At 40.4% G+C, this 144,179-nt stretch overlaps 5 protein-coding genes across 10 annotated transcripts; all 5 read left to right on the forward strand.

Annotated features, from left to right (window-relative positions):
- The first annotated feature begins 12,960 nt into the window (after window positions 1–12,960).
- On the forward strand, window positions 12,961–51,925 carry dgkg (diacylglycerol kinase, gamma). 4 transcript variants are annotated; one of them, XM_028435657.1, is made up of 28 exons: window positions 12,961–12,979; window positions 15,148–15,263; window positions 19,503–19,678; window positions 19,822–19,898; window positions 20,241–20,261; window positions 21,384–21,522; window positions 21,642–21,701; window positions 24,757–24,966; window positions 25,130–25,249; window positions 25,642–25,691; window positions 26,045–26,119; window positions 26,204–26,323; window positions 26,413–26,530; window positions 29,234–29,322; window positions 29,397–29,513; window positions 31,235–31,333; window positions 31,730–31,840; window positions 31,927–32,000; window positions 32,170–32,244; window positions 32,518–32,603; window positions 32,674–32,763; window positions 33,074–33,234; window positions 36,886–36,950; window positions 39,592–39,682; window positions 40,912–41,113; window positions 49,686–49,806; window positions 49,922–49,982; window positions 50,781–51,925. In XM_028435657.1, the coding sequence occupies exons 3-28, from the start codon at window positions 19,612–19,614 to the stop codon at window positions 50,877–50,879; spliced, it is 2,598 nt and encodes an 865-aa protein (XP_028291458.1). In that variant the 5' UTR covers window positions 12,961–12,979; window positions 15,148–15,263; window positions 19,503–19,611; the 3' UTR covers window positions 50,880–51,925. The 4 variants fall into 4 exon arrangements, with proteins under 4 accessions (XP_028291458.1, XP_028291463.1, XP_028291460.1 ...); XM_028435662.1 differs by lacking the exon at window positions 25,130–25,249 and having other exon boundaries at window positions 50,781–50,879; XM_028435659.1 differs by lacking the exon at window positions 21,642–21,701 and having other exon boundaries at window positions 50,781–50,879.
- A 2,263-nt stretch (window positions 51,926–54,188) lies between these two features.
- On the forward strand, window positions 54,189–63,669 carry LOC114455047 (ETS translocation variant 5-like). The gene is given in 14 exon segments (XM_028436053.1): window positions 54,189–54,672; window positions 57,077–57,194; window positions 57,272–57,350; window positions 57,494–57,541; window positions 57,912–57,962; window positions 58,236–58,344; window positions 58,416–58,545; window positions 58,547–58,644; window positions 59,674–59,912; window positions 60,724–60,777; window positions 60,987–61,058; window positions 61,127–61,278; window positions 61,354–61,455; window positions 62,634–63,669. Coding segments are annotated over 13 exon segments (1,395 nt in total). The 5' UTR covers window positions 54,189–54,672; window positions 57,077–57,146; the 3' UTR covers window positions 62,847–63,669.
- Window positions 63,670–66,798: 3,129 nt separating this feature from the next.
- LOC114455052 (RNA-binding protein 44-like) lies at window positions 66,799–83,740 on the forward strand. Its single transcript, XM_028436059.1, has 15 exons — window positions 66,799–67,066; window positions 68,207–68,234; window positions 68,309–68,415; window positions 69,205–69,309; window positions 69,428–69,549; window positions 70,365–70,501; window positions 73,257–73,875; window positions 74,195–74,244; window positions 75,492–75,623; window positions 78,442–78,583; window positions 79,232–79,266; window positions 79,359–79,398; window positions 79,466–79,553; window positions 81,462–81,585; window positions 83,616–83,740. Exons 1-14 carry the CDS (start codon window positions 66,799–66,801, stop codon window positions 81,572–81,574), a joined length of 1,986 nt encoding a protein of 661 aa, XP_028291860.1. The 3' UTR covers window positions 81,575–81,585; window positions 83,616–83,740.
- Window positions 83,741–85,088: 1,348 nt separating this feature from the next.
- On the forward strand, window positions 85,089–117,433 carry itgb5 (integrin, beta 5). Of its 3 annotated transcripts, none has more exons than XR_003672632.1 (15): window positions 85,089–85,413; window positions 86,035–86,120; window positions 87,705–87,912; window positions 88,990–89,239; window positions 91,051–91,219; window positions 92,552–92,713; window positions 94,493–94,678; window positions 94,797–94,931; window positions 96,890–97,061; window positions 97,861–98,115; window positions 111,875–112,097; window positions 113,328–113,428; window positions 115,466–115,585; window positions 116,267–116,434; window positions 116,513–117,433. XR_003672632.1 is itself a non-coding variant. In XM_028435559.1 (15 exons), exons 1-15 carry the CDS (start codon window positions 85,368–85,370, stop codon window positions 116,606–116,608), a joined length of 2,379 nt encoding a protein of 792 aa, XP_028291360.1. In that variant the 5' UTR covers window positions 85,089–85,367; the 3' UTR covers window positions 116,609–117,433. The 3 variants fall into 3 exon arrangements, 1 of the variants encoding a protein (XP_028291360.1); XM_028435559.1 differs by having other exon boundaries at window positions 115,466–115,589; window positions 116,269–116,434; XR_003672633.1 differs by having other exon boundaries at window positions 85,132–85,152.
- A 20,069-nt stretch (window positions 117,434–137,502) lies between these two features.
- LOC114455577 (trace amine-associated receptor 13c-like) lies at window positions 137,503–139,084 on the forward strand. The gene is made up of 2 exons (XM_028436902.1): window positions 137,503–137,913; window positions 138,051–139,084. The coding sequence occupies exons 1-2, from the start codon at window positions 137,741–137,743 to the stop codon at window positions 138,859–138,861; spliced, it is 984 nt and encodes a 327-aa protein (XP_028292703.1). The 5' UTR covers window positions 137,503–137,740; the 3' UTR covers window positions 138,862–139,084.
- The last annotated feature ends 5,095 nt before the right edge of the window (window positions 139,085–144,179 follow it).

Below are 144,179 nucleotides of genomic sequence, written 5' to 3' on the forward strand. Positions count from 1 at the left end.
AGCAGTCTTAAGGACGGACTCTTCATTTTATGGATACACACATATGCATATATACGTATATACACATACATATGTATCCCACACCCAACATGAATTCATCATGGTGGCAAGGAAAACCTTCTGTTATGCAGCAGGAACCTTGTGTGGATCCCATTCCTATGATGAACAGCCATCCACGTTATGCATGTGTAGTGGTCTGTGTATAAAGTTCCTTCAGTGTCAGAGGAAGAAGAACATTTTCTGCTGTAATACTGTATGTGGAACATCTTTAACTTTTATTACTGAAAGTTACACGTTTGGAAGGAATATGAAACGGCTGCTGCACAGACTGTCAGAAGAAGCCCTGGATGATGTTTTTCATCTTCCTGTGAAACAGCTGAGTCACTCCATGACATTTAAACAAATATCCCACTCACTTCAATCTATCTGTAACTCCATCACATATAAAGGTAAATATGGTATAGTAATAAGCTCCACCTACAGAAATAGATCTGCTATACATCCTATATATCTGGTGGACATGTCAGCTCCTCTAAATAGTCACAAAGTCAGTGTGTGTTTGGGTCTGGAACATGTTCAGTAAACTACTTAGCATATGTCTCAGCTCCCTGTAATGTGATCAGCATAGAGCTATGAACATAGACTGTTCACATCACTAATGATTAGTCACAGATATACATTGGTTCTAGACTCACACTCTGGAAATATGAACATATATGTAATACAATTTTTCTGGTCCATAACTACATGTGTGAATGTAAGAATAAATCTGTTTTAATTTATAATATAAATATTACTCTTTATTGGGATATGAAGACTTAATTTGTATTTTGGACCCAAACTTTGCATTATTTCACTACTGGTAAATATTTTTGATTGTTTACATGAGGCTCTGTGTCTGATAATTATTTATTTATTGTTTACCTGCTCCTCTGAGCGTGCTCAGTTGTAGTTGATGAGCGTCATATTGTACAGGCTGTTATTGCTGTTACACACATAGACACTGGTGTGTGAGTGGTTGACCTCACTGGGATGTTATCATACACACATGATTAGTCTCTGTTTGAGAGCAGCAGACGCTGTCTGAGGTTGTCATGGAAACAGTGAGGCTGATAAGTCTGGTGATGTTTGTGAAGATGCTAATTATGACTCCAGTCCAGTTGGTTCCTCTGCTCCGGGTGTTTTCTAACCTGCTCACAATGAGGAGGTGCTGTTTGTGCTGACTCAGCAGGACCGCAGCACAAAGAGAATCCAGCACTTTCTGTGTTAAACAGCTGATGCTGAGTCAGGATGGGGAGCTGAGGGGGGCCCCTCTGCTGGACCTGTTGGTAAACACATGTTCTGTGCTCTCTACGGTTCTCAACCTTAGGTCGCTAGTTCCCTTCAAGAAACTAAGATTTTTATTTATTTTTTTTTTTTACAATTTGAGCCCATTTTTGCTTATTTTTACTCTTTTTCTACAACTCCATCAAACTCAGCATATCTTAATCTATTTTATGTTGTTTTTAAAATTCCATTTCACCTCCTTTTCCACCATTTTTGGTCACTGAACCATTTTATTAGTGATTAAAACCATGATTTCCATCTTTCAGATGACTATAATAATAATAATAAATGTTCCTGGATAACAGTGGATATTATTCAGATGAATAAATAAATGTGGTTATCACAGATTCATAGAACAATAAACCATCATTTTACTGACTTTATGGATGGACCCCAAAAATCTCTCCTTTATTCCCCCTTATAGATGGTCCTGTCTCCACATGACTGTTCTTCAATGTTCATGTCTGTTCAACCACCTTCAGCTACAGTGGGGGTCCCTGCTCTATGGGACCTTTATTTTGGAGGTCGCGGCCTGAAAAGTTTGAGAACCACTGGTTTAGAAAATGTTTCTCACCATAGTTTGACTTTAAAAGCTGAAACTATCTAAAACCATAAACATTTGAATAGATTAAAGAATAGATGTGCTGTGCTTTGTTACAGATAAATAACCAATTCATTCTATAACAACATGCCACTTTAAAGGCTGATATTTGTGGTATCACTGATGTATTTTTAGCTGTGCTGGATAAAGCTAATCCAGGGAAGAATGCAGCTTCAGCTCACAGCGTTACCTTGTATGGAAACAATGGAGCAGCACCAGAGAAGCACACACGTTACACACATTTAGCACACACAACACACACTACATCTTTATTTAATCAGTGCACTCTAATCATCTGTGAGTGCAGAGCTGAGCGTTGCTGGGTGCTGTTGATCAGCCTCATCATCAGTCACTGAACACAACCTTCCTTTGTACAGAGAAATACCAGCACAAACCAGTATACAGAATGGAGGAGGAGGACAATCCTTCACTGTGTCAAAGTGAAAGATGTTCTGCTGTCTGTACTTTCTCTGCTGTTCCTGTGTCATGTTGGTTCTGGAGTTGGTGGTTCCCAGTATAACCAGTATGTATCCTGTTCAGTCCTGTTGATGTTCTGCTTCTACTTCCTCCTCTGTTGGATCTTTTCATCATAGATCTACTTATATTTTGTGATGACTAATTGCTGTTCTGCTCAAACTGGTGTCTGTGTTAACTGATGACCAGCTAACACTCAGTCACCAGTTAATCAGGGTTCCCGCAGATCCTTAAAAAGTCTTAAAAGGCATTAAATTCATGAATCTAGAAATAAGGCCTTACAGTAATTGTCATTAAAATGTCTTAAATCAATGTTTCAAAAGTCTTACATTTTAACACACAATCAGTATAATTTTATGATTGTAATTATTCTCATGTTTCAAAATAAATGGTAACATGAGTTTTTTTAATGTATAAACAACATGGGAAAAATGTAAATTTAACAAAAATTGCCTGTCCAACAAATATTTTTCTTAATTGTTTTTATTTTTGTTGTTTTATAGATTTCTGGCTATTTTCTTACACTGTAAATCTGAATAAGTTACTAGAAATAAAAAAACAAGTGTTTGCAGTCGATTGATTCAATTTTTTTAAGTTGATGAACTTTAATGTCAAAATTTTCCAGAGCTTAAAATGTTGGATGTTCCTTTTTACAGTTAAATTGAAGTGATATTTGAATTTAGTTTATTTTTAAACAACATTTGAAATTTAATCAACATAAATAACAAGACTTTATGATTCTTAGCATTTAATTTTTACTTAATTCTATTAAGTTGTTCTTAAGTTGTGTTTTTTACTTATTGACAAACAAAAGTTCCATTTACTCAAAAAATATTAAAGTATCTGAAAAAGGCAGAACACCTTGACATAATTAATTTAGTAGAACTTTGAATATAAACTCCTTAATCTAATGAAATATATTTGTGTTTACAGTATAGTCATCTTGTGTTTTTGATTATTTTAGTCTTTTTGTGTATTTCTGTGTTTACTTTGGGGGCATCACGTTAGCTCTATAGACACTAGAATAAATTGACCCTAACCCTGTGTTATTGATGTGGTGTTTTTTCCCCAATTATGTTTACTGTCTCAAATGTAATTTCATATGGCAGTAAAAAGTTGAATTTAATTTGACTAAAGCTGTAAGAACCCTGGAACACAATCACCTGCTGGTTTCAAACACCACTAAAGTCTAAGGGTTGGTGATACAGTATATGGCAATATTTCAGCATTGATCCAAAAAATGTTCAAGTAATTTTTAAAATCATGTTTTTCTTTTTAACTAAAAAACTTTTAATGTCGCTAAGATCTGCGCTAGCAATAACCTCCCAGTCACTAGGTGTCAGTGAACGCACCATCAGACATCGTTAAACTACGTCACTCCTCTATGACTTTAGCTTTATTTACATAAACCACACTAAACACTTTTATAGATATATGTGGTTACTTATTTTAATCTAAGAAATGTAATTTCACACTTTGATAAACATATAACTTGTTAAAGGTGTCTCTAAGGCCTAAATACAGATAGAAACTGCACAGGGTGAAATGTGGGAGGAGATTAAACATGTTGTTAAAGGTAAACAGAAGGTCTGTCAATGCTGTGAAAAAAACAAGAAGAACAGCAGATGAAGTCAAGAAAAAATGGACAAAATGATGACGTGATGGAATTTTAGACTAATTTATGCAAACATTATAATAGTGTAATCATTACAAAACTCTTACATTCTCAGGTTAATTTGAAATGTAAAATAACATATGTTATAATATATAATATTTTATACAATGTAATGTATTATGGTATATAATATTGTAACTATATATTATAAAACTAACTAAAAAACTAAAAATGATCTGGATCTGTTTAATAATTAAAACTAATAATGGTCAAGGTCATGTTGTTGGAGGTACAGCTTTGGTCCAAAGAAATAAAATAATCCACTTGAGATGATCTTTTCATAAATGTAAGCATTAAACTTGTATGATAAATATTCTCAGAGATATGGAAAATTTTGTTTTTTGACACTTGACGTGACCTTGATCTTGACCTTGACATTTTGGCTCCAAAAAAGGTCGACTGCACATCGTTGACATTGTCTCTATGAGATGCATACATGTTATTAGTGCTGCATTAATAGTCTAGGAGGAGTTCTAGGTATAGAATTATAGATGATGCTATTAATGCAGATTCTCCAAACTCCACAAGAGGGCAGAAATGTACACAGTGCCCTAAAATGACAGTGGATCAATGTCTCACACACACACACACACACACACACACCGTGACGTCAAACCCTGTGGAGGGAAGAAGTGGCGTTGCCATGGAAACCAGTATCCCTTAGTCTCAGTGATGATCCAGGACTGTTGAGCCTGACATGTTGATAACTGAGTCTTCAACGTTAGCATTAACGTTTAAAAGATAAAGAAAACTTCACTCTGAAGCTTCACACACACACTACACACACACACACTACACACGTCAGCAAGTCTGTACAACATCAGCACGACAAACAAATCCACAGATGGAGACGGATCACGTGAACCTCACTCCACCCGAGCACGTCTTCATACCGTACCTTACTGTATAAACAAGTATAAATACACACAGCATCAAATGTCTCTACACACACACACACACATATATTATGATTTAATACCTTTTTCTAACTGATTTATTTTCAATATTTAGATTTTTTCCTCACATTTCAGATTCATTTGAAACAAAGTCATGTTATGTGAACAATATGTTTATATGTCAAAAAAATGTGAAATTTACATGTCAAAAATATAAATAATACATTAAATATAACATGTAAGTTACAATTTAATGTTAGATTTGAATTTAACATTTTTATTTAAACTAAGCAGTTATTTTTAACATATAAACCTATTGTTGTCTGAAATGTGAAGAAAATTAGAGATAAATATTAAAAATAGATCAGCTATAGCTAATAGAAGAGAAGAGTCTTCATCATCATCGTCATCACTTTCAGTAGTTGAGTTGTTCTTATGTTGACATTTATTTTCAATTTGGTGTTTTTAAATATAATGTGAAAGTAGTTTTTGTCTCTTTTTGTTGTTTTATGTGTTTTTAGAGATGTTTTGGGTGTTTTGAAATTTTTGTCATCATTTTGTGTCTTTCCAGAGACGTTTTGTGTATTTTTGTATGTTCTGGTGTGTTTTTGTGTATTCAGTGTGTTTTCAGAATCATTTTTGTCTTTCTTTGTTTTTGTCATTCTGTGTCTTATTGTCGTTGTTTTATGTGTTTTCATGTTATAATGTCTTATGTTTTTAAAGGTCGTGTGTGTGTGTGTGTGTGTGTGTGTAGTCTGACTGAGCTCATAATGATGTGGGACATGTTGTTTTACATGTGTTTGTGTCTGAAATGTGAAGAAAATGAGATAAATATTGAAAATACATCAGCGAGAAAATTATTGCTGCATAAATGTGTGTTTGGTGTGTGTGTGTCTGATTGTGTGTGTGGTCGTGTGTTCTGACATTTTCTCCTCTGTGTTAAAAAACAGCAAATGGGTTAAATTGTGCAGGAAGCAGTGATCTCTCCTACACACACACACACACACACAGTGTTTACAGTGTGGGAGATCCTGGGAGCAGCTATTTTTAGCCGTGCTTCCATCACTGCAGTGAGCAGCAGAGGATGGAGATGCATCCTAATGAGGACACAAACCAGACACACTATCACACACACACACACACACACTCCAACTAGTCCCCACTATGTTCCATCTGTCCTCCAACCATCTGTGTTGTAGAACGTAGAACTTTAGGACGAGAAAAATAACACGTCACAGAAATCACCTGAAGACACAGAAGCTAACGCTAAAGCTAACATTTGTCAGGATTACATTCACGCTGCTGCTGCTGTGCACACACACTGAGATCACACATGTTTACACTAGCTGGAACATATTTATATAGATACATCAGAAATGAGCAGCTTTTATCACAAACATGTGATTGTGTCACATGATCAACATTCATGTTAGCATTAGAATAAAGACCAATCAGAGCATTAACAGGACACAACAAAGGGTTTGTGTCTTTTTGCTGTTTTGTGGGTTTTTCATGAAATGTTGTGTTTTTGGAAATATATTGTGATGTTATCTGTATTTTTTGTATATTACTGTATACAGTATTTTGTGTTTTTTGTTGTCCTTTTGCCTGTTTTAGAGAGTGTGTGCGTGTGTGTGTGTGTGTGTGTGTGTGTGTGTGTGTGTGTGGAGGCGGCGCCCTGAGGGGTGTTTAATCAAACCCAGCTCAGGGTTAAGTCCAGGTTTAACCTGAGAGTCAGGCTCTGTTAAACCTGATTCTAACTAGAACAGTGGTTTCATCAACGAGAAAACACCTCGGTTACCATAGTAACAGTCCGTGGGTCAAACCTGCTCGTGACCAGGTTTAATCTGCTGAGTCACTCTCATTAACACGTCATCATTATTAAAGAAGTCATTTAGTGATGTTTTAAAACATTCAACAAATATCTATAAAAGGAAAAATGATATACTTTAAATATCACTTTAATATTAGGTATTTTAAAAGGAAATTAAACAGAATATGATGGTAAATGTTTAAATATGATTTTAAATCCATACAAAAGACGATATAATCATTATTACATGTTTAATGTGTCGCGTATTATTAATGATATCACAGTCTCCATGTGTTTAAACCATCAGTAATAATATATAATATATACGTGTGTATCATCACCTCTGTTTACCACACGGTATAAATGTGTTTATTTATTGATCAGAGATTAATAATGAGAAAGCTGTGGATATACAGAGAGGGAGGGGCTTCAGACACAGGGCGGAGCACTAAGGCTCCCAATGACAAAGATACACTATCACTTTAAGAGATGTGCACACAGTGCACCTGTACCTGCAGCGTCTACAGTGTTGGATGTGACATCCAACAGCATCCAACAGCACCACTGCTGCTCCCGCTGTTCATTTAGTGCTGAGTTCATCAAACACTCACTAGTCTCATTAATTATATATTATTTAATTATGAGTTACATCATCTCTTTTATTAAACGCTGACAGGTGGTAAAAACTTATCAAACACACATGATCAGTGTGTGATCACATGATCAGTTATTTTCTATAAATAGAATAAAACACCTTATTTAACTCTTTATTACTCTTAAATAGTTCAAAACACAGTCGCTCCTTTTTCTTTTTTTTTTAAGTGTCCGTCATTTATTTTCACTGCTCAGTAACAGATGATGTCACTTCCTGTTGGTTCTCATTCATCATAAAAGCTGCAGCACATGCATCTCTAATCATTAAATCTGTGATCGATCGATGGGTCTTATGAGGACGTAAACTTAATCTAAACACTGTCAGCTGATTGGCTGAGCTGGAGAGATTGAAGCTGAGAAGAGTTTGATGAAATGGTAAAAGGGGGCGTGGTCACGGACGGCTTAGCTGAACCAGGTTTAAACCATAAGTCTGGTTCTACTGAGAACACTTTGATCAAATACACCCCGTGTGTGTGTGTGTGTGTGTAGCCCTGGTAATGAAGCAGATGAAGCAGTGCTTGCATAGCGAGGGTCATCAGTGGATGGGCTTCACCTGCACAGGAAGTGATTCTGAGCCACTCACAGACACGCACAGGTTAACAGCAGAAGAAGAGCGAGGCGTCAGGTGTGTATAACTTCCTGTTTCAGAGAGTCAAGGACATACCTATGGACAGTGTGTGTGTGTGTGTGTGTGTGTGTGTGTGTGTGTGTCGATGTTCTCAGCAGCTTTTAATTAAGGAGTTCCTCCTGCTGCACGATTTAAACACTTCCTCGCCTGTCGGGTGTTTCATTAAAGACGCTCACATGCTAGTGCGCTAACCTCTGAGCACGTCGGTGGAAAACCGTTAAAAAACAGGCGTTTGTTGGTTTTATGATGATGATGATGATGATGGTGGCAGGACTGGAATCATCCATCATACCTGAGACAATAACAGGACATTAATATTCCATCATTAATTGTCCTATGATTCATTACAGTAATAGTAATGGTAATAATAATAATAAAAGTAATAGTAATAGAACCTTAATTAAAGCATAAAAGAAAAAACAAAGGTGAAGAAAAGAGAGGAAGTAACAACAGCTGCTTCTTTACTGACTACACTGTGTTTTTACAACAGCAGTTCTCAACTTGTGGGTCGAGGCCGCAGATTGGGCCACAGACCTGATTTCAGTAGGTCACAGACAAAAATATTGTTTTTGCTCTGAAAGCTCAGTTTTACTAATTAATAAGATATTTATTCTTTTTACATCTTTTTTTATTTTTAAATTTCACTTTTTGAATAATTTATTTGCAATTTGGAGAAAAAACTGCACTTTTTCTTTAGTTCATTGTTTTTTATCATGAAAGCAGAAACACCCGTTGTGCGTTCAGACTTGGGTGAAGTCAAATGGTGAGCTCTGGCACACACACGGTCACTTCTTCCCCCCGTCTTCACGTCTGAGGTCCCTGACAAGGTCCCTGAGCCTCAGACTATAAACACAGAGCTGCTGACACACTGATTATGTGGGAACCTCCCAATCCGTCACTGCTTTGTTTGGTTTGTTGGTCTCCATGACGACGGGCCTTCAGAATAAAGTCCTGAAATAGAACAGGAGAGTCTTCAGAAGTAAAACCTGCAGGATTGACCTCCTCCATCCCCCCATTCTACATCATCATCATCTTCATCATCATCTTCATCATCGTCATCTTCATCATCATCTTCATCATCATCGTCATCTTCATCATCATCATCATCTTCATCATTATCATCGTCATCTTCATCATCATCTTCATCATCATCGTCATCTTCATCATCATCTTCATCTTCATCTTCATCATCATCATCGTCATCTTCATCATCATTGTCATCTTCATCATCATCGTCATCTTCATCATCATCTTCATCATCGTCATCGTCATCTTCATCATCATCATCATCGTCATCTTCATCATCATCTTCATCTTCATCATCATCATCGTCATCTTCATCATCATCATCATTGTCATCTTCATCTTCATCATCACCGTCATCTTCATCATCATCATCATCGTCATCTTCATCATCATCTTCATCATCATCATCATCGTCATCTTCATCATCATCATCATCATTATCATCTTCATCATCATCGTCATCTTCATCATCATCATCTTCATCATCATCATCATCGTCATCTTCATCATCATCATTATCGTCATCATCATCATCGTCATCATCATCATCATCATTATCATCTTCATCATCATCATCATCATCATCGTCATCTTCATCATCATCGTCATCATCATTATCATCATCATCTTCATCATCATCTTCGTCATCATCATCATCATCTTCATCATCATCATCATCATCATCATCATCATCATCATTGTCATCATCATCTTCATCATCATCGTCATCATCATCATCGTCATCATCATCATCGTCTTCATCATCATCGTCATCATCATCATCGTCATCTTCATCATCATCATCGTCTTCATCATCATCACTGCATTTCAATGTCTTTATGTTTTTAATAACATATTTTGTGTAGTTATGTTAATGCTTTAGTTTCATTTAGTTTGTTGTCGTGTTGTCATTTATTTTCAGTTTAGTGTTTATAGATAAACTTATACAGTGTCTGTTGGAAGTATGTATTCATATAGTGGGAGGAGCTTAAGTAGAGGTAATTATGTCCAAATGAGTATGTGTTTAAAGGTTAGATGTACATAGAGGTGTACATACTGTACTCTGTAGTGTTATAAAGGGTTTATTTGTGGGTGTAAAATAAAATGGTGTGTGTGATTTATCTGGTTTATTTATATGAGACATGAACATAATAAATGTTTGTTTTTTTACTCATTTTTATATTTTTTTTGTTTGGTGTATTTTTACTGTAATGTATGTTTTTTGGAGCCTTTTTGTAACACTTATGGTATTTGGAAGCTGTTGAAAAAGTTTCAGGTTGAACAGACACTGTGTCAGGGAGGTATTTACTACACACACACACACACACAGAACTTTCTTGCTTTTATTATTAGATATTAAAAGTTTTTGTCTTAATGGGATTTTGTAGTTTTGTCTGTTTTTGTATTTTTTCTGTCATTTTGTGTTGTTTTTAATGTTTTTGTCATTTTGTGTGCTATTGTTATTTTGTGTTTTTATGTGTTTTAGATGTAATTTTGTATTTTTTGTGTCATTTAGTGTGTTTCAGAGTTGTTTTTGTTTTATTGTGTGTTTTTGTGTCATAACATGTGTCTTGTGTTTATAAAGATCAGTGTGTGTGTGTGTGTGTCTGACTGGAGGATCTAATCCCATTATGGGTGCAGCTCTCAGTGTATTATTATGGGATGTATTGATGAGCAGAGGAAATGGAAGGCGGTTAAGGAAGGAGGAGGATGATGAGGAGCAGCTCTCCAGGACCGTGTGTGTGTGTGTGTGTGTGTGTGTGTGTGTGTGTGTGTGTGTGTAGGTCAAATCTAGGACCTGTGCAGGGTTTGCATGTTCTCTCTCTGTGGTTTCCTGCCACAGTCTGGGAGTGTGATGAGTGTGTGTCTGATTTGGGAGTCAAATGTGTGTGTGAAAGATATTCTCTCTCACACACACACACACACACACACACACACTGACTCCTGCAGTGAATTTTATCAATGTATTTATTTGTTTACCTTTTTGTCATTTCTTTATTAAATGTATTTATTAAATCACTGTAATAGGTAAATATAAAAACGTGTTTAAAATACATTTAATCAAACCAATTGTTTTATCAAATGTTTGTAAAATAAATGAATAATAATTAATTGTAATAAAATGAGGTGTTTTGAAGCAGGTGTTGCTATGGAAAAAGTACTAATGAGTGAATAAATGATCTTTGGTTATGAAATCTGAACTGAGTTTTTAACCATTGTTGGTTTGTTTGTGTCCAGTAATGAACCAGTGCTCCCAGTCTGAGCTTTTTGATTGAAAGATGAACTCGTGCAGTTAGAAACATCTTCACCTTATTTATTTATATCATTTTTAATAAATAAATTAGTTAATACAAACACAGGATGGACTCAATCTTCTTTTAGACTTTACATATTCCCACTAACTCCAATCAACCACACTAATGTTACTACATGTTCACTTTATCATCTCTAGCGCTGTCATCCACACTGTAGTGTTACTAGCTAGAGAACGTAGCAGCAGTGGTTGCATGATATCAATTCACTAATGCACTGTGAACGTACGTATAGCATTTAGCATAGTGCGGTTACGTCCAAAGGCAGCTGTTCCAGGAAATAGCACTGTTTAATAATTTGGGCTATGAAACGCACAAAATGCTGACACTTTCGAACTTATAGGTACTGTAGGAAAAATAAATAATTTATAATTAGAATTAAAACAAATAATCAAAATATCAATTTACCCTTAGGTAGGCACTGCCTACCTTGCCTACCCTGATGGCGCGTCACTGGCAACAGGGTAGGCAACACAGGCAATTACCTAGGGCCCCGAGCTGAAGGGGCCCCTGAGGGACGACTGACAGTCAGTTTAAATGACAAAATAATGAAACTGCTTTGAGACGCTGCAGTGACAGAACATCAAAAATCCCCTGTCCAGGGTCCTTTCTGAGTAGTCACTGGTTAGTTACTAGTAGGGACCCCGACAGACGCAGATATCAGTGACAACCTGAAACCCCCCCCCCCCCCGGACACATTACAGTGATACGTAGGGAACCCCCCTAATGGGGCCCCACTACTACCGTCCCTGTATCAACGTGCTGTTATCAAACACAGATAAATAAAGCAGACATATCCCTCAGGACTCATGAAAAGAAGAATAAAACAAGAAGAGGATGAAAATAAAAAGGTGATAGTGTTAGTGAGAAAGTGTAAATATGTGTGTTACATTATTAAATAGTTTGTCCATAACTCCCAGTCATCCACCAGCACCAGAAAAGTTAACTGTACATTTAAGTCTGTGTAAAGTGAATTCAGCCATTTATTTCTAAACACATTCATAAAGTGTGTTTTTATGTATTTATTAATTATTCATATTTGACAGTGTGATTAACAACAAACTTCTGTGTTATGATAAACTTAGAGCACATATTTATTCTGACTTTACACTAATTTTAACAGTTTTATGTTAAGAAGTATTCCAGTTTTGCTGACACATCATAAGTCATGTTACTAATGGCTGTGTACATACTGTACATTCATAGACACACAATAAGTTCATCCTTTGCTGTTAATGATATTTTCCCCCAGAATAAAGTGTTTGTTGTTTAATGGTAAAACTGATAAATCCATAAATGTTCTGCTATAGCATAAATGTTACAATAAATAAAATGTTAACATGAAGCATTAAAGTTGTTACTGTAAATTAATGTTCATTAATTATTCCATACATATCTCATATGTTTAGTGTTTGTGAAACATGTACATTTATTTACTTTACTTTATGTAAACCAAACAAATACATTGTGTTCTTTTCTTTTTCTTCCTCGAGGTGTTTTGTTGAAGTTTTTTGGACCATCACCATGACAACAACACCAACATCAGCATCAGCAGCAGACCTCTCTACATGAAAGTAGGAACTTATTTAGTTGAACTTTTTAAAATACATTTTAAAATTTAAAATATATCATGCTTTAATATGACCACAAATATTTGTTTGAAACAATTGCTTCTTATACTATTTTCTTTCTAACAATAATCAACCTCAGATCATGAGGGGGGTCTGGAAGAAGAAGAGTAGGACATGATGGTACCTTCATGTAGCACAGCATTCCATCACCACCTCATGACACACATCACCAGAACAGAAGGTCCTCAAATAATAGACAGTCACATAATATCAGATGATTGTGTGTCAAATTGTGAGAAAAGAACCAAATAACAGACACAACTTCTAAAAAGCTCAGAAAACCACCTCAGAGATTCATGAAAGAAAATTACAAAATCCATTGTTTATAGTTAGTGTACTTTTACTTTCCACTTCAATTCTTTGTTTTTTTTTTTACTTGTTTTTTTGCTTGGTTGCATTTTTATCATACTTAAAAATTTGCTCATTTCAGTTGTGTTTGTTTTTCTGGCATTTACTGTATATATTGTGTGTAAAGTTTGCATTTAGTTTAAATAGTTATGTTATTTATTTTATATTATTCATTATTAATTATTTAATAAAATATTATTTACTGATCTGTACCTCATAGTCCTTCTTGCCTATAGGACCCCCAGGGGGTCTAGAAACGCCCCTGCATATATGATGTAAAGGTAGAAGATTACTACACTGGTATGTTTTTAAATAAAACTTTATTAACAGACACAGGATACAGTAACAAATAAAATACAGATAAAAAAATATATGTTCACAAGAAGAACAAAAGCTTTTCATATATACAGTATTTGTATTTATGTACTTCTAAAGTTATTAGTAAAGTATAGTTACTGAAGTTATGAAAGTAACTAAAGTTAATAAAGTAACTAAAGTTATTAAAGTAACTAAAGTTATTAAAGTAACTAAAGTTAATAAAGTTAATAAAGTAACTAAAGTTATTAAAGTAACTAAAGTTATTAAAGTAACTAAAGTTAATAAAGCAACTAAAGTTATTAAAGTAACTAAAGTTAATAAAGTAACTAAAGTTAATAAAGTTAATAAAGTAACTAAAGTTATTAAAGTAACTAAAGTTATTAAAGTAACTAAAGTTAATAAAGTAACTAAAGTTAATAAAGTAACTAAAGTTATTAAAGTAACTAAAGTTATTAAAGTAACTAAAGTTAATAAAGTAACTAAAGTTATTAAAGTAACTAAAGTTAATAAAGTAACTAAAGTTATTAAAGTAACTAAAGTTAATAAAGTAACTAAAGTTATTAAAGTAACTAAAGTTAATAAAGTAACTAAAGTTAATAAAGTAACTAAAGTTATTAAAGTAACTAAAGTTAATAAAGTAACTAAAGTTATTAAAATAAGTAAATTCCAAAAGTTAGTAAAACTACTAAAATAAATCAACCAAGCAATTATCAACGTGAAGTACCTAAAGTTGTAAAAGTCTCAGTGGGTGGTCCAATGACGGAAGGGTTCGGTGTTCGAATCCCGCTCTATCCAAGTCATTGTCGTTGTGTCCTTGGGCAAGGCACTTTACCCACATTGCCTCGTATGAATGGATCTGAATTGTGAATGTTGGTGGTGGTCAGAGTGGTCAGTAGTTCTTCTTCTTCTTCTTCTTCTTCTTCTTCTTCTTCTTCTTCTTCTTCTTCTTCTTCTTCTAAAGGTCAGAAAAGTTACAAAAGTAACTAGTAAAGTAACGATACTGTAAGTAGTTAATTTTCAAAGAGTTCAATGTGGAAAAAAAAAACTTTTCACCAACGTTTGACCAAAGCCAATGGTTCCACTGGTGCATTTTGAAAAAAACACTTTACTCACAGATTTAAAAGAAAATATATACGCTCACGGGAAGCAGAAAAGCAGCTATTTCAGCAGCTATCTACTGTATATCTATTCATATTTATACATCTATAATTGTATATCTAAATGTATACATCTATATCTCTATGTTTATATATATATATATATATATATATATATATATATATATATATATATATATATCTTTAATGAGTGAATGGTTGATCTGTGCTAGAGGGGAGTGGCTTTGAGGAGGTGTGTGTGTGTGTGTGTGTGTGTGTGTGTGTGTGTGTGTGTGTGTGTGTGTGTGTGTGTGTGTGTGTGTGTGTGTGTGTGTGTGTGTGTGTCAGTGACGGAGGAGAACAGCCGCTGTGCTCCGCCTCATCACCGCGCAGAGGAGCCCCTCGTACCGGGGAAAGGAGCGCCTTAGAGCGGGCAGAAGGAGCTCTGAGGACCGCAGAGGAAGGTAGGATGAACCGCTCTCGGTTCGGTCGGTCATAATGACCGTGGAGCGTGTTTTTAGACACAACCCAGTGTTAGTCCGTTATCTCTGTGTTAAATGTTGTGTTTTTAGTGAGAAGGAGCGACATGTTTCTATTATTAGAAATACCTCCATATTATCCTCAGCGAAGGGAAGCAGCGGGACTCGAACCCGCAACCCTCACGACGATCAGTGCGCCACCGAGCCTATGTTATAATTATTATTATTATCATCGTTATTAATATTATTATTATCTTTATTATTTGTATTATTATAGGAAATATTATTATTATATTAGTATAATCTTTTTTGTTATTATTATCATTGTTGTTGTTTTTATTTTTGTTATCGTTATTGTTATGAATGTTTTTATTATTGCTCGTAGTAATAATAGTAAATATAGCTGCCTTCGCTGCACTGCCCCAAGTTCATACAAAGATATAATATAACCGAGAGTTTAACAACTGAGTCACATTTGACGTAAATCCTATTTCATATGTGCAAAGGGAAGAATTTAAAAAAAACAAACAAAAAAAAAACAATTATGTCAAAATTCACGGCTCCGCCCTGCAAACACAGTAAAAGTTATCAAAAATCCATGGATAACTGTTGGTGTCCCACGTCTCTAGATGATCTCCAGTGATTTAAAACACCCTCGGAGAAATGTGTTAAAATACAACGTGAGCCAAAATAGCAATTTAGCTATTTTCAATTTTCAATTCAAGATTCTGGACTTCCTGTGTATTTTTTGGCGTGGTCCTAATAATATTTTTACTTGTCTTGTTATGGTCTACTTCTGTGTCAATTTTCATGATTCTACGATTAATTAATTTTTTTGGCAATTCCTATCTTGTAATTCATTTTTGGCATACTTGGGGGCGCTGGTGAGTCAGATTTTTGCATTTTTTAATACCGTATTTTTCGGACTATAAGGCGCACTATCAATGAATGGGTCTGACTGGGTCTATTTTCATACATAAGGCACACTGGTTTATTATTATTATTATTATTATTATTATTAAGACGCATTAAGCTAAACAAAATAGTCAGATAAGTCAAACTTTATTCAACTCATTAAAGATAATTCTCAACATTGTTCAGGTTTAACACATAAAATTTAGAACATTACACTGACTTTTTCAGTTCAGTATGTTGAAGCACAGTACTGGTAAATATCACTCCATGAGGCGCCTGACTACGGTAGCCCTGAAGTGCCAAAAATCCATAAAGCAGTGCAGCTTCATAGTTTACCAAAGTTGTACTAAAACATTTTGACATATTAATTTCATACATAAGGCGCACCTGATTATAAGGCACACTGTCGATTTTTGAGAAAATGAAAGGATTTTAAATGTGCCTTATAGTCCGAAAAATACGGTAATTAAAGCCCTTTGTGTGAGTGTAACATGATGAAATGATTGATTATGTGATGATCACTCAGTCTGATTGATTTCATGTCTGTATTCTGCTCTGAAAGGTTTTTAGTCTGATTAGAATAGATCAGTTCTGATCCTGAACCAACAACCAGTGAATGACTCATCATTATTAATCCATTATAGCCTCATCATGTTGAGTTCTTCTAATTTTATTTGCTCGATGAGACGTTTTAACCAATGAGTGCGTCTGATGATGATGATGATGATGATGATGATTGTATGTGGTATTGATTTTAATATCAGTTCCATTGATTGTTTTGGAACTGTGTGATTGTATCGTCACTATTTAAATGCAATTCTATTCCATAACATAGCCCCGCCCCTTTACACTTTGGCCCTGCCCAGCTAGCCCTGCTACATGCTAATCTAACCCAAACATCTTGCAATAGGTGCATTACACAACACAACAACATACAACAAAAGCACACAAGACAAGCTTCCAAATGGTCTTCAGCAGTGCCTCCATCATCTTCTCCCGTTGGCTGAATAAAGTCAACCCACAGCATCCAACAGAAACATCCTGTGTTTACGACCAAGTGCGGGAATCTGTATCTGACGACCCTGTGAAAGGTGGTTTATAAACATTGGTCGTACATAACACATGCACAACAGTAGCATCACATTACGCTTTCACCACAACCAAACTAGCTAAATGTCAATCACACCTATTGTCCCACCCTAACTCCCTCTCCCCTGTTCATTTCCCTCTCACCCAGGTGTAACACTGCCCTCTCTTTTTATATCTTGTCTTGTTCATACGTGTCTTCATAAGAACTTTAAAGTCCACGTGTCGACATGTTTCACCCTAAATGTGCCTCTGCTCACTATCCATCATGATTGTGTCCATCCTAACATTTTAAAGGGAAATGTCTTCGGACAAATGTGGGACTTTTCCTGCTGTGAGTGAGATTCTGACTCGTTTTATGGAGCAGCTGATCATAGGGTAACGCCCACTGTTCCCGTCACCTCTAGCTGTAAATTAGAGTGGCCAAAAAGGGACAGAAAAAGTGGTAAAAAAGGTTTAAAGTGTCAATATTGGAACAATTAGTTTAAACTGGCAAATAATAGACATGACAAATAGTGAATGTGGTTAAATTGAATCATGAAATATGGTGGAAATAGGTTAAAAGTGATAATAATGGGTCAACATATGTGACATTAGGTAGAAAAGTGGTGGAAAAAGTTTATAAAATGTCTTGAAAGTGGAAAAAATGTGGCCCTCGGCCTAATTATGTGCGGCCCCCAAAGTAAACGTACAAAATGACCCAAAAATACACAAAACAAAAGCAAGTATACATTAAAAGAAATACAAAGAATTACAACATTGCAGGAAAATACAGTAAAAGAAAAGAAAAACACAGGAAATACTCCAAAACTACTACAAAAATTAACAAAACGATAGAACAAAACTCAAAAAATAGACCTAATTACAAAAAAATGACAACAAAATTACACAAAGACAAGAAAAACACACAAAATGACTCAAACCCACAATACTAACACACAATCAGAAAAAATTGAAAAAAAAAAAAAAAAAGGTTCAAAGTGTCAATATTTGGAAAGGGTTTATAAGTGGTGCAGAAAAGACATTGAAATGTGATGTAGAAGTGTCAGAAATGGGAGAAATGTAGCAAAAATACATTTAAAAGGAGCAAAAATATGGCAAGAAAAAGTGACAAATATAGATAAAATATGGAGAGTTTGGTGTAGTTGTAGAAAAATGGTAAAAATAATCAAAATGGGCTAAAATGAATAAGTTATGAGAACATTTGAATTTAAAATGAGAACATTATCCACTGTGTAGCTGTTTGCTACTGAACGTGTGTTAAAGTGAAACAGTTAATCTACCGCTACAGTGTTTGTGCTTCCTGAGGAACAGCAGATATCAGTTTCCTGCTCAGCGTTAAAGCGTCGCTGCCGTCTTTATATCAACAACAGCCCAACGCTCACTGATAGGAGCCACTTTATTAGACACACTGCAGCGTTGCCAGATTGGACAGTATTCTGCTTTTCTCGGAGTGTTCCTCAGTGCAGATAAACAGCATTTATGTTCAGACACAGAGCAGCTTTTGGAGGTGTTGGTCTGTCCTGATTATCTATCGTCCTCCTCCTCCTCCTCTCCTCCTCCTCTCCTCCTCCTCTCCTCCTCCTCCTCCTCCTCCTCTCCTCCTCCTCCTCCTCTCCTCCTCCTCCTCCTCTCCTCCTCCTCTCCTCCTCCTCTCCTCCTCCTCCTCCTCCTCCTCCTCGTTTGGTTTCAGCAGGGAAACCTCAGTGACAACGTGGTTGCCGGGCAACCGCAGTGCAAAACAGAGAGGCTGTTTTCAGCATCATCGGCTCACTGTAAACACGGAAACCTCCAGCAGGACGTCAGAACTGCTTATGAGGCAGAAATCAGAGAAAATCAAGGAAAAACAACAGAAACTGTAGGAAAGCACAGAAAGCTACAAACAAATAATAGAAAATCTATGGAAAACTTTACAAATTACATAAAAACTACAGAGTAATACAATAAACTACAAAAAAAAAGTTAAAAAAAAAAACAATACAAAAAGTCATTATGAAAGAAACTAGAGAAAAAAACTTGGGGAAAAAAAATAGAAAAACTTGAAAAAACTACAGAAAAACTGCAACAAAGAAAAAAAATAGAAAACTTCAGTTGTGGCCAGCGGACCGTATATTTGACACCACTGATTTAATCTGTTGTATTTGATGCTAATTGATCCTTTAAAAGAACACAATGACAGAATTGTTGATTACACCGGTGTTTACTCTCTCTCTCTCTCTGCAGTGGCTTCATGGTTTGGTCTCCATGGAGATGGAGCGTGGTGGAGGAGCCGAGCGGGGACGTTACCCACAATTCCATGCATGTGGTGACCTTTGACCCTCAGTAGGTCAGGATGGGGGACTGCAGCTGGGTGTGTCTGAGTCCGGCCCAGTTCACCCAACTGCAGCAGTACAGCGAGTGTGAGTGCACCACGTTCATACAAACACATAAAAACCCACTCATTTATTAAAACGTCTTCAGACTTAGTTGTGTTTCCATAGCAACACGTTCCAGCAGCAGAGGGAGGTTTGCATGTTCTCTGCATGTTCTCTTCTGTCCTCAGACTCCTCCAAGAAGCTGAAGGACGTCCTGGAGGAGTTTCACGGTGAAGGAATTCTTTCAAAGTACAACCCAGAGCAGGTGAGAGCCCCGCCCTCATTTCCCACAATGCACTTCTGCTGAGTTGTTACTGCGTGGATCAGTCAGATTATTAACATGAGCTGATTGGGAATATGAAGCAGCTGCTGCACAAACAGACTGCTGTGTGCGTGCGTGTGTGTGTGTGCATGTGCGTGTGTCTGTGTGTGTGCGTGTGTTAGTGTGTCTGTGTGCATGTGTGTGTGCGTGTGTGTCTGTGTGTGTGTGTCTGTCTGTGTGTGTGTGTCTGAGTGTGTGTGTGTGTGTGTGTCTGCGTGTGTGTGCGTGTGCGTGTTTCACTCTCACTCTTTCTTCTTCTCCTCCTTTCCTCTGACTGCTGAGCAGAAGCAGGACGTTCTCAGTGAAGTAAGCCTTCAGCTCCTGCATGCCTCTCCTGCCTCAATGCTAATGCTAACACTACCACGCAGACAGGAATCCTCTCCATCTAATGCTAACAATCAGTGTACATCACTGAAGTGACAGACGTCATTGGCACTAGATACGCTGAAGGGGTGGGGTTAATTACATTTTTCAAGTACAATTAAAATTACAATTATTATTTTCCCCTGAAAGTCCTCAATTACCAAAGTTCAATTACAATTACTGATCCTTTAATAAATGAGCCCATGAAACGTAACCTTCCTCTTGTGTTAGCTTTCTGTTAGCATCTCTAATGCTAACAGGTCAGTTTGACCCACGTCTAAAATCAGCTGTAAAATACACTCATAAATATAATCGATCATCTAATAAGTTAATCATCTATTGGTTACCTTGTTAGGCTTCCTAATCAATGAATATATTGATTTTAATATTTTTGCTGTTGGTGTCTGAACCTCTATATAGCCCTACATTTATATGATTTATGTAAATGATAAAATGGTAGTGGATAAAGTTTATATGAAACATATTTTAATAATAACTACATGTGTGTAAGCCATAGAACTGTAACATGGTTCCCCAGTTTAGCGTAAGTAAATTGTGAATGACAGTTTTTTTTAGAATTTCCATACCTATTACATTTACCTGAACTCAATTACAATTCAATTACAATTACAGCAGCAACATATCTTTTTCAGTTACAAATATGTCATAATTGTAAATAATTATCATTTCAATACAATTCTAATGGACCGCAACCCTGACCCTAGCTAGCATTAGCATTCGTGTCACTGAACTGAATGAATAATGCTAATGCTAACAATCAGTGTTAAGAGGAGGTGAATGAATCTTTTCATTGAAGACCGTTGGTAATCAGAATCATAAATACTTTATTTATCCCAGGGGAAAAGGCTTTGTCACAGAAGTGTTGACTTTTGATAGCATGTGTTGACAAGCTAAAAAAAGAAAAGAAAAGAAGAAACACTAACAAAGAAAGAAACTAAAAATAAACCGAAATAATTAAGTAAAAGGGTGTTAATTAAATAAGGAGTAAATAATGCTAATGCTAGTGCAAATGGTAACATGCTAATGCTAATGCTGTCCCTGCAGCCCATCGACTACGAAGGCTTCCAGCTCTTCATGAACACGTACCTGGAGAACCACATCCCTGAGGACCTGTGCCAGCACCTCTTCACCTCCTTCAAGAGCAAGACCGCCGCATCAGAACGCGTTGGGAACAACTTCCTGGGTGAGTCTGATCACTTCCTGCTCAAACAAATGTGAGCAAAGTTAAGCTAACACATGTTCTATCAGTAGCAATGCAAGCTAACATTGTTCCATGTCAGTAACACTGTGTGTCCTCTGCAGCTCGCTCTATCGACGCCGGCATCTCCATTCAGACGGAGATTGCATGTGCTCCTATCACAGGTACATCCTTCGTTAGTATTTAATAAAACATCACGTACAAAACATGAACAAACTTTATCAGCGACAACAAAACATTTGACATCAACGACCAATACAAGGCTGTTCACTTCACACTAATGCTAAAGCTAAAGATAACAATCTTATTGAAAAACTAGTAAAAGTAACTTGAGACAAATACTAATGCTAACAGTAAATAGGGTTAGAGTTAGCATCAACAACGTGATAAAGAATAATCCTGATGCTTATTTCTCAGCCTGATAAAGTGAGTAGAGGCGAATGCTTTTTTTTTTATTGTGATACCAGTAACTATTGATTACCAGTGCTAACACTAACCATTGATAAAACTGATCTGTTTAAGAAAGTAATGCTAATACTAACAAATGCAGGGAGTTTACCTATCTTTGAATCATGCTAATGCTGATCTAAGAGCCTGTTGGAGAAGTTCTGACTGGGACATAATGTTAATGCTAACAATCATTGCTAAGAGTAACTAGGGTTAGATTTAGCATCAGCAATATTCTAAAGAATAATGCTAATGCTAATCTTTCACCGCAATAGACTGAGTAAAGATTAATGGTAATGCTTACGGGCAAAAACCAGTACATGGGAGGAGTTTGATGAGGTCAAGGGCAATGACTACCGGATGGCTTCAAAATAATTCTGGACCGTCTCAGGAGGTAAAAGTGGTCCACCGTCAACACTGTATATGGTGCAGAAGGTGCACTGCTGACCTCGACTCGAGACGTTGTTGATTGGTGGAAAGAATACTTCAAAGACCTTCTCAATCCCACCGACACGCCTTCCGATGAGGAAGCAGAGCCTGAGAGACCGGGAGTGGACTTTTCTATCTCTTAGTCCGAGGTCGCCGAGATGGTTAAAAAGGTCCTCGGACGGGGCGGTGTGTAGCTCAGTGGGTTGAGCGCCCGCCCCATGTACGGAGGCTGTAGTTCCTCACCTGCAGCGGGTAAAGGTTCGATTCCCGGCGTGGGACCCTTTCCTGCGTGTCATTCCCTGCTCTCTCTCACCCCCTTCCTGTCAAGCAACTGTCATATAAAGGCCACTAGAGCCAAAAAAATCCTTTAAAAAAAAAAAAAAAAAAGGTCCTCGGTGGCAGAGCCCCGGGGTGGATGAAATCCGCCAGGAGTTCCTCAGGGCCCTGGATGTTGTAGGGCTGTCGTGGCTGACAGCATCACATGGACATTGGGAGGAGTGCCTCTGGATTGGCTGACCGGGGTGGTGGTCCCTCTTTTTAAGAAGGGGGATCGGAGGGTGTGCTCCAACTATAGAGGGATCACACTCCTCAGCCTCCCCGATAAGGTCTATTCAGAGGTACTGGAGTGGAGGGTCCGCCGGATAGTCAAACTTCTGATCCAGGAGGAGCAATGTGGTTTTTGTGTTGGTCGTGGAACTGTGGACCAGCTCCACATCCTCAGCAGGGTCCTTGAGGGTGCATGGGAGTTTGCCCAACCAGTGTTTTGTGGGTTTGGAGAAGACATTCGGCCATGTCCCTCAGGGACTCCTGTGGAGGTTGGAGCTTGGTCCGCATTGCCGGCAGTAAGTTGAACTGGTTTCCAGTGAGGGTTGGACTCCGCCAGGGCTGCCCTTTGTCACAGATTCTGTTCACAACTTTTATGGACAGAATTTATAGGCGCAGTCAGGACATTGAGGGGGTCCGGTTTGGGGGTCTCAGGATTGCATCACTGCTTTTTGCAGATGATATGGTCCAGTTAGCTTCATCAAGCCGTGACCTTCAACTCTCACTGGATCGGTTCACAACCGAGTGTGAAGCGACCAGGATGAAAATCAGCACCTCCAAATCCGAGCCATGCTTCTTAACCGGAAAAAGGTGGAGTGCCTTTTCTGGGTTGGGGATGAGGTCCTGCCCCTCGTGGCGGAGTTCAAGTACCTTGGGGTCTTGTTCACGAATGAGGGAAGGATGGAGCGAGAGAGTGACTGGCGGTTTGGTACGGAGTCTGCGCCGATCTGTTGTGGTGAAGAGGGAGTTGAGCCAAAAGGCAAAGCTCTAGATTTACCAGTCGATCTACGTTCCTACCCTCACCTATGGTCATGAGCTTTAGGTCATGGCCGAAAGAACAAGATCACGGGTACAAGCGGCTGAAATGAGTTTCCTCCGTAGGGTGGCTGGGTTCTCTCTTAGAGATAGGGTGAGAAGCTCAGTCATCGGGGGGGCTCAGAGTAGAGCCGCTGCTCCTCCACATTGATAAGAACCAGATGAGGTGGCTCAGGCACCTAATTAGGATACCCCCTGAACACCTCCTTAGTGAGACGTTCAGAACACGTCCTTCCGGAAGGAGACCTCAAGGAAGACCCAGGACACACTGGAGGGACTTTGTCTCTCGGCTGGCCTGGGAATGCCTCGGGATCTCCAGGAGGAGCTGGAAGAAGTGGCCAGGGAGAAGGAAGTCTGGGCCTCCCGGTAACGGATAAGCGGAGGAGGATGGATGGATGACTTAATGTTTTATTAATGGCAGTGGCTATCCGTATGGTTGCTGTATCACTACACCGACATTCTATACATATGCAGTGCCCCGTTTAGCCAGTTTAGGTCACGTGACTAAGACTAAACCTAACCGTAACCCTAAAAATGTTTGTGATATTGGGTTATAACCTAACCCTAACCCTGAACCTAAACCTAAACCTAAACCTAACCCTAACCCTAACCCTAAACCTAATCCTAACCCTAACCCTAACCCTCAAACGCTACGTATGTGTACTTCGGTAACGTACCAATAGCACCGGGGGTTGTCCATACGGCAAGCGTACAAATAGATACTTTCTTTTTTAATTGTGATACCAGTGAAATGTAATTACCAGTTCTAACACTAACTATTGATAAAACTGATCTGCTTGTGAAAATAATGCTAATACCAACAATTACAGTTACCTGTCATCTTTGACTAATGCCAATGCTAATCTAAGAGCCTGTTGGAGCAGTTCTGACTCGGACCTAATGCTAATGCTAACATGTCTTATTTGTGGTTGTAGTAGCAGTGTGTATGTTTTTCCTGTATTAATTCTACTTCCTGTCCCTTAGGGATGAACGGTCGTAGCGTCCTGTCGGCGCGGGGCCGTCTCTCTCCCGACCCCTCTGCGTCGCCAGCCTCGTCGCATTCGTCCTCTCAGCGCTCCACGCCTGGAGGTCAAAGGTCACCCTGCTCTCAGGTCAGAGCCTCAGAGGGCGGGAACGCGCTGACTCCCAATGCCAAGGGCGCTCGCTCATCGCGCTCACCCAAACTCTCCCCAGGTGAACCACATCGAACTGACAGTGTGCAGCATGGTCCCTGAACGCATCACAATCAATATTTACCTTCATGATTAATCAGTAACGGCTGTTAGCATCTCAGTGTGGTCAGGTGACCTGTTGTTACATTGTGTGTATGTGTGCGTGCGTGTGTTGTGGCTCACAGAGAGGAGGAGTCCGTCTCCACAGATAGCCTCAGCAGCTCCTCCTCCAGTGGTGTTTCTGAAGGACATCGTGTGTTACCTCTCACTGCTGGAGAGAGGCACGCCTGAGGACAAGCTGGAGTGTGAGACTCATTAACTCATTAATAACCAGCTCATTAACTAATATTAAACTAACCATTAACTAACGCTAATGAAACCAACTGCACCATACAAAGACTGTTAGCTATTGGCTAATGCTAATGCTAATTATACTATTTCAATGTCTGGAGACCAAATGTTTGCAGGATAATGCTATTCCAGCACTTTATAATGCTAATGATAAATGTTTTTAAACTATGGTAGTAGTTGAATATTAGCTATTGGATAATGCTAATGCTAATGTGGTTTTTCATACTAGTAGCTATTGGATAATGCTAATGCTATACTTTCCAATGTTAATGCTTTTGGGAACAGTTAATACTGACATAGGGTAACTGAAGGTCACATGACTATCCTGCCCTCTCTTTCCTTCCAGTCATGTTTCGTCTTTACGACACGGATGGAAACGGCCTGTTGGACAGCTCGGTGAGTCAGGACAGCATCCCTCTAGGAACAGAGTGAGACAGAAGAGACAGAGTAACACTGTGTATAATGCTGTGTATAATGCTGTGTGTAACGCTGTGTGCAACGCTGTGTATAACAGTGTGTGTAATGCTGTGTTATGCGGTTTAACGCTGTGTGTAACGCTGTGTATAAGGATGTGTATAATGCTGCGTGTAAAGCTGTGTGGACCGCTGTGTGTAAAGGTGTGTAAGGCTGTGTGTAGCAGTGTGTAGCAGTGTGTAAGGCTGTGTGTATCGCTGTGTGTAGCAGTGTGTAGCAGTGTGTAACACCGTGTAACAGTGTGTAACAATGTGTGTTACGCTGTGTGTTTGCAGGAGTTGGACCGGATCATTAACCAGATGGTGCACGTGGCTGAATACCTGGAGTGGGATTCCACAGAGCTGAGACCGGTGAGAGAAACACGTCCAATCAGCTGATCTGACGACCTCTGTCTCTGACCACTGAAGTGAAGTCAAGGTCACTGTGTCCTTCAGATCCTGAAGGAGATGATGGAGGAGATCGACTTTGATGGAGACGGAACGGTGACGCTTCAGGAATGGATCAGGGGAGGAATGACCACTGTCCCCCTGCTGGTGCTGCTGGGCATGGACACGGTGTGTGTGTGTGTGTGTGTGTGTGTGTGTGTGTGTGCGTGTGTGTGTGTGTGTGCGTGTGTGTAACCTGTGGTTGTGTCGTTGTGTAGAACGTGCAGGAGGACGGTCAGCACGTGTGGCGTCTGAAGCACTTTAACAAGCCTGCGTACTGTAACTACTGTCACATGATGCTGCTGGGGGTGCGTAAGCAGGGCCTGTGCTGCTCTGGTAGGTTTACACAACAAGCATCCAACCGTCACTTCACACAACATAGATCCAACCATCACTTCACACTACATACTGTACATCCAACCGTTACTTCACACAATACACAGGTGCTGGTCATGAATTTAGAATATCATGAAAAAGTTGATTTATTTCAGTAATTTCATTCAAAAAGTGAAACTTGTATATTACATTCATTCATTTCACACAGACTGATATTTCAAATGTTTATTTTAATTTTTATGATTATAACTGACAACTAATGAAAACCCTAAATTGAGTATCTCAGAAAATTAGAATATTGTGGAGAGGTTGAATATTGAAGACACCTGGTGTTCTCCAGTCTAGTTCTGTAGGTCTACACAATCATGGAGAAAACTGCTGACCTGACAGTTTTCCAAAAGACGACCATTGACACCTTGAACAACGAGGACCAGACACAAAAGAGGCTAAAGAGGCTGGATGTTCACAGAGCTCTGTGTCCAAACACATTAATAGAGGTGAAGGGAAGGAAAAGATGTGGTAGAAAAAAGTGTACAAGCAATAGTGATAGCCACGCCCCCTGGAGAGGATTGTGAAACTAAACCCATTCAAACGTGGAGGAGATTCACAAAGAGTGACTGTAGCTGGAGTCAGAGCTTCAAGAACCACCACGTACAGACATATGTAAGACATGGTTTCAGCTGTAGCATTCCTGGTGTCAAGACACTGAACTAGAGACAGCGTCAGAAGCGTCTCGTCTGGGCTAAAGACAAAAAGGACTGGACTGCTGCTGAGTGGTCCAAAGTGATGTTCTCTGATCAAAGGATATTTAGCATGTTCTTTGGAGATCAAGGTCCCAGAGTCTGGAGGAAGAGAGGAGAGGAACAGAATCCACGTTGCTTGAGGTGGAGTGTAAAGTTTCCACAGTCAGTGATGGTTTGGGGTGCCATGTCATGTGCTGGTGTTGGTCCACTGTGGTTCCTTAGGTCCAAGGTCAACGCAGACGTCTACCAGGAAGTTTTAGAGCACTTCATGCTTCCTGCTGCTGACCAACTTTATGGAGATGCACATTTCATTTTCCAACAGGACCTAACACCTGCACACAGTGCTAAAGCTACCAGTACCTGGTTTAAGGACCATGGTATCCATGTTCTTGATTGGTCAGTAAACTCACCTGACCGTCACCCCATAGAACATCTATGAGGTATTGTGAAGAGGAAGATGTGAGACACCAGACCCAACAATGCAGAAGAGCTGAAGGTCACTATCAGAGCAACCTGGGCTCTCATAACACCTGAGCAGTGACAGACTGATCCACTCCATGCCACGCCCATTGCTGCAGTAATTCAGGCAAAAGGAGCCTCAACCAAGTATTGAGTACATGATCATACTTTTTATCTTCATATTTTTCAGTTGGCCAACATTTCTACAAATCTGTTTTTGTGTCGGTCTTAAGTAATATTCTAATTTTCTGAGATACTGAATTTGGGATTTTCATGAGTTTGAAATATATCAGTCTGTGTGTAATGAATGTATATAATATACACGTTTCACTTTTTGAATGGAATTACTGAAATAAATCAACTTTTTCATGATATCCTAATTATATGACCAGCACCTGTACATTCAACCATTACTTCACACTACATACATCCAAACGTCACGTCCTGGACACAGGATCAATGGTGAGAACTGTGTTTGTGTTAGTAGATGAACGTATGATATGTCCGTCTCAGAGACGGCATCCTGTCTCCTTCACAATAAAAGCACCACATGTTTGTGTGTGTTTTCCCAGGCAGATGCTTTTTCAAACCCACTTGAGGTGTCAGTCTGAATAGTTTACTGATATATTATTATTAATGTCTGATTCTCTGTGTGGTAAGGATTTTAATTACTGTACACTATCATATATTTGGCCAAACTTGTGCACTGTGCACCTATGCCATTTTTACTCTGTTATGTTAAATATAGCAACACATACATCAAGAATTGTTTTACTAATAAAAATCCATTAAAATTATGAAAAAAAGTTGTTTTTTTTCAAACCAAGTGTTGTAAAATGATCAGCAGGAGACCAGTGAAGGCTGCAGTGATCACCAGTGACGTTTTTAGATATCCTTGTAGTGTCTGTTTTTGTTGTTGCAGCTGTGTTGTAATTTGCAGACGGTCCCTGGGTTCTGTTCACTCTGCACATAGAGAACAATGTTATTTCTGCTGCTTTGGATCAAAATGATCTTGTCTCATGTTTCCCACCTCACTGATGGTAAAGAGGCGAAATGTGTGTCAATGACGTTTCGTTAAAGAGTTATTGATGCTGGAACTCTGAATCTGTGAATATCTTTCCAACTTTACCAACAGGTATTAGGCTCCTGGTAAAATAGAATGAATCTACAGCAGACACTTCATTACTGCCCCCTAGTGTAGAGGTGGTGCTTTACACACATGTGGATCAGGACCTTTGTGTGTCTTTGTTTGTCCCAAAATTAAATTCACACACCGGCAAATCCACAAACACACTTTACACAATTACCAAGCACAATTAAAGATTCACACGTGATAATAAATACACACACACAAACACACATTATAAAACACGTGGAAATTTTGGATATATTTGTGAATATTTTTGAGAGAAATCTCTCCCTATATTTTAAAGTTAATGAGTGTAGAGCTGTGATTACTCCTGTGTGGTAACCCCTCAGTGTACTGTCCTGTGTGTCTCAGTGTGTAAATACACAGTGCACGAGCGCTGTGTGTCCAAAAAAATCAACGCCTGCATCAGCACATACGCCAAGTCACGCCGCCACACCAACGTAAGTACCGATTTATTTATTTATTTCATTCATGATAAATACAATCATTTAATGTGTGTGTGTGTGTCATACAGGTGATGCAGCACGTGTGGATGGAGGGAAACTCCACAACAAAGTGCGATCGCTGCCGTCGTAGCATCAAATGTTACCAGGGTCTGACAGGACTGCACTGTGTGTGGTGTCAGATTACTGTGAGTCATGGATACATTGTTGTTGTTGTTGTTGTCTTTATGTCTGATAGGGCCTATAGTACGAAGCTAGATAATTATATCCTGGATTGATCGCCGTTAGCTTCACCTAGCTAAACATTCTCTGTCAGACAGAAGCTGTCCTACGAATCTTGATCACAACTCACTAAGTAAACCAGGGGCTGTTTGATCAAACCCACTGTAGGGTTAAGTCCAGATTTAACCTGAGAGTCCAGCTCCGTTAAGCCGGGTTGTAACTGGAACAGCGGTTTCATCAACGAGAAAACACCTTGGTTACCATGGTAACATAGTCCGTGGGTCAAACCTGCTTCTGACCAGGTTTAAGCAGCAGGCTTGGTTTAATCTTCTGAGTCACTCTCATGATAAATAGACTAAATAACACCTTATTTAACTCTTTATTACTTTTATTTTCACTGCTCAGTAACAGATGATGTCACTTCCTGTTGGTCTCAGCATTGGTTCCATTGGCTTTTTATTCATCGTAAAAGCTGCAGCGCATGCTCCGTCACTCTCTAGTCATTAAATCTGTGATTGATCTCATGGGTCTTATGAGAATGTGCACTTAATCTAAACACTGAGATTGATGAAATGGTAAAAGGGGGCGTGGTCACGGACGGCTTTGCTGAACCAGGTTTAAACCATAAGCCTGGTTCTACTGACAACACTTTGATCAAATACCTCCTGGTGATTTCAGTCTGGCTACGTATGCACTCTAGTGACAGAGGAGGAAATTACAGTGTCAGACCAATCACAATCAAAGAGAATCTGTACAAAGCAACTTACGTCACAATTGAGGAATAATTCTTTAAAAATATTAAAATATTAAAATCCATTATTCAGACCAAAAACAACACTGTTGCTGCAGTAAAAGCAGAAAGTAATTAATGCAGGAATTGATGAGGTTTAATGATTAAATTAGTGAGATCTGATCACTTTCACGTTCTCTTTTACCTTGTCTGTCTCTGATGCTGTGTTCATACAGATCTACATCATAAGGTGGAATATATCTATATTTATATTATCTACAGGAGTGAGGCTCTCAGCATTACCCCAGAATACATTCATTAATAAATGAATGAATGAATTGATTTATTGATGTGAAAGCACCCGATGCACACAGGCTTTATCAGCTGACTTATTTTACTTATTTTATTTTATAAGTCCATCAGATATAAATCTCTATGTTTTCTAAATGATGTCATCAGTAAATGAAAGGATTGTATTAATGTCTAAATATTTTTTCTCCTGTCAGCATCAGATCAGATCCACACAGAGACGTGTTCACACATCACCTTTCATTAAACAGCACATTTTCTCAGAGATCTGATTGGTCAGGAGGCGGGGCTTTATTACTAGATCAGTACCTAGCCAGAACAAAACTTGGTCCCGACCAGGCTAGTCGTTCAGCCTAAGTTACCATGGTGATTTAGCTCCGTATGGCGACAGCGAGCTTTGTAGGACACACTGATTAAATCCAGGAAGTTAACGCGATAAGAGGAAATCTAGCTTTGTAGTACAGCCCCTTAAAGTGCACAGCCTCAGTTTTTCTGCCTTACAAAGTTTACCTGTAATTCCTCTTTTGTCCACGTGGTGTCACTGTTAGACCTGTTTATGACACAGTCAGCTCTCATTGTCCGTGTGTGTGTGTGTGTGTGTGTGTGTGTGTGTGTGTGTGTGTGTTTGTGCGTGTGTGTCGTCTGCAGCTCCACAACAAGTGTGTGTCCAACGTGAGGCCTGAGTGTGATGGAGGGGCAGTCAGAGATCACACACTGCTGCCTGCCTACATCTGCCCTGTAGTCCTAGTAAGACTCACACACACACACACACACGTTAGAGCAGGGGTTCTCAACATGGCTTCACCCTTGGACCCACATTTTCACACGATCATTAAATTGTGACCCACTTTTTTTTAGAATTCAACCAACCAAATTTAGTTTTTCAAAAATATCTGTTGAAAACACACACACACACACACACACACACATATATATCTTTTTAAATCAGAAATCTATATATTTTCCTGTGCAGCAACATGCATTTCACAGCACGCCTGACAAAAGAAAAGTTTATTTCAAAATAAAAGTCCAACATGAGAGAGATTAAGTATTCATTTAATTTTCACCAGGACATATTAATGTAGAAATGGTTCAGTGAGCCACTTGATATCAATGTGATATCCCCCCCCCCCCCCCACACAGGACCGTCAGTCTGTGGTAAAGAGAGGGGAGGGGGAGTCTCCCCCCCCCAGCAGCAGCCCTGACGACACACACGTCTTTAGGTTCAACCCTGCTGATGGACAGGCTCTACAGGTACCTGTGTGTGTGTGTGTGTGTTTGTGTGTGTGTGTGTGTGTGTGTGTGTTTGAATGTGGTTATAAACGTGTGTGTGTCCATAGATCACCCCCCTCCCTGGAACCCACCCCCTGCTGGTTCTGGTGAACCCAAAGAGTGGAGGGAGGCAGGGGGAGAGGTGAGTTATTATTAAAGCCTTTTATTATTAAACCTTTGATTCACAGAAAACTGAAAATGAAAAACATCAGAGCACACACACAGAAACACACAAATCCTGTTTTCTAAGATGATCCAATCAGATGATTTTGTTCAACGTGTCACTTCCTGTTTGTGTGTCCATCACTCAGAGTGCTGAGGAAGTTCAGATATCTGCTGAACCCACGACAGGTTTACAGTCTGGAGAGAGAAGGACCCACAGCTGGGTAATACACACATACACACACACACACACACACACACACACACACACACACACACACACACACACACAAAACAACCATAAACAAAACTGGAAAATAATGGCAACAAACAAACAACAACGTCATCAAATAATAAACAATACAAACACAAAACAATCACAAACAATCTTAGAACGCCATGGTAAAAACAAGGCTCTTTCATTGGTGGAGAGAATCACTATGGTTACATTTGATTCATTCCATTTGATGGTCATGTTGTTTCTTTTTCTTCTTCAGGCTGAACTTCTTCCACGATGTCCCAGATTTTCGTGTGCTGGCGTGTGGAGGTGACGGTACGGTGGGATGGATCCTAGACTGTATTGGTACGTGGACCGTATAGAGAGGACCTATAGACACATAGATTATACGTTGACCCTTTGTTTGTCTGCACAGACAAGGCCAACTTCACCAGACACCCTCCAGTAGCCATCCTCCCCCTGGGGACTGGGAACGACCTGGCGCGCTGCCTCCGCTGGGGGGGAGGTGAACTGATCACAGAAAACTATACATCCAATTATTCATCCAACCAACCATCTATCATCCATCCATTTATCCAATCATTCAGCCAATCATCTATCATCTCTCAATTCATCCAACCATCCATCCAACCATTCATCCATCTAGCCATGATTCATTAATTTATCCATCCATCCATCAATTTCATTCATCCACCTTCCTTCCATCCATCCAATTATCCATCCATCATCCATCTGATTGTCTGTAGTGTATCTTGTGGCCCAGGAGGTGGACCTCCACCACTCACCTCCTCTCTCTCATTGGTTGTTCTCCTCAGGTTATGAAGGTGGGAGTTTACTGAGGTTTCTTCGTGACATTGAACACAGCACAGAGGTGGTGATGGACAGATGGAACATCGACATCATCTCTGACGACAAAGAGGAGAGAGGAGACCCCGTACCCTACAGTATCGTCAACAACTACTTCTCCATCGGAGTGGTGAGCGCACGCACGCTTTGTTTACTCTCTGCTACCAATCAATCAATCACCTACTAATCAATCAATCAATAACAACACACACAGCATTACTGAGGATTGCTTGGTGCTGTTTATCAGCTTTAAAGAATAAATAAAATTTTCTGACACTTATGTCATTAAGTTTCCTTTATTAATGACAGATATGCTGAGGAATACCATTATAAACCAGTATAAACCAGTATGAACTAGTATAAACCAGTATAAACCAGTATAAACCAATATAAACCAGTATAAACCAGTATAAACCAATATAAAACAGTATAAACCAATATAAACCAATATAAACCAATATAAACCAGTATAAACCAGTATAAACCAGTATAAACCAATATAAACATGTATAAACCAATATAAACCAGTATAAACCAATATAAACCAGTATAAATCAGTATTAACCAGTATAAACCAATATAAACCAGTATAAACCAGTATAAACCAGTATAAACCAATATAAACCAGTATAAACCAATATAAACCAGTATAAACCAATATAAACCAGTATAAACCAGTATAAACCAGTATAAATCAGTATTAACCAGTATAAACCAATATAAACCAGTATAAACCAATATAAACCAGTATAAATCAGTATTAACCAGTATAAACCAATATAAACCAGTATAAACCAATATAAACCAGTATAAATCAGTATTAACCAGTATAAACCAATATAAACCAATGTAAACCAGTATAAACCAATATAAACCAGTATAAATCAGTATTAACCAGTATAAACCAATATAAACCAGTATAAACCAATATAAACCAGTATAAATCAGTATTAACCAGTATAAACCAATATAAACCAATATAAACCAGTATAAACCAATATAAACCAGTATAAACCAATATAAACCAGTATAAACCAATATAAACCAGTATAAATCAGTATTAACCAGTATAAACCAATATAAACCAGTATAAATCAGTATTAACCAGTATAAACCAATATAAACCAATATAAACCAGTATAAACCAATATAAACCAGTATAAATCAGTATTAACCAGTATAAACCAATATAAACCAGTATAAACCAATATAAACCAGTATAAACTAATATAAACCAATATAAACCAGTATAAATCAGTATTAACCAGTATAAATCAATATAAACCAGTATAAATCAGTATTAACCAGTATAAACCAATATAAACCAGTATAAACCAATATAAACCAATATAAACCAATATAAACCAATATAAACTAATATAAACCAATATAAACCAGTATAAACCAGTGATTGGTAGATCAGACTCAATGACTGCTGTGAACCCTAAAGCTGAGGATAGATTTAACTACAGAGTTGGAGATGAAGCTGTGGAGGCAGACCACACTGGAATTACCAGCATTAGCATTAGCATTAGCATTAGCATTAGCATCAGGAGCAAACACATATTTGCAAAACTTGCTGTCAAAAAATAGCATTATATGGGATCTTTAAAGAAATAATAATAAAGGATCAAATTGTCAGTCCTGTTGTCATGGAAACGGGATGCTGAAGCTGAGAGCATCGCTGTTATCTGTCCTTCATCCCACACTCATTGCCAAGTGAGCTGTCACTGTGTGTGTGTGTGTGTGTGTGTGTGTGTGTGTTACCGTTTAAACAAACAACCATAAAAACAAAAGGAATGCCATACCATGTTTGGTTAGCTTAGCATGTAGCAGGGTTACGTAGCGAAGGGGCGGAGCTGCATTGTCAGCTCCGCCGATTGGTTCAAATTGTCTCATTGGACAATATAAAGATGCTATCAGCTGATGGAGGTTAGTCCAGCTGTTGGAGCAGCTGCAGATGTTGACAGATGTGAGTTTAACGACATCAGACTGTCTCTGGTCGTCTCCTCTCACCGTGTCAGATGATGAAGACGTATCATACATCAGAGCTGCAGCGTGAAGATGAAGAATGACATCATCACCCTGCAACTCTGTCAGTTCAGTCTGTGTGTTGACACGCTCTGGTTAGGATTCACCCTGACGTGGTCTTTAGTCATTTTATAAATGTTTTGGCTCTAGTCCCCATTTCTGAACCCAGGTCGTCCCTTTGTCTGACTACAACATTTAGCTTAGAAAACTATTTAAAAACATCTATAGATCATAATGATGAATGAATATACGCAGAGGAGGTTTTTTCCTAGTTTTATACTGAACTTCCCAATAAGGAATTTAGTTCAAAACTGCTCAGTGTGTTTTCTTTCTGCTCCAACTTCCAAGTTAAATACCTTGTACTGTTTTGTAAACTGTACCTGGCAAATAAAATCCATTGTGATTCTGATCCTGATCCTAATCCTAATCCTAATCCTAACACACATTTTAAAAAATCTGATTTTGTAAATAAGTGGAAATAAACAGTATTTAATGCAGTGGGTTTTTGACCCCTATTTGATATCAAGATTTTCTGGCGACCCCAAAGACATTTTTTTTAGTTTTTAATCATGTTTGAGCTCAGATATTTTTTCCCTGCATTTTAGTTGAACTAGATACACACAGTGAATGTACAGAAATACAGTTGTTGTTTATTTTTTTATTTTTAAAAACAATAATAATTAAAACCTTTTTTAATTTTTCAGAAATTTCAGGCGACTCCACATTTGGTCCCGACCCAGAGGTTGAAAAACTCTGATTTAGTGGCTCCTGAGTAGCTTTATTTCTATAGTTTTTATCATTTTCGGTCGTATCATGCCTGGGGTGGGGCCAACACTGACACTTTATTTTCCTCTCTCTCTCTAGTACCCCTTGTAGTGCCGTTGCGTACCCTGAGGGGTACACGTACCCCCATTTGAGAAACACTGATGTACATAATATACACACATTTTGTGGCATAAACCACAGTGTGTGTACAAAATATATATGTTCTTTTAAAAATGTTATAATTTTGTTTTTTTTGGCTAACTTCCAAACAGTTTTCCTGCAGTGAAATCATATTGAAATGTTATTGAGATTTATATATATATATATATATAAAACTAGTTTTCTGCTGCTTTGATTCTAATATCTTACTGTTAGTTTCATGTTACATATGTTAGTTCTACCTCAGATGTCTAGTAGAAGTTTTTAGTGAAATGATCCCAAACTTTTCAGACTTTAGGTTGGTTTTTCTTCTGTTGTGAAATTCTTCTTCTTCACAATGTAAATGTGAAGCGACACTGCCCCCAGCAGTTCATGTATGGTACTGCAGCAAAAATGAAGCATTAAATGACGCATCGACGCACATTTTTTGTAGTCAGTATTATCAATTATGTATCTGATAAATCATTTTTGCATTATTGTATTTGTTTCACACATTGTGGTTCGTGCAAATTTCTTAACAATCATTCATTCATTAATTGTCAGACCCACTTATTCCTGTTCAGGGTCGTGGGGTTCTTTACAATCTATATATTAAATTCTCTTTAAATCGATATGCCCCCATTGGTAAGAATCTCAAACTCCACCTATGGTTGTGGGTTCAAACCCCGGTTTATTCTGGTTCCTAGCTTCTATTTGTGTATGTTTGTGGGTCACAGGCAGTTCTTCTTTATGACTCCCCTCCCTGTTCTCTGCTGCATGGCTGAATGGTGCTTTTATTTTGAAGGAGTGTTTCTATAATGATGTTTTCCTGTGCTGTTTGCTGCAGGACGCCTCCATCGCTCACAGATTCCACCTGATGAGAGAGAAACATCCTGAGAAGTTCAACAGCAGGTCAGTGTGTCTGCTTCAAGGAGAACATGTAAACTCCACCCAGAGTCCAGTAGGTGGCGTCATCCGACATCAACCTTTTTTGGATCATGACCACATTTCGATATCACATTTTTGACAAAACCAAATAATTTTTCTTCTACAATTTGTTTTTGATCACGTGTTACAAACAGATTTAGTGACAAATTATACCAACGCAGATATTTTCATATTGCATTTTATTTTTCATTTGAACACGATTTATATTTAAGAAAGTGAAAATATAGAACACTAGTTTATTTTCTCTCTTTCTCTTTTTTTGAATACAGTAGTTTATGATTGTGCTGTGTTTTATTTTTTAAATAATTTGATAATACTGGGAATTTAATAATAACAAAAGATGTTTTATCAATTACTAGACATTTCAGGTGACCCCGAATTGGGTCACGACCCCAGGGTTGAAAAACACTGTTCTACATGTTTCATGCACACATGGCTTTAATAGGAATTTCTCAATCTTTAGTATTTGATTTTATGTTCTATTGTTTTTAATTCTATAAATAATGTAATAATAATAATTAATGAATACATAATTAAAACTTTGTAAATATTGAACCTTATTTTATTGATTGTTATATTTTATTTTTAGGAGAGCGAGGGGACGTGGTCACATTGTTTAAAAAGATAGAGAACAATAATTGACTGTTTGTGACCCAATGGACATGAATTAACTTTAATGGAGTTCAGAGCTGTGACCTCTGGGGGTCAGCAGTGGGACCGTCTGTTTGTTTGTTTGTTTGTTTGTTTGTTTAAAGCTCAGAGCTGGGGGTGATGGCGGAAAGGCTTAGTCATCACTGGAGTCTCGTTGCACCCGTGGTCCATCAGAGAGAAGAGCAGGAAACACGAGTTAATGACATTTCCCCCAAACGTCTCCCATGGAAGCAGCTTAATGATGGTGCTGCTAATGCTGCTGCTAATGCTGATCTCAGACACACTGATAATCCGTGATCGGACGGACGCAGAGGAGAAGAAAACCATTAGCGGCGCAGAGAGAGACACTTAAGACCTTAATGTTCAAACCTGAGAGAAAACATCAACAACATCTGGTCCGAGACAGCAAGAAAGAGACAGATCCAGACATTAGACTGACCCACACATGCACCAGACATTAGACAGACCCACACATGCACCAGACATTAGACTGACCCGCATGGTGCTGATGTCAGTGATGTCAGCATTAGAATAATGACCAATCTAAGCAATAACACAGAAAATAACACAGTTAGTTTTTTTGTTTTGTATATTTTTCTCATTTTGGCATATTTTTGTTGTTTTCTATGTTGTGAATTATTTATTCTGTATTTTTGTTTTGTTTGTGTATTTTTCTGTCATTTTGTGTGTTTACTTTCGGGGCCACACAAAATTAGACCACGGCTCACATGTGGCCCCCGGGCCACCAGTTGCTGTCAGTGTTATTGTCATGAATCAGAGTGGCTGCTCTTTGAACTCGTGACCTTTGACCTTCTGAACACTGCTTAAGGTGTCGGACCTCTGAGGTCATGTGACCAGCAGCGATCAGAACAAACACACACGCTGCGAGGGATTCACTGTGTGTTGTTTTTAGTGTGTGTTATTGTGTGTTAATGTGTGTTTGTGTTAGTGTGTGTGTTAATGTGTGTTTGTGTTAGTGTGTGTGTTAATGTGTGTTTGTGTTAGTGTGTGTTAATGTGTGTTTGTGTTAGTGTGTTTGTTAATGTGTGTTTGTGTTAGTGTGTGTGTTAATGTGTGTTTGTGTTAGTGTGTGTGTCAATGTGTGTTTGTGTTAGTGTGTGTGTCAATGTGTGTTTGTGTTAGTGTGTGTGTTAATGTGTGTTTGTGTTAGTGTGTGTTAATGTGTGTTTGTGTTAGTGTGTGTGTTAATGTGTGTTTGTGTTAGTGTGTGTGTCAATGTGTGTTTGTGTTAGTGTGTGTGTTAATGTGTGTTTGTGTTAGTGTGTGTGTCAATGTGTGTTTGTGTTAGTGTGTGTGTCAATGTGTGTTTGTGTTAGTGTGTGTGTTAATGTGTGTTTGTGTTAGTGTGTGTTAATGTGTGTTTGTGTTAGTGTGTGTGTTAATGTGTGTTTGTGTTAGTGTGTGTGTCAATGTGTGTTTGTGTTAGTGTGTGTGTTAATGTGTGTTTGTGTTAGTGTGTGTGTCAATGTGTGTTTGTGTTAGTGTGTGTGTCAATGTGTGTTTGTGTTAGTGTGTGTGTTAATGTGTGTTTGTGTTAGTGTGTGTTAATGTGTGTTTGTGTTAGTGTGTGTGTTAATGTGTGTTTGTGTTAGTGTGTGTGTCAATGTGTGTTTGTGTTAGTGTGTGTGTCAATGTGTGTTTGTGTTAGTGTGTTTGTTAATGTGTGTTTGTGTTAGTGTGTGTGTTAATGTGTGTTTGTGTTAGTGTGTGTGTCAATGTGTGTTTGTGTTAGTGTGTGTGTCAATGTGTGTTTGTGTTAGTGTGTGTGTCAATGTGTGTTTGTGTTAGTGTGTGTGTTAATGTGTGTTTGTGTTAATGTGCATGTGTTTGTGTTAGTGTGTGTGTTTTAATGTGTGTGTTTGTTAATGTGTGTGCGTGTTAATGTGTGTTAATGTGTGTGTGTGTTAATGTGTTTGTTAATGTGTGTGTGCAGGATGAAGAACAAACTGTGGTACTTTGAGTTCGGCACCACTGAAACCATCTCTGCCACCTGTAAGAAACTGAACGAGTGCATCGAGGTGGAGGTGAGTGACACGCTCTGACGGAGAGAGTTGGTGTCCACACCCTAAACGGTTAAACATTTGGGGTGTCGCCTTCACACAGACATGGGCCACATGTAGCCCCAAAACAAACACATACAATTACTGAAAAAACACAATGAAATACAAAATAAAGTAATATATTAAGAAAGATACTAGATTAGTTACTGCACTGATTCTCAACCTGTTCAGCCTGTGACCTCCAAAATAAAGGTCCCATAGAGCAGGGACCCCCACTGTAGCTGAAGGTGGTTGAACACAGACATGAACATTGAAGAACAGTCATGTGGAGACAGGACCATCTATAAGGGGGAATAAAGGAGAGATTTTTGGGGTCCATCCATAAAGTCAGTAAAATGATGGTCCATTGTTCTATGAATCTGTGATAACCACATTTATTTATTCATCTGAATAATATCCACTGTTATCCAGGAACGTTTATTATTATTATTATAGTCATCTTAAAGATGGAAATCCTGGTTTTAATCACTAATAAAATGGTTCAAAGTGAATAAAAATGGTGGAAAAGGAGGTGAAATGAGATTTTAAAAACCACAGAAATTGGTTAAAAGTTGTAAATTATAGTGGATAAAAACAGAAAAAGTGGTAAAAAGGTTTAAAGTGTCAATGTTGGAACAATTAGTTTAAACTGGTAAATAGTAGGTATGACAAATTGTGAAAGTGGCAAAAAATAATTATGAAATATGTTGAAAAGAGGTTAACAGTGACAATATTGGATCAACATATGTGACATTAGGTGTAAAAGTGGTGAAAGATTGACTCAAATTGTAAAAAAAAAAAAATCTTAGTTTCTTGAAGGCATCTGGCGACCCCCTCCCAAGTGTCTTGCAATCCCAAATGGGGTCCTGACCCCAAGGTTGAGAACCCCTGAGTTAATGCATTTAAACATGTAAAAATACACGAACGGGAGAAAAACCTGGAAATGATCCATATTAATCTTCTTCGTGTCATATTTAACTATGCTCAGCGTTTAGTGGAGGCTAAGGCGCCACCTGTGGGGGCGGAGTCACACCTTCAGCTGGTGCTCAGAGGTAGTGGAGGATCATCTCATCAATAAAGAACGTAGCATTCAGATTAGCTGTAGCTGTGATGAGGTCATGCTCTGTAGAGCAGAGACTCTATGGAAACATGTTCCTCCTGGGAATCACTAGAATGTGATGATCCCTGTATTATGTGTGCGTGTGTGGTTGCAGTGTGACGGCCTAGTCCTGGACCTCAGCAGCACGTCCTTAGAAGGCATCGCCGTGCTCAACATTCCCAGCATGCACGGCGGCTCCAACCTGTGGGGAGAGACCAAGCGACGCAGGAACTACAACCGCATGAGCCGCAAAACCCAGGATAGAACGATGAGCAGCACCATCACCGACGCCAAGGAGCTCAAGTTCTGTGTTCAGGGTGAGTCGCACCAACAGCTACTGACCGCACTGACTAGATACTGACAGACAACTGACCAAACCCAGCAAAAACTGACCAGATACTTGTATTTAAAATGGATCAATCCTGGGCTCCCTGGCCCCCCCTCTTTCTGCTATTCTGGCTGCGTCCTCGAGTCTGGGGCAGCGCTTGGGTTTACAGTGACAGTTTCTTGTACGTACATCGGTCTACGATGCACTAGCATGCCTTGGAATGTGGGATAAAACTTGTAGTGAGCTTAACTTTAGACACGTTGATCCTAAATACCTGTTTCAGGTATTACCACTCACTCCTTCCCTCTGTCCACAGACACCACCATTATAGTTTAGCCTCATGCCTACAACTTCATATCTCACTTTACAGTAATCAACTCTTTCCCACCCTTCCACTTCTCGACCTTGAATCGCTCCTCCCTGCTCTCGTCCCCCTCCACCTCCCCCCCACCCCCTCACCTAGGTGTAACACTGCTCTCTCTTTTTATATTCTCCCTTTAATAAAGTGTTTCTTACCCTTCCTTAGGGAGGGCTGGTGATGGTCACAATTATGCAATAAAATAATGCAATTTATTTAATTGCAATAACAAAAAAATAAAAAAATAAAATGCATTATTATACCTTTGACAGCATGTGCAGCCAAGTAAAAAAAATAATAAATAAAAATAAAATGGATCAATCCTGTTTTACAACTAAGATGTACAGCAATAATTATACATATATATATATAGGCACTGTGATACTCTGAAAATAAAATAAAAACTAATAAGTAAAAACACAGTGCAATAAACAATAGATAAAATGGCTATACATTAAAAGCAGTCTGGAATAAAAAAAACATTATATATTAAAACAAAATCTCAATCTGTTTACTATTCCTATTAAACATGTTGTTTATCTTTCCTCATTAGTTTCAGAAATGATTTCCCTCGTTGTTTTATTCATCCTCTGATAGTGGACGTTAACGTCTGTCAGTGAATTACTGCCCCCTACTGGACTGGACTGGGAAACACAATAACATTAATGCTCTGGTTCTGGTTAAACTGGTTTTAAATGCTGATGCGTCACTAACTGACCTGTGAACCAATGGTAGCTCAGTGTGTGTGAGATGTTTATTTACTGACATGGATTAGTTTCTAAACAGATTCATCTGAGCTCATTACAAATTAGAGCTCTGCTTCACCTCAGCACTGGATCTAAAGGTCACAGTGGACATTAAGACATTAGCATTAGCACTAGCGTTACAGCCTTGTTCTAATATTAGCTTCAACAGTTAATTGTCTTATTTGATTGTTAGCATTAGCACTACAGCTTTGTTCTTGTTGTCTAACATTGTTTTCAGCAGTTGATAGTTTTATCTGATTGTTAGCATTAGCATTAATGTTACAGGCTTTGTTCTTGTTGTCTCATATTATCTTTAGCAGTTGATTGTTTTATTTGATTGTTAGCATTAGCGCTACAGCTTTGATATAATATTAGCTTCAGCAGTTAATTGTCTTGTTTGATTGTTAGCATTAGCGCTAAATCTTTGTTCTTGTTGTCTAACATTATTTTCAGTAGTTGATAGTTTTATCCGATTGTTAGCGTTAGCATTAATGCTACAGGCTTTGTTCTTGTTGTCTCATTATATCTTTAGCAGTTGTTTGTTTTGTTTGATTGTTAGCATTAGCATTAGTGATGGCGCTTTGTTCTTGTTGTCTAGCATTAACTTCAGTGATTGATTGTCTTGTTTGATTGTTAGCATTAATGCTACAGCTTTGTTTTAACATTAGCTTAATCAGTTGATTTTCTTGTTTGATTGTTCGCATTAGCCTTAGCACTATAGCTTTGTTCTAACATTAACTTCAGTAGTTGATCGTCTTATTTGATTGTTAGCATTACCATTAGCGCTCCTATTCCAGATTCACAAGCTTCTACAGAGCATCAACTTCCAAATTTTAGTTTTATTCAATTATTAGCATTAGCTCTGAATCTTTATTGCTTTTGTTAAACTGTGCCTAAAGTTAGCATTAGCGCTAGCAGTTGACTGTTTTGTATGGCTTGGCTTTCTGATTGTTTGCATTAACATTACCGTTGCAGTTTTGTTGGTGTTTTACTGAGCTAACAGTTGTAGTAGCAGTTTGTAGTTTATCATTCCAACAGTTTAGCGTTAGCATTAGATATGTCATCAGTGCGATAACCATCCATCCATCCATCTTCTCCCGCTTAGCCGTTTCCGGGTCGCGGGGGCAGCATCCTCAGTAGGGAGGCCCAGACTTCCCTCTCCCCGGCCACTTCCTCCAGCTCTTCCGGGGGGACCCCGAGACGCTCCCAGGCCAGCCGAGAGACATAGTCTCTCCAGCATGTCCTGGGTCTTCCCCGGGGCCTCCTTCCGGAGGGACGTGCCCTGAACGCCTCACTAGGGAGGCGTTCAGGGCACACCTCACTAGGGAGGCGTTCAGGGGGCATCCTAATTAGGTGCCCGAGCCACCTCATCTGGCTCCTCTCGATGCGGAGGAGCAGCGACTCTACTTTGAGCCCCTCCCGAATGACTGAGATTCTCACCCTATCTCTAAGGGAGAGCCCAGCCACCCTACGGAGGAAACTCATTTTGGCCGCTTGTACCCGTGATCTTGTTCTTTCGGTCATGACCCAAAGTTCATGACCATAGGTGAGGGTTGGAACGTAGACCGACCTGTAAATCGAGAGCTTCGCTTTTTGGCACAGCTCCCTTTTTACAATGACGGACAGGTGCAGACTCTGCATCACTGCAGACGCCGCACCAATCCGCCTGTCGATCTCTCGCTCCATCCTTCCCTCACTCGTGAACAAGACCCCGAGGTACTTGAACTCCTCCACCTGGGGCAGAACCTCATCTCCAACCCGGAGAAGGCACTCCACCTTTTTCCGGTCGAGAACCATGGACTCGGATTTGGAGGTGCTGATTCTCATTCCGGCCGCTTCACACTCGGCTGCGAACCGATCCAGTGAGAGTTGAAGGTCACGGTATGTTGGAGCCAACAGGACCACATCATCTGCAAAAAGCAGTGATGCAATACTGAGGCCCCCGAACTGGACCCCCTCAACGCCCTGACTGCGCCTAGAAATTCTGTCCATAAAAGTTATGAACAGAATCGGTGACAAAGGGCAGCCCTGGCGGAGTCCAACCCTCACCGGAAACAATTTCGACTTACTGCCGGCAATGCGCACCAGACTCTGACTCCGGTCATACAGGGAACGAACAGCTCCTATCAGGAGGTTCGATATCCCATACTCCCGGAGGACCCCCCACAGGAATCCCAGAGGGACACGGTCAAATGCCTTTTCCAGGTCCACAAAACACATGTGGACTGGTTGGGCAAATTCCCATGACCCCTCAAGGACCCTGCTGAGGGTGTAGAGCTGGTCCACAGTTCCACGGCCAAGACGAAAACCACATTGCTCCTCCTGAATCCGAGGTTCAACTATCCGGCGGACCCTCCTCTCCAGTACGCCTGAATAGACCTTACCGGGGAGGCTGAGGAGTGTGATCCCTCTATAATTGGGGACCACCACCCCGGTCTGCCAATCCAGAGGCACTGCCCCCGATGTCCACGCGATGTTGCAGAGTCGTGTCAGCCATGACAGCCTCACAACATCCAGGGCCTTGAGGAACTCCGGGCGGATCTCATCCACCCCCGGAGCCCTGCCACCGAGGAGCTTTTTAACCACCTCGGCAACCTCAGCCCCAGAGATAGGAGAGCCCACTCTTGGGTCCCTGGGCCCTGCTTCCTGATTGAAAGGCGTGTCGGTGGGATTGAGGAGGTCTTCAAAGTATTCCCCCCACCGATCCACAACGTCTCGAGTCGAGGTCAGCAGCGCACCATCCGCACCATACATAGTGTTGACGGTGCACTGCTTCCCCCTCCTGAGACGCCGGATGGTGGTCCAGAATCTCTTCGAAGCCGTCCGGAAGTCGTTCTCCATGGCCTCACCAAACTCCTCCCATGTCCGGGCTTTTGCCTCGGCGACCGCCGTGGCTGCACTCCGCTTGGCCCGTCGGTACCTGTCTGCTGCCTCCGGAGTCCCACAGGCCAAAAAGGCCCGGTAGGACTCCTTCTTCAGCTTGACGGCATCCCTCACCCCCGGTGTCCACCAACGGGTTTGGGTATTGCCGCCACGACAGGCACCGACTACCTTGCGGCCACAGCACCGATCAGCCGCCTCAGCAACAGAGGCACGGAACATGGCCCACTCAGACTCAATATCCCCCGCCTCCTCCGAGACATGGTTGAAGTTTTCCCGGAGGTGGGAGTTGAAGCTTCTTCTGAAGGGAGACTCTGCCAGGCGTTCCCAGCAGACCCTCACTATACGTTTGGGTCTGCCAGGTCTAACCGGCATCCTCCCCCGCCATCGGAGCCAACTCACCACCAGGTGGTGATCAGTTGACAGCTCCGCCCCTCTCTTTACCCGAGTGTCCAAGACATGCGGCTGCAAGTCCGATGACACGACTACGAAGTCGATCATCGAACTGCGGCCTAGGGTGTCCTGGTGCCAAGTGCACATATGGACACCCTTATGCTTGAACATGGTGTTTGTTTTGGACAATCTGTGATGAGCACAGAAGTCCAACAACAAAACACCGCTCGGGTTCCGATCAGGGGGGCCGTTCCTCCCAATCACGCCCCTCCATGTCTCACTGTCGCTGCCAACGTGAGCGTTGAAGTCCCCCAGCAGAACGAGGGAATCCCCAGAAGGAGCACTCTCCAGTACTCCCTCTAAGGAATCCAAGAAGGGTGGATACTCCGAGCTGCTGTTTGGCCCATAGGCACAAACAACAGTCATGATCCGTCCCCCCACCTGAAGGCGGAGGGAGGCTACCCTCTCGTCTACCGGGGTAAACTCCAACGTACAGGCACTAAGTCGGGGGGCAAGAAGTATAGCCTTTGTTGTTTCATGTACATATATGGCTATTGAACCGCTCTTAGTCGGACCCGTCACCTGGGACCTGTTTGCCTTGGGAGACCCTACCAGGGACATTAAGCCCCCGACAACATAGCTCCCAGGATCATTCGGGTACTCAAACCCCTCCACCACGTTAAGGTGGCGGTTCATGGAGGAGAGTGCGATAACCTTGCAGCGCTAATTTTACAGTTTGTTTCCCTCCTCTGAACAACATGTCAGTGTCTCAGGGGGTCAAAGGCAGATGGTACAAACACACACACACACACACACACACACACACACACACACACAGCAGATGGTAGCGATGGCGAGGCCTCTGCAGGTAGTGCTGATCTCTGCGGTCTGACTTGGTGTGAGAATAAAAACTTAATATAATGCTGCTGCTCAGTAACCATGGCGATTCTCTCCACTGTTGTCGCTACGGAAACGTAACAACTGCAGTGGTATTGTGTGACGGTGATGTTGGTTTGAGCAGGATGTCAAAGATATTTGAGAAGACTTTGGACAAACGTTTAAATAGTTTTTTTGTGTATGTTATCTTTGCTTTCATGTTGTTTTTTCATCGTTGCTACGGTAACACAATGAATGCCTGTGATGATGCCATACAGTGATTTATTTAGTTGTGCGCATTCAATCAGAGACTGAAACTAAGCCCCACGTCACACACACTGCAATCCACAGCAACACAAACCCTCCCTCGCTTGCCCACTTCCTCCCTCTCCTAACGTGGGCGGCATGCTGTGAGGCCGACGCCCACTTCCTCCCTCTCCTAACATGGTTGATGACACTGTGGATCACTGCTGTGGTTCTGAGAATAGAACGTGTTACATAACCAGCTGAAACCTGCTCAGGGATTAAAGATGTTGTTAGGACCCCCCACAGAAACTCATCATCATCATCATCATCATCATCATCATCACTCATTAACTATAACCTCCATAGGAAATACACAGTCTACTGGGTTTGGGGCATCTGGTGTTGTGGATAAACTGGCTACACTGTTAGGTGTGAAAATGTGCTCAGAGCAAAGATATGATTCTAATACTTCTTTATAACGTTTGGTGTTTTGAACCAGGATTAGCAACAGTCACCAGTTAGCAGGGGCACCACCTGTTCCATGACACTGTGTAACTGAGCCCTGACGTCCCAATTTAATTAGAAAAACGCTGCTTATCTAGTTTTTATCTTTTCTGTATTTTTGTTTTGTTTTTATCAGTAAAATTAAATAACTACACTGTTTATTTGTTAGGCACCCCCCCACCCCCGACCCAGAAAATAGGAGCAAACGGGTCAAAAAATGTATCTTTATTTGTTTTTTATTTGTTTTTGAAACAGAACAATCCATGATTCCTCCCTTCAGTGTTTCCTGTTTGTTTTGAACAGAGCCGCAAGCTGTGTGTGTGCGTGTGTGTGTGTGTGTCCTGACACACCAAGCAGGAGGCTCCGGTCCCTGCAGGCACAGCTCAGTGGTTCAGTTCTTCAGGCTTTGACTGGTTCACTCAGTGGAAAACAAAAAGCATCATTTTCACAAACATTATCACCTTCACAGCTTTAGATACACAACTTTACACACACACACACACACACACACACACACACACACACACACACACAACTGTGTCCTCACAGCATCCTTTGACTTTGATATATCATATTAATATAGTGCTGCTGTGTGCTAAGCTAACACAAACTTGTGGGACTAGTTGCTATATGCTAAGCTAACCAACCATATGTATAGTGTTGCCACCTTTCAGAAAAGAAAATAAGGGACACCCATGGGACCGTGAACACAATCTTCAAAAATAGAAACATTTGGACATAAAAGTGTTTATTATTGCCCCATGTACCCCTGAGCTCATGTTATATATTATTTATTGTGTCTGCTGACTCGTCTAAACTCTTTCCTGTGTCTTGTCCAACATTAACCTTGAATTTAAGCCTTTTTGTTCATTTATTTCTGATGTGTTTTTTTGTTCATTGTGGAGAGTTGTGCAACAAATTATGATTGATGGATGAAAAAAAAGTCTGTGCGCATGTAAAAAAAAAAAAGGAGCCATTTTTCCTCCTCTCACCTGGATTAAAATCATTCTGGAGCCGAAAAAAAAAAACATTCTCAATGAAGACAATATAGTGTACAGAAAATTCTATATGCAAATAATATTATTAATAATAATTAATTGTTTTTTGTTGATGTATTTGTAGTAAATAACTTGAATTTGATAACACATGATCATGTTGGTCAACACACACACACACACACACACACATATCTATAGATATATATATATATATAGATGCAACATATCAAGCATGCACATTAATCTGGCAAGTTGGCAGTTAATTAAATATTTCCCCACACAAATAAAATCTCTAAGGAATGTTTATGGTTGATGAGTTATTGCACAATGTGATTTATTTTTAGGTTGACATATTATTATATCATGATTTTATTTGATGTCAATGTCATTTATCATTAATAACCTCTGTAAGAAATAACAATTCATTATTTTAATATTTTCTTATAGCTATAGGGAGCCGTTGCAAAAGAGTCAAAGAGCCACATGAGGTTCCAGAACCACAGGCTGCAGACCCTTGTCCTTGGGAACACGTACCCCAGTTTGGGAACCACTAGAATATACAGAAATCTTTATAAACATTTTAACCTAGAGATTGTATATAATGTGAAACAAAATATGAATATATTTATTTGATTTGCCTATTTATATTACCTAATACTACTGTAATAATGATTAATGATCTTTCATTTAACTTTTAAACCTCCACATCCTAAACATTAAATCACATCACAATAGTCTTTCAAATGAATCCAATCTTACAAGTTTACAATCCAATCATGATGTGTTTACTGTATCAGATGATGGATGTATGAAGAACATCTCAGAATGTTCATATCTACAGTGTTGTTCTCCTGAAGCTGTTTGATGTCAGACTGACCATCATGTGACACTGAAAACTCTCTAAAGTCAGGCATGTTTATGGTCTGAGCAGCGTAGGTGTGTCATCATCGTCTGTCTCTCACTCCAACAGTCCATGAAAGCACCACACACACACACACACACATACACACACACACACACAGAGTGGGGGTCCTACGTCGACCCCACCACAACAATGTTGCTGACCTTGGCATTTCTTAGTTTTTGTGTGTGACGGTCTGACAGACGTGTCTAATGTTCTGGTCATTTATGCAAATATGGAACAAACAGCGTTCCGTTTTGCCTCAGTATGGGACGTATCATTTAAGGGTCAAATAAGGAAGGATTCTGTATTTTAAGGGACGAGTGACAGCCCTACATATGGACTGATCTCTGTATGGAGTTATTATTAAAGAAGAACATTTATCATCTGTAACACATGGAACACAAAGATTCATCTTAAAGTTTTTCTCTCCCTCACATTAAAGATAAACAACATGTTTGTTGTTGTTTGTTTGGAATATGAAACAGATGCTGCACAGATGTTAGAAAAAGCTCTTAAACAAACTGGAGGAGATGTTTTTAATCTTTGCATGTTTGTAATATTTTATAACAGATTGTTTTCTCATTTATTAAAAGTCTGATTTCTGGTAGTTTTTCACGTGTCCGTTTCTCACTTTTCTTTTTTTTCTGTTGGTGCAGATTTCAGCGACCGGCAGCTGGAGGTGGTGGGCCTGGAGGGGGCGATAGAGATGGGTCAGATCTACACGGGGCTGAAGAGTGCCGGGCGCCGCCTGGCTCAGTGTAGCAGCGTTAGCATCAGGTCAGAAACCAGTTCGTCTGCGTTAGCAGCGCTATCACTATCACTAGCAGGATGTAGTCCAGATGCTGAGGACTAATAATGATGATGCAGCACATATTTCACCCTTTGTGTTCAGGACCGGTCGTCTGCTGCCCATGCAGATTGACGGAGAGCCGTGGATGCAGCCGCCCTGCACGGTGAGACTTCCTGTTTCACTTTATAAGTAGAGCATCACAGACAGACACAGACAGGACGACACACGGCTCCCTACGGTCTGTAGGCAGGGTCAGCTAGGGTAGGACATTGGTTCAGTTTAACTATTGTGATTCTTTTCAGAGTCATGGTCATACAGTAAAAATGTCCATATTTTAAATGAGCTGCTAACTGGAGATGTTTCTGAATTAAATAATCTGAATCTCTCCATGAATATTAATCCTATGAACCTCTGGGACCTGGACCTGGTTTTGGTCTTGGATCTGGACCAGTGAAGGAAAAATAAAAACGAACTCAATTTGTTTCAACTGTTCTGAGTGATAGAGATGACGTATGTAACTGAGTTAGTGCAATAGTGTGTGTGTGTGTGTGTGTGTGTTTTCTCTGGTTACTTCCTGTGTGACAGGATCAGCCTCGACCTGCATCTCCACTCGTCCTTTCACTCCTTCTTCTTTGCTGCATCTCTCAGCTCCTGCTGCTGCTGCGGAGGAGGAGGACACAGGGCTTTTTGTTGTTACGTAAAAATGTGCAAGGTTGCAGCAGCGCTTTCATAAGAGTGTGAACATCACGAACAACCTGTGGAGGACACACACACACACACACACACACACTTAGTGCACAAACGTCAGTGATGCAGCACAACAATGGTTTCAAATCAGAGAGAAATTAAACCTTATGTTGTGGCTCCAAAGTCCAGGGATTGGTTAACCAGGTTAAGGTGACATATGTGTGTTTGTGTAACTAAATGTGTGTGCGTGTGTGTGTGTGTGTGTGTTCCACAGGTGAGAATCACTCATAAGAACCAGGTTCCCATCCTGCTGGGTCCTCCTCAGAAAACACCGTTCTTCTTCTTCAAGAAACACGCGCGGACCAGGGACTAGGATACACACACACACATACACACACGCACACACACACACACACACACACACACACACACACACACACACACACACACACACACAGGACACCTTGTGAGTGTGTGTTAGAGACAAACTGGGATCATAAGTCTGACTCATTGATCCGGACCACAACGGTATTTATTTGTTTTATTTCTCGACCAATAAGTGTAGCTGTAGCCCCGCCCCTTTACCCTTTGACCCTGCTCTCAGCCAGTGCTGCTATGTGCTAAGCTAACCAACCGTGTGGACTGGCCTCAGAGGAACCTTCTTCCTCCCTTTGTTTGGAATATGAAACAGATGCTACACAGACATTTTTCATCCTTTAGTTTAACAGCTGCATGTTTATGTGCCTTCATTTAGAATTTGGATCATATCTGTACATTTAGGAACAGATCTATCTTCATACGTTTGTGATAACTTTGATCAACTGTCTTGGTGTTTTGAAGGAATTATTATCTGGACCGTTTTTTCTGCTAAAGCATCGTTAGAAATGAAATGATTTGGTACAGAAACAAGTATAACTGCGTTTCTTTGTCTATAGATAATTATCTATAGTTTAGTGATCTATAGATTCACTATCTAGTGATTAAAAGTCAGAATCTGGGGAAAAGAGAAGGAACGGCGTACATCAGACGTAACATTACGACCACCTGCCCAATGAAGACCTATCTATGATAGAGATCTATGATAACTTCCTCCTGTTTAATCAGTGTTATTATCCGACCATCACAATGTGGTCTTTGGTTCTAATCTGTGTCAAACATGGTTCTACATGATGGTGGTCCTAATGTTATGGCTGACCAGTGTTGCTTTTAGATTACCAGTGTAACTGGTTCCATTATTAACCATTTAGGTTCAGCTAAAGCTAAAGTTAACTCATGACGAACAGTCTGACATCGTCTGCATACAGAGACATTTGAACTAGTTTTTGGTTCATATCTTAGGTTTTTGTTTTACTTCCACTTGGAGGAAATCTAATGTGTCAAAGCTCATCATGTTAGTAAATTAAAGGTGTTTCTTTTGCACTTTTCTGTGTTATTTAATGACTGAATTATGACTTTCAAACACAACATCTGCTCCTAAATGTTCTAAAAGTGACCATGAATCAGGTTTGAGTGGTTTTTAGACAGATGTGTAAAGAGTACTGATATATCTACTCAAGTACAAGTAAAAAGTAGCTCAATTAAATAGTAGCTAAAGTAAAAGTTATTAGTTACTTTCACCCCCACATTTATTGTTGGTAATAAATCTTGGTACGAGTCCCTTACATACAGTAAACATCTGATGTAGAAACTTTAAAAAAAGAGACCAAATCTACCACAATTGGAACTTAATTTATTTTCCTCAAAGGCATCTGTAGAAAAGAAAAGGTTTGTCAAAAATGTACAATTATTATTTAAAATAAAATAACACTAATTAATTAAAATTACATTTAAATGTAATACATTTTCAGGTTCTAAGTATAGATACATTTATGAACTCTAAAACTAAGAAAATAACCTCCATTCAATGATGTTTTTGTGCCGTGCATTACGTTTAATCTGATTGGTCGACTATGATGTGATGCATTTGTGTCTGGTTATTTCATTTTTTGTAGTTTCACAATGTCTGTTGATATTTTAGTAACAGTTGAGTGTAGAAAAATAATAAATGACTAAACGTCTTTTAAAACAGTACAAATAAAATGACTGATTTAGAACCATTACTCATAAAAGCACCTCATTTACAGTAATGTGATTACTTGTATATGAATGCTGTTCTAATGAGTTCTGTGTTGTTTTGGTTTATATTGCACGTCTTGGCTTTGTTATGGACCCACCAATGGAGGTTCTGATCCCTCCAGGCCAGAGTCAGTGATCCACATAATGTCAGAAAGCCCAGTTACACCACACAGCTGGGCTGCTGCTCAGATAACAGGAGTTATGTCTCAGAGGCTATTAATAGAAGAGAGAGAGGTGTGACATCTGCAGGTCGAACTGTGACCAATCCATTCAATGTTTATGATCATTTATCCACAACCTTTACTAGATTTACCTGTATGATAAAAACTATTTCAACCACTGAATGGAGCTGGTAACATAGCCCCGCCCCTTTAATTGTAACCCTGCTCAGCCAACGTCGCTATGTGCTAAGCTAACAAAACACGTGGAGGGGTCTGTATAGAGTTACTTTCCAGTTTGTAACATGTGGAACACAAATATTTATCTTTAGTTTCCTTCTCACTCACCTGGCAAAATATACATTTGTAAAGAATATGAAACGGATGTTGTACACACTGTTAATGTGTGCCTTCATTTAGAACAGATCTATTCTTCATATGTCTATAACCAACCAGCTTTGTGAACATTTATTGACCTTTTTTCTTTCTTTAGGAATGAGAAAAGTTTTAAAGTAGAAGCTGCATTTTGTTTGTAGACATATTCTAATAGATTGATGTTGTCGTTGGATGTGGTTGGATGAATCCTCACCAGCTGAGTGTGTGACAGTGAAAGCTGACACTTGTCCTCTGTGTTTAATCCGTTCTCACTCAGGTGAGGATGAGGATTATCTGATGTTACATGAGTGTCACACTAACCTGAAACACAGCAGCATGTGGAGCAGATATTTAAAGACACACACACACACACACACACGCACACACACACACACACACACACACACACACGGTCACTGTAGCTTTGTGTTACACACAGGTCTAAGTCAGGTTTGAGTTAACCTGCTTTATTTACTCAAACTAAATATGAACATGATCTTTGCTAAACTCAATTGTTTATATGTTTATATTGTGTGTTTAGATGTGTATGTATCTACACGTGTTTAATGTAGCTTTAGTAAATTAGGAGTTTAAAAATGTTGTTATAAATGTTGTTGCTTTGTTTGTTGTTAATTTTACAATGACTAAAGTGCATCAGACATTTATTTTAAATTAAAAAAATTAAATCTAGACAAAAATGAACTCGACACATTTTGTCGACTTGTCATTTTCATGATAGTTTACATGGACTTTCTTTTTAAAGTGATTAAATTGTCAAAAAGACATAAAAAGTAGACTAAAAACTCCTAATGACTAAAATGTAGTGGAGAACATGCAAACACAGACAGTGTCCACCCCAGGATTTAAACCCTGACCTATTTGCTGTGACGTAGACGTGCTAACCACTACTCTTTCTTTAGAAGAAAAAATAAAACTAAATAAAATAGAATTAATCCTAAAAAAAAATACTTGAAAATAGGACTAAAGTAAAATTTAAATAAAGTTTAAAAGTAAAAGTGAAAAATAACGTTTGATGTTTTATTTTTCTGCTGCTGGCCCTTTAACAAACCCGTCTTTATAGCAACGCCATAAAAACTGTGAATGAAACTCTGCCGTTCATAAAAATAAACCCACTGCTGGGTCCTGATTGGTCGTCGTGCGTACGTCACCACCTCCCGTGCAACGATTAGCTCTGATAGATGATGGACAGGAAGAATGGACCAATCAGGAGCCTCACTGCGTTCCGCTGGGGGTGAGCCGTTAGAGAGGGGGGGTCAGTGTGGATCAGACCGTCAGAGGAGCAACATCACCGGGTAGAGCAGCAACATCACCGGGTAGAGCAGCAACATCACCGGGTAGAGCAGCAACATCACCGGGTAGAGCAGCAACATCACCGGGTAGAGCAGCAACATCACCGGGTAGAGCAGCAACATCACCGGGTAGAGCAGCAACATCACCGGGTAGAGCAGCAGCTCCAGTCCGTCTGAGGTGAACCTTCTTCGGCTGCTCTGAGCTCAGGTGAGCCGTTACACACTTGGTGAAAGTGTCAGTTTTTATTTTTTTTAGTTTTTGAACTTTATTGCCTACTTTATTAAATTTCCATTAATCGACACAAGTTGATTTAAAAAAGCGCAGGAAGTCCAAAGATGGTGCGTTTACGGACCGTATTTAAAAGACAATATTTCTTAACAACACTCCAAGGTTTTAGACACAATCTATAAACATTAATTTATAAATATTAATTTATAAATATTAATTTATAAATGTTATTAATGATAATATATTATTAGTTTATTACACAGGGACAGTTGTACCTGTTATTGAACATATCTCCAGCTGGGCTTTGTGTTTATCTTATTGTTTTCTAAAGGGTTTTATTTAGTAAATAAGTGGTGTTAAATATCAGGTTCATGGTCCACATCTGGCCCGTTGGTAAGTCCACATGAATAGTTCAAATCTTCTCTTACATGATAACTTCAAAAATTTTGTTTCTCATTTATTCATAAATGTATTTATTTATTAAATGCTTCTCTAAACCATAAACTGAGTTATTTAAAAAACACTGCACTAGAGCAAAATATAATAAAGCATTATTTTATTAATTATTTTTACTTCATTTAATTTCCATAAAGATGTCCTTTGGTTAGTTAATCTATATTTTACTGTGTTTAAAGATGTTTAGCAGCTTTTGTTTAATTCCCAGGGTTTGAAACAGTAACGCTGCAAAAAGTTTAAAAGTGTCTATGATACAGCTTTATTATTATTATTATTATTATTATTATTATTATTATTATTATTATTATGATTATTATTATTGTTATTGTTATTGTTATTATTATTATTATTATTATTTTCAGTCTAATTTTTACAGTTTATGTAAATTTGAGAAACAGACACATTTTTAACATGTAATCTATGAGTGAGTGAAACATAAACCAGACTCTCACATACACACACACACACACACGCACACACACACACACACACACACACACACACTGTAAATCATTCTCACTTAGTCTCCACAGCCTGAGAAACGTGTGGAGCTTGTGTTAGAAATAATAAATAATAATATAAAGAAATGTAGAAATAATATCATAAAAACAACTGTTAGTAATGATAGTAATATAATGTGATTCTGAGGTCACGTTTAGCTTTGGTTTGAACATTAAAAGGCCTGTGTGTGTGTGTGTGTGTGTGTGTGTGTGTGTGTGTGTGTGTGTGTGTGTGTGTGTGTGTGTGTGTGCGTGTGTGTGTGTATGTGTGTGTGTGCTTGTTTCTAACCAACACTTTCCATGTTTTCTGTGGGACAGCAGTAAACACACACACACACATTATGTAATTGTATTACATGCTGCCTTCACTGACCGCACATTCTTCTGTAACTCTTAGTAACTTAGGAAGATAATTGTGTACTTTGTGTATGTTTATGTAAAGCAGACATAGGCAACTGGTGGCCTAGGGGCCACATACGGCCCACGGTGTCATTTTATTCAGCCCCCAAAATAAAAACACAAAACAAAACCAAGAATACATAAAAAAAATATAAAGAATTACAACATTGCAGGAAAATACAGTAAAAGACAAGAGAAAAACACACAAAATACTAGAAAAACATGAAAACTGACTCTGCAAACCCACAGTACTAACAAATAAGCAAAACAACAACAGAAATACACAAAACATATTCCAAAAAACACAAGATGACACACATACAAATACACAATGACTCAAAAAACATATATTTTACAGGAAAAATACAAATAAATTGTTAGAAGGGAGTTTTTTTTCCCACTGTCGCTTATGCTTGTTCATGTGGATTTGTTGGGTTTTTTTCTTTTTTCGTTTTTATTACGAATTTTATATTTTGATAGCACTTTGAGATGACTTTTGTTGTAATTAGCGCTATATAAATAAGTGGAATTGAATTGAAATAATCCTACAAAAATGACACACACAAATGTACAATATGACTCCAAAAAACATATATTTTACAGGAAAAATACACTAAAGGACAACAGAAATACACAAAATGCTTCACAATGAGCAAGACAACAACAAACACACAATGACTATAAAAGTCTTTGTTCTTTCCTGTATTAATGCTCAGATCGCTCATTGTTTTAAATGCTGACATGAATGTTGATCATGTGACCCTCTGATCAAACAAACACATTCTTTTGGCCCGCTGTGATAATAGTTGCGTACCTCTGATCTAAAGGATGAGTGAGGGTTGTTGTTGTGCTGAGATCTAATCAAACCTCTATTGATCCTCATCCTTTCATTAATCTTCTGCTTCTATACACACTGATCATATACATGATGTATATCATTTAATCTGATCAGAGATATGATCAGTTAGTGATAAACTTCAGGACTTTCATTCACATTCAGATAAATAATAATCTTCTCTGTTCTACAGGAGCTTCAGGGCCAACCCTCGTCACCCCCCCCCCCCACACACACACACACACACACACACACACACCAGTATGGAGGCTTTCTACGACCAGCAGGTTCCATTCCTGCTGCCTCACAGTGTGAGTTGTTTCTCCTCCAGTCTCTCTCTCTCTCTCTCTCTCTCCATCCTCATCAACCTCTCCTTCTTCTCCTCCAGCTCAACTCCATCCTGGACAAGCCCCCGCCCGACAGGAAGAGGAAGTTTGTGGATGAGGAACTGGATCAGGACACCCAAGGTAGGACGTACCCACTGGGCACACTGGGATTTAATCTGGAATAACTGGGTCCTTCAGACTTTCAAGCATGTGTGAGTGGGAGGAAGCCGCCGCGCACACACACACACACAGAGTGTTCACGCTATGTGTGTGTGTGTTCTCAGAGCTGTTCCAGGACCTCAGTCAGCTGCAGGAGATCTGGATCGCTGAAGGTGAGCTTTATTTTATTTTGAAAGGGTTGAATTCTAGAAAAGCTGTTAAAACAAGCGTCTGTGTATTTTTTTGTGTGTTTTTGGATTGTGGATTATTTTTTGTTTATTTAGTTTTTCTGCATGCATTTTTTGTGTGTTTATGTTTTGTGATTTTTTTCTGGTATTTTTGTGTGTTTGTTGATGTGTTATTTGTGTGTTTTGTGCTTTTTGTGTTTTTTTTTTGCTTTTTGTGTATATGTTTTGTGAAATGTTTGTTTTTAATACATTTGTGTGTTTTCTTTATTTGTCTTTGTCTGTGTGTGTGTGTGTGTGTGTGTGTGTGTGTGTGTGTGTGTGTGTGTGTAACTCTTGTCCTGGTGTGTGTTCACAGCTCAGGTTCCTGATGATGAGCAGTTTGTCCCAGACTTCCAGTCAGAGAGCTGTGAGTATGTTGGTGCACCGTCTTCACGTTCTCTCCGTTCCGTCCCTAACTCCTTCTCTTTGTTTTCGCGGTTCTTTCGGGACTTTTTCATTGCCTGATTTATTGATTCAGACTTTGTTAATCCTCTGACCCCTCCCCCTTAGTGGATCCTTCAGGGTCAGGTTTTTGCTGAAGCATCTAATGGTTCCAGTCAGATGAGATTCATTAGATTAGAGTGAATTAGACTCTAGGAGCTCCCTGAGGCTGATCCATGTTCTGTGCCCCCACCCACAGTGATGTTCCATGGACCCCTATCAGTCAAGATCAAACGAGAGCCTCCGCCCTCCATGGAGGCCCCACCCTGCTCTTTGCTCTATGGAAAGAAGTGCCTTTACAGCAACAGGTAACACACACCCACACACGCTCTCATTAAAGTGTGTGTGATATAAACTAACCCCCCCCTCTGTCTCTCAGTGCCTGTGACAGGAAACCTCTGACCCCGCCCCCCACACCTGCCTCCCTCTGCACTTCCTCATCCACGCGACCAATCAGCAAAGAAACTCCACCCTCTCACTCCATCCTGTCGAACCAGTTACACAACAGTGCAGCTCCCCCGGTCCACCTTAGGCACGCCCCCCCCCCTCACCGTGCATTGTGGTCCAATCAGCCGGCAGCATGATGGCAGCTTCTCTCCTGAGCACAGGTAAGGACGCACAGCCGTAACACATCCGTAACACAACCATAACAACCGTAACACAACCATAACACAGCCGTAACACAACCGTAACACAACTGTAACGCAACCGTAACACAACCATACCACAGCCGTAACACAACCATAACACAACCGTAACACAACTGTAACGCAACCGTAACACAACCATAACACAACCATAACACAGCCGTAACACAACATAACACAGCCGTAACACAACTGTAACGCAACCATAACACAACCGTAACGCAACCATAACACAACCGTAACACAACTGTAACACAACCGTAACACAACCGTAACGCAACCATAACACAACCGTAACACAACTGTAACGCAACCGTAACACAACCGTAACGCAACCATAACAACCGTAACACAACTGTAACGCAACCGTAACACAACCGTAACACAACTGTAACGCAACCGTAACACAACCATAACACAGCCGTAACACAACCATAACACAACCGTAACACAACTGTAACGCAACCGTAACACAACCATAACACAACCATAACACAGCCGTAACACAACATAACACAGCCGTAACACAACTGTAACGCAACCATAACACAACCGTAACGCAACCATAACACAACCGTAACACAACTGTAACACAACCGTAACACAACCGTAACGCAACCATAACACAACCGTAACACAACTGTAACGCAACCATAACACAACCGTAACGCAACCATAACACAGCCGTACCACAACCGTAACACAACCGTAACACAACTGTAACACAACCGTAACACAGCCGTAACACAACTGTAACACAACCGTAACACAGCCGTAACACAACTGTAACACAACCGTAACACAGCCGTAACACAACTGTAACACAACCGTAACACAGCCGTAACACAACTGTAATGCAGCCTTAACGCAATATTAACACAACCTTAACTCAACTATAACTCTATATCTGTGACTTAAGTGAAAGTATATTTTCTAACTGACCAATGAATGAGATGATGACCCCCCTCCCCACCCCCCTTTCCTTCTCAGGTTTCAGAAACAAATGTCAGAGCCATGTCTACTCTTCCCTCCCTCGGACGGTCACACCCACTCCCAGTTCACGCCCCACGCCCCCACCGCCCGCCCCCCCTACCAGAGGCAGATGTCTGAGCCCCTGGTGGTCGTTCCTCCTCAGGGACTCAAACAGGAGCTGCTGGACCCCCCAATATGCCACCCTCAGAGACCCCCACCCATCAAACAGGAGCCGAGGGACTTCTGCTTTGACTCAGGTGAGACATGTCCCCTGAAGGTGACCCCCCCCACAGCTCAGGAGCCATATGTGGGTCTTTACACCATCAATGTTGGACCAAACACTGCGTCCCTCGGAACATCATGTGACAGAGGAGGCGAGGCGAAAAGCGAGCAGGAGAAGCCCCGCCCCTGCCATTGAGTAGTGACTGGTTAGCAGCTCACGGAGCATCAAGAACTACTGAGTGACTGAGTCAGTGCTCAGGACTCAGTCATTGGTTAAACCAAACTGGAGGACAATTTTATGTTAGTTTTTACAAGATTTGAAAATAAATAATCCATAACAGTTTTTTATTCTTCAAAGGAGGCGCAGTTTGGGAACCACTGAGTTAAACAGATAGTGATGAAGCTTTGACCTGCTGATGCTAATAGGCCACGCCCCTCCTCCTCACCCATCCTTCTGCTTAGCCTGAATCAAACTCAGCACTTTCACTTTTTTCCTCCCTGTTGGTTCCCAAATGTTAAACATTGATGGAGTCTGTCATGGTGTGTAGTGAGTCAGAGCACAGCAACACACACACACACACACACACACACACACTGAGCTGTGATGTAATGACACTAATCCTCTTAAGGCTTTTTAAAGTCCTGCGTCACGTCCCTGGATGAGGATCAGATCTCAGTCACAGGGTCATCAGATCTACACAACCTCCATGTTCAGGGTTACACACAATACACAATACACATTTTATTTGGAGGATGATTTCACATATTAACACATTATGAATCATTTTTACTGCTGTGTGTGTGTGTGTGTGTGTGTATCTGACGTGTTTCCTCTCTGTGTTTCAGACGTGTCGAGTTGTGTGTCGTCGTTTGGCAGATCAAGACGTTTCTACCACAGCAGTGAGTCTCAGTGTGTTTGTCTCCTTTTATTTCTCCTTATTTTTCCTTTTCTTTCTACTTTTGCACTACTTTTACCTCTCTACACAAATCTTTTCCCCCTTAGTTTTTAATAATAATCATAATAATTATTATGATTATTATTAATAATGGACCATCTTTAGTTCTCCGAGGGTTGATGGTTTTAATAGTTTTAAGTCTTGTCATCCCAGGCTTCTCATTGGACGGAGAGTTGTCCAATCGTTACTATGACGATACCTGTGTGGTTCCTGACAGACTGGAAGGTGAGGATGATGATGATGATGATGATGATGATGATGATGATGATGATGAAGAGTCTCTGTCTATCCAGCTAAGGTCAGACAGGAGTCGTTGGTGTTCCAGCGCCGTGGTTCTCTACAGCTGTGGCAGTTCCTGGTTACTCTACTGGACGACCCGACCAACGCTCACTTCATCTCATGGACGGGCCGAGGGATGGAGTTCAAACTGATAGAACCAGAGGAGGTGAGAGATGTGGTTCTATTGGCTCGGCCCTTGGAGGTGTTTTATGTCTAACCTGTGATTGGTCCGTGTGCTCAGGTGGCTCGTCGCTGGGGCGTCCAGAAAAACCGACCGGCTATGAACTACGACAAGCTGAGCCGCTCGCTCAGATATTACTACGAGAAAGGCATCATGCAGAAGGTAGAGTATCATAACGCTTCATAAATGAACACAGGTCCTCAGAGTTTGGTTAGCTTAGCACGTAGTAACCAGTCCCACATGTTTGAGTTAGCTTAGCATGTAGTAACCAGTCCCACATGTTTGAGTTAGCTTACCATGTAGTAACCAGTCCCACATGTTTCAGTTAGCTTAGCATGTAGTAACCAGTCCCACATGTTTGAGTTAGCTTAGCATGTAGTAACCAGTCCCACATGTTTCAGTTAGCTTAGCATGTAGTAACCAGTCCCACATGTTTGAGTTAGCTTAGCATGTAGTAACCAGTCCCACATGTTTGAGTTAGCTTAGCATGTAGTAACCAGTCCCACATGTTTCAGTTAGCTTAGCATGTAGTAACCAGTCCCACATGTTTGAGTTAGCTTAGCATGTAGTAACCAGTCCCACATGTTTCAGTTAGCTTAGCATGTAGTAACCAGTCCCACATGTTTGAGTTAGCTTAGCATGTAGTAACCAGTCCCACATGTTTGAGTTAGCTTAGCACGTAGTAACCAGTCCCACATGTTTGAGTTAGCTTAGCATGTAGTAACCAGTCCCACATGTTTGAGTTAGCTTAGCATGTAGTAACCAGTCCCACATGTTTGAGTTAGCTTAGCATGTAGTAACCAGTCCTATGTTTGAGTTAGCTTAGCATGTAGCAACCAGTCCCACATGCTTGAGTTAGCTTAACGTGTAGCCACCAGTCCCACATACTTGAGTTACCTTAGCAGATAGCACCCAGTAAACCTGGGCAATATATCAACATTTCTCTTTTGGCGATATAGAAAATTACAATATTGCCTATATTGATATTTTTTTTTTATTTTATAGCTTATTTTGTATTAAAATATTTGTTTTACAAGAACTCACTCACACGTGCTGTCACTTATAAGAGAAAAAGGCAAAAGTGGCACATATTGTGCAGTTATTGGTTAATAATTGTTCCTATGTGGCATTTTAAATGAACAGATTTAACCTAGAATTGTCTTTGTGGTCACACAGTTAATAATATTTAGATGCATGTCTTATATCACCATTTAGCGATTAGTCTTACATGTTTGAGTTAGCTTAGCGTGTAGCAGTGCTGCTGAGCAGGGAGTAAAGGGGCGTTACATGTAGTACTGATGGTTTTACTGGTTCTGGTGTTGTGGTTATTGTGGTCACAGGTTGCTGGTGAAAGGTACGTGTATAAGTTTGTGTGCGACCCTGAGGCTCTTTTCTCCATGGAGTTCCACGACAACCAGAGGCTGAACCTGAAAATCGACCCCGATGACGACACCGTGCCGCTCACGCACTACGACAACAGCCCCCCCTACCTGCAGGACGGGGGGGAGCATGGGGGGGGCGGCCTGCTTTATCCAGACGGCTTCATCTACTGAACACACACACACACACACACACACACACACACACACACACACACACTTTGTGAGACCCAGAGCTGAACAAAGATGAACTCCTTGGTCCGTAGAAACATTCTGGGAAAGAAAAGCTCCTGCACAGACTTTGTTGTGCGGCTGAAGGAAAACCTTATGTTTTAAACACATGGGGTCGTATTGTTTTTAATGACAACGATGCTTCGTTTCAGCTCCTTGTGTTTTCATGTTTTGGTATTTTTCACCTTCCAACACTTCCTTATCCTGTCAGTGTGTGAATCAGAACAGGAGGTGTCCCCTGCTGGTTATTGCTGGTATTGCCATGTGAGCTTAAAATGGAAAAACTAAATATGATTTAAATCACACATGTTATTTTTCATTATAATATGATCAGTTTGACTCTGACACTGAGTTTTAAATAGTTTGTGTTTTCTTGGCTTTAAATGTCACACGTTTGGAGCTGAAGCTTTGCTTTTATTGACCAAATATTTGATTGATCGAAGAAGTTGAAACACCAAAGTTTTACATAATTTATGATTTCACTCCAACTTTAAGTGAAAAATTATGGTTTTGTGGACTTTGATCAGAAGAATTCAGCTTCACGTGATCGTCCAATCACAGCACAGATATGAAAACGTGTTTTTATTCCCGTCTGAGGGACGTCGTACAGTCACGTGTGCGTGTTGTTGCTTTTCCTCTGACGCTGCATGTGTCGCTCTGCAGACAAACATGTAGAAAGTCTCTATTTTTGCTATGAAGTGTTTGAGTCCACGTTAACACTGTGTTGTTGTTCTCTGTGATAAATAAACCAACACTGTTTCCTCCTTCTCTGACTCCATCTTCCTCTCTTTACCCTGAGCTCAACCACTTTAAATGATCCTCCACTGTTTTTACAAATGTGGCTTCAAACCTTCTAAATGTCCTTATTAGATCATCTAAACACATTATTTTGACCATATTCATTGCATTTTAAAATAGGACTACTTTACAGTTTTAGAGCCTGCGTTCCTCCATCTTATAATATTTATTAATATAACACCTTTCACAGACCGAGGTCACAAAGTGCTTTACATACTGTATCAGCTCATTCACACACCAGTGGGACAGGCGCTAGTCAACCACTGGGAGCAACTTGGGGTTCAGTGTCTTGCCCAAGGACACTGCAACACATAGACCGGGATCGAACCCCCAACCTCTCAATCAGAGGAGCCACATGATTGATGATGTCACACTGCCTATAAACATCCCATTGTTTTCTATTGAAGTGAAACATTCAGCCTGATTTTTACATAATTTAGCAGCTTTTTAGTAACGATGACAACTTGTTCTAAAAATACCAGGAATAGTTAAAGATGTTGATGTAAACCTCTTTTGTTTACAGAAAGAGGATAAAAACAGCTGTGATCACAGGGAGTGACAGTTCCAACTCTGAGGTTTGGTCGTAGACAATGAAGCAGAGAAGAAGAGCTCTCCTAAGGACCACCAGAGCGTGTCAGGGCACCGTTTAAGGGAGAGTAAAGGTTCCTTAGAAGAGCTCTTCTTCTCTGCTTCACTGTCTACTAACAAACCTCAAATGTTAAATATGGGTCATGGAAACTTTTCACTGTGCAGTGAATGATGTGAGCGCTGAAAGCCTGGGAGTGTATTATTGATCCTGTTGTGCTTTTAACCTTCAAATCCATTCAAGCACACACACACACACACACACACACACACACACACACACACACACACACACACACACACACACACACACACAATGATCTGGGTCACTGAGCAGGAGAGAAAAAGAAAGTCCATTATTCTATTTTGAATTATTCAGCAGAGTTCACTAACTCATAAATAATAGGGAATGGAGCAGCTCGCTCTGTAATGTTGTGCTAATAATTTGTGATACGTACATTATGAAGGTTTATTACATCATCAGCTCAAACCCTGCTGCATTCAGCCCTCTGCTGATCTTCTGCCCCCTGGTGCCCCCCCGTGGCACTACAAGCAACTTTATTCTGAGATTTATATTAAAATCGCCACAAATAATTTAAAATGAGAACCGACTCATATGAAGCAACTTATATATTTTTCATTTTTCTTTAAAGTACAAACACGTTTGAACAGGAAGTTGAAGTTAATGATCCACTGGCACCATTTCCAACTTTCCAAACATTAAAATTGTATGAAAACTTGCTCAGAACTATTGACCATTTGTCCTCATACAATAAAGCAACTACTATGTCAAAATTTATCAGATTTTTTTTTAAAGGAGAAAAGCATAAAGGTACATGGGAAGAACAAATAAAGTTTACCTGAGCCTGTGTTACCTTTAATGTAAACATACAGTATAAAGTAGAGAGGAGACCATACTGTTGGTTTATTATGTGATTTAAAGAAAGACAAATGAATAGTTAGTCACAAAAAAGAATTACCCTTATACATGTTCAACATATTACATTTAACTTTCTAGATTTAACACGTGTGGGAACATTTTATACGAGAAGTGAAACTTATTATATTCTTAAGAGACATCAGTGTTCCTTTAGAGCCCAGGTTCCCAAAGTGGGGTATGGGTACCCCCAGAGGTACACAAATTGTCATGGGTGTACATGAATGAAAAAAAAACAATTGGAAACTACAATAAAAATTGACCAGCAGTCAGAAGCCTCTATGCATTGTAAATTACACATTAGCTGATGTAAGAGTATCCATTGGTTACAGATTATTATTCTTTTGTATTCTTATTATATATTGTTCCTCAACAGGATAGGTAAAATTCAGAGATAAATTTCACTGTAGGGCTACATTATGTGTGCCCCATATTTTTTGTGTCACCATTTTAATATCACAAACTGTAGCGTCTCAAGAGACTTATAGAATTAGCTTTTAATAATGTTTGTTGTTAGTGCACAAAGTGATGTGACAGCTCAGACAATTCAATACTGCATTTTATTTGAACTATTTCAGAAATTGGAAAAAATACAGTTGTTTCAAATTGTTTTGTGTGTGGTGTTATAATTTAAAAAAAAATAATATTCAAAACATTTTAAGAATTAATTTGAGTAAGTTTTTTTCATTGTTATAAATAATTAGACTTCAAGGGACCCCATTTGAAATCCAGGCGACAGCACATGGGGTCACAACCCCAAGGTTGAAAAACACTGCATTACGTTATTATGTTTTTTGTGTGCAGGAGTAGAGGTACAGGCTTCAGGTGAAATGTCTGAAGGGGTTCAGGAAAGTTTGGGAACCACTGGGGTTTTTCTTTAATTTTGGTTCCAGGGCCGAACAGAAAGCAGCTTTATCTAAAGTATAGGCCCGACTTTTTTTAAATTTCCAAACATTTGCAATTTAATGTATATTAATTCTGTTGAGTTTTTTTTGGTATAAACTGCAGGGTTTTTAAAAAATAAAGAGGTTGTTTATAGACAATTGTAATTTGCAAGATCTGAGCCTCCTCATAGGCCCATGTGGAGTTGAATTGGATAATGAGATACGGAACTGAATTCTGTGATTATGTAAGACATAAATGAAGTTTCAGTTGTAATTTTTTTCTAGCCTTTCCATATCGGACGCTTTGGCTGGTTAATATTTGTCACGCAGAAATTGAGTTTGACACCCCTTCTTCATAATGGGTGCAGTAAAAGTTACATTTTTTAATTCAAATTTGTAATGAACGTAAGTACAGTAGTACCTCAGAAATAGGGTGAATATAAGATATTTCTTTCAGACACTTGTTAGCCACCACTGCTAACTACGTAGGTAGACCTTTAAAACTGTAGGACTGACTGTGTGGTTGAGAAAACATTTTGTAAACATCGTTAATGCATTTAAATAACTTTTAAACCATTGCATCAGCGTTAGTATATTAGTTTAAACGTTAAAACTTTATTGAAAAAATAGTGAGAATCCCGTGCACTGAACAGGGCGCACTTCCGGTGCAGCCGCCATCTTTAAAGGTGTCATGGCGCACAATCACCGCAGGAACGGTTTGAACTGTGTTTGTAACCCGGCTCCGAATCTGTCTGAGAACGAATTCACGGACACCGGCCCAGGGCGGGCCACGGTTCAATGCCCAGCTTCGGTCTACGGCCACTGGGTCCTGCTACAAGCCGTTGTCCCGGACCAGCATTTCCAAGCTCCCTACGACCGGCCAGCAGCGCTCTGCTGCGGCTACAAGTGCTCCATGTCCCCGCTGAGCTCCAGCCCCGGGATGGAGGCTAGAGCTGCAGGTGAATATTACTGGGAATTAAAACAATTTAAATAAAATAAAGTCAAATAGAGAATTAAAAGGATTAGTTGCTGATGACTTATTTAGTACAAAAAAGATTTACTAACTACATTTTCTTACAGACCACTAAGTGTCAGTAAAAAGATGAAGCAGTTCCCTGAACATCATAGGATTAATAAATAACATCAAAATATTTATAAAATGTAAAAGTTTCAGTACAAGGAAATTTCTACTTTCCTGTTTGGTTTTTCTAGTCAATGACACAAATATTAAAACTAAAGAACACAATGTGTTAACAACACAATAGAATTATATAAAATAGAACAAGAATTAAAATAAAATAAATATAAATATGGACAGAAGATTAGCAGGTATAGTTACAGATTTTTAATATGATTTAATTAAAAGAAACAGTGATTGTAAAGGGTGTGTTTGACATTTATTATATTTTTTAAATTATTATTTAAAAAGGGGGTGGGGGTGCAATTTGGTGCCTCTCCAGCAGATGGTGCCCGAGGCGGCCGCCTGGGTTGCCTGGCGGAAAAGCCGGCCCTGGGGTTTTGACATCATTTGGGGTTGCGAGACACTGGGAGGAGAGGTCGCCAGATGCCTTTAAGAAACTAAGAGTATTTTTTTTTTTTTTTTTACAATTTGAGCCCATTTTTGCTTTTTTTTTTTTTTTACCCTTTTTCTGCAACTACACCACACTTTACATATTTTAATCTATTTTCATCACTTTTTATTCACATATTTTTGGTCCTTTTAATGTATTTTTGCTACATTACTCCCATTTCTGATACTTCTACATCACATTTCAATGCCTTTTTCTGCACATTTTTTCCACTTTCCACATGATTGTTCTTCAATGTTCACGTCTGTGTTCAACCACCTTCAGCTACAGTGGGGGTTCCCACTATCTGGGACCATTACTTTGGGGGTCTCGGCCTGAACAGGTTGAGAACCGATGCTTTAAATGGAAATTAAATCAAGTTTCAATTCACATTGTAGTATTTAAATTTTATAGAACAGAATTCTTACCACCAAAAAATATACATTTATTTAACTTGAATGTAATGATGTCTTATTTAAAGCAAGGAGTCTGCCCTCTCCTGATTAGTCTGATTTAGTTTGTTCTCTGCAGACGTGACTCGGCTGTTGTACCTGGAGAGGTAAGAGGTGACGCCCTGCACAGAGTGACGCTCACACTGAGCACCAACAGACGGTCGCTGTTTGAATCCCTCAGGTCTGTGTTGGAGCTGGTGTCTGCTCATTGGTACCTGGAGCTGACCAACTCTAAACTGCTGGGCTGGTACCTGGCCCTGCCCCCGGGGGACAGGAGAATCATCCTGAGTAACACACACGCGCACGCACACGCACGCTAGGGCTGGGCAATGTGGACCAAAACTTATATATCAATATTTATTCTCAGAATGGCGATATACAATATAAATCTTGTTTATTTTTTATTTCATGTAAAGTCTGACCTGAAATATAAATCTGGGTTAAATTTGATTATCCAAATGCCACACAGACACATTTATGAACAAAAACAGCTGCACAATATGTAACACTTGAGTCTGTTTCTCCTCTAAGAGACAGCACGTGTGAGTGAGTTGTGTAGTGTGGTTTGTTTAGGTGAAGGTCTGAGTTAGGACACACTCAGAAATCCATCAAACTGTGCTTTCTATTTTGTTCTGAGAAGTAGAATAAGCAGCCACTCCTGAAACAAGTATTTTAAAATGGAATGGCATATATATATATATATATATATATATACTGTATATCGGCGATAACGTAATGTTTTTATATCCCCAAAATATAAAACTTGATATATCTTGAATCTGGATATATGCTCTGCTCTAACGTACGTGCGTCTTATCTGATATTTATTGTTTGTGATGTGATGATTTGAAAAAGTAATAATTAAAAAAAATGTAACTATAATTTTAAGCAGTTTTTTTTACTTTAGTAGACATTCTTGGTGGCCCCATTTTAATTCCAGGTGACCCCACATGTGGTCCTCACCCTAAGGTTAAAAATACTGCTCGAACTGCTCCTCCTCTGTGCTCCATGTCTGCATACAGTGGATGTTGCTGTACAGATAGACCTGATGCTGTTATTCTGATGTAATGTCTGTAGATGAAGGAGGATTCCTGGAGTTTCTGACCAGACATCCTGGTCTGGAGTTGTCTAACGGCCTGGTGTATGTGAAACGTACGCCTGCACCCGTGCACGAGCTCCACTGTGAGAACACTTGTTTATTTCAGTAATGATTAGAAACAACAACCTTAGCGAGTGGATCAGTGCTGCTCATATCCAATCAGCTGTCAGGGACTGTAACCACCTCTACCAATCATTAAAGGGCCGGTGCTTCCTGCTGTGGTCAGAGAAGGTTGGAGCGCTGTGAGCTCACCTCCACACAGTGTTCATCCTCACTGCAGAGGAGACGCCCCCCCCCAGTGGACGAGCCTTCAACAGACTCAGGTGGGAGCTTCAATCATGTGACTTTGTTTCATCAGATCATTGGACTCAGTAATAGTAATAAATGACATGGATGGAAGACAATTAGTTCATGTACAACAGACAGAACAGCAAAGGGAACAGTATTCCATCCATAAAGTCAGTAAAATGATGGTCCATTGTTCTATGAATCTGTGATAACCACATTTATTTATTCATCTGAATAATATCCACTGTTATCCAGGAACATTTATTATTATTATTATAGTCATCTTAAAGATGGAAATCCTGGTTTTAATCACTAATAAAATGGTTCAAAGTGACCAAAAATGGTGGAAAAGGAGGTGAAATGAGATTTTAAAAAGCACAGAAATTGGTTAAAAGTTGTAAATTAGAGTGGATAAAAACAGACTGAAAAAGTGGTAAAAAGGGTTCAAAGTGTGAATATTTTAACAATTAGTTCGAACTGGCAAATAATGGCATGATAAATGGTTAATGTGGTTAAATTGGCAAAAGTAACCATGAAATCTGATGAAAAGAGGTTAAAAGTGACAATAATAGGTCAACATATGTGACATTAGGTGTAAAAGTGGTGGAAAGGGTTTATAAGTGCTGAACATGTCTGGAAAGTGGAAAAAATGTGTAGAAAAGGCATTAAAATGTGATGTAGAAGTGTCAGAAATGGGAGAAATGTATCAAAAATAAATTAAAAGGAGCAAAAATATGGCAAGAAAAAGTGACAAATAGGTTAAAATATGGTGTTTGGTGTAATGAGTAGTGTGTTAGTATGAGTTGCACGTTAAGATGACAACATATTATTGGTCTTCTCTCTGTCTTAGGTGAGCAGTGATTGGCTGTCCTGGCAGACCCAGAGTGGAAGGACCACCCCTTCACAGACAGATGTGACGTTACCTTTGAGCGTCTCTGCAGACATGGAGCTGAAATGTTCTGCATCAAGGCAACGCCTCGTTCCCCAGTGAGCGCACACACACACACACACACACACAGGTTGTTACTACCTTTACTATAACAGGGAAATTAATCTAAATATCTTTTTAATGCTAAAACTCTCATTCTCAGAGCTGTTACTAACTTCTCTTTGCCCCGCCCCGTCTCTCTCAGACAGCACAGACGAGTGTGTGTCTGTGTGCGTTAGACAAAGTAAGTTTGGGGTAATGCTGAGAAGTCTTTTCTAGCATCGTCTACAGTGGGAAGTGTGTGTTCACCTGCTGCTGCTACACAACCTGTGAAGTCTGTCCAGGCTCCTGTCCCCAGAACCAGAGCTTTCCTTCCACCCAATACGTGTTCTTTTGTGTTTATTTTACTTCTCATTATTATGAACATTTGGGCTGTATGTATTTATATACTAGGGTGGCCATACGTCCGGTTTTACCCAGACATGTTCTCTTTCCACGTCTTGTCCCAGTATATTTTACAAATTATTGAAATTATCCAGGTTTCCCATGGACCCTGAATGCATGTCATGGAACATGTTAATATAATAGACTGTAACTCAGATAATATTTGTTCTATCTGATAAATTCCACCAGGTTATGGAGGTTATGAAGTTGCTCTTTAAAGCCAATATGGTTCATTACGCTATTTTTAGTCACATGTGACTGAATCATTAAAAATGTTGCTTTGTTTTGACAAAATCATCACACGAGGAAAATAGAAAGAGAGCTTCAGAGTCCAAATACTGGTGGATTTCATTTAAAAGTTTATATTTAATGATTATTTACTGTTATGTAAGCAAATAGTTTTTTGTTATAGTTTTATTTCTAGGAGGAGATTTTAAGGTTTATCTGAGATGTTTTATAAGAACAGATTATTATAATGTATAATAAAGGTGATTAACTTGAATCACCACTGATTTTCAGATTTGTTATAAACAGAGAACTCTTATGGACAATATGTGTATTATATTTATATTGATACATTTATTATATTTTGCTGTCACAAGGTAAGTTCAAGAAAACGTGGACTGCATTTTGAGTACGCCGAGGTCGGCCCAAGTGTCTCTTGATTGGAAATCAAAATATGGTCAACCTGGTGTATATTATTTGTTAGTATCATTACTGTCATAATCTTCCTTTTTGCTAATATTAATACTTTGGTTTTCTGAAATGTGAAGAGTGGGACTAGGATCAATAAACTACATTGGTTCATACCTGATCATATATTGATTCAGCAGAAAAAAGTGATTTTAGGTGGATTTACACTTTAAGTATCCTTGCTGTGTATTGTATTGTTTCTGCATTTATTTATTTTTTTTTAATTTAATTTAGCAACACAAGAAAAACTGCAATAAAAAGCTGAAAACATTTTCTATTAATAATAATAATAATAATAATAATAATATAATGATATGGATTTGTTCTATATTATGCATTATATAATACGTTAATATCTCAAACACCTATATTATTTGAAGTTCCGTTTTAGTTTTTTAATGCGACTTTTATAACGTTATTATTTATGAACAGTCAACTCACTGTGGTAACTCAACCATGGTAACCACGGTTACCGACGGCAGGTGAAGCACGTGATTTTTCTCTTTCGCTTCCATTCGTTTGCGTGCATCTGATTGGCTGATTGAACAGTCACGGTTCCGTCGAATAGGAAGTGAGCGGGACGAACGGTAAGTGCGATAATGTAGCTAGCTGCGCTAGCATTAGCATTAGCACGGTAGTGTTTGTTAATCTATCTAATTCACCAGTGTTTAACTCGTTTTAATGCTTTAACTAAGTAGCTACAGAAATAATCCCAAAGCCTGATGTAGCGATGGTTGGAAAGAGTTTAAAAATACAGTGAACGGGTTTCTTTCTAACCGCTACACCTAGCATTAATACACACCTTTATTAATTTATCTTTTAGGTATTCTATTTTTCATATATTCTATTCTGTTTTTCAGCTAAATGTATGCACTCTAAAATGTCTTAACTTGTTTAATTTACAGTTATGTTTAGCATTGTTATTAATATTAACAGTGACTATAGAATAACACTGTTATATATATATATATAATATCTAGAATAAAGTATTCAGATTTGTGCTCACTACTATGGCTAAAGTCATGGTCTTTTGACTAAAATGCAACTTAGTTTTAGTATTAATGTAGTTATCAGCACTATTTTAGTTCTTGTTGACGAAATTACATTTTAGTCGACTAAAATATACTTTATTAGAGTTGATGTATTTTTAAAAAAAAAAAAAAATTCTCATTGATCAACCTATTATTGGATGTTATTGATGTGATGAAATCATATTCTTGTTTTTGTTGGTTGACAAAAATATATATTTTGATTAGTCATAATCTAGTTTTTGTCACTTTAAAAAGATAGAGTTGATGGGAACAATTGACAAAAAATATTTAGTGGTTAAAATTAACAGCAAAATGACTAAACTTCTTTCTAATATTTGGGATAAAGGTAAAGAAAGACGACAAACTTGACAGTGTTGCAGTGAAATGTTATTTTGGAATATTTGATGTGCCTTAAAACTAAAGCTGTGATTATGTCAGTGTTTCAGCTCATAACGTTCATAAAGCTGTAATTCTCATGCCATAATTTCTCCTACATTGTTCTTTTTTTCTTTTCTTTGTTGTATTTTATATGTTTTGCACTGTTTTTATTCAGTTTTTAAGTGTCCTTTGGTGGCCCAAAAGGCGCTTTTAGATAAAATGACTTATTATATTGTGCACAGCTTGATGTTGACACTCTGATTGGCAGCGTTTCAACGAGTAAACGTGTTCGTAAAGAGACGCCCCTGATGGACACGCCCCTGATGGAGGGGCGACGTGACGTGAACGTTGATGGTGAAACCAGCCGAAACCTTGAAGCTCAGGCCAAAGGCTTCCGGGACGTTCCGGTGAATGACGGCAGCATCCTGGTGTATGTGACTGGAGACGACCTGATGAGAGAGCGCTCTCTGTCCCACGTTATCAGCCAGAAGTCGACGCCCCCCACCACCACAATCAGCACCCAGACCCCACCCACCACCATCAGCACCAAGACCCCACCCAGCACCATCAGCACCCAGACCCCACCCACCACCATCAGCACCAAGACCCCACCCACCACCATCAGCACCCAGACCCCACCCACCACCATCAGCACCAAGACCCCACCCAGCACCATCAGCACCCAGACCCCACCCACCACCATCAGCACCCAGACCCCACCCAGCACCAAGACCCCACCCAGCACCATCAGCACCAAGACCCCACCCAGCACCATCAGCACCCAGACCCCACCCAGCACCATCAGCACCCAGACCCCTAAACCGGAAACCGTGGACAAGCACTTCAACACGGTGGTCCTCAGTTCAGACCTGGACCACATCGCAGAGGTGAGAAATTAAACGAGTGATGGACAGATTCAGTTTTAGACCAAAACAATGGTTCAACTTCTCACTACTTGAAACTAAATGAATAACTAGGGGGTGGAGCTTCTTCCCAGTCTCAAAGACAAATTTATAGTTTGTGAAGTGTGAAAAACAAAGATTCATCTTCAAGGTTGGAAAAAAATATGAAACAGACAGAAAAGGAGATGCTTTTCATTTATTGCAGTTCTCACCTTTAATTAAGCAAGTTGTTTGTCAAATTGCCATCAGTAACGTTGAATATTACTATAGAAACAGGAAATGACCTCTGTTTTCCACATTTCAGGAATTTCTCAAACTCAGACGGTTGTTACTACAAAAGGAGAAGAACGCCAGGTAAATGTTGGTTAGACGATTATTTGTTTTTTGTATTCCTAGGGTTGGTTATTGTTTGGATTTTAACGATTCCGATTCTCAATTCTGATTCTTTGAGTTGTGCAGGTCGACAAGTCACATTTTTCACAGGAGAATTTATTCATTTGAAAAAGCCTTTACACAGGTTATTTTTATTAATTCACTTAGTTGATATAATTTAATTTGGTTGGTGTAATGTAACTAAAGTATTCAATTACAAAGGTCCCCAACTGCAACTGTAAAAGTGAAACTTTCTGAAATAAAACAACAAGTTGTCATCAGTGTAAAAAACATAGAGCTACAGGTAGATGTGAAACTAAATAAAACAAACTCAAACCCTGGAACAGTCATGTGACAAATCAATAAATAGTTCTAGTTGAGGATGATTATTATAATTCTGGCGACTACGTCCTGCACAACATAGTCGCTCATAGTTGAAAAATTTCAATTTTTTAAAGCGACTTCAAGCGACAACTCCGTCACTGTCTGTAGAGCCGAGGCAGTAGCCCCTCCCTCTGTGAGACAGCTGCAGCGGAGGGCTGTACTACACTTTCTCAATTTACCCAGAGGTCTGCAGCCAGGACCAGGACCTGTTGAATTTGCCAGGGCTAAGTTAAAGCTGGTAACTTTTTGAATACGCCTACATTCTGGGTAAACTCATCTTTTAGGAACTCCGTAAGTTGATGATTTAAACTGTAAAAGCTGTTTATCATACGGCCAGAGAAGAAGTGATCAGCGCTCTCTCTCCCATCAGCGGCAGACAGACACACACACGCATACACTCTGTTCCCACAGTCATCACGTCACCTTTAGACAAACTCGCGTAAACAGAGCATGCAGGGCGGAGTAATACAAACCACAGAAACAAACTAGTGCAGGCATTTAGGAACCAAAAAAAAAAAATCTTTGTGGTGCCCAACCCTATTCCTGATAATCGCCCTCATTTATTAAACGTTCATACGTGCGTTTGACCATTTCATCGTACGCTACGATCAGATCTGAGCTCATGTAGATGATCTGAGTGGATTAGTGGAGTAGCAGCAACATGAGACCGAAAATAATGATTAAACTGTGATTGGAGCATTAACGGACACATTCAGAACAGATCAGAGCCAAAATAATGGATTAATGTGTGTTTACAATATGAAAATGACAAGAAAACATCTTGTGTCGTGTAAACAGAAAGATGAGGAGAGCAGCGTTAAAAAGTTTTCTCTCTTTACCCTCAGAGAGCGTGCTGTGAGCGAGCAGCGTGCACAGCAGGCCGAGCTCAGTCTGCTGACTCTGCAGTTTGTCATGTGCAAACAGCACTGCTCTGGAAGCTTCTGCTCGTCTGCTGAGGAGCTCCAGCATCACCCGCAGTGAGCGCACGTCACTTCCTGTTCCATCAGGAACCACACACGCCTCACTTTGATCTACTGTGGGATAGGGCCGTACATTACCATGTCATACGAGTCACAATTTGCATGTCACTGTACAATATATCCTGATACTAAACAATATGATATACATCACGATATATTGTGATACCAATAATTACAAACTTCACCTTTACAAGTTTTTTTTTTTTTTTTAAACTTGCGAGAACAACTAAATGTAACTATCTGTAATTCAAGTACCAATATAAAAAAACAAGTGGTATGTTTATCAAAGTGTTAAATTATATTTTTCAAAAAAAGTTAAACTTTTGCTTTTACAACAGATTCTGATTCTGTGAAGTTCTTAAATTCTTTAATACAAAGTAACCACATATATCTATCAAAGTTCCCAGTATGTTTTATGTAAATAAGGCTAAAGCTGTGACTGCGAGTATACGTGCTATGCTAAAGTTAGCGACATTTTTTTGGTTAAAAACATGATTAAAAAAATTGATTTGGTCATTTTTTGGATTGATAAATATTGCAATATATCAGTTTCTGGTTTCAGGATTAGTTGACACTAGTTATCGACTGGTTTGTAGCTTGTTATTAGGCCGCTGTGATTAGAGCTTGAAAATAATATTAGTTTTAACTCATTACTTTATGTCACTGATATTCTGTAAAAACATTTTCTGGACAACCTCTAACTGTGTTCCAGTGGTGGTGACGGTACAGATGTGGAAAAGGTCCCATAACAACACTTTAAAGCAGATGTTTGGAGGAAACTTCATTTGATTGGATCTGTTGAATTGTGGCACTAGGTGTCAGTGAAGGCATCATCTCCTCTATGACTTTTACCTTCATTTTCATAAAACATACTGGGAACTTTGATAGATATGTGGTTACTTTGTATTAAAGACTTTAAGAACTTCACAGAATCAGAATCTGTTGTAGAAGCAAAAGTTAAACTTTTTTGAAAAATATAATTTGACAGGTAGATAAACATTGTTTTTCATATCATTATTTGAATTACAGTTACTTACATTTACTTTAGGTTTTAAACAAAAATGAAATGAATTGTATTTCACACCATTTTGTAAAGGTGAAGTCGTATTGTTTAGTATCAGGATATATCGAGATATATCGTATTGTGACATGCTAATTGCGTATCGTATCATCAGATATGCACACCCCTAGTCTAGACTAAAGTATAGAAACCACCTTCAACCCAGTCCATACTAATGGTTCTGAAACCAGAACCAAATCTATTAACCTGATTGTTTAGGTGTTTTGCTGCCCTCTGCTGGTCAGTGTGACACACTAGCATTATGGTACGTTCACACCAAACGCGCTTGGGACGTCAAAATTGTGCCTCACGCGCGTAGTTGGACGTTTGTGCTCATTGAATACAGACGCTTGTCACCAGTGTCGAAGATGCTCGGCATTAGGGCTGGGCGATATATCGAATATACTCGATATATCGCAGCTTGTAGTCTGTGCGGTGTTGAAAATGACCATACCGTTAAACTCGTGGACTTTTTTTTTTTTTTTTTTTTTTTAATATCTTAGTGGCATTATGCACAAAAGGTGCACTTAAATTTAGTGTTGTTTTGAAATGTCATCTTAATGACAACATGCACAAAAGGGCACTATTTGTTTTAAAATATTGTAGTGGCATTATGTACAAAAAGTGCACTTTAATTTTGTGTTTTGAAATGCCATGTGAGTTGCATCCTGCACTAATGTCTTGTTTTGAAATGTCTCTGTTACAATTTTGCACAGAACGTGCACTTTCTGTTGACAATTTTATGTTTGAGCCACTCACTGTTTAATAAATACAGTTATGTCAACTTTGACTTAGTTGTGATATCCCCTTTTTTGCATGAAAGTTTAAAATTGGCATATATTAATGCAGTATGATCAAGAATGTTTTAATGTAGACATATAGAATCATCATACTGGTGTGATTTTGTGCATCAAAGTGTTAATTCAAGGGTAATGCAAAATATCGAGATATATATCGTGTATCGTGACATGGCCTAAAAATATCGCGGTATTTATAAAAGGCCATATCGCCCAGCCCTACTCGGCATGTTGATGGGAGGGGCTTCTCTGTTGCCGATGGTATTCTTAGAATAGATGATATTGTGGCGATCAGTTACGTTAATAATTCACCCAGTGACTATGAAGTGGTGGAACATTATTGTGATGAGAAGGCGGTGTTTCCGGTCGGATGTATTTAGGTGTGATGTCAGAGGGTTATAGAGAAGTGTGGGTGAATGGAGAATAAAGCTTGGAGTTCCTTGCTGAACACGCCCCCTCCGTCTCCCGTTCATTGGCTCTACGTTATCCAGAGAGTGGCTTGGCTTGGCCCAAAAGTTCAACAATCCCAACTCCAGTGTCGGCCATGTTGGAGGTGCCAGACGCACGTCAAAAGCTCCGACCGCGCGAAAAGCTTCAAAACGCGCCGCACAGGAGGGGCAGGACCTCTGATGCTGCCTAGAAGCTCGTCCACCATATATTGTGAATGTAAACCTGCCACTTTTGATGCTTTCAACGCGTTTGGTGTGAACGCGCCATTACTGTAATCCAGGGATGGAGAACTCCAGTCCTTGAGGGCCTGATTCCTGAGACTTTTCGATGTGTCCTGCTCCAACACACCTGAATCAAATGAATGGCTGGTTAGCTACTTCTGCAGAGCTTGATAACAACACATTGCTTTCAACCAGGTGTATTGGAACAGAGACGCATCTAAAGTTCTCCACCCCTGGTGTAATTATTGCCAGGCCGTGTGTCGGACCTAAACCGTGTGTCCCTACAGGAATGAAGCCCCTCCTGCTGATGTGATGAAGGTTTTGCAGAGACTGGAGTCAGACTGGGAGAACATGAAGGAGCAGGTGTTGGCTGGGGTCCCTCTGGAGGGTCTCCAGCCTCTCTGTGTGGACTCTTTTGTTCCAGCTCAGGTACAATAAACAGTGTTAACATGGTGTTAAAGGTAAGGAGTGCGGGTACTTTGGGTTTGTGTTAAACAGTCTGTAGATTGATAAATGAAACCTGTTATTTTCCTATACTTCCCTTTTACATTTCATATTTCAAATCTATTTTAATTTATGTTTATCTTTTTAAAACTTTTTTTTAAATTTCATTCAAAATAAGTTATTCCGAATGAAATCATTTGAAAGTGTTCTGCTTTTTGTTTACATGGAAATAGTTATTCCTGAATTGAGGTTTACATGCAGGGCTTGAGACTGAGACCAAATGGTTGCATAGGTGAGTATTTTTTCAGTGTGTGCAAGTGAAAATTTTCTCGTCGCATCCGTGCGAGTGCGTATGGGTGGCCTTATTTTGGACGGAGCGGCTGAGCGTCACGTCCCACAGAGTGCACCTCTCTCTCTCTCGCTCTGCGCTGCAGGTGAGCAGACGGTGCACGCTCACGCAGAGTATAAACACCAATGAGCTCCTTTGGAGTGCGCGCGGTTCGTGAATGAAGTCAGGCATAACGAGTCGTTCACTGAGTGCACGCTCACATTGAGGGCAGCAGTAAAAAGGAAGAACATGCTTAAGCTAAAGCTAATCACAGATAATAACTGTGTTGTGTTTTCTGTCTGTAGATCATCACTGACACTCTGAGCAAAGCTTCTCTCAGGTATGTTTAGATTAAATAATCCATGATCGTGTTGGTGTCAATGAGTTGTTGGTGAAGCTGCTGTCGTGTGTCATCTTTTTAAAACTGAGGAGCTCCCAGAATCCTTCAGGAGAAGCTGATGGAAGCACAGACGTGAGCATAGACTCCTTCTCCTTCTGGTCTGTCCATCAGTCTGTGATGTCTGTGAATTTTTCCTCAGGAGGAGCAGAAGAAGAACCAGGAGGAACCGAGCAACCACGTAGAGCCAACCAACCAGGATCAGGACGGAAACATGAGTCAGTCCGTGTGTACGTCTGTTTGTCTGTCTGTCTGTCTGTCTGTCTGTCTGTCTGTCTGTCTGTCTGTCTGTTTGTTTATTGGATTCCCGTTAGCTTCCACCGTGGTGGTCGCTAATCTTCCTGGGGTTCATAATAAAAAGCAAGATTTTAGTACCTGTAAGAACAGAAAGAAATTAAGGACAATTAAAAACATACAGAAACATTATATGAAAAACATTTTCATTACACCAACAAATACATAATAAAATATGATTTTAAAGCATTTTTAAATATACATAAAGTTGACATGTCTTTTAGGTAATTTTTTCCATAAGTGAAGAGCTGTAAAAAATAGATATCTGTAAATAGTTGGTATCAGGACCATTAGTGACGAAGTTGGAGTTTGAAACGAGTAGAGTATTGTACGAGTGGATATGAAGGAATTATTTCATCTTTTCTAGAAATAATCTCGATTGTTAAAATAATCCTCTTTATTAATATTAGTAAATTATAATGCATTTTAGTTTTAATGATAAGGTTTATCAGTGATACTGGTTCCACTGACACGTTACAGAGACAGACTTTTATTAAAAACGTATTCTTAATTTATAACAAAGTCTGACAGGCTGTCAGTAACTGACAGACTGTCAGTTACTGACAGACATATAGAGCAGTGTTTCTTAAACTGTTTTAGCTCAAATACACTTTTCTCTTATTTCTGAAAGCTCCCCCTTATGTTCAACTACAACATTTTGCTCAGAATACAGTATTTAGGAGCAGCTTCAGTGACAGACTGCTGTCACTGTCCTGCTCCACTGACAGACTGAGGAAATCGTTCCTCCCCCACGCCATGCGGCTCTTTAACAACTCTGGGGGGGGGCGATAAAATCAACCATAGAACACTGGACTTAATGCTAATCACACCATGCACACTCTGTCACACACGCACTTTATCACACACACACATCTACTGTATCTTGCACACTGTCATCTGCACAACTGCACTTCAACTGGACTGGCACACACTATACTGTATTTCGATATTATACCATTATATTTTACCTTAGTACTTTCTTTGCACTGTTTTAAATTTTTTTCTTAATTTTTAAATTTTTAAATTTCTACATTGTACTTTCCCTGCATGCCCCTGTGTTCCCATACCTGTAAGCTGCTGGAACTGTGAATTTCTCTTGGAGATGAATAAAGTATCTATCTATCTATCTATCTATCTATCTATTTAGTTCCTCCTGAATAGATTTATTTCTATAGTATTGTTTCCTGTCGTCTCCCTCCTGATGTGGGACCAGCTCTGACCTTTATATTTTCACTTCATCTTTTAATCATCATTTATATCATAGTTTTGTGTATTTTGTTCTTTTTATTTTTCAGGATCTTTTTCTTATTTTTTGTGTGTTTTTGTGGTCATTTGTGTGTGTTGCTGGTATTATTTAAATTATTCTGTGTGTGTTTGTGGTGTCGTTTTGTATGTTTTTCTTGTTATATTTGTGTATTTTGTAGTGATGTTGTGTATTTCTCCCTCATTTAGTGTCTGTTATTTTGTGAGTTGCTGGTAATATTTAGAATTATCATTTTTTTTTCTTTAAAATAAATATTACGAAACCCCATATTTGTAATACTTTAATTTGTTAATTTCCCCCCTCTTTATGATGGCCCATGTAGTGCCATCACGTACCCCTAGGGGTACATGTACCCCCTTTTTCATAAACACTGGTATTGAGCACAGATCTGTTTATTTTGTTGTCACAATACTGATGGTGTGTGTGTGTGTGTGTGTGTGTGTGTGTGTGTGTGTGTGTGTGTGTGTGTGTGTGTGTGTGTGTGTGTGTGTGTGTGTGTGTGTGTGTGTGTGTGTGTGTGTGTGTGTGTGTGTGTGTGTGTGTGTGTGTGTGTGTGTGTGTGTGTGTGTGTGTGTGTCAGGCTGTGAGGATCTCAGTGTCTCTGAGGCCTGGTTTGATGCTGAGGAGTATCTCCAGCCTCCACAGCACACTGGGAGCAGAGATGGAGGATCATCTGACCTTCATCACCACTGATGGTTCCACAGGTGAGATGTTCACACACGTTCATGTTCTTACCTTTAGTGTAATACATAGATGAAGCCAGCAGGGGGCGGTACAGCTTCAACTCAACTAAGATTGGAGTCAAAAGTACTTTATTTATCCCAGGGGGAATTTACTTTCGTCCCAGAGGCTCAAGAAATATTACAAATAATAAATGCTAAACAAACAGAGACAAATAATGAAGTAAAAGACTATTAAACAAGGATTAAATACAAGTGCACACATTACTGTACAAAAAAATAAGATAAATAATAAAACTAAAATAAATAATGATGACAGTACAGAAATCCTGTATAACCAGTATACAGACTAACAGTTTATTAGAGCAGGGGTTTTCAACCTTTGTGTCAGGATCCCTTTTTGGGTCACGAGACACAGGGGGGGGTGTCACCATATGCCTTCAAGTAACTTCAACTTCAATAAAATTTGCTGAACAAATTGAGCCCATTTTTTCTTATTTTTCCCATTTTTCTACAACTTCACCAAACTCACCATATTTCAATATTTTAACGTGTTTCTATCACTTTTTCTTGTCATATTTTTGCTCCTTTTAATGTATTTTTGCTACTTTACTCCCATTTCTGACACTTCTACACCACATTTTTTCACTTTCCAGACATGTTCATCACTTATAAACCCTTTCCACCACTTTTACACCTAATGTCACACATATTGACCCATTATTGTCACTTTTAACCTCTCTTCACTATATTTCATGATGATTTTTTTTTTACCATTTTAACCACATTCACCATTTGTCATGTCCATTATTTGCCAGTTTAAACTAATTATGACACTACATCATGATCTTTTTCTATTCCTCCACACTTAGTGAGATGTTGTCCATGTTGTTCTCCGAGTGAAGTAACAGCCAGTTTTCTGTTGCTATAGTTACGAGTGTTGTTCCCAGTCTGAGGACAAAAGCTGACAGTGTTTTACATTCAGATCACGTTGGACAGAACTGAAACACTGTAAAACAGGGTTCCTGCACATCTTTAAAAAGTCTTTTTGATTTCTTCAAATAATTCATTAATCTAAAAATAAGGCCTTAATTCTCATTAAAATGTCTTAAACCAATGTTTCAAGTCTTAAATTTTACCACATTAGTATGATGATTGTAATTTGTCTCAATTTTCAAAATAAATGGTATCATTTGTTTTTTTTTGGTTTTTTTAAATGTATAAACAACATGGGAAAATGTAAATTTAATTAAAATTGCCTGTCCAAGAAAGATTTTTATTAATGGCTTTTATTATTTTTTTTATTATTATTATTGTTTTATAGATTCTGGCTATTTTTGTAGTCCTCTGGTGTTTTTGGAGTGATTTAGATTTTTTTAGTCTAGTTTTTTTTTTTGGTGTGTATTTTACTGTCATTTTGTGTTTATTTGGGGGGCCACCAGTTGTACGTCAGCACTAGACACTAGAAAATTTTACCCTAACTGGGGGTTTACACTGGATACGTCTCCGCTGTGCCACGGCACCGATCTGGTTTTGTCCTGCTGTCTGCACCCTATGATAGTGATTCTGCACCCTATGATAGTGATTCTGCACCCTATGATAGTGATTCTGCACCCTATGATAGTGATTCTGCACCCTATGATAGTGATTCTGCACCCTATGATAGTGATTCTGCACCCTATGATAGTGATTCTGCACCCTATGATCTTGATGTGGTGTTTTTCCCCTAATTGTGTTTACTGTGAAGTTGGTTTTAAATTTAATTTCAAATGGCAATAAAAAGTGTTGAATGTAATTTGACTAAAGCTGAAGGAACTCCGTAAAAGACTTTTTCAAAATGTATTGTGAAATTATTGTCAAACGATGAAATAAAAACCAACAGAAAAGCTCAATAGAAACCAATCAGTGGCAGCATTAAAACGTCACCAGTTGAAGTGATGCACCAACAGGTAAAGCACTTTCCCTCCGCCATGCTTCCACACAGTTTTTTTATATATATTTATATTTCATAAATATATATAAAGCTGAAATGATGCCTGTGGTTCTCGTCTCAGGTAGAGACGGATTCAATTGAAGATGAAGCTCCAGCGATGAAGATGATTCCTGATCAGGCCGTTGAGAGTTTTTCTTTTTTTAATCTATTGTTTCAGAGAAACAGACTCCTGTTGTTCATAGAGGAAGGAAAACGACACTGACGAGCCTTTTTTGTTTGTGGTTTGATTTTTTTATTTGCACGTTTTACTGCCTGACTATTAAAAAAAGCCTTTTTGTGTCTTTAAAATGAGCCTTTCATCTTTGTTTGATGGTTTTATGAGCAGTTCGTCCACATTCCTGCATTTATTCACAGTCCTTCATGTCAGTGGAGTTCAAAGGAGGCTTTCAACCACACACCTAGAGTTCTACCTTTAGCTCTGCAATCCTCACAATAAGTAAAGTTTGTATAATATAACAGTGTTTGAGTAAGTTTATACATTGAGAATTCACTATTTAAAGGCTTGGAAGCAATTTATATCCCTATTAATAACATACAGTAGTTCCAAATGTAGGGACACACCCATTTAAGTTTTTTTTTTATTAAATTTTTTTAATTAAAAATCTTGATGAAATCTTAATCCAATCTGGATAAACCTCGGTGGATTAAATGAGGAACCAACTCCACATAACAGATTAAGATTCTGTAATGAACTGAGATATTAATTTTTTGCCAGTGATAAGAGCAATTTTTAGATTTTTCAAACTGATCCTGAATCAGTTTATTGATCTGAATCCACTTCAGACTTTAACGGATTCTTCCATGGCCTAAAGTCTATCTTTGCTTCAAATTTTGTCAAAATCTGAAGTACTTGTGACGTAATCTTGCTGACAGACAAATAATCATAATAAGATTATAACTGGGGCTTTTGCATTTATTGTTCATATACTGTATGTTATGACATATATGAAATGTGTCCTCTGCATTGAACCGTCTCTGAGGAGCAGTTAGGACTTAAGGCTCATGCTCATCATCCCACAGTGATGCCTGTGAGTCAACAACCCTGGATCAACCTGTCACTGTGAATGTTCATGGACATAATATTTTCATTTAAATGTTCACGTGCACTACTCATCAATGCACTATTATTGTATTTTTATTTTATTTCGTTATTACTATTATTATCTTGTTATTCTATTTAGTTTGCACATATTAGTCTAACTACTCTTATATTTATGTTTCTTTTTTTAATTTTCTTTATTCTAGTTGATATTTATTATTTAATGTTACACTATCTGAGAGCACAGGTCACCAAGACACATTCCTCGTGTGTATTCATACTCTTGGTTAATAAAGTTGATTCTGATTATTAGAATAAATCAATAATTCAATTAAAACACAAATGCTATTTATATCAGTGATTATTAATATCAAGTAAAAACATTTACAGTTTAGTTTTCAAGATTCATTATTGCATTTTTTAAATAAAATAAAATCCGACGGTAAATCATGTTATTTGGCAACCCGGCTCCCTGCGTCAGACCGGAGGCAGTAACGGGGTGACGTCACACCTATGGGCGGAGACTCGGGACGTGGACGTTGGACAAACCGGAGAGAAGGTGGTTGTTTACCGACGGCTCGCTCCCGTCTCACGCACGGACTTGTAGCCATGCGTGTGTCCTCAGTGCGCACCGACACTCCAGTTTGAACCGAACCGGACTACCGGATCGAACCGGGAGGCGCGCTTCCATGGGAGCCTGACACGGCCGTGCCCGCGCTCAGCACAACACACTTGGTTTAAAGCGTGCGTGGACGCGCCTGGGGGGCGAGCAGCATGTGGAGGGCGGGACTGTGCGCGCTCCTGCTGAGCTCTGTGTCAGGTAAACACACAGGTGAAAACGCACGCGCACAGTGCAGCCTTTAAATCCCAGGAACACCTGGTTCCAGGGGGTGAAGGTGTGCTGTGGTATCTGTCTAATGGTTAATGTCTGGAGCCTGAAACAGACTGAACTACTGACAGTCTGTGATGATTATTAATGACGTCATTGATCCAGATACAGACCTGTCAGTAGATCTGAGCCTTTGTTTGGTTTAGAACTGAAAACGTCCTTAAAGGTTCTCAATTACAACAAATACAAAACCATCAATGCCTCAAAAACTAGTTTTTAGTTTTTTTTACCATTCTTGCAATTGTTGTCATAGGTTGACACAGATATATGTACGCTACATATACTTATATTTATATATGTACCGTACATATATAAATATAAGTATATATTGTCATTTCTTTATCCCCAAAATAGAAAACTTGATATATCTTGAATCTCGATATATTGCCCTACTCTAGTATGTACCGTGTATATATGTTGGGTCCATAGTTGTACTGTGTATATACATATATGTACTGTACATATATAAATATGTGTATATTTGTTTTGTGTATATATGTATGTAATGGAATCTCTTTGCAACATGTGTGTGTGTGTGTGTGTGTGTGTCAGGTCTGAACGTGTGTTCCAGTGGTAGTTCTACTTCCTGTGAGGAGTGTCTGCTGATCCACCCGAGCTGCTCCTGGTGTTCTCAGCAGGTCAGTGACGTCTATGTTCTGACCTGGTTGTGGACCACTGCTGCTGCTATCAATAGTTTTGGAATCGAGTATTCTGTCAATTTTTTTCATTGTGTAAAAGGATAAATTACACTTTTGTGTTTAACAACTATTATCAATAGTGTTACAAAATATGAAAGAACTCTTAAGAATTACCAAGCAATTGTCAGTTATTCCTCAAACGTTTATTTAAAAATATTTTTAAAAACTTCAACTTAACTGTAAACAAATAAAATACATGTACAACCTATTTTATGAGGTTTATCATAATAAAAAAGGTGTAGCCACTGCTGGTGTTTCCTCCACGGTGCATCTGTTCATGCTGTCAATGTGATGTACTGTAGGGGACAAAAAAACTTGTTCATAAGTAAATCTATATGCTAATGAATGCAGCTTTGTTCATATTTAGCATTTTTGAATAAATATTTTTTATTTTGTTTGTTGAGTCATTACAGTCGTGCAAAAAAGTATTTATTCAGACACCAATTGTGCCAGTTCTTAAAAAGATGGTAAACCTCAACTATGAGAGACATGAGAAAAAAAATGCATACATTGTATGTGTATATTTGTATCTTTCTGTTGGCATTTTGTGCATTTTTTGTATAATTATTGTTTTTTGTTGCCATTGTAGTGATTCTCGAGTCATTTTGTGTATAGTAGTTTTGTGCATTTCTGTTGTTGTTTTGTGTATTTTTTGTATACATATTTAGTTTTGTGTTTTTTTTAATCATTTTCATAGTTTTGTTGTTGTTTGGTGTATTTTTTTGTAATGTATGTTTTTTGGAGCTTTTTTGTGTATATTTAAAGTTTTTTTGTCAGTTTTTGTTGTCATTTTGTGTGTTTCTAGAGTAATTTTGTATATTTTTGTGCATTTCTGTTGTGTACTTTTTATATAAATATTTAGTTTGTTTAGTTTTTTCTTTTCTTTTGCTCATTTAGTACATTTTTATTATAAATACCTTATGTGTGGTGAGGGCGTGTTTTGAGGTGCGTGTGTGTGTATCTTTCTGTAGCACCACACACACACACACACACACACACACACAGGAGATGTTGAATATGTCCTTTTGTTCCTTATGCCTCATCACTATTAACTCATGATACAGGCTATAAAGTGTGACCTAATGGAGGATCTCAGTCTGCTTGTAGAAGTTGCGTTCACGTGAGGATGTTTTCTTTTCAGATGTTGCAGCATCGTGGAAGTCCTGTTATGGTGGACTAGATCCATCTACACTGGACTACGTTGTCCGCCTTGTGAAGTGTAAAATGGTCTCACACTTTAGACATTTTCTGTCTTTTTGGCACTCCACCAGTGTCCACATCTTCTGCTATTGCATTGAGAAAATGATGCACGTCAAATAATTGAGACCAGGTGAAATATGACGTCACCAGGGACCGTTTACAAAGCCGGACTTTGGTGACATGAATTAAACAAAGCCTCGAGGCTTTTTTGTAATCAAATTATTCAAGGAATTTCTTCAGCCCTATTCTGGTTCTGTCTGTGTTCTGACCTGGTCCTGGTTCTGTCTATGTTCTGACCTGGTCCTGTCTGTGTGTGTGCTGCAGGACTTTGGCAGTGGTCGTACGCTGACGTCTCGCTGTGACGTGAAGGAGAACCTGCTGAGGAGAGGCTGTGATGTTGACATGATGGAGAGTCCCAGCAGTAAACTGTCTATCCTAGGGAACCGCCCCCTCAGCTCTAAGGGATCAGAGTCCAGTATGTCAGACGTGGTTCAGATGATGCCTCAAAGGATCGCAGTCAGCCTGAGGCCCGGTAATCACACACGGTACACGGCACACAGAGGGCCCAGAGCAGGAGGAGCCTGAGGGCCACATAGGAGTACATCTCATCTCCAAGGCCTGAAGGTTCTGGTGTTAGCTAGTCCTTAAACCTCAGTTTGTAAACCACCAGCACCAGATCCACTCCATCATTATCACTCTAACATTATCAGAAGAAAACTGTCACATTTACTCATCTTTAATCTGTTGTACAAGACAGTATGACCTGATGAGGTAGCCCCGCCCCCTTACCTTTTGACCCTGCTCAGCCAGCAGCGCTATGTGCTAAGCTAACCCAAACATAGAGGACTAGTGTCTACGTGCTAAGCTAACCTAAACATATAGGACTTGTGGCTACGTGCTAAGTTAACCTAAATAAGTGGGACTGGTCGCTACATACTAAGCTAATTAAATGTATGGGTCTGGTGGCTACATTTTAAGCCAACCAAGCATGTGGGACTGGTTTCTAAGTGCTAAGCTAACTTAAACATGTGTGGAGTGGTGGCTATATGCTAAGCTAACCTAAACAAGTGGGACTAGTAATTACATGCTAAGCTAACCTAAACAAGTGGGACTAGTAATTACATGCTAAGCTAACCCTAACATATAGTACTGGTGGCTACGTGCTAAGCTAACTTAAATGTATCTGACTGGTGGCTACGTGATAAGCTAACCTAAATGTATATATGACTGGTGGCTATGTGCTAAGCTAACCTAAGCGTATATGACTGGCGGCTACATGCTAAGCTAACTAAATATGTGGGACTGGTGGTTACGACCTTAGCTAACATCAACAAGTGGAACTGGTTGCTTTATGCTAAGCTAACGCAAACACGTGGGACTGTTTGCTACATGCTAAGCTAATTAAACATATGGGACTGGTGGCTACATGATAAGCTAACTAAAAAGGTGGGACTGGTGCCTACGTGCTAAGCTAACCTAAACATGTGTGGCTTGATGTTTAAACTGATGTTTGTACATTTATTTTGAAAAGCTTCTACTGCTGCTGAACGTCTTTTAGTTCTAATGTCTTCTGGTCTTCTTTGCTCTCCAACATCTGGTCTGCGGTCAGGTGACCCTCAGTGGTTTGAGCTGCAGGTGCGGCAGGTGGAGGACTACCCCGTGGACCTGTACTACCTGATGGACCTCTCCCTGTCCATGAAGGATGACCTGGACACCATCAGGAACCTTGGAACCAAGCTGGCCCAGGAGATGGGGCAGCTCACCAGTAACTTCAGGCTGGGCTTTGGCTCCTTCGTGGACAAGAACATGTCTCCGTTCTCCTACACGGCGCCCAAGTACCAGGAGAACCCGTGCAGCGGGTACGTGTAACGCATGGTACACAGAAACGTGTTTAAACCACTTTAATCAGACCCACAGGAAGGGGGTGTTTGTTGGGGGCGCCCCACGTCTCATTCTATACAGTTTAAACACATTTGATCATCTAAACTGGCCTTTTTAGCATTGGATCTGCTTTAGTTTCAAGCTTCTGTTAATGTTGTGTTTTTTAAAAGTCATCCATAATAATTAGTTAAAGGTACAGTAATTAATACAGTAATACTTGATTATTTTTACTATTGTGTGTTTGGTTGGGGATAAAATAAAAGCCTGTGGGCGTAAAGTGTCCCCTTTACTTCGCCTCGCTGCTCATGTGGGTCACAGAGCTCTGACTGATGAGCAGTGTTCATCTCTCATCAACACACTCTGCTGCCCTTTAGTAGTGACTAGTTTAGAGCACACTGGCTAGATCTCCAGTGATGTTTGAAATCCAGTAGTGATCATGTTAACTGGTGACCAGGGATGTAACGATTCACTCAACTCACGATTCCATTCACGATACTGGGTTCACGATACGATTCTCACGATTTATTTGACAAAACGAGACTGTAGACAAATGATGACTGAAAAATATTCTTTTATTTTCTTCCAAAATAAAAAATACTGTACTATTTTCTTTTATCTTTCATTGTGAAACAATAAAATGGAATTGAAAATAAATCCTGAATGAAATAAATAAAGAAATGGTACAAATGAAGAAGAAACCTATTCATTTAAATTCTGGTTCTACAGTCAACTTTGCAAAACTAAATAATAAATCCTTTTATTTTTAAAAGTGCAACTGAAAATGTATTTTGTGCCTAAACAATTGGACTTTAAAACAAATTCCATATCAAAGAAATAATATAAATAAACTATGGATTTCACACTTTCTTTCTCACGTCTTTCATTTTGTCCTGGGAAGCCAACATGCTTCCACACTTCTGATTTAAAACACGGTGGTGTGTCCTGAATTTCAAATTCTAAATAGATAGCGCCCTTTGCTGTAAAAAATAAATAAATAAATGATTATTAGTATTTTTTTTTTTTAAAGTACTGTGATTCAATTTCAGAGTATCAATGTGAATCGTGAAACCTGCCTCATGATTCATCTTTACATCACTACTGGTGACTGAAGCTCTGACCTTTGTCCCTCCTTTAAATGAACTCTCCCAGTCTTTGTACTGGTTCATACTGGTATTCTTTAGTTAATTTGGCATTAGTTAAAGAAGTTTGATGATGCATGTGATGACAGTGTCAGAAAGTTGTTATTTCAGACCTGAGGGCCAAATCCGGCCCTTTAGAGCATCTAATTTGGCCCGCAGCAGCAAGCCAAAAAAAAGTCAGAGAAACAATGAATCATTGTGTCAGTTACCAACTAATTCAGTTGTAGATATCTATAACTTAAAATTTTTCCAAAATCCTGCAATTTTCCTCAAATTATTCCACAAAGTTTCCCAAAATTACATAGAAATTAGTCACAAAATCAAATAAATGTAAAGTGAAGATCCTGCAGAGACTGAAATCTGTCACTTATTTACTTATATTATCAGTGCTGTGCATGTTTTATCATTTATTTATACGTTGAAGTGGAAACTAGAGCATGAATGATTAAATTACTCATTTTCATCTAAAATCCATGGCCCACTTAGGATAAACTGCTCCGTATTTGGCCCCTTGTTAAGGCTGATAAACGATGTCCATCAATGCTCACGGGTTTTATTCACTGATGCTGATGTAAATGAGGAAGTATGTGCAGCACGCCGGCCTGTGATTGGCTGTGTGCTAACATCTGATCCTGTCTGCTGCTCTTTAGATACAAACCGTTCCCTAACTGCGTACCGACCTTTGGTTTCCGGAACATTCTGTCGCTGACGGAGAGGGTGGATCGATTCAACGAGGAGGTGCAGAAGCAGATGGTGTCTAGGAACCGTGACGCTCCTGAGGGAGGTTTTGATGCCATCCTGCAGGCGGCTGTTTGCAAGGTACCCACGATTGTTTCACCGTGAAACCAGGGGTTCTCAACCTTATGGTCAGGACCCCATTTGGTCTCATGAGACACTGGGAGGTGTCGCCAGATGCCTTCAAGAAACTAAGAATATGTCTTGAAATATTTTAAGCCCATTTTTTTTTTTTACTTTTTCCTTTTTTCTACTACTACAAGTTTTATTTCTAAAGAGCTTTACAACAACCAAAATTGACCAAAGCGCTGTACATGATAAAAAATACAGTTTAAAAACATCATAATATATAATTAAAAATGGACCATCATCACATTTAAAACAAGTGCCACAGAACTATGTATCAAACACCTTTCTAAACATGTGAGTCTTTAGTTTTACACCAAACTCACCATATTTTACCTTTACTTTCACTTTTTCTTGCCATATTTTTGCTCCTTTTAATGCATTTTTGCTACATTTCTCCCATTTCTGACACTTCTACATCATATTTCAATGACTTTTCTGCACATTTTTCCATTTTCCAGACATGTTCAGCACTTATAAACCATTTCTACCACTTTTACACCTAATGTCACATATATTGACCCATTATTATCACTTTTAACCTCTTTTCACCAGATTTCATGAATTATTTTTGATAATTTAACCACATTCACTATTTGTCATGCCCATTATTTGCCAGTTTAAATTAATTGTTCAAATATTGACACTTTGAACTCTTTGTACCACTTTTTATCTCCCTTTTTACCCACTCTAATTTGCAACTTTTAACCAATTTCTGTTTTTTTATTTTCATCACGTTTTCCACTATATTTGGTCACTTTGAACCATTTTATTAGTGATTATATCCAGGATTTCCATCTTTAAGATGACTATAATAATAATAATAAACGTTCCTGATAACAGTGGATATTATTCAGATGAATAAATAAATGTGGTTATCACAGATTCATAGAACAATAGACCATCATTTTACTGACTTTATGGATGGACCCCAAAAATCTCTCCTTTATTCCCCCTTATAGATGGTCCTGTCTCCACATGACTGTTCTTCAATGTTCATGTCTGTGATCAACCACCTTCAGCTACAGTGGGGGTCCCCGCTCTCTGGGACCTTTATTTTGGAGGGTCCCTGCTCTCTGGGACCTTTATTTTGGAGGGTCCCTGCTCTCTGGGACCTTTATTTTGGGGGTCACTAAAGGGCTGTAAAGGTTGAGGAACATTAAGCTAAACTGTGGTCTCGTTCTGATCCAAACCATACTGTCAGACCTATAGCCTGGTGCAACGTATTTGTTGATGTATTTTTCTTCTTTGTGTGTGTGTGTGCGTGTGTGTGCGTGCGTGCTTGTGTAGGAGGATGTGGGCTGGAGGAAGGAGGCATACCACCTGCTGGTTTTTGCTACAGATGACGTTCCTCACCTGGCTCTGGACGGGCGTCTGGGCGGACTCGTTACACCTCACGATGGTCAGTGTCACCTGGACGAGAAGGGAGAGTACAGCGCCTCCACCAGGATGGTGAGCACACCACACTCATATATTACTTCAGTTTTGTATTTATTATATCTTTATAATAAAAGCAAGAAAGGTGTGTGTGTGTTTGTGGAGTGAATATCTTCCTGACGCTGCCTGATCTGAAATTTTGTCAACAGCTTCCAAATACCCCAAATGTGTGCATCCGTTATTTTGGAGTAATTTGGTCATTTCAAAACGTTTATTTTCATGTTTGTTTGACCGTTTGCTGGTTAGACCGGACGAGACCCAGAAGTTTTTGGCGGGTAATGGCCGCGGCTGTGTTGAAAGCAAGAAGTGCAAATTTCCACGTCCTATGTAACCAAATGCACACCATGGATGTACATGCTGAACATACACAGAGCCGTTTAGCGAGAGAGTTGCAACAACGGAAGAGTTCCTGGAAATTTCAAGTAGTTCTCGCGGGTTTGTTTTTTTTTTCTACACACACACATTTCAACAACCTGTGACGGAGTATGTGCATGCGCACGTCTCATGCCGCGTGCGTGAGAGAACCAACAGAGGAGATCAGAGTCCCAACCAGGAGGACAGGTAGCGAGTCTCACACACACACACACACACACACACACACACACACACACACACCTCAAAAGACGCCTTCACCACACATAAGGTATTTATAATAAAAATTATTTTATATTTTTATTAGGGATGCACCAAATAATCGGCCACCAAATGTATTCGGCCGAATATTGCAAAACAAAGCCACATTCAGCCTTCGGTTTAGGCCGAATAGTAGCGTGTGACGCAATCAAACAACGTGCAGTGATTTTGAGTCGGAAAAGTGTGTGCGTGTTGCTGCAGAACCAGCAGCAGCAGCTCCTCCTGCAGGAGGAAGTTAACATCCTCATCGTTTCCTCCTTGCACTACACTGGGTCTCGCTGCATCGACTGGTGTAGCATTAGCATGGAGTGCTAACAGCAGATATGTGTAAACAATGGGTTCGTGGCTCCAAGCAGTGACTCCCAACACGATATTCGGCCAAGCGTTTATATTTTATTCAGCTCAAATTTTCATTTCGGTGCATCCCTAATAAAACTATGCTAAATGAGTAAAATAAAACAAAAAACTAAATAATATTTATACAGAAAGTACACAGAACAACAACAGAAATGCACAAAAATATACAAAAAGGCTCCAAAAATGCACATAATGACTGCAAAAAACATACGTTACAGAAAAATACACCAAATGAAAAAAATATAAAAATGAGTTAAAAAGAAAATGGCATAAATATTATTACACAAAAGTTAAAATATCCAAAATGATTGTTGTTTTCCACAAAGTAAAGCAGTCACTGAATCAAAAGTCTTGTATATTTGATAAAACTCACTGATAGTTCTGTATCTGACTCATTGTGTTGAAATGTGGGGCAGTGCCTGTCAATCATACACAAAACCTATTAGTAGAAGTGCAAACAGGGAACATACGCACACAATATTTATACAGCAAAAATGATTTGGTAGAATATAACATTTTATAAACCATGTACAAAGCTCATTTTAAAATATTACCCACAAATCTGCAAAAAATAATTAGGAGAGAAATTAATTATAACTTGTGAGAAATAGAGATATAAAAAACAAATCAAATCAGAACAACGATAAAAACAAATGTGCATTTGGTCAGACTATGGAACAATCTAAATGATGACATCAAATTATCAAGATTACATCATTTGTTCAATGTAATTATAATTGTAATTGTTAATGGTGAGTTTTGAATGTAAACGAGGAGGATTACCCACGATGCCCCTCTTCTCAGGACTACCCCTCCCTGGCTCTGCTCGGTGAGAAACTGGCAGAAAACAACATCTTCCTGATCTTCGCTGTGACCAAACGTCTCTACGTGATCTACAAGAACCTGACGGTGCTGATCCCAGGAACCACGGTGGAGATCCTGGACCAGGACTCCAAGAACGTCATCCAGCTCATCGTGGCCGCCTACAATGTGAGTGCAATGGATGCTGGGAAAATTCACAACATTTGACCAGTTAATAGTTGATAGTATATATAATTATAAATAAATGAAAGTAGGAGTGGTTTCTTTGTGTGGTCCTGCTGTGCAGAACATCCGCTCCAAAGTGGAGCTGTCTGTGTCGGACCTTCCTGATGACGTGGGTCTGTCCTTCACGGCCACATGTCAGGACGGGAAACCTCTTCCTGGTCTTAGGAAGTGTGGAGACATGAAGATTGGAGACACAGTGAGTTCTCTCCTCTCAAATCAATACCTCCAACTCTTTATTGTTGAGTCATTGTAAGGAGTCTTTTTGATGAATCATTTCTGCCTAGTTTTTTCCCACCAAGTCATTTCCCGCCGCGTCTTTATTGTTGAGTCTTTACCATGTAGTCATTGTGAGGGGTCTTTTTTAAAAAAAATTAATAATAATATTTATTGAATTTTACAATAATGACATGGCAATAATGAATCATGACAATTTAAATAATGACAATCAAACAGATAACACAACCAGAGGTAATAATGAAAATAATTATAGTATGAAGTAATGAAATAAAAAGAGCAAAAATACAGAACAATGAAAATAATAATAATGATGATGATAAACAGTTAACTTTGAGAGTGCTAACATACTGTATGTCCAACATAACTTCCACTCAGAGAAATCTCCTCCCTTTAGAAGCTAATTCTTCAGGTAAATAATCTAGAAAAGGTGTCCAGATCTTTAGAAACAGATCATCTTTCCCCTTTAAGACAGCCTGTAATCTTTAATGGGGGAGGGGCCAAACACCTCTCTGTACAAAGGGTAACACTTGGTGGAGAATCTTTAATCCAATTGGTCAAATTGCATTTCCGAGCAATTACAAGGAGCTTCTCAAGAAGTTTGTAATGTGTAACAGGGAGACGTAGTACCCTCGAGGTTAAGGCCAAGGAGGAAAACGCTGGGGTCTTTATTCATTTTTAATTTAAATATCTTGCTCATCTCCTTGGAAATAAACGTCCAAAATCTGGAGATCATCTTACACTCCCAAAGCAATGAAAGTATGTTGTCCTGTCAGTGCACCACTTAATACATACTGTATAGGAGAAAAGAAATGATTTATTTTGTGCAAGATGACTATGATATGAAGTCTGTGAAGTATCTGAGTTTCTCTAAACCTGTTACATGTGAATGTAGTATTAATCATACGTATAGCAGCCTGCCACTCATCATCTATATATTCAGTATCCAAATCCTTTTCCCACTTCCTAGATATATTTGGTAAGTCATACGTGTGAAAGGAGCCAACAAGTGAATAAAATAATAGAAAATGTTTTCCATTTTCACGCTCTAGGATGAATTTTTCCATGTGATTACTGTATTAGATGAATCAACAGGAGAGAGTGTGAGACAGATATAAAGATATAAAATGCCTCATTTGCAGAAATACAAAGAAATGTTGCTTGAGAACATTAGATATTAAATGTTGGAAGGACATTAAAATGTTATCTATGAATAGGTCACCAATTACCTGTATCCTCTATCCCTCCAGGAGGAGAACACGGATGAGCCGATCCCAGCAGATATTGGGGAGAGCAAAGATTTCATATTTTTTCTTCCCATATATTTATTTAAATTGTGCCAGGCCCAGTTATAAAATATCCAGTTTGGCACAGAAAGGCCACTCATCTGTGGGTAGTTGCAACATCTTTAGCTTATGGCTTGGTTTTTTGCTATGGCAAATACATTTTCCTGATTAGTTAATGTACAGGTGGAGCATCTGTAGGAGAGGCAGGATTTGACAACCCCCTCCCAGTGTCTCACGACCCCAAATGGAGTCCTGACCCCATGGCTGAAAACCACTGCAAAAGACTACAAACTCAATGAATATGTACCGTCTTCAAAATAAAAGCCCTATTTACAAAAGTTTTGTTTCATATTCCTTCCAAAGGAAGTTAAATAAGGTCTTAATCTCTGTGTTCCTGAGGAAACACGTGATTGGCTGCTCGCGCCTCGCATTAACAGCTAATTAGATCGTCCCTCATTAGCTTGTTAATGGGGGGGTTTCTGGGAGTCATGTGATGTCTGTGTTTCCTGTCCTCGGGTGACTGCTCACTCACTTCTAAAGCTCTCGGTTCTCTCTATGTTTGAGCCTCCTGCAGCTGTGCTCTGATTGGCTGGTAGGCAGGAAGTGACGCTGACCTGCCGTCTGTCCTCCGTAGGTGTCGTTCAATGTGAGCGTGGAGGCGCGGGGTTGCCCTGGAGATGCCGACCACACCTTCACCATAAAGCCCGTGGGCTTCAGGGACAGGCTGGAGGTGTTCGTGGACTACAGATGTGACTGTGGCTGTAGCCGCACGGCACAGGTCAACAGCAGCGTGTGCAGCTCCATCGGTACGTAGCACGCTAGGTCAGTTAGCACGCTAACTTAGCTCTGCAGACAACACGATGCAGGCTGCTGAGTTTTATTGTCCCTGAAGCTCAGCTCACTCCTGGTCTGTATGTTTGGGTCAGTCTAAATACAGACACAGACGTGATATTACCCAATGAGTGTGTGACTCCGCCCACTTTTCCACCGCTGGTGGTTTGTTAATGACTGTAATGAAAGCACAGGATCGCCTCCTAAAGAGCAGTTTAAGGCTCTGGGTGTTGATTTGATGGGTGCACACGTTTCTTTAAAGCATCATTGGAGTTTACGTTCCCTTATCCTCAGAGCATTCAAGGTTTTTTCTTAGAATTTGGTTTAAAAATTCTGACTTTAATCTCAGAATTCTCACTTTCAACTCAGAATTCGGAGGAAAAAAAAGTGAGAATTCTAAGAATAAAGACTTTTTAAAAAAAATTTAGACTTTATTCTCAGAATTCAAACTTATCTCAGAATTCTGACTTTATTCTTAGAATTCTGACTTTTTCCCCTCAGAATTCTGGATTTAATCTCAGAATTCGAACTTTATTCTTAAAATTCTAACTTTTTTTTCCCTCAGGATTCTGACTTTAAATTTAGAATTCAGACCTTTCTGCCTCCCTGAAATCCTGGGATCTTTCAGTTGTTCATGAGATCGTTGCCAATGTGAGATTTTTCACACATTTTTCAGTCAGAAAGTGAAATTTTAAAAATGAGAGTAACAGGGTGACAAAAGAGTTAAACATTGACTCAAACTTCAACAGATGATGATGTTCATGTTCTCTGCAGGGACGTACCACTGTGGGACGTGTGCCTGTGAGCCGGGCTACCTGGGCGCCCGCTGTGAGTGCCAGGAGGGCGACGCTAGCGGCTCGTCACTGAGCGCGTGCAGACAGGCCGAGGGTCGTCAGGTGTGCAGCGGGCGAGGAGAGTGCAGCTGTAACCAGTGTCTCTGCTACGAGTCAGAGTTCGGAAAGATCTACGGAAGCTTCTGCGAGTGCGACGACTTCTCCTGCCCTCGACACAAGGGGGTGCTGTGCTCAGGTAAGAAGCTCCGCCTCCCTGTGATGTCACTGCCCCTGAGCAGTTTTATTAGATTTTCAACCTGTGGCTCTTGAGCTCCTCTGCTGAGGCTCCAAAGTCCCTCCCTTTGCACCAGTGGTTCCAAACCTTTTTTGGATTGTGACCCCATTTGATCACACATTTCTGCAGACCCCCCCAAAGACGATTTTCAACAATAATTTTTTGATTATGAGTAGATTAGATATGTTTATACTGTGTTTTATTTAAACAAAATGTATGACTATTTATATTTGAAAAAGTGAAAGTATAAAATACAGTGTCGTGTTTTAATTTAAAAAATAATTCAATGATAATAAGAATTAAAATTTTAGACATTTAAATATATATATTTTTAATCAGTAATTCATTTTCGTTTCATTCATTTCTTAGAGACATTTTGTTTTTGTTGTCAATTCATACATTTCTCTGTTATTTTTGTGTATTTCTATTGATCATGTACAACTTTTGGTTAATTTTGTGTATTTTTGTTAACTTTTTAAACATTTTTGTTATTTTCCTTAATTTCTTTTGTGTTATTTTTGTGTATGTTTGTTGTCCTTTTGTGTATTTTTTGTAATTTTATGTTTTTGGAGTCATTTTGTAAATTTCTCTGTTTTATATTTTTGTGTGTGTTTCTTTAAATCATTTTGTTCGTTTACTTTGGGGGCCAGACAAAATTAGACCGTGGGCTGCATGTGGCCCCCGAGCCTACTGTGTCTGTCTGAGCTCTAGGTGATAAAATGAGCAATATATATATTTTTAATCAGTAATTAGTAATTACTCGACATTTGAGCCGACCCCATTTAAATTACAGGCAACAAAACATGGGGTCACGACCCCAAGGTAGAAAAACACTGTGTTACACACATTTTTATTCAATTACTGACTTTATTGCCCTTATGAGGCTCATTTATTGTCATTAAAGTGATGATAAATCTCAACTCTTTGATGGATCTGCTGCTCTGCTAATCTTGATGTAGTTCTTCTTCTCTCCTGTAGCTGCTGCTCTGCTAAATATCACCTCGGTGTGTAAAATATAGTCCTCCTTTGGATCTTTAGCATCTCTGCTAAACTCACTGTTAGCTAAACTTTCTACTCTGTGTTTTTTCCAAACTTGCTGTAGCGTTCCTGGACCTGGTTTATCCCCTGGTTACTGTGGTAAACTCATTCTTTTTCTGGACTGGCTGCTGCTCTGCTAAACCTGCTTCATTACTTTAATAACTCATTAAATATCTCAGTGCTATGCTAAGTCAGATGCTTCTCTAGTCTGTGCTAGTTAGCTAAACCACCTGCTCCATGTTGTTTTTTTTGGGTTTCAAAAACAAAGCTGCTCTGCTAAACCTGACGAGCACTATTTCTTTTGGTTATGCTGCTGCTCTGCTAAACAGTTTGTTTTTACTGAACATCTTCACTAAACTTGATGTTCATACTTCTGCACATCCTAACTCCTTCAGTCTGTTAACGATTTTTCTTCTCTGATATCAGCAGTTGTGCTAACCAGCTAGCTGCTCTGTTAACCCATAGACTCTTTTTGTCATTGTAATCATTGTCACATTTTGGCTTTTTTTAGAATTCTGTTAGAATTCTGATGTTTTTCTTTAGAATTCTGACTTGAAACTCAGAATTCTGAGTTTTCAGAATGCTTCGCTAAGTCAGATGCTTCTCTAGATTTTTCTGTTACAGAAAAAGCTGCTCTGCTAAACCTGACGAGCACTATTTCTTTTGGTTATGCTGCTGCTCTGCTAAACAGTTTGTTTTTACTGAACATCTTCACTAAACTTGATGTTCATACTTCTGCACATCCTAACTCCTTCAGTCTTTTAATGGTTTTTCTTCTCTTTGCTAACCCGCTAGCTGCTCTGCTAACTCTGCAGTGTTTCTGCTCTGCTAACAGACTTTTTCAGTCGTGGTAGTCGGGAACATTTTGGCTGCTCTTCCTCATTTGGACCAGTGTCCCACAGTTCCCACTACATTGTTCCAGTACCTCCAGAGCCAAAGGCTGGTCCAGGAAACCCACAGAGGGCGCTTTGTGCCTCGACCCATTCAGGCAGCACAAAGGACGCCTGTATTTGTCTGTTCTCAGAGCACACATTTGTTTGTGTTGTTTGGATGCTAACGAGCTCCTAATGATAGCTAGCAGAAACGCCTCCTTACAGCAGAGTTAGTTCAGTTTCTAAACACCTACTGATCTTTAAAGATAAACACTTGCACTCTCCAACACTCAGTTGTTTTTTATTCATGTAGTTTTGTCTTCTAACATTACCACAATAATAAATACGGAATACAGGATCTTGCAGCGAAGTCAGAATTCTAACTTTTTTCTCAGAACATTAATAATAGTAAAAAATATTGGACCTAGTTTGTTTTTTCAGGCCCGAATCCTCTTCCATAGATACAAAAGTGTAATAAAGTCGTTGATGTCTCACAGCTCTCCAAAATATAAAGACAAAGTTTGACCATAAAAACACAAACTACAGTAAAATGTCAGCTAGCCGGGCTCTTATTGTGAAAGGTCACCTCAGAGTGCAGTGTTAAAGCTCCAGTAGGGACGGTACATGACATCATCTCCTGTCATAGTTTCCTTCTGTTTTTGCTCCTTCACAGCTGGATGTGAGTCTGGCTCTGTGTTCTAGACTAACACAACCCCTCTCATCCCCGTAAAACACACACACACACACACACACACACGTTTCTGCTCGGCATGTCGATGTGAACACGTGTTTCATCAACTTCTTGCTGAGCGTCGCCAACTTTATAAAGAAAACAGTTCTCAGTTCACTTGTTCACACCAACACATTCACAACATCAGGACCTCCTGCCTCTAATCTGTTCATAACGTATCATTAGTAAGTCTATCATACACATGTTAAGATTAAACTAAGCGTAGCTAGGGGCTGTTTATCAGCGAGGCAGTGTTAAAAGCTCAGAATCAACCTTTCTTCATTAATGTCAGAGTAACAGAGAAATACCAGTACAAACCAGTATTAAAGTATAAACCAGTAAAAAAAAAAAGAAAATAAAGTATAAACCAGCATAAAAAGTTTAAAACCAGTAAAAACAACTTTATAAAAAGTATAAACCAGTATTAAAGGAAGGACAGTCATTTGCTAAAGATAATTTTTGTGCTGAAACATGACGTTATATAAATCAGATAATAGTGTGTTTTAATACTGTACTCTGTATGAAATCATCCATTCAGTGAAAAACGTTGGGTATAAGTTGATAAAGTTCAGGTTTTTGACAGAATGTATTATGTGTTTGTTTGGTCCTGGAAGTTTGGAGGTTTTTTCTTTGTTTGTCCAGAAATTCCACAGATGCTGATTTAGATCTGGGAATGTGAAAGAGTACGACACATGTTCCTGTCTGGAATTAACATCTTTATTCTGGTTTTTTTTTTTTTTTACCGATTACATAATCTTAGATATCTACATATTCAATGTATCTAAAAAAACATGGCTACCTTTCAATGGCCTTGTGGATGTGTGTCATGTTTGATTGGACTAGGTGGAAGTTAAATACAGAAATCCCAAACAAATATCCAGGTTAGCTGCTAGTTGTTAGCATGGTTCTATTCCAGGAGTCAAAGCTGCTGTTTGTTCTTCTAATCAAACTGATCGGATACATCAGTATCTTCTGATGTTCAGAGTACTGAATGGATGATCCTTCTTTCCAGTCTGATGTTAGCTAAACACTGTTTTCAGTGGCTAATGAAGGTTGTGCTGGTGCTTGTTGTGTCCCTGGCTTTACTTCTAAAGCCTGCCGTGTTTCTCATGGAGGATTTTTGGCGAGCGCGTGTTCTAGCCTGCTCGTTTTTAACAATCCACATAGTTTTGCTGTTTCACATTTGAGTGGAACGCACGCACAAATATCAGCAGCTGACGTGTGTAAAAATCTGAGCCTTTTAACTGGAGCGTGATTTAAAGCTACACTCAGGAAATGTGCTGATTCAGCTTTGTCTCAAGAGACGGAGAAGTTCACGTCTCATCTCCGACCAGGATCCTGCAGAGAAGTCAGAACACTGAACTGATGAAGAACATGATCAGACCCGCAAGACTAAAGTGTAGATTTAAGCTCAGAAAATTCTGGGAAGTGAAAATGTAGAAGACCAATGTTAAAGACTTCCACCTGAAGGAACCAACACAAACCACAGCAAACTGAGGAACTATACCAAAGATGGGTCAAGGTGGAGAACAGCTGATCATTTGATCTCCTTGGTTTGTCTGGGTTTGAGTTCAGAGAACAACTTGAGATCTGCTCTAAACAGCCTCTGGTGCAATTCCATGAGCTACCCAGTTCTTTTTCATAACATTCGTTTTGATGTCTCGCTATGGGATATACGCCCCCTGCGGCATATCCAAAGGTCCTTCCTCATTCCGCCAATCTGATTGGCCAACGAAAGATGTATTCATCCGCCACCACTAATCACACCTACTATAAGTAGAGCGGACGGAGAATACATCTGCATTATTTCACCTCTTTTCACTCTGGAAGCTTTCATTGCAGCAGCTCAACCATCTACAGATGGACCCTATTTGGATTCGGCTGCCTGGCTCTGTTGCGTATCCTTTCCCCCTGAAGTTTTAAGGTGTGCAGTGCACGCCTTGCCCCCACTCTCAGGAATTACACTGCTCAGAAGCCCCCCACGGCTGTCGAGGAAGACACCGGTCTGTTGTTGGCTTGGTGTCAACGGCACTCTCATTACCCCACGCGGTCACCAGTTGTTGGCTGTCACACTCCGTTAGCTTAGCGGCTAGCTCCCACGCAGTAGCCCTAGCTAGCTTCCCCGTCCACTGCACAGAAGGCTAGGACAGCAACCGACAACATTCAACAGCTTAAAATCAATAAGAACATTCAAATCGGCAGCAAAAAACATTAAAATTTCTAAATAAAAATATTTAAAATTATCAGTAAAACATCAACAACAACATGACCAAAAATCTCCCTCTCAATCATACGCAGTGGAGAAATAGTGCCTTTAAATTTTATTTAAAAATGTTCACATGTGGTGCTGACTTCAGCTCTGCTGCTCTGTTTGTGTCACTTCTTTGCAGCATAACAACTAAAAGCAGCATCACCATGTTTGCTGTGAGCTCCATGTTCCACTATCAGACCTGTGTCCATAGATCTGAGAGACCTGTTGGGTTCATACCTGACTAACATGTCACTGATGTATTCTGGACCAAACCCATTCACAGATTTATAACCAGCAGCAGAACTTTACAGTTTATTCTGAGGCTGACTGGGAGCCAGTGTAAAGACTTTAAAACTGGACTAATGTGTTCTGACCTCTTTGTTCTGGTTCAGACCTGGGCTCAACCAGCTGTAGCTGTTTGATGCTCTTTTGAGGGATTTCTGTCAGAAGGAGAAGGATGGAGGAGAAAGCCCATGCACTGAAGGTTCTAGAAGCTTGACTCTGCAGGTGCGGGAAGTTGATCTCTGAGCGGGACACGCACCAGGTCTGCTCCAGGTGCCTCGGGCTGGAACACGCCCAGCAGGCCTTGGACGCTCCCGGAGTCTGCCAACACTCCGTCAGCTTCACTATGAAGAGCTTCCGCAGGTGAGCCTATCAAAGGAGGCCCCCATCCCTCCCTCGGTCAGTGCCGAGCCTGCAGTCGCTGAGAGCATGGAGACAAGCACCCCCACTGGGGTTCACAGTCCGACATTGCCTTTGTCCCTCAGCCCTGAGAGGGCATTCTCAACTTGGACTGTGGGGACGATGATGACGTCACTTCAGAGTTTCTCATCTCAGAGGACGAAGAGGATGACAACATTTTCGTGACCCCAGCTCAGGTTGAAATGTCTGCTGCCGCTGCCGCCTCCAACCTGGTCCCAGTACGAGGGGAAGCGGCTCCCCACAGCTGCTGGTGGCCACACACCTGCTCCCCCGGGTCCTTGTTGTTGCTTCTCAGAGACCGAAGGGAGGTCGGACCGCCTGCAGTCGGGCTTGTCGGAGCGCTCTTACAAGGCTTCGGCACTCACCGTCAGGGCACTCAACGTTATGTCGCTGTTTGAGGAGTGGTGTCACTGGGGGGGACATGTTCCTTCTTGCTGGCAGAGCGAGAAGAGGTGCTTACAGAATGCCAATGTATTCTCCACCCACCCTACTTATAGTAGGTGGGACTAGCAACGGCGGATGAATACTTCTTTCATTGGCCAATCAGATTGGCAGAATGAGAAAGGACTTCTGCATATGACGCATATCCCATAGTGAGACATCTCACTCATATTACACAGAGAACTGGGGTTATGTAAATAACCTATACAGTGCCTTGCGAAAGTATTCGGCCCCCTTGAACTTTTCGACCTTTTGCCACATTTCAGCCTTCAAACCTAAAGATATAAAACTGTAATTTTTTGTAAAGAATGAACAAGTGGGACACAATCATGAAGTGAAACGAAATTTATTGGATATTTCAAACATTTTTAACAAATAAAAAACTGAAAAATTGGGCGTGCAAAATTATTCAGCCCCCTCAAGTTAATACTTTGTAGCGCCACCTTTTGCTGCGATAACTGCTCTAAGTCGCTTGGGGTTTGTTTCTATCAGTTTTGCACATTGAGAGACTGGAATATTTGCCCATTCCTCCTTGTAAAACAGCTCGAGCTCAGTGACGTTGGATGGACAGCGTTTGTGAACAGAAGTTTTCAGTTGTTTCCAAAGATTCTCGATTGGATTCAGGTCTGGACTTTGACTTGGTCATTCTAACACCTGGAGATGTTTATTTGTGAACCACTCCATTGTAGATTTTGCTTTATGTTTTGGATCATTGTCTTGTTGGAAGACAAATCTCCGTCTCAGTCTCAGGTCTTTTGCAGACTCCATCAGGTTTTCTTCCAGAATGGTCCTGTATTTGCCTCCATCCATCTTCCCATCACTTTTAACCATCTTCCCTGTCCCTGCTGAAGAAAAGCAGCCCAAACCATGATGCTGCCACCACCATGTTTGACAGTGGGGATGGTGTGTTCAGGGTGATGAGCTGTGTTGCGTTTACGCCAAACATAACGCTTTGCATTGTTGCCAAAAAGTTCGATTTTGGTTTCGTCCGACCAGAGCACCTTCTTCCACATGTTTGGTGTGTCTCCCAGGTGGCTTGTGGCAAACTTTAAACAACACTTTTTATGGATATCTTTAAGAAATGGCTTTCTTCTTGCCACTCTTCCATAAAGGCCAGAGTTGTGCAGTATACGACTGATTGTTGTCCTGTGGACAGAGTCTCCCACCTCAGCTGTACAATGAAGTGAGAAGGTCAGGATTCAGATGTTCATCAATATCTGAAATTAACAGGAGCTTCTCTGAGGAAGGACTGACCCAGATAGAGAAGACACATGGTTTAAAAAAAGGAGTAACAGAAGGAGACACCACCTTTCAAATATCTATAATCACTTAATCTCTTTAATCCCAGATGATTAAACACCAAACAACCCGAGTCGACAGGAACCCTTTGATATGCTAATGAGTCACACAGTAAATTGTCAACCCCAGTCACTTCATACCTAAAGAAACCTCTTGAATGGGAAGTGAAACGTCTAAATCAAACAAGCGTAGATGACTGAGGAGCTTCACAGACGTGAGAAACGCTGACACAGCAAAAGGGAAAACCCTTGGAAACCACACGAGTGTAAACACTGTGTGGTTGGCACATAATAAAAGACAGAAGAAGAAGAAGAGGCTTGGTTTGAAAGTCGTCCTTTAATCATATGAAGCATTATTCCTCTTTTTTCTAAACAAAGCGTCTCCTTCTCTAACAGGATTTTCCAAGTCCAGTCCTGCTGGGAGTGGTGACTAATGTCATCCTAACCACAGCAGCTCCACCCAAACTGGAACTCTAATGAGTTTCCTGACAGCACAACAATGTGCTCTTTACGCCCACATCACACACACACACACACACACATGTTTGTGTCCTTCAGGGTGTGGATGGTTGAGATGCCTCCAGTTTGTGCCGTGAGCCACAGTCAGTCTCTGTTGGTCCGTTTTTCAGTGAAAACATGTCGGAAAGAAGGAAAAGGTGGAAGTTCATGATATGTGGAGACGAGCCAACAACACGTCTGCTCTCAGGATTGATCTATGACCTGCTGCAGGCTGCAAACATAGCAGTCCAACATGATAAAACCAAGACTAAACACTTTAATCCTGAGGACAGAACAGGTCAGAGGAGGTAAAAGTAAAACACACATCGTTAAAAACTAATTATAGATGCTGCGTTCACATCAGGATGGTCGGAGAAAAGAGGAGAACGTTAACTTTCAATGTCAGTGTGGTTATTAGGATTATCAGAGAGAGTTTCTGTTTTTATTTGTGGAAGAACAAAAACAAACCGAATAAGAAACAAGATCAGAGTCAAACCTCCAACAAGATCTAAATCTGCTCTCCTCCAGATATTCTGTTATCTGGATCAATGATCCTGGTCATGGTACCAGGATCAATCACACATTATATAAATATATATCCTGAAACTGAATTAAAAGTTTTAAACTCAGCTCAGAGTTTAGATAAAACAAAGCAAACGTCTGCCGTTAAACAGTTACACCTGGGCTTTTGTTACTTTTTGTCTTTTTTTGTCTTTGTCTGTGGTTTTGTTGTTTTGTTGTTTTTAGTCATTATGTGTGTTTTTATTTTTTGTGTTATTGTTGTCATTTTGTGTTTTTTCTGGCATTTTCTGCATTTATATTGCCAATTTGTGCATTTTTGGGGTCACTTTCTGTAGTTTTGTGTAATTTTGTTGACAGTTTGTGTCTCTTTGGAACTATTCGATAGTGTGTTTTTTGTGTTTCCGTAGTCATTTCGTTTAAGTGGTTGTTGTGTCTGTCTGTTGTCATTGTGTGTACTTTGTGCAATTTGCTGTCGATTGGTGTGTTTTGGTTATTTTGTGCATTTTTTTGGGCTTTCTATTCCTACCAACCTTTTGAAATACAGTTTTTGGGGATTGGTTTTGGGGGGCTGCACAAAATTAGAACGAGGACCACTTGTGGCCCCTGGACCGCCACTTGCCTATGTCTGCCTTAGGCCATGGAAGATTCAATTACATTTTGGAGGTGATCTGGATCAATAAACTGATTCTGGATCAGTTTGAAAAATGGAAATCCTTATTCCTCATCATTGGCCAGTAGGAGTGTGACTAGATTAAACTAGTTCTAGTTTCTATTAACAGTTAAAAGAACATGTCTGTGTAGTTGCTGCTTGTTGTTAATAACATACTTGGTCAGGCTCTGTTTGCACTATTTTTACTCTGTATTGACAGAGTAGAACTTTGATTTGGTTTTGCACATAATATTGTTTGCACTTGAAAAAAGAAAGAAATATTTTGTTTATTTTAACTTTTATAAATTTTAGTTTTAGTTTCAATTTGTGGAAGAAGTTTATTAAAAGCTCACGCTTACATCATGCATGTAAAGTGTAAAATGCATAATCAACTCGGTTAAATAAGTCTGTTGGTCCAGTCATAGATTTTGTTATTGTAGTTTTATTAAAATCTCATCTCATCTCGTGAGCCCCCGATTGGCCAGATACCTGATAATATCTGGATAAAATTAGGTTTGACTGAGAGTTTTTTTGTTTTGCTTTTAGGAATTTGAAAAATGAGGAGAATGGTTAATATCTCATCATCGTTCCATCACTAAACATCTGAAGCTCTAAGAGGAGGCTGCAGCACACATTTATTACATTATTATTATTATTATTAATAATAATAATAATATTCCCAGTGGAACGTCTGCAGAGACAGATGCAGAATGCCCTGTTTCCTGTTTTACTAACAAACGTGAGAAATGTGCTCAGCCTGTTTATCAGTCTCTGAGAGCTTCTACAGATCAGCAGCAGCTTCCTGTCCTAGGGTCAGCACCATGTGAGCAGAGCTCTGAGAATGTGTGAAAATAACTGCTATTTATGATTATCTCAAACATTAAACGATAAGGAGGATCTGATAAAGGTTTTTAATACATACATAAAATGAATAAATGTTAAATCAAATACACCAAGGAAGGAAGTAGATCAAAATCAGTTTAAAACAACATGATTCCATCTATATTTTACATTTCTCAGCATTTAAGAAGAACTTGATTGAGTTTAATGGTTATTATGGGAGTCGTGTGTATGTTGAATAAAAGATGTTGTATTCATACAGATTGATTGATTATAAAGGACTATAATGTGATTGACCAACAGTTTATCAAAGCTTTTATCCATATACTGCATTTTATTTGAACTAGATTTATATTTCAGTAATTGAAAAGTTACAGTTGTTTGAAAAATTGAAAATGTGATTTTAATCTGTAATTTTAAATATTATTATATGACCTTTCAGGCAACCCCATTTTAATTCCAGGCGACCCCAAAGTTGAAAAACACAAAATTAAAGGCTTCAGGGGTAGATTCACTAAAGGTTTAGGGGACATGCAAATAAATAAATGCAGTGGGCACAATGCAATTCATCAAATCTGGAAATATTTACAGTGACTGTTTTAGCACCGGACAATAATACGACTGACAATTAGTTGCAAACACACGCAGAGATCAGCTGCAGTAAATGTTGACACAAAACACAGCAGAGATGGAAAAAAGCTCCAGTGAACCTTTCTAGTTTAAAAAATAATTCAAATAAAACAATAGTCAATATTAACAGCCACTGAATAAGAAAATAAAGTGAGCAAAGTGTGTGTGTGTGTGTGTGTGTGTGTGTGTGTGTGTGTGTGTGTGTGTGTGTGTGTAAAAGCTGCACACTCATGGCGGTGTGTGTACAGTCTGGTGACGCTGTGGTGGAGAGAGGATGCTGTGCGCTATGGACGCGTCGCTCCAGTGATGCTTTGATCATCAAACTCTGGAAGGAGCATTAAGTGATCAGATGTGTAATTTACACAGTGATGGCACAATGTTCACATATGAGAGTGTGATGACTCAGCGCTACTCAGGAGGTCAGACCTGCTGGATGATGGTCAGTAGATCATCTTCAAATGTTGCTGATCCACTGATTGACAGACTGTGTAGCTGTATTAACTCAGATCAATAGTAGATCAATAGGACGGTTTCTGTCCTAATCTGACTGTTTTTCATGGACTGATCAGAACTAAGTTACAGGACCTGATGGAACACCCACATTAAATTAGGGAGAAAAAATAAAACAAAAATAAGAAAAAACATAATTCTTTGTTTATTTAGTTTTTCTACATTATTAAATGTTTGTGCAGCAGACAGAGACGTCTATATGTCTCCAATTTAACTTCCTCAAATGTCTGTGTGCTTCTGTGCACTCACGTTTCCACATTGAACGAGCAAAACACTCATTTAAATAGGGGCGGTCTCTACCACTTCTGCACGTGCACTAATCATTGCTGCAATCAGGTGAGGAAACTTTAGTGAAGCAACTGGTTTACCACCCTTTATTTCAGATCTTTGTGAATCCGCCCCTCAGTGTTTTACCTCCTTCAAAATAATGATCCAAAATATATCTAATAATGTAAACATCTTTATTAAAAGTTTTTGTGCAAATTATTACCACTTGAGTTCAAATTTTAAATTAATACAAAAAAATCTCATAATTTTTTTGAATACAACACTGAAGATGTTTCTGTGACCCTAATATTTGTTTGTGACCCACAGATTGAGAAGCCTCACTCTAAAGCTCGGTGTTCTGTCGTGTGTGAAGTGGCTGTGGGACATAAACGTGTTTCTGTAGGTTTAGAGCAGGACTGTACTGGTCTCTGTTCACTGGTTTCTCACTGGGTGTACAGTAGTGAACTGGTTTAGTTGTATAGTTTTGACCCTGGTCCAGTCTGGTCCTGGACTGTGACAGAAACCTCAACCCTTAATTTAAACCTGTTTCCTTGCTTTGGTAGAGTCAGAGCTCAGACTGTCACACATCTGTCTTCCAGATGTCACATATAGTTATTCTTCCTGATGTATTTTCTTTATTTTCATGGTGAAACTTCATCTGTTCTTCTTATCGTCCCAGTAACAGCCCAGTCACTGCTCATTTCCTCCCAACATAATCTGAACATACTTCTTAAATCCAGTTAAAGGTCCAGCCACAGGGAGGGAGCTGATCTCCAGCCAATCAGATGCTGCAGCTTATTATTAATTAGGACACTTAAAATGTCCAAAATGTTTTGTTTTCCTATTGTTTCCATTTCACTTTTCATCTTCTCAGATAATCTCTGAAAGAAGTTGGTAAATTTATCATGACTTGCACAATTTAATTTAAAAAGAAGCATACTTATTGATTATTAGCCATTAATGGTACATTTATGTTTTCATATAATTGGGCCAATAACGATTATACCCTTTAGCCCCGCCCCTTTACATTTTGACCTTGCTCAGCCAGCGCTGCTAAATGCTAAGCTAACCAAACATGTGATTGGTTCACAGTCTCAGAGGAAGAAACACATTTACTAACACAATAGAGGTCGACCTATATATCGGGCCAATATATGGACTTTTCAATATCAGCCATTGGACGATTTAATTTTAAAAAATTGTATTTAATTTTATTGTTTATTTAGCACTGTACAGTAGCCATTAAAGGAAAAAGAAACAACATAAAAAACATCCATTTGAATGTATGAATATACAACAACAACAAAAGTCATAATAATAGTAGCATGTGCATGGGAGAGGTAGGTACAAATAAAAAGCTGATATACTATAATATCCCATTGTATCCTTAATAGGATAAGTTTTTTTGTTTTACTTGGTTGTGTACGGGTATATTTAAAGTTCAATAAATGTTTGTTTATTTATTTAATAATTTATCAACAATTGTCTTTCATAACCAATGTGCTTTAAAAAAAGTATTTCAGCTTTAAATATTGGCCATCGGCTGATTTCTTTTTTTTTTAATCGGTATCTGGCTTGTGCTGTCTGGTGGCTGGTTGGTGGGCTGGGATGGGGGGCTTCACCCCATTGGAGATCTGATTGGTCAGGAGGCGGGGCTTTAGCACTCGCTAAAATTCTACCCAGAGCAAAACCTGCTGCTGACCAGGTTAGCCGTTCAACATTAGTTACCATAGCGATTAAGCTCCAGTGAGCTTTGTAGTCCAGCACACACTGATAAAATCCTGGAAGTTAGCGCAATAAGAGGTGATCTAGATTCATAGTATAGGCCCATGACCAACAATACACAATACACAACATGATACACAACACAACACACAACATGAGGTTTTTAACCTCAATGGGACTTTTCCTGGATAAATAAAGGTTAAATAAAATAAACACTACACAACATGATACACAACATGATACACAACACAACACACAATACACAACATGAGGTTTTTAACCTCAATGGGACTTTTTCTGGATAAATAAAGGTTAAATAAAATAAACACTACACAACACAACCCAGTATACAATCAACCAAAAACACAGAGACAAAAATACACAAAACAGGACTAAAATAATAGACAAAGAACAAAACTTTCTTTCAGTTGTGATAAAACTGTTGTGGTTTTTCTAAAGTCACTCGTAGCTTCACTTTAGATACAGTATAAACACACTGAGGATTTAAATGATGTTTATGTTGTGATGATTAAACAAACCACTTCCGGTTGTTTTATTTATGTATCAGACTTTATAACCCAGTGTTTCCTCAGCTTCAGCTTATTTACATTTGACAGTGATTTAATGTTGAATGTGCTTTAGTGTTTTCATGTGTGTTGTAAAGTTTGATTAGTTTAATACGTTTATTCTATCTGAGGCAGCGTAGCTGGTTAGTTCACTGACCGTCACTGACCGTCTGTCCCTCAGGTCATGGTGAGTGTCACTGTGGGGAGTGTAAATGTCACGCTGGCTTCATCGGAGACAACTGTAACTGTTCCACGGAGACGTCCAGCTGCCTGTCTGACGACGGACAGATGTGCAGCGGCAGAGGAAGCTGTGTGTGTGGACGCTGTGTCTGCAGCGAGCCTGGAGCGTTTGGAGACACGTGTGACAAATGTCCAACCTGCCCCGACGCCTGTGCCACCAAGAGGTACACACTTATATATACACACACACACACTTATATACACACACACACTTATATACACACACACACACACTTATATACACACACACACACTTATATACACACACACACTTATATACACACACACACACACTTATATACACACACACACACACTTATATACACACACACACACACTTATATACACACACACACACACTTATATACACACACACACTTATATACACACACACACACTTATATACACACACACACACACTTATATATGCATAATAATAGTGATTCTAAATGTTAAACTGTTATTACACAAAAAATAAAGTAAGATACAATAAAAAGTAGATATACAGTAAGTTATACAGACATGAATTATTCTGACTTCTTTTTAATTATTTATGTCATATAAAGATGTATGAGAACAGCATTAGTGTCATCATCCTCAATGATCAATGATTTACTGAATCTGATCAGGCTCATTGATTACGTTTTTATCAACTTAGTTTAAATTAACCTAATTTAAATGATCCTGATGACATCATTCTAGACGTAATAATTACTGTAAAAATAAATAAATGGAGACACGGAAGCATCAGTTATTTCACCACTAGGGGGCAGAATATTTGACATTATCAGAAGTTATCAATAATCTCTGGTATTGATGATCTCGTCCAGAACAACTTAATCCACAGATCTTGTGTAGATCTGATGATGTTTAATGAGGGGGTATTATTAGTAATATTCTATAGCACACTACAATGATGATACAACCTTATGTTGGTCTGTAAATACAGTAAATTAAAATAACTGCCTTGAATAAATTTGCTCTCACATCATGGCTGTATCAAACACCTTGAAATATGCCTCTGTCTCTTTAAGAAGCTCCTACCCGTTCTGACACGCCCCTTTCAGCACGCGGTCTGTGACATCATCACAACATTACCATCTCCTCCACACGCTTTGAAACTACTATTGATCTTTGGTGTATTTTAATTTGATCAATGATAAAGGATCTGCACTTTATCACTTTATGAACAATGACCACCAGGATATTGTGCATTGTCATAAATAAATAAATATGTCATTTTGAAGCTACATTTTGCCATTCAGTAATATATAATGAAACTATGTTGAATTAATTGCAAAACATTTTGAATCTATTGACAGCACTACTTAAAATCACATCATGTGTTTGATTGTCCAAACGTTTTAATTGTGATGAACGTTGTTTCTTCTTAGGGAGTGTGTAGAGTGTCGACTCTTTGACTCTGGACGACTCGCTGACAACCAGACATGTCAACGCCGCTGCAAGGACGAAATCATCACCGTGAAGACGCTCGGTGTGTACACCCACACACGCACACACACACACACACACATGCACACGCACACGCACACACACACACACACACACCCACACCCGCACCCGCACGCGCACACGCACACGCACACGCACACACACACACACACACCCACACACACACACACACCCGCACCCGCACCCGCACACGCACACACACACACACACACACACACACACACACCCGCACGCGCACGCGCACACGCACACGCACACACACACACACACACACACACACACACACACACACACACACCCACATCACACACACACACACACACACACACACACACACACACACACACACACACACACACACACACACACACACACACCACACACCGTTAAAGTCCTCGTACCCCTGCTGTAAAGACGAAATGATTTCAAACCAAAGCTGCTTTTGTGCTGTCATCTAAATGATGATGATGATGATGATGATCACGTTGATTTGGGAACAAAGGCGATAGAACAGAACTTTACCCAGAGTGATGTAGGGTAACACTGACACCTGCTGGTCAAGCAGGAGAATGAAGAAAAGTCAGAAACACCACCAAACTAAATGAACTGTGATGCTTTTAGTAGGTGTACTTTTATTTTGAAGGCACTGTTTGTATTGAGTGAATAAGAAATAAGCAGTGATGTGGAGAGTACAAATACACCTTTACACTGATATCTGAACTTTACCCCCAATGTTTAAAAACGGCCTTGTCACTTTAATTTTTTTAACGCTGTGGGAGGGAAAACAGCTGCGTTGCCAGGTTGTATTTTTCTCCTGTAGAAACACATACAGTAATTATGTTGTTTATTGGCCTCAGTTGTCCTCACATTGGAAGCAATAAAATAACATATTAAAATAATTGAATGGTTAAAAAGCCTTAGTGACTCTGGTTCAGCTTTAGTTCCTACAACTGAAATACGTCAGACATCGTCAACAATGGAATGTTGTGTCAAACAGGTTAAAATGATGTCACACACGTCCCTGTATCAGAGTAAAACAAACAAAGTGCAGGTATCAGTAATAACATTTTGTTTTAATAATCCGTTATGATCTGTTCTGAATGTGTGTGTGTTTATGTTTCAATGACTGCACCACTAATCCACTTACATTATCTACACGAGGTCAGACTAGACGTGAGATCTGATCACGATCACGTCAGAATTGATTAATAATACCATACGTCGTACATTCAGATCTCAGTGTACGAACAGTTGATAAATGAGCGTGTGTGTGTGTCTGCGCGTGTGTGTGTGTGTCTGCGCGTGTGTGTGTGTGTCTGTGTCTGTCTGTGTGTGTGTCTGTGTGTGTGTCTGTGTGTGCGTGTGTCTGTGTGCGTGTGTCTGTGTCTGTGTGTGTGTGTGTGCGCGTGTGTGCGTGTGTGCGCGTGTGTGCGTGTGCGCGTGTGTGCGTGTGCGTGTGTGTGCGTGTGTGTGTGTGCGTGTGTGTGCGTCTGTGTGTGTGCGTCTGTGTGCGCGTCTGTGTGTGCGTGTGTGTGTGTGCGTCTGTGTGTGTGTGTCTGTGTGTGTGTCTGCGTCTGTGTGTGTGCGTCTGTGTCTGCGTCTGTGTGTGTGCGTGTGTGTCTGCGTCTGTGTGTGTGTGTCTGTGTGTGTGCGTGTGTCTGTGTCTGTGTGTGTGTGCGTCTGTGTGTGTGCGTCTGTGTGCGCGTCTGTGTGTGCGTGTGTGTGTGTGCGTCTGTGTGTGTGTGTCTGTGTGTGTGTCTGCGTCTGTGTGTGTGCGTCTGTGTCTGCGTCTGTGTGTGTGCGTGTGTGTCTGCGTCTGTGTGTGTGTGTCTGTGTGTGTGCGTGTGTCTGTGTCTGTGTGTGTGTCTGTGTGTGTGTGTGTGTGTGTCTGTGCGTGCGTGTGTGTGTGTGTGTCTGTGTGTGCGTGTCTGCGTCTGTGTATGCGTGTGTGTGTGTCTGAGTCTGTGTGTGTCTGTGTCTGTGTGTGTGTGTCTGTGTGTGCGTGTGTATGCGTCTGTGTGTGTGTCTGTGCGTGTGCGTGTGTGTGTGTGTGTTGTAGGAAACAATGATCCTGGAGCTGTTCTGTGTCTCTATAAAACGGAGGACGACTGTGTGATGAAGTTCAGCTACTCAGAGCACGACAGTGGATTATCTGTCCTCACCGTGTTAGAGGAACCAGGTCAGTACTTTACTCCTCTTCCTCCTCTTCCTCCAACATGTAATCTGGTACTTAGTGTATGTTAACTCCAGCTCGATGTTGATGAAGCTAATGTTTCATGAGACCTTTAATTATGTTCAGCCTTTGATCTTGTTTGAACACAATCCTCAGAAGCACTTTCAGAAATATAGTAAGAGCTAAAACACACATAAAATACAGAAATTTGCAATAAAGGACAAAAAAGTACAAAATAATCATAACTATTACTTCATATTCACATCTTGTAACACAAAGTTATACTATCAAACAATCCTTAACATACACGAGGTGGCTAAATTTAGCTAAACAGAAAACTTTGAGAAAAAGCTGATTTTAAAAGATAGATTCTCGTTAGTATTAGCTTAACAAACACTTTGTAAAAGTAAATGCTTTGTTCTTACAACAGCCAGGTGTTTAAAAGTATAAAAACGTGTTTTTAACCTCAGAAAACACCCGTTTATTTGCCCCCGTCAATCTGTTGTCTAAAGTGCGCACCACAGAAGTACTTCAAAATATAAGCTTGGCACTACAGCATTAGCAGCAATGTGCATAAATCTTACAGGAAGTGGTTGTTTAAAGTAACTCCTGTTAAGCAGCTGGTTGTCACTAACCCTCAGTAGGACGGTGTGTGTTTCCTGTGTGACCTGTGCTGTCCCTCCGCAGAGTGTGGGGGGGGGTCCTGAGGCCCTGACGGTGCTGCTGGCGGTGGTGGGCAGCATCCTACTGGTGGGGCTGCTGCTGCTCGCCATCTGGAAACTCATCATCACCGTCCATGACCGCAGGGAGTTCGCTCGCTTCCAGAACGCTCGCTCACGGGCCCGATACGAGATGGTGAGTGGGTCACATGATCCACGTTTAACACACACACACGCTGGTTCACACTACTGTTGTGTTTCTGTGCGTGTTCAGGCTTCCAACCCCCTCTACAAACATCCCGTCTCTACTCACTTTGTGGAGACGGACTTCGACGTGTTGGGAAAGTCGTTTAACGGAGGCGTGCACTAAGCGACCAGCAGGGGGCGCGGCTGGTCCGGTCCAACGCGCTGATCCCTGGAGGAAGAGGTGGACTGTGTGTGCGTGTGCGTACGTGTGTGCGCGCACAGAGAAATTAACTGAAGCGCCTGGAGCATGTTCTTCTGCGCGCGTGTGTGTGTGTGTGTTGATGATGATGAAGAACTCGGACTGAAGAAGTTGTGTGCACTCTGCAGAGCAGCATCTGCTTGTATAGTTTTTTAATCTGAATCCATCACACCTTTCTCACCGATTTGGTACTAACCTTTACTACCAGCAGAGCTGTGTGTGTGTGTGCGTGTGTGTGTGTGTGAATGGATCCTTCAAACCTGAGGTTTTTTTCTTACTCTAAACGCTAAAAGCACGCGGTGGTGCTCGGTGTGATGATGCTTGTTGCGTTCTCAGTGGTGCTGGTGGTGAGATACGGTGGGGGCTGCGCTGCCCCCTGCTGTGACACACACAGTAGAATCCATCCAATCCTGAGCTGAACCAACAACCTTCTGCTCTGTGATGGACACGGGTTTAAACCTGCTAAATGGTAAGTGTTGTAGAGACAATGATTGTGATGAACTCATCTGTACAGGCTTATAATAAGAAATAAAAGGTTTACGATCACCTCTGAATCAATTATGACGGCTACGTTTTTCTTTGTCCACTTTTTGTCTCGTCATCCAACTGTGATTTTCCTGAGATGAAACGAAATAAAGACTGAGCAGGAAGCCTGTCGCTACTATTAATCAATAATTTAATTTATAGCTTTGGTTTGTCTTTATTTGGGTTTTTTTAATCAATAATTTGAAATAAACAGTGACCGTGTAACAGTTAAAGCAGTGTTTTTCATCTTTGGGGTCGCCTGGAATTTAAAAGGGGTCTTTTTTTAAATTATTGTTCTTTAAAGTACACAATCTGAAACAACTGTGTTCTACTTTTTCCCTTTCTCAAGTAAAATAAATACTGTATCTGAGCTGGCACGACTAATCCTGCTTCCTCTGTGTTTTTAGCACAATATAACAAACATGATCAAATACTCATTCTAGAAGGAAAATATAGACATTGGAGTCTTCAGAAATGTATGATATTAAAATGGGGTCATGATCCAAAAAATGCTGAGAATCACTGAGTTAAAGGCTGTGATGTAACTACCTGTAGTTCTACATGTGTCCACTGGGTGTCGCACTAACTTCCTCAGACTAAAGATTTGGGTCTTTTTCACTCCATCATGTGTTCACAACAGGTTTCATCACTGGTGATAATCCAGGTGATAAAAAGCTGTTCTCCAAACATTCAACCTGAGTCCAGGAACCACACCTACAGTATGTGAGCAGGTTTTCTTTCTGTAGGAATATAAAAATAAACGATTACAGACATTTTTCCTATTTAAAGTGCAAAAGTGTGACTCTGCAAATAGAACGCAAAAACAGACCGACGTCATGAATGAAACGGTATGCTTCGTACTTTGATAAATTTCATGACGTAAAGGTCCCACATTATATAAATGTCACTTTTTAAATGTTTTCTAACAGTAACTTGTGTCTCTATAACTTCCTTATGAAGCTCCAAAAGGTAAAATGTAGGACTCCTCCCTCCTTTTCCTCCCCATTCTGTGAAATGTGTGCCCAGACAGAAGGGTTTGTGTTTACTCTGTTTATGACATCGGAAGATGAATAACTCCTCCCTCTGTCTCTCCCACAGGGAGATTAGCTCCGCCCTCACTAACAGACGTGGTGAAGACAGGACGAGCCTCAGTTCTTTTCTGGTTGTTAGCAAAAGACCAGGGGTGGAAAGTAACAACATTTACTCTTGTTACTTTAATTGAGTAGCTTTTTTGTGTACTTGTACTTTCTAAAATCTGTTTTTTTTACTTTTACTTAAGTAAATTTTGTTTCAAGTAACAGTACTTTGCTACATTGGAAATAGATTCCATCGCAGAGTAAAATAAATCCCGCACCTGGACGTGAGTCTGTTACATTTGTGCTATTGATCCCTAGAGCTGTTGTTAGGATCAGCCAATAGAATGTGTATATGTCTATGGTCTGCTCTGTTGATTCACGTGACGTCACTCACATTGCTGCATCGCGACAAAGCAAGAGCGCTAAATTCAGATGGAAGTGAAACTTACTTCTCTCGCCAAGAGCTGGCGAAGGGCCTCATGCTCTCATAGTGGCCACACTACACGGGAAGGGGCGAAGCCTATGCAAACGCCACATGCCCGACAGTGACCAGGGACCATTGTCATGTTGTAGGCATGCCTCTGTGCTTTTCGCAAATGTATAGTGGTACTCAAGAAGGGGGAAACATTGGAGTTGTCGTCTCCGGCTTTCGTCGCCATCTTCTACTTCCGTGTTTACACCGGCTCTACTCGCAAGTTCCAGCTAGAGCCCATGTGACCGCTGCCTTTGACCAATCCTGCTGCCACCACAGACACTGCCCCCGTGACGTCATCAACAATTCATGTTGGCTAGCTGAATGCTCGTTTGATTGAATGAATCTTTTTCTTTAAGCAACCTTTTCTCAAGGGAAGAGCTGGATATTATGTGCTTTTCTGAGACTTGGCAGAAAGAGGAAGAGTTTATTCATCTAAATGAACTCTGCCCAGCTGGCTGCTCTGCTGTAGGGAAGCCCCGCCCCTGCCGCCGTAATGGTGGACTGGCTATTGTGCACACGGACGACTACACATGTAAAAAGTCTCAAGACATCGCTTCTTTTGAATCTCAGATGGTCAAGGTAGGTTCTTCAACTCCTCTCTCCTGTGTTGATCTACCGTCCTCCTGGCCCTGCTGCTGTCTTTTTAAAAGATTTCAGTGACTTCTTATCTTCTATGTTGGATTCTGTTTTAATCCTCTGGGATTTTAACCTTCATATTGATGACAGCTCATCTTGCTCTGCAATGGAACTGATTTGTTTGACCCTCTTATATTCATGGAGTGCTTCGATGTGGATGATTTCATTCAATGTTTTAACAATCATTATGTAACACTTTTGGATCAGGTGACTCCTGTTAAATCCAACTTGTCTACACAGAAAAAAGCGTACCCATGGATTTTTTTTAATTTTATTTATTTATTCAGTTTATTTCCGACATGGTTACATTCACTTTTTTTTTTTTTTTTTTTTTTTTTCTTTTTTGTACATGCCGAAAAAGGAGACGAGAGAAGCAGTTTGCTTATCCGGGTCCCGTCCCCTGTTTTACCATCGCAAATTTACATGGGTTTACATGTGTCTCTGGTCAAACATTCTTGATTTCTTCTGAACGTCCTTTTTTGTGTATTCTCATCTGTAGTCAGTGTTGTTCTCCTCTATCTTTGTTCGTGTTGGCCTTGTTCCCTGCCAGACGTTGTTAGCATTCCTCCAGTTCAAGAACAGTTCCTCTTTCGAAGGTGTTTGGAAGGTTCTTCCCTTTTCATCCACAATGTCACCTTGTTTTGTCTCTACATCAAGGTTAATCCAGCTGTTGTTAGTTCTATTGGCAGTGTTGTATTTTCCACTGTCTGATGATGGGATCAGATCCAACTTGTATAAACACATCACTACATCCCAGTTCACAAGCAAGGTAGTATTTTAATGTATTATATCTTAGTTCATAAGCTTGTTTCTAACTGCTGTTGTTAGTTTTATTGGCAGTGTTGTATTTTCCACTGTTAGATTTAACTTGTATAAACACATTATTATATCTTAGTTCATAAGCAAGGTAGTAATTTCATTGTATATTTAAAAAAAAAACGTGTTTCTAACTGCACATATGACAATAAACACTTTGAATTTAAATTTAATGTAATCCTTAATCACCCCACCACCTAGCAATTGAAATGAATAAATGACAGACCTTTTTTACTCTTGGTTTCCACATTTAATTCGGTCTCCGTAAAATAATCACAGTCTGAGTTTTGTTTCCAGTGTTTATATAGATCTGGGTCCATATCCATGATTACCATCAGTAGTGTTGTTGTTTAGGTGGATCCTTCGTATTTTCCCAAGTTGTCCATCGTTTTGATGAGAACTGGTTTTCCGTCCTCTTCTTCCTGGATGTAAATCCTGCAGTTTTTTGACCACGTCTTCACAATCTTTCCTTCTTTTTTTATTTGGCGTGCTTTCCATGCAATGCTTGCATTTTGTTTCGTCAGGTTTTCATTGATGTACACCTTCGTTCCCTTGAGTTTATTTCCTTGCTTGAGTATTTCTCCTTTGAATTTTATATTCGTGAAGGTTATTTTTACAGCTCTGGTATCATTTTTCTTTGGCAGGAGATGGCAGGAGTTGATGTTGTCAGGGTTCAGGACAATGTCCTTCGACTTCAGGAAGTCAATGACCTGTTGTTCAATCGATTTTGTTTCTTCGTCACTCCTGGGTTTTATCTTTAGGCCTGTGATGATGACATCTTTCTCTCTTTCCTTTTGTTCCAGCTGTTCAACCCTCGCGTTCAACAATTTTATCTCTTCAGCATTTCTTTCATTCTTTTCGTTCAGTACCTTTGCTTCACTTTGTAGGTTTTCCAGTGAGTTTTCCAGCGTCTTTTCCAACGACTTTATCTCGGCAGATAGGTTTTGTAGACCCTCGCGTATCATCTCCTTGACCTCTTCCAAACCCGAATTGGGTTCTGAAGGGCCTCCCTGCGGTTTTTTCACTATTTTCCTTCAGTCTTGGGCCCAATGTTTCAGGCTGTTCAGGCTGTTCAGCTGTAGCCAAGGTCGTGTTATCGGAGCAAAGGAAAATACGTCTGCTCTCTCCAAAGACCAGAGAAGATATATGCGTAGAAAGACTTGTGGAAATCCACAAACCTTGAAGTTCACAGACTATATCAAGGATCTTGTCATCATGCCAGATCTGTCTATATACATCAACTGGTAACACTGAATAAGAAAAATCCCAAAGTGTTGTTTGACAGTAAATTCTCTTGTATGTCCTGCTGCTCCAGTTATTCCTGTTTTTTTGTGAAGCTGAAGCCCTCCTCTTCTTCATCTGATGTTCTTCCTTGTAGGCTCTTTAAAAAAGTGTTTGAGGTAATTGGCCCTGTCTTACCAAAATGCGGCGCCCACATATTTAGGTGAAAAAGGGATAAACAGCAGGAGGAGAGGTGAGGGGGAAAAACGGTTTCCCTAAACAGAGAAGGCAGAGTAAAACCAGATCCTTCCAGGCTTTTAATGATCGTCCGCTCTCTCCGCGTTTGATTGTCTCTGTTGACTTTTCAAAAGCCAACTTAAACTCTTAACTAGCTATTTTGTGCTGCTATGATATTATGTTGTCCTGGCCCTTTTTTTATAATTAAGTACTGTTTTGTTTCTAAACTGTGTATTTTAGTGTATTTTTATTTTAACTGTTGTGAAGCACTTAGTGGCTTTTTGTCTACGAAAGGTTCTATACAAATAAATATTTACTTAATAAACACATTTCCAAAAGAGCTCATGGTGGTTCTGCTTCTTTTACACATTTATGTACATTTAAATTATAGGTAAAGCTTTTGTTCACAGGAGTAATTTCACCTCACAGCACAAGTCCAGTTCGGCCTTTAACGCACAGTGTGTTCTGAGATCAATGCCCAGGTCAGCACTAACCTGTTTAATGGCTTCATTAACAAAATGATTACGTCATCTCTCAGGAGGGCTTTTGCCCCTGTTTCTGCTGTCTGTGAGGATGAAGGACACGTCTGAACCTACTTTGATGCACAGTATTGTTATTGTGTGAATGAAAAACCTTTTGGAAATCAGTGTGAATCAGTTTCACCATACCTCATTTTGACACATGGTCTAATTATTGATAGTGTATATATTTTTGAGGACAAAGTCTAACCTCCACCTCGATTAATATATATATATATATCAGGACAACCACATTGTTTATCCTGTTTTAATTCTCCAGGGTTAATTCACAATCAGTGTTCTGACACACACACAGAGTTAGCAGGGAGGGCACCCACAGTCGACTTTCAGATAAGGGAAAAAAGAAAAAAAAAGATTTTATCTCACCAGACAAACTGTGCATTTGAGATTGTTTGGATGGTTGTGAAGTCTCCGTTGTGTATCAGCTGGGTCTCTTGTCTTTAAAGCTATCAGGTAACCCAGGTTGCAATCTACCGAAACCCTTGTCCACCGACGTTCACGTCTGCCATCCAATTCTGACACCAAAGTGTTATGGAAATCTTCGAGCGTACACTATATATCTGATGAAATAAATTCGAAATAGACCAAACTATAATTTGTGAATTTTATTCCAGAGCTCTGGCCTGGAAAATGGGTACAAATGAAAAGGTCTTGAAGGGGGAAAATGAGGAAAGTGGCAACACACAGTAAGAGCAAATATTTCTTATAGACTGGAGAAGAGAAAATGATCAGAAAGGCTTCTATTGGCTAATCACACCGAAGAGTGGACGGGAATACGTTTTTTCCAGCTCAGGACACACTTTACGAGATTATCTGCGTACTGACTCTAAGAGGGAATCTCTGTGGGAACAAGACATGTTCTGTGAACTTGTCTGAGAAACACTAGAGAAACAGAGTTCTGATAAATATACATATATATCTATATTGACATTTTACAAGAGTCTCAAAAATTCAAACAAAATTCAATCGCGCACTAATTTCTGGCTATTTTTGATTTTTAAAATGCAAAAATTTGACGCGCCAGCGCCCCCAAGTATGCCAAAATTGCATTACATGATAGGAAGTGCCAAAAAAATGAATTCATCGCAGAATCATGAAAATTGACACAGACGTAGACCATGACAAGATAAGTAAAAGAATATTAAGAAAAATACACAGAACGTGTAGAATCTTGAATTGAAAATTGCAAAATTGCTAGTTTTGCTCACGTATTTTATCGCATTTCTCCTAGGGCGTTTCACTGACGGGGTTCAAAATCGCTGGATATCATCTAGAGAAGTGGGACATCAAAAGACATCGACAGATTATTGATAACTTGCATTTTGGCCAAAACCTTTTGAAAACTTAATTTTGTTTTAAATGCTCCTATTTACACATACAAACTTTGATTTGTGTCAAATGTAAATCAGTTGTTAAACTCTCGACCCTAAACCAGCTCAATGAAATACAGAAATTGGCGCATCAGCGCCCCCTACAGAGTGAAAACAATTTAATATGGGGGAAAAAAATCTAAAATGTTTGGAATTTTTCACGAGCTTCTGTTTTGGCCTCTCCAACTCTCCATTTTGCGTTAATAGGAAATTTGCCAAATCTTGAAAATCGTCAGCTCAAACACAGGAAAGGCTTTTTATCGCCGCTTGCGGCTATATTTTGCTATTATTTACCTTCTTTCTTTCACCCCTGCTGCACACTGTGCACGTAAAGCTGAACACACTAATGCTATTTCACTACATGTCATAAAGTACTATTCAGTAGTAGTATATATGTATATATGTGACAAACAAACCTCATGTATCCTTGACAGTCGGGCTAACATCGTCGTTAACATGTTTTGCAAGTTTCTTTACATTATAGCCGTTAATGCTGTGGAGGTTGTGGACCCATCTGTTCAGAAGTTTTCCTAATTCCTCCTCATTTAATACTGCTCTGGTCTCCCGTGCACCTCGTCCTCCAGCAGTGCCTGATAAACCACTGTGCATCTTAACGCATTGTTCCTTTTTATAACAGCTACAGGTGTTGCAGCCAATTGATCAGCAGGTTTGCACAATGATTACAGGGCTGCCAAGTTTCAGAAAATGACAAGTGAGACTTTAGTGACATGATGCATTTTGGCGAAAAAGATTTGGCCTTTAACATGACTTTGTCCTGTTTTAACATTGATTTCTACCTTCAGAATGATGTCATCACCTCCATACCAGCAGCTCTCCCTGCACTGTGGCCTCCTAATGATAGTTTTAATCAACCACAAATTACAAATGAAAACTAACAAGAATTAATCCATTTATTAGTCAATATTTCATATCAACAACTGTCCATCATTTATCTGGGGACATGTCTCATGTTGTAGGTGTTTGTCACAGATGTTGATGATGACAGAGGCTCCCACTTAAAACACTGTGGCCCAAGGCAGTGCTACCTTTACCTCAGCTTCACACAAATGTATTAATTTCACAGAGCTGTCTTTAATTTCATCCTTCTCCTGTTAGGGGCGGAGTTTCCCATTTCTCATGATTTTGTGCGTATTGACTTTAGCAATAACTAAGGCGTAGGCGGCATCGATAAAGGGTGATCTGGGGGGCTCAGTCGGTGTCCTGGGGGCCGGCGGGGCCCTAGCATCCCCTTGGTAGCTGGGGATGTGGTTGTCGTTCCTGGGCGGGCTGCTCCCGGTGCTGCTTCTATTCCGGTCCGGTCCGTTCTGGCTCTGGGCCCACCAGCTGCCCATTCGGCACGGCTCTGGCCGTCTGCCTGAGCATGGGCCTTGGCTCCTCCACTAGGGTCTCGGGCAGCCATCCCCTCGGGGGGTTGGGTGTGGGGGTGGGAGGGTTAATGTTGGCGGGGGGCCTTCGGGTTGGGGGCTGGAGTTGGTGGCGGGGTGCCCTGGATCCTCGGCTCCTTGGGGCTTTCTCGAATGTGTATGTGGGGATATGTGTCTTAAAAAGATTGCACTTCTTGTAGTGTTGACTTTTGACAGCATGTGCAGACAAATGGTGTTCTTTAATAATAATAAAAAATAACTTAGTTTGATCTTTATACATTGCATGGGAGAGATGCCCCCCCAACCCTGCAGTTCTGCATGTTTTTACATTCCTTTGGAATCGTGTTCGATGTGTGTTGTATTTCTATCATTCCCCTCGGTCTTTATTTTGCACTTTTTATACATGTTAGAAACTGCATTGTACGTTAATAATTAACTCGAGTTGTCAGTAAGACGATCAAATTATGTATCATTGAAACTCTGAATAATAACATTTAAAAAGGTTAACTGAGTTTATCTGTGTTTGTCCAAAGTCAACAACATTACATCATGTTACACAGAATGAAACAATGTGTGTGTGTGTCATGTGTCCTTTCAGAATGTGAAATGTAAAAGCCTGGAACACATGATGTAACACACACACAACGCTGAGACACAAAGTTCATGTAACTTCAATGGAAACACGTGAGAAATCTTTTTTTAAATTACAGAATAAATCTGAAGAAGTCAAAATTATTTCCCTCAAACCTATATTTCCTAGATTTTAGAAAAAAAAGTTAATTTGGAAAAAAAACACCAATCACCTTCCTAAGTCTTTCTCATCCTGTCTGTTTAAAGAAGATCACAAACCATCAGTGAAAACTCAATGATAGAGAACAGAGGAGTTTTCAGCACTAGTTTAAACATTAGTGAACATGGTTCTTCTTCCTCTTTTATTGTCTCTATTCTTGTGTGTTTGTTTATCATTTATTGGTTTCATTAATAAGAAATAATGGTTTCATGTGTTTGTTAGGAGGATGTCTGCACTGTGATTGGTGCTCAAACTCCACGTTTTGGTCAAATCCACAGATCTGAGTCAGTGGGTGGTGTTTAACTGGTCATTAATTTTGCTGTTGACCAAAGCAGGAGGAGGGTTACCAGGCTCAGTCACTGATTGAGGAGCTCAGAGTAGAGCAGCTGCTTCGGGACACTAAATGGGCTTTATGAACAGTGAGACGTGATGTGTTTCCAGTTGAAATAAGACCGATGACGTCTTTTCTGTCACCGCAACGCTAGCTTTTGGACAGTCAAACCAGTGGAGAAATGAGCTGTCACACTTTTGAAACGTGTTTTTCACAGTTTTGTTTTATTTGTGCCTGTTTGTGTGGTTGTGTGTCTACACAATGACATCCAAAAGGAGGACGTTTACCTTCCAAACAATAACAGATAGAACATCCAGATGCCATTGTTGCAGCGCAGTGTGCAGCTTCAGCTCGATGTAGTTCTGCTTTGAGTTTTTTTACGTTCCCACAAGAGGATGAGCTGCAAAAAAAGTGGGTCATCAACATCCAGAGAGATAATTTTCTGATTACAAATCACACTGGGATCTGTAGTCATCATGTTTTGCCAGCTGACACGAAGGAGCAGTCAAATCCACAAGGATGTCGGTGTTTAAGAAGTGGACCTGTTTCCATTCTATTTTAAATGGAATAATTACCCCCTTCCGGCCCCTCGTCCTAGTGTTTGGGGCAAAGAGAGCGACCAGACTCTCCCTCCGAGAACCCCAAGGAGGAAATGGATGTACCATGTCCTGACCACGACTACTGCTCCTCTGCTGAGCCGGGTGCATTGGACTTAGCCCTCAGTGCTATAGATGAGGTCCGGGCATCAGCAACAAGTTTGGCAGGGGACTGGTTGGCTGCTTCAGATGAGGACATTAGGTTTTATACAAGGTAAGAAATGCTATCAAAACATAGCTGTAGTTATTAAAGTAGCAGGTATTAAAGTACGTTCAAAGCTTGTTATATATGAACAAACATAAAATTTGAAGCCTTTCTCCATTAAGCTCTGTGTAGTTGAGCTAGATGAGCGTACACAATTCCAGCAAAGAGGGCGTAAACTCAAGAGACTCGGTCATCGTTATCTAACCACAGTGCTTGGCAATCGCCTCGTCGAACTAGAAGTTATTTTTCGATCTTCACTCAAACGCGGAAGTGAAGCATGCATGCAGCCCATAACATTAAAGATTTTTAATTGTGATTAACCGCATTATTTTTCTGAGTTGATCTCGAATAATCGCAATTAATCTGTGCGTTCGTGACTCTTTTTGGAACTGCTCTGGACCACAACAGGTTGAGAAGTGGGCAAATTCAGCTCTTACCTTGCTTTGCTTGGTAGGTGCTGTTCTTCACTGCTGAAAGGCAGTGAACCTCCGGGCCTCAGTTTTGACTGACAGCTCCTTCCAACGCTGCTGCTTCTGCACACGATGGTTCGCAGCGGCTCTCTCTCTGGGTGTTAGCCCCACTGCACACTCCTTGCCGCAAGGCCACTGCGTTGATCTCAGCACACCTCAACGTCATCTCGGTCCCACTGCCCTCAGTGCCTACGGGCCCCTGCGCACATTGGTCCTTCCTCTGGGCTCTCACAAAAGTGTGTAGCCCGGTTCCAGCTCCAGATACTGCGGTATCTGAAACAAATCCTTCTCGTCTTTTCTGAGCTGCTCGTTGAGGTAGCGGGCCCCTGGAAGGGCCGTCCATTGGAGAGCCTGCTTTGTCTGCCGCTGGTATAACTCCTCATTGCGGCTCACCTGCTCCCTCGACAGCCTGCTGTGTCCGCTCGGAGGCCGTCCAGAGCAGACCGTCTTCAGTTGGACCCATCCGGTAGGACATATGCGGCCGCTGCTCTCTGTCAGGGCACTGAATGTCCTCTCTCTGCTCACTGCCCATCAGGCTTAACTCTGCGAAGATTTCGCTCTGTCTCAGGACCCTGCGATGATGGAGGAAATTTCCACGGTTGCCGACGTGTGTCTCCGCACCCATCGCTGCTCTGTGCAGGCTATGGGAAAGGTAATGAGCAACATGGTTGTCCGTGAGCGTCCTGGCTCGACCTTGCCAAACTGTCTGCAGAAAAAAGTGACATCCTGGATGCCCTCGTTGTTCCCCAAGGGATTTTCGGTTCTGTTTTATCTTCAATGCAGCGGCGTTGCGAGGAGAAAAAGAGAGACGATGAGGCTCTTCACCTCTGTCTCCCCAGGAAGCCCCCGCTCACGTCTCCACCAGCGCAACGGAGGGCTTTCCCTCAGACTGCTTCCCAAGGTCCGCAGTTTAAAGCAGCGAGACCTTCCGTTCCCCGGCCAGCTCCGCCACAGCCTCAACAAGGGCCGCCCACCTGGCCCGGAAACCCTGCAGCTCCGGCGGCTGCTGCTGTGCCGGCACAACCTGCTCAGTGCACACAGACGAGGAGGAAGAAAAAGACTGTCTGACCACTTTCTTCTCCTCTGATGACAAAACTGATGTTCCCTCGTTTCCCAGCTTCGTCTCCTTTGCTTTCACCCGTGCATTCTTGGGCTGTTCATGCTCCATCCTCCCCTCTACCAAGGTTCGGCCCTCTGCTGTTTGGGAGAGACAGACTGGTTCCGCAGGACGTTTGGCTGTTGCCCCCCACCTGCATGTCCACAAGCACACACTCACACACATGTTCAAAACAGAGCGATGTCTGCATCGCTCACACCCCTAGGTCAAAGGCCAGGGGCACATCATGTGAAAGCAATGTCTACCACAATAAGCAGAGTGGTGAGGGGTCACATTATTCCCACTCGCAGTGAAGCTCCAACCCCCTCCTGGTTGGGAATGGCCCGTCGTCACCCTGTCCCCTGGAGTGAAAAATGTGTACTCGCCGCGGGGTGTGTTGCCCTGTTCCACCAACAGGGTGCTTCATCGCACTGCAGACGGACCCCCTTTGTGACGTACAGTCTGCCTTGGGTATTACGGACGATATCAAAAAGTTACAGGCTGCAGTTTGCATATGTCCCTCCCATGATTCACCAGCATAATTCATTCTCAGGCCCACTTAGAGTCGGCTCGTGTTACAGGAGGAGATCACCTTCCTGCTGTGCAGGGGAGCAATCTCAGTGGTCCCACCCGCTCGGGGTTCTATTCCAGGTACCTTCGAGTCCCCGAACAAGGAGGTTCTGGGATTCGTCCCCATTCTGGACCTACGGGCCCTGAACAGGTACCTCAGGAAATACACCTTCAGGATGCTCACGCATTCCTCCCTACAGTGTCTGGTGCGACAGGGCGATTGGTTCATGTCTATCAACCTCAAAGATGCGTATTTCTACGTTCCCATATATCCCCCTCACAAAAAGTACCAAAGGGTTTGCTTTCCGGGGGGTGTGTTACAAATACCGCCTTCTCCTGTTCAGCCTCTCTTTGAGCCTGAGGGTGTTTGTAATCGGAGGGTTGCCGGTTCAAGCCTCACCTGGGCCATCACTGTGGGATGTTGAGCAAGTCCCTTAACCCTAAACTGCTCCCCAGGCGCCGCAAAATGGCTGCCCACTGCTCCTCAGGGATGGGTTAAATGCAGAGGACAAATTCCATTAATGTAGTAACAATACATGGCCAATTAAAGGCGAAAGCCCAGATTTAATCTTAATCTTAATTTTGTGCGCTGCACAAATGCTGCAATTGCCCTGCTGAGGAAGTGGGGCATTCACCTGGCTACTTACCTGGACGATTGGCTGCTTTTGGCACAATCAGAGACGGAGGACAGGGCGCACACACGTATTCTGCTGGATCACCTGTCAAATCTGGGATTTGTGGACAATTGTTGTCACTGGCACGCAAACTGATCCTGTGGAGTGTTTAAGGGGAATGGATGCTGCACCTGGGAGTGGTGTGGCAGCTATGGACCCGTTACGGTTGGGCCGAGGTGGACCTGTCTGCAGGGGAAGAAAACGCGTAATACGAAAGGTTCTTCTAACTGCACAGCAAGGAGGCTCCCTGCGGCGTAGCACGCGATTGACCGCACGTGCTTCTTTACGCGTCCCCCCCATTGGCTCTGATCTCCCCCACCCTGTCCATGGTGGGGAAATTAATGAATCCCGGTTTATGAATGGAGCACACAGGCTCCTCCCCGTGCCCAGACCACTGGTGCCACCGTGGGATCTGGCGGTGGTTCTGGAGGGACTTAAACGTCCTCCATTTGAACTACTGGAGGAGGTGGGCCTGAAGTTTGCCTCTCTTAAGGCTGTCTTGTTACTGGCTCTGGCTTCGGCCAAGAGGGTCAGTGACATCTATGCGCTCTCGGTTCACCCGTCGTGCGCTCAGCTTTTCTCTGGTGATGCGAGGATCATTCTGGGACTCAATCCGGCCTTTGTGCCGGAGGTTGTGGGCTTGTGTTCTCCCATTGACCTTTTGGCCTTTTCTGCCTAACAGGGTGAGCAGTAGCCGAATGTGTTATGTTCAGTTCGTTCAATCCGCACACATATGGATATGACGAGGAGCCTCAGGAGGAGTGGTCAACTGTTCATCTCCTGGGCCAATCCCCGCAAGGGGAAGCCTGTTACTAAGCCACGCCTGTCACACTGGGTGATGGACGCTATTGTTTTGGCTTACTCGTGTCAGGGTTTGCGTACACACTCGACTCTGGGTCTTGCCACATCCTGGGCTTTGTTCAGGGGAGTGTCTGTTCAGGACATCTGTACAGCGGTGAGTTGGACCTCGCTCCTCACGTGCGTGGCACGGGCTGTTTAACTGCTTTGATGTGATCAGACTTCTGCCCTGGGGGCTGGTACTGCTCAATTGGCATGTCTGCACTACGGGAGTTTCCATATCTCACAAACTATTATGAAATAGAACTTTAGGTTATGTATATTACCCCGGTTCTATGAGTAATATGAGTGAGATGTCTCACCAGACTACCCTTCTTGCTCACGCACACACACACACACACACACACACACACACACACACACACACACACACACACACACACACACCTCTGGCCACCACTCCCCAAATGGAAAAAAATGGAAACTCATCAGTTAAAAATCAACAGAATACAAGTAAATACACAAAAATCTCTGTTAACCCGAACCAAAGTATAGCAGCCTGCACGATCTGAAACAAGCCACCATGCAGAGCACGCAGCACCCACCTGGGCAGCCAGCTGCACCCCCACTTGCCAGAGAAGCGAGCACCACCCCGAGCCACCCAGCCACACCCGAGGAGGGGAGGTACTGTCACACACCGTGAGACTGACAGATCATGGAGAGACACCGTGACACCACCACCCTGTGATGGTGGGGGGCTGTTTGTGTGTGTGTTGTGAGTGAATGTTTAAATGGTAAATGATAAATGGACTTGATTTATATAGCGCTTTATCCCCACACTGAAGTAGTCCCAAAGCGCTTTACATATCAGCTCATTGACCCAATCACTCTCACATTCACACACCAGTGGGACAGGACTGCCATGCAAGGCGCTAGTCGACCACTGGGAGCAACTTAGGGTTCAGTGTCTTGCCCAAGGACACTTTGACACATAGTCAGGTACTGGGATCGAACCCCCCAACCTCTCGATCAGAAGACGACCCACTACCACCTGAGCCACGGTCAGTGATTGGCTAGCCTCCTCGGCCAACATAGCAGTGTAAACAAAACTAGTCATGTGACTCTAGCTCTTCTGACACACACTGGTCGCTGCACTTTTATAGCACGCACATTTGTATTGGTAGAGAGAGAACGCAAGGGAACAACTACACTTCCCAGACATGTTAGGCCTCAACTACCCATAATCCATCATCATTTAAGGCCCTGTGCCTGCAACGGTAGAAACAGACCTCCGACGAACCACGAATGCCTTAAAAAAAAGTACAATACTACAGGTTTAGTCTTGTAAGTTTTTTTTTAAATCGTGATATCAGAGCTCAAGGATTGTTCTCCGAAGTGTCTTCAATGTCATCCCTTCACAAGTACCAGGTACTGGTTCGATTGTGAAAGGTACCCATCCCCACCTAAGCATCATTGCAGACTATGTAAAGCCTTTGATGGAAACAGTGGGACATCTAAAAAAAAAAAAAAAACAAGCACCAGTTTGAGGGATTTATTTGGTATGAATGTAGGAAGAACTGTCTGTGATGAAAGTGATGATGTGATGATGGTATCTGATTAGAAAACAGGAGAAACCTCCAAAGATACATGTAATGTTTTTTTTTCTTACCAACTTTATCAGCTCTACACAATGTCCACTGTAACTTTTCAGTATCAACACGACCTGACCTTTGATGATTGACTCACAGGGAGAGAGAGGCTTCATTACATCAGATCTAGAGACAGATGACTACACAGTGTTTGTATCATTAGCTGTTGACTCAAAGCCTCAGTCCCACAGGGATTGGTCCAATCAAAGGTGTGAAGAGAAACAAGTAAACACATGAAGTGAATCCCAACACTCGATACAACCAACATGTTTCACTGAGCAACCAACTTCATCAGTGACGCAACCATGTTGCTCTCCTGATAATTAAGTCTTCTCAAGTTATGATGCAAGAAGACAGTTTCATGTGTGAAATAGTAGGAATTTTCTTGAACACATTCGTTTCTTTCTGTCAGATACTGAAATCTGGCTCCATGGGGATAATAGTGTAAATATGAGCTCTTGGAAAAGTCCTTAGACTACGGTTTGCATACTTTTTCCACGCTGCACTGTAAATGTTTTATATGTATTTGTCTATTGTTGTGACTTAGATGAAGATCAGAAAACATTTTATGACCAATTTATGCAGAAATCCTACTAATTCCAAGGGTTCAAATACTTTCACAAGAGGCAAACATAAAATGAACATTAAAAATAAAATAAATAATAAAAAGTAAAAATAGGGACTTCCTGGATCGAGTGGAATGGAGTAGTCGCGGTCTGGATCGCGCTCCCGTAACTTTTCTTATTTAACTTTCTAAACAACCCCTAACTTCGCTAAAAGTGTAATATAAGTGGACGCTATTGTTGCAACAGTGCTCAGCGCAAATATGGCATCAAAGACGAACAGACAGGGGAAGAAGGACACAATTAGTAAACCAGACCCCCCCGACACAGTAAGTGCCCAAATACAAAACCATCCCGATCTGCTAAAGTATTAATGAATTACATGGATGATCATGGAATAGGAGACGTATGGAGACTGAACAATCCAACTAAAAAAGAATACACCTTCTTCTCCCCTGTGCATAAATCCTTCTCCCGAATTGACTTTTTCTCTCAAATAATTCCATCGTACATAAGATTTCCTCTAAAATACATCCTATAATCATTAGCGATCATGCCCCGATATCCCTCACCCTGAAGTGTGACTCTAATCAGAAATTATCCTCTCTATGGCGCTTTAATACTTCATTACTTAATGACAGTGAATTTGGTAAAATGATAAGAAAAGAATGGGAGGACTTTCTATTAACAAACGACTCTCTGGAAGTGTCACCGTCCTTACTCTGGGAAACTGGCAAGGCTGTCATCAGAGGGAAGATTATATCATACTCTTCTTATAAGAAAAAACAGGAACAGAGCAGAAAAAACGGAAGAATACGCAGCTAACCCGTCTGAACTTTTATGGAAAAAACTCCAAAATACAAAACTTAATCTGGACATCATTTTATTTAAAAAAATTGATTTTATTTTGCAGCAATTACGGTACAAAAACTTTGACTACAACAATAAATCAGGCAAATATTTAGCAAATCAGCTTAAACACAAGAAAGAAAACTATTTCATAGCGGCAATTTCTGATCCGCAGCAGAGATGGTGAGTGTGGAGCAGTCTGATGAAAAGTTGTCATTTTTAAGGTGACGATACAAACACTACTTTAAATTAATTGTGGTCAAGGCAAGAACGTGTATGTGAAGTGAACATTATAACCAGGAGTGAAGACTTTGTCCACATCTGTTGTAAGCAACTGGAATTTAATGAAGCACCTCACGACACACGCATCTAAAAAATCTGAATTCTTTGAGATATAGTAACTTTTTTTTTTTTTAACGGTAACGCAAATAGTTACTTTCCTTGGTAATGAGTTACTTTTATTATAGAGTAATTCAGTTACTAATGCAGTTACTTTTTGGAACAAGTAGTGAGTAACTATAACTAATTACTTTTTTAAAGTAACATTCCCAACACTGGGCCTCAGTAACCACAAACAAAATAACATCCCAAAGCTTCACACTACAGAGGGGAACCAGACAAGGTTGACCACTCTCACCTTTGCTTTTTGCAATATTTGTTGAACCTCTCGCAGAACAAAAAATTCATCGAACCCGGCAAGCCAAAACCCACAATACCCCTCCCCCACAAATACAATTAAATATCTAGGCTTAAATATATCACCAAACCTAAATGAATTAATTAAACTGAACCTGGATCCGCTGTTGGATAAAGTCACAGAAGATCTGAGGAGATGGAACAATCTCCCCATCTCACTCCTTGGCAGAATAGCCTCAGTTAAAATGAAAATCTTGCCTAAAATAAATCTGTTCTCTATGATCCACTGAAACCACCAACACAATCATTCAAAAGATTAGATTCTGCATTTACAAAATTCTATGCTAGGAATAAAAAAACCTAAAATAAGCCTTTCAACCCTTCAAAACAATAAAAGCGAGGGTGGGTTGGAAGCCCCTAATTTCATGCATTATTACCTAGCAAACCAAATTCTATATTTAACAGAATGGCTAAAACCAAAAGAATACCACAACACCTGACTAGAAATAGAACAGTTAGACTGTAAACATATTAAACTCTCTGATCTCCCTTTTATCACTGCGACCCTCAAACATCATAACTGCTTTAAAAACCCACTGATTGCCTCCACCCTGACTGCGTGGTGGAAAGCCCTGGACATTACAAATGTTCAGTTAAAAACTGGCATCCTGTCTCCAAACCGGCACATCCCCAACTTTGGAAATAGAAAAACACTGCTCTATCTAAAAACATGGGAAGAGAGCGGAATTATTCATCTCCAAGACCTCTTCGAAAATGATAAGCTCAGGACATATAACAATCTAACCCAAACATTTAATATAAATAAAAGTAATTTTCTTCAGTACTTACAAGTAACAGAGACAATTGAGAAAAATATTCCAGTAGATCTAATTATTTTACAATCTCCAGAACTGGCCATATATATGAAAAAAATCTCAACAAAAACAAATAACTCTCAAAAATATACAGAGCACTCTTGAACACTAACTCTAATCACTTACTAATCACTAAATGTGAAGCTGAACTCTCAATCACTACGAACACCGATTTATGGACAGAAATTTGTTGCAATACCTTTAAGATGACTAAAAACACAAATCTTCAGCTAATTCAATACAAGGTCCAACACAGATCCCACATTACCCAACAGAAAATGTATAAAATGGGCTTCTCCCCAACAGACATCTGCTCTCAGTGCACCCAGGGAACAGCTGATTCATATTTACATGCCGTATGGCTTTGTTCGCCAGTTCATCAGTTTTGGTCTCTAATCACTGAAAAACTGTCCTCCATTTTGGACTGCAGGATTCCTCTATCTCCAAATCTATGTCTGTTAGGAGACCTGACTATGCTTGATATTCCAGCAAACCAATCGCAATCCATCCTTGCGGCACTCCCCATAGCAAAAAAAACGCTGGCGATGTCGGTGTGGGGTTGCGGTGCCTGGCTGGGGGGGCTTGCGTTCACCTGCCTATCGGTCCGTGGCTGGCGGGGTGGCCGCCTGCTTTGGTGGGGCGGGCCGCTCTTGACCGGCGGGGGTCGCCTCCTGGACTGCTGGGGGATGTGGCTGGTGCATGGCTCGGCCTGGGGGGGGGGCACTTCACGTCACTCACTCCCAGCTGGTCTGGCTCACCCACTTGTTGCACCACACTCACATACCCAACCCTTGGGGGGCTGGTTGGTGGGGCTGGGGGTGGGGGGGGCGCCGCCTGTGCTACTAAGTAGTGGCTCGGGGGCGGCACTCCCATCTCTGGCTGCCCTACTAATCCCTCCAATTTTAATTACACCTCAACACTCCACCCCCCGAGGGTGGGTCCACCACTTCCACCCTCCGGAGCTATTGCACCACATACACATATATACACATAGGTTGGATGGGGAGCACCGTTCCCTTTCAAATACCTTTTTTTAATAGCACTTCATACATTCACTAAACACACACATTCACTCAGGGGATAGGGAAGTGCCACTCCATTGGGGAATGGAGAGGCACCATAACAGGGTGGTGGGTAGCCTCACAGATTTGGGCCTGTCGGGTGGGTGCCCGGCCCCTCTGTTGGTGGCTGGGCCGCCGTGAAGAGATTAGGAGGGTGCGGTCGGGCGTGGCAGTGGGTCTCTGGGGGGCGTGAGGGGTGTTGCTGGGGGCTCTCTTTGCTGGGTCTCTCCGGGCGGTGCCGGCCTGGTGGGGCGTGGGGGTGCCCCTTCCCTACGGGTGGGGCTTGGTGCTTGTCTCGTCTCCTGGTTGCCTTGGGGGTGCGCCTCGCGGCGTGTGGGTCCGGGGTGGCCTGCTGGGGGGTGCTGGCGTGTACGCCGGGGTTGGGGCGGGATTGCTTGGCGCTCCGGGGTAGTGCTCTTTGCTGGGGAACGGCTCTAGCTGTTCCGGTGGTTGAGGTCGGTATCGGCCGCTTGGTAGGTCTGTCCTGCTATCTGCGGGCTGGCGGGTGGGTGGATTCTGCGCTTTTGGCTGGGGGTTGCTGCTCCGCATTGATTGTGTGCGGTTGGGGTGCCTCTCTCCCGCGGTGGCGGCCGCCGGTCGCTCTTTTGCTGGGGGGGGGCATTGCCCCATGGCTTCTGCTGCCCGGTGGGAGGCGGGGCCTGGGCTGCTGTTCTTGCGTTATCTGGGGCTGTGCGGTCTTGCTGGGTTGTGGCCAGTTTGTGGGGTTGGGGTCGGTGGCGGGATGCGCTGTGTGCTCGGCTACTTGGGGCTTCCTCGGATGTGTGTGTGGGGGCGGTGGCTGCCTCTCGACCTGGGATCTTGGGGGCCCGGGTAGCGGTTTTTGCACATATACTGGTATACGATGCACTGGCACGCCTTGGGATGTGGGATAAAACTCATACTGAGCTTAACTGTAGACACGTTAATCCCAAATACCTGCTTTAGGTACTACCAGTCACTCATTCCCCCTGTCCACAGCCACCACTATTATAGCTAAGCTTCACACTTCTCACTATACTGGCTTAATTACACAATATAATAAGCACAATATGTTCTACAACTTCACATCTCACCCTCACTGTAAAATAATCTATTTTTCCCCACCCTTTCTATCTCCTACCTTGAGTCTCTCCTCCCTGCTCCCTGCCCACCCCCCCCTTAGGGAGGGCTGGTGATAGTCACAATTAAGCAATAAAATAAATCAATTTATATTATTGCAATAACAAAACATGCATTGCTGTCTCATAATGATTGCACTTCTTGTAGTGTTGACCTTTGACAGCATGTGCAGACATGATAAAAAAAAAAAAAAAAAGATTATTTTCTGATTTGATCCAAACCACCACTATACCCAAAAGTAATAGAGTTTGAGGTTTCCAACTATGCAGAAAGTTTGGAAAAGGTGTTCCAACAATGAGCCTGTGCAAGTTAAAAAGAAAGTAATAATAATTCCTTTATCATTACATAACTTGTAGAGCCATAGGTCTCTGAGGGAGGTTCCATCCTCAGGTCCAACCTCCACATCCCTGTGTTTGAGCAGGAATAATATATCAGTTGTACATCAGAGAGCCTGAGGCAGAACGCTGCAGAGCTCAGCAGGTTCTCCTCCTCACTATGAGCACACCTGATGAAGCTGAGCTCTGCTATCCACACCTGGGAAACTCCTCGTGCAGGAGGATCATGCGCTCTCACTCAGTGTCTGTGCTCATTTCCATCATCCTGTCCTCCATCTCTGTGCTCACTGTGACCCTCAACCTGCTGGTCATCATCTCTATCTCACACTTCAAGTATTGACATGTTCTGTTGTTTAATGAACTGTTGTTACATTGTTGAATGTTTCTGTGTTTGACTCCTGCTGTTATCTGCTTTGATCAGAACTGTCGTATAATATAATGATCAGTGTGTTGCTCTCTAACTCCTGCAGGAAGCTGCACACTCCCACCAACTTCCTCCTCCTCTCTCTCGCTCTGTCAGATTTCTCTGTGGGATTTGTTTGGATTTCACAGATCCTGCTCTTAGACGGCTGCTGGTATTTCAGTGATGGCTGGTGTGTCTTTAATGCATTCTTAACTGCTTTTGTCACCTGTGCTTCAGTAGGAACTGTTGTGCTGATATCAGTTGATCGTTATGTGGCTGTTTGTGATCCAATGCACTATTCTACCAAAGTTACTCCAAACACAGCAAAGATGAGTGTTGTCTTATGTTGGTTTTGTTTCTTTGTCTTTTACACTGCAATGCTCAAAGACAATATTGAACATCCAGGTGGGTTTAATACCTGTGTAGGAGAGTGTGTAGTTTATTTACCTCCTGTTGCAGGAATCATTCATATCATTTTTACTTTTATCTTTCCAGTGAGTATCATAGTGGTCTTGTATGTGAGAGTGTTTGCAGTGGCTGTGTCTCAGGCCCGGGCCATGCGCTCTCATGTTACAGTGGTGACACTTCATGGATCACTGAAGGTTAACAGATCAGAGCTGAAAGCAGCCAGAACTCTGGGTGTAGTGGTTGTTGTGTTCATAATGTGTTTATCTCCACTTTATATTGCTACACTTTCAGCAGGGTTTGCAGGGTTAAAGGCATCATCTTATGTTGCTTTTTCATGTGTACATTTAATCAACTCCTTACTAAACCCTGTGATCTATGCATTTCTGTATCCTTGGTTCAGGAAATGTGTGAAATGTATTTTTTCTCTTCAGATTCTGAAGTCTGGTTCCAGTGAGGCCAACATACTGTAAAGAGAGAGAGAGAGAGACTGCTGATGTGTAATTGTATCACACTGTGCTGTTGATGTCTGAAAATCTTCTTCTCAAACTGTGATGATTGTAGAGAGCAGCTGCTCACATGCAAAGTTTGTGTTGATGATATTTGGGAGTTGCCCTTGAAATAAAATGTGGATGATCTGCACACTAATGATGATTTGATCCAATGATTGGGATAAGTGGTGAGAAATACTTTGAGGTGAGGAAACAAATGAATGTTATTATGTAGTGATGAAACCAAATCAGGGTCTTGACATGAACTCAGGCGTTTAACTTTAACTTTACAAGCAGGATAAATTGATGATCTTTAAATGAAAAATCCTCAGACAAATGTGCACAAACACTTGAAGGCCTGAACCTCACTGCATTATTCCTTTCATTACAGTAAAAACAATCAGAATAGGAGAGTTACATGTAACACTGTCTCTGTGTGCAGCATCACTGCCTGAAATCTAATCTACAGATGTGCCAAATGTTATAAAACATGATGATGATATGATTCAGTGCCAGTGAGAACGACTCAAAGAATCATTTGAAGACTTTTCTTCATTATTCTAAATAGAATTACAATATTAATGTGAACAATCCAAAAATGTCAGAATTTAAAGCAATTTAAACATAAATACATATTGTGTATTTTCTTGAAGCGTAAGTGTTAAAGGGATAAAGCTGTAAAAAGGGGTGTATATACTTGTGTATGTGTGGACAGATGAATGTATAGTGATCACATGAATTGTCGACCTTTGTACCAGATCTTTTATTGAACAGCTCCGATGACAGATGACAAGAGTTGTACTATTTAAGAGTCGTACTATTTAAGAGGAGTATTATTTAAGAGTAGTATTATTTCCCAGTGTAATTTAATCTAGTTCATCACAAGCAGAGTTTTAACAGACTAAGCACACATGCAGGTGGACGGAGGAAGAAGTCTGTCTCTCTTCATGTCTAAGTCTATCTTTCTATCTGCATCTGTTCAAGCACAGTTATCCTCCTTTGTACCCAGCAGAGTCTGGTCCAAACGTGATTTATCCATATACACCAGGACAGTCTAGCTCTGCTCTCTGTGTCAAAACTCCACAATGTGTAAGTATTCAAACCAAAGCAACAGAGTGTCAGGGCCTACCAGGGACAGACATTGAAAAATACTGGTAGTGGGCCATCAAAATGGAACCTTTTATTCCTCAACCCCCATAAAATGTATTAATGACCAAATCAGTAAATGTAGTTCTCTTTCATAATCTTCGTTCGATGTCTAAGTAATGTAGAAGTAAGTAAGTATGTACATTTTTATTTATAAAGTGCTTTTTGCAGATAAAAATCACAAAGGGCTGTACAAAATAGAGGATAAGTTAAAACAACTGGAGCAACATCATAAAAGCATAATAAAATGTAAGTGAATTTACAACAACAGGAGCATTTATTAAAGAATAATAAAAGTTGAAGAAAAAAATGTTTAACCAAAAGCTTTACTGAAAAGCGAAGTCTTCAGGTGATTCTTAAGAGTTCACACAGTCAAGCTTCCGGAGGGACTGGTGAAGGTCATTCCAGAGTCTGGGGGCCACAGCCTAGAACTCCAGGTCTCCCTGGGTTTTAAAATTAGCTTTTGGGATCTTTAGGAGACCCTGGCCTGAAGACCAAAGGCTGCGCCCTGAAGTGTAGGGGTACAACAAGTCTGCGATATACTGAGGGGCCTGACCATGCAAAGCACTGAAAGTCAGGACTGCAATTTTAAACAATATGCAAAATTTGACCGGTAGCCAATGAAGACTTGTAAGAATCGGGGTAATTTGGGCTTGCAGCATCATTCTGTACGATCTGAAGTCTGTTCAGTCGACTTGTTAAAACAAGTAAAAACAAAATTACAATAATCAATGCAAGACAATATAAACGCGTGGATGATCATTTCGAGATCTGATTATGACAAGAGATTTCTCACTTTAAAGATATTTCTCAGGGGGTAAAATCAGTTTTCGGTTAGTTGACAACAGTGCCCTTCCAAATACATTGACTGATCAAACACAACCACAAGGTTTCTGAGGTTGGTTTTCACAGATGAGTCCAGAGCACCAAGGGAGTTCTTAATCAGGGGGATCTTTTTATCAGGAGCGATGATCAGAGTGTCGATTTGTTGGAGTTTATTTGAAGATAATTTGATGACAACCAGTTTTTGATTAAAGACACACAATCCAAGAACTCAGATAAACAGTGAAACTCTTTGTCATAAAAGGAGCAATATAGCTGAATATCATCTGCATAGAAATAAGACACATTTTCAAAACCACAGATAAACCAACCAAGAGGCATCAGGTACAATAAAAACAGGCCCCAGAACAGAGCCCTGGGCTACTCCACATGACAGGTTGGACACATTGGACATTACATCGTTAATAGTAACAAAAGTTCTTCCATTTTTATAAGAAATAAACCACTGGAGAAAAGCTCCAGAAAACCTCATCTCAGATTTGAGTCGATCAACCAGTATACTGTGATCTACAGAGTCAAAGGCAGATGTTAAATGAAGTAAAACCAAAACTGTGTCGTGACCAGAGTCAGCAGCCGTCACCACGTCACTGGAAACTTTGACAAGAGCAGTTTCAGTGGAGTGGATTGACCTGAAGCCAGATATATATTTATCATGAAAATCATGCTGTTTCAAGAATGTGGTTAGCTGCTTATCCACAACTTTTTCCCTTATTTTTGACATGAGGAGAAGTTTAGATATGGGCCGGTAATTTATAGGCTCCCCGGGATCAATATGAGGCTTTTTAAGAATGGGATTCACAATAGCATGTTTAAAGAAGCTGGGGACTGAGCCAGATTGAAGTGAAAGGTTTATCAAATTTACCATCTAACACACAATGAGGGTTCATCTTTTCCACTAAAACCTGAACATCCAGTAGGCTGACAGGAGTGAAGGAGGACCTTGAGCACACAGGGGCAGATGCAGTGCACAAGCTAACCAAGGGAGGAGTGATACTGGCCCTAATGTCTTGCACTTTGTTCACAAATAAGTTCAGAAAATTATTGGAGTCATCCTTTGTGTGCACAGGCACATGGGGGATGGGGGCGCAACAAGATTTTCAATAGTGTCAAATAAGACTTTTAGGGTTCTCTTGTTACGCAAAACAAGATTTGAGAAAGAAGCTGAGCAAGCAAGTTTTATTTCATTTAGCTCCATTATCATTTCTTTAAGAAGTGAATTCATCAAGAAATAATTGAGCACGACCAGGAGGTTGGTAGACTAAAACAAAGTTAAAAGGGTGTTCGTTTCCAACCTTACACGTCTGAAACTTGAAGGAGTTGTACGTGTTCGTGTCCATCAGTCTGCAGCCAAGAAAGTCACGGTATACTAGCCCCAAACTGCCTCCATGACGCGTGAGTTGAGGAGTCCCAACCACGAAGCAGTCCGGAGGGCACAGTTCAATAAGATGAACAAACTCATTCTCCCGCTGCCAGGTCTCCATGAGGCACATAACATCCAGCTCGCGGGACATGAAAAAGTCCTTCAGGAGATGTGCCTTGTTGGCTAGTGATCTAGCATTCTACTGGCACCAGCGTAGACACTTCCTCGTAAGCCCATGAAGAGCTGTGGTACAGCGGCCGAAGGCATCCCTAATCCACACCACGGTGCCGGAGTCCACCGCGTCGACCCCATTTTTTGGCAGGCTTCCTCCGCAGGACAGGTGAGCGCAGCAGATCAGCAGGTACGAAAGCCAAGTGTGGAAGAAGTCCAGATACTTGATCCTCAAAGTTGTAGTTTAGACACACCTCATAAGATTAGTTAAGATTAATAAGTGCCTGACGGTCATACACTATCAATGCAGTGATATTTTGGCACAAAATACTGAACAATGCAGCAACAAACAATAGTTTCAGCAGAGCAGACTCTATGGCCATCTTGTCAAGGCTATAGTGACCAGCTAACTGCCAGTGTTAGCGCTAGCTAACAACCTCAACTCCCTGCCTGTGCACCCACTCACAAGGGATAGAGGCCAAAGCCCCTCACACCAGAGGATTTGGAGACTCCAGAGCCTGACTCTTTTGATGCAAGAATAAAATATCGAGCCAAGACACACACCGGGTCTGCTCGAGCTGCTTGGGGCTGAAACATGCCTGGCTGGCGGTCGATGTTCCCGGCTTCTGTTGACACTGTGCGGTGTTCACAGTGAAGAGTCTCCACAGATGCCATGCTAGCTTGTCTGGGCTGGGGATCGGTGAAAGACATCCTTGAACTGGACTGTGGGGAGGATTAAGATGCCGCCTCTGAACCCCTCATATCAGAGAATGAAGAAGAAGACACTGTCTTCATCACTCCGGCCCTCCGTTGCCTCTCGGGATGGAGATGAGGGAAGCACACCAGCTCCAATTCTCAATGGCTCAAATATGCTCCATATGTGCAAACGCACTGCTGCCCGGCAAGCCATTCTCTGTCGGAAAAGATTTCCCACGGCCAATAGCAGCAGAAGCGCGCTGCCCGGTGCCTCATCCCTCAACTGTGAAGCAGACCCAGGCACCCCTGGAATGCCTGGGTCTGCTCCGCTTGCCTTCGGTGGAGCCACTTGTTCCGCAACTGTCAGCAGTGTCCTCCCGGAGGCTGAGCCTGCCATTCAAGTCTGACTGTCTCCAGTCAGCCCTGACTGAGAAGGCTTACAAGGCAGTGGCGCTTACTGCGAGAGCGCTCAACGTTCTCTCCTTGCACACTGCCTATCAGGCTGAGCTGTGCAAGGTTTTTGGGCTTACTCAGGACCCGGCCAGGTGGGAGGAGTTGTCAGTTGTCACCGACCTGTGTCTTTGTGTTTACCGCTGAAGGAAACTGGTCGGACGGAGAAAAGGGCGATGTCCTGGACATGCCAGTAGTCCCAGAGGGGGTTTTTGGATCTGCATTGGCCTCGATGCAATGGCGGTGGGAATCCAACAAGAAGGATGACGGGGCTCCCTGCCTCTGTTTCCCTTGTAAAACCCCAGCTCCATCTCAGGGCTTGCAGTTTAAAATGTCTAAACTGTCTGTGCCCTGGCCCATCCTGCCATTTCAAAACAGTCTTTCTGGCTGTTCCAATAAGCCTTCGGCCTCGGCGCAGCATGCCCAGGCCAGGAAGAAGAAGAGAGCAGCCTGACCGCCCCTCTCTCCTCCGGTGACACAGCTGGAAGTCCCTCGTTCTCCAGCTCCACCTATTTTGCTTTCGAGCTTGCACTCATGGGTCCCCCACGCCCCTGTCTCCCCGCTACCATGCCCCGTACCGGAGGTCGCCTTGAAAGACGGACATGTTTCGACAAAGGACTCAGCGGTTTCCCCT

The sequence above is a fragment of the Gouania willdenowi genome, chromosome 21, assembly GCF_900634775.1.
Source record: "Gouania willdenowi chromosome 21, fGouWil2.1, whole genome shotgun sequence".
NCBI lineage: Eukaryota > Metazoa > Chordata > Actinopteri > Blenniiformes > Gobiesocidae > Gouania > Gouania willdenowi.

What these genes read in the sequence shown, in the direction of transcription:
- dgkg (XM_028435657.1), top strand. Translation starts at nt 19,612, where the DNA reads ATGGGGGACTGCAGCTGGGTGTGTCTGAGTCCGGCCCAGTTCACCCAA. An exon ending in GCAGGGCCTGTGCTGCTCTG is followed by an intron (nt 26,531 to 29,233) that starts GTAGGTTTACAC and finishes TGTGTGTCTCAG; the next exon opens with TGTGTAAATACACAGTGCAC. An exon ending in AGAGAAGGACCCACAGCTGG is followed by an intron (nt 32,245 to 32,517) that starts GTAATACACACA and finishes TTTCTTCTTCAG; the next exon opens with GCTGAACTTCTTCCACGATG.
- LOC114455052 (XM_028436059.1), top strand. Translation starts at nt 66,799, where the DNA reads ATGGCGCACAATCACCGCAGGAACGGTTTGAACTGTGTTTGTAACCCG. An exon ending in GAGCTCCAGCATCACCCGCA is followed by an intron (nt 75,624 to 78,441) that starts GTGAGCGCACGT and finishes GTGTCCCTACAG; the next exon opens with GAATGAAGCCCCTCCTGCTG. An exon ending in AAGCTGATGGAAGCACAGAC is followed by an intron (nt 79,399 to 79,465) that starts GTGAGCATAGAC and finishes ATTTTTCCTCAG; the next exon opens with GAGGAGCAGAAGAAGAACCA.
- itgb5 (XM_028435559.1), top strand. Translation starts at nt 85,368, where the DNA reads ATGTGGAGGGCGGGACTGTGCGCGCTCCTGCTGAGCTCTGTGTCAG. An exon ending in CAAGGGGGTGCTGTGCTCAG is followed by an intron (nt 98,116 to 111,874) that starts GTAAGAAGCTCC and finishes TCTGTCCCTCAG; the next exon opens with GTCATGGTGAGTGTCACTGT. An exon ending in CACGGGCCCGATACGAGATG is followed by an intron (nt 116,435 to 116,512) that starts GTGAGTGGGTCA and finishes GTGCGTGTTCAG; the next exon opens with GCTTCCAACCCCCTCTACAA.
- LOC114455577 (XM_028436902.1), top strand. Translation starts at nt 137,741, where the DNA reads ATGAGCACACCTGATGAAGCTGAGCTCTGCTATCCACACCTGGGAAAC. An exon ending in ATCTCTATCTCACACTTCAA is followed by an intron (nt 137,914 to 138,050) that starts GTATTGACATGT and finishes TAACTCCTGCAG; the next exon opens with GAAGCTGCACACTCCCACCA.